Genomic DNA, 113,276 nt, shown 5'->3' with positions numbered 1-113,276 from the left:
ACGTGGGTAAACCCAGAATAAGTCAGCATACTAAAATAAGATGTAATGCTATAGCCCGGCTAGGATCCTGACTGGGTTAACTTTGCTTCACAAGCTTCAAGTCGGTCATAGGTGATTCATTAAAGAAAACATCTCCACTGCCATGCCCTCTGCAATACTAGCTCAAAAACAAGAACAGCAACAGCAGAAGTAGGGAATAGGAGCAGGAGTGAGAAAGAGCACATGCAGGTCCCATGGGCCCCAGCTCCTTTGGAAGCGTAGGCAAGGAGGTGGGAGCAAACTCGTCCCACAGCATTTCTTGGCTGTGCTCAGAGCTCTGTACCTCTAGATAGGTAGGTAAAATGATGATGGGCATCATACCTGCTAAGTGCTTCACCACTACACAACGAGCCTTAAAAAATGAAATCATTTTATCAAGAAACTACTTTTTGCACAGCAAAAACGTGTGCAGTCCTTATCTACAAGGATCTTAGAAACTAGTAATGAGCAGTAAAGGACAGCAGAATGTGATTAAGGAAAATAGACGCTGAGGTCTTGGTTTGCTTTTTTTTTTTTAAGTTGGGAGAGGTAGGAGGGAGAATCCTTGAGCAAGAGGGGAAAGGAAGAATTGTTCTTCAGGTACAATGGCATTCCTATCCTTAACCTTTAGTCTCCCACTTTGTCTATCTCTTCCTTTTACTAGGTGATTAACGGTAGGATGGTATGCAGGAAAAAAGGCAAAAGAAATTTCCTGAGGGAAATTTAATTTTAATTTTTAAATTAAATTTTTCACAGTTTTTTAAAAACATTAAAGGTTTACACCCTCTACATTTCAATGCCCAGAGCAAAGCCTTAGCTAAACTGTCCTATTGTTAACTATAGAATTAATAGAATTACAAAGTGCTGTAGAAACAACTTGCAACATATCTGCTTACCCCAAACTTCTAAGGGCTAAGATGAATAATAGCCATCTACTGAACACTTAGTTTTTAGTGCCAGATTCTTACATCCATTTTCTTTCTTTTTTTCCCCTATCCCTTATTTTGCCGTGAGACATTTTCAGAATTCTCTGGTTTTCATCTTACTCCATTTTACACATCCAACCTCTGCAAGAGAAAGAAACTAACCAGATATATACAGTCTCTTGAACTAAAGTTTGGGGGTGAAGGAAGATCAGTAACAAAACATAGGACAGCTGGATGTTTACACAGATTTCTCTTAGTTCTCCTGAAGCCTCAGAAATGGAAGGAGAAGCCTCATCTAGCCCACCCTTGAATGGCAGTGGCAACAGAGAGAGAAACATACATTTGCATATTAATCCTCACAACAAATCCTGCATTTTACATAAAGGAAAACTGAGGCTCAGAAACAGTAAGTAACTTGCCCAGTGTCACAGCTTTTACTTGGCTGTTGCAGCATGATATTTGAACCCAATTCTGGGTGGCAGGATGAGAATTTGAGATAACAACTGAGATTCAAATCTTCTTCTTTACTCCTTTACCTTTCACGCCATTTAGTTAAAAGTACTCATCACCTAAAGAAAAAAATGATAGTGCAGACCAGCAGAGGACAGGTTTTGAATTGCAAGTTCAAGAGCTTTGAATTGCAAGAGACTGAACTTTAAGTCAACGTCCAGTAGGACTCAAGGAAGGTTTATGCCTCAGAAATAGAATTGGAATTACCTTGCCCCTCGAGACAGTGGGCAGGAGAGTAGAAGGGAAGCAAGACACTCTCTGGTGGTTCCTTGAGGAAGGTCCCCTTGCTGTGTACTTGCCAAAGCCAATGTCTCCAGGACAAAAGGCAATTCCACCCCCAAAGAGATTCAGGAATCTAAAACAAGGAGCACTGGAGGGAGATTCAAAATCCCTTGAGTACAGGGATGGCACAGGGGTGGAAACCTCTGTCAGGCTGGTGCACCCCTGCAGATGGAGCTGAATAATATTCTCAGGATTTGGGAAAATCTACAAGGGCTTTCTGAACCCTTGAGAGTTATGTCGACAAGCATGGAGAGCCAGCAGACCAGAACAAGAAAGGATAGACCTGTAAGGAGAAATGACCCAGAGCATACAAGAAGAGGGTGTATCAATATATGCCAGCTTGGTTAAGTATACGCCAAGGACTAGATGTTCCCTGCTGATCTGTCCTGCATGTATCTCCTGGATCTAAAGAGGAGGGTGAGAGATAGATCCTAATTTAACAAAGGTTAAGTTTCTGGCACTTGATGCAATAACAGTTAATAATAGAATTCAAATTCAAATGTAGAAAAATATACAAATATTTTCATAAATATGAATATATATGAATGAACTTGGAATCACTGCACCGCTGGTTCTCAACCTTGGCTGCCCCTAGCATCACATGGAGAGCTTTTAAAAATACCTTTACTTGGGCCCCACCACCAAAGAGTCTAATTCAGTTGTCCAGGGTGGGGCCTAGAGTGGTATTTTGTAAAAGTTCCCCTAATGTTTCTAATAAGCACCCAAAGATGACAACCACTTCTGTCTTGCTCTTTCTATGATCCTCTCTGTCTCACTGAGGGAAGGGGCTCAGTAAGGGAGGAGGCAGCCACCATGGATGAGCATTGGATTTAAAGTCAATAGACCTGGATTTGAATTCCAGTTCGGCCACCTGCTAGCAGTATGGTCTTAAACAAGTTGTTTACTCTCTCTGAGTTTCAGGTTCTACATTTGTAAACGTGGGTGTATTCATTTCCGATAGCTGCTGTAACAAATTGCCACAAACTTGGTGGCTTTAAAACAACAGAAATTTATCCTCAGTTCTGAAACCAGAAGTCCAAACTCCTTATCATTGGGCCAAATTGAAGGTGTCAGCAGGGACATGCTCCATCTGGAAGATTTAGGGGAAAACCTGTTCCTTGACTTTTCCAGCTTCTGGTGGATACTGGCACTTCTTAGCCTGTAGCCACGTTACTTCAACCTCTGCCTCCTTCTCTTCTATCTGTGTCAGATCTCCTTCTGCTTTTCTCTTATAAGGATACGTGTACATTTAGAGCCAACCATAATCCAGAATGATCTCCTCATCTCAAAATCCTAGTTTAATCACAACTGCAAAGTACTTTTTGCCATATACGTTACAAAGTATGTAAGGTAAATGTAGTTAGGAACAACTAATATAAGTATGTGAAAGCTCTTAAATTTTAGACAAATATAAGCTGTAATCAATATTGCCAGTTTTCATGACTTCGCTTCTAAAACCCCCAATGACGTGTGCTGTGCCCCTGGCAGCCCTGGCAGCTCCCCAGCTGGTCTCCTAGAACATCTCCCTTGAGGAAGAACCAGCACCACCCCAAGTCTATACAGTCCCTTATGAGAATTAGAAAGGGAAGTGACTCTATCCTCAAGACATTTCACTTCTGCCTGTTGGAAAATTAACAAAATATAGTCTACCATCTCTCAAAAACTTGTTGTAAGAGGAAATTGAGCAAATAAGTGACTATATTAAGAATGGTGGGAGGCAGGTTTCTCTCGATCAAAGAAGGAACTGAAAGCATAGCAAGAAAGAATTTCCTCTCAATTGGAATTAAGTATTAGTGTAAACTCATGGTTTTCAATATATAGATATAAATATACATATTGTATTAGGATTCTCCAGAGAAACAGAACCAATAGGATATGAATAGAGAGAGAGAGAGATTGATTTGGGTAGATTAGCTCATTCAATAATGAAAGCTGGCAAATGCAAAATCTACAAGGTGAGTCATCAGGCAGGAAACCCAAGGAAGAGCTGATGTTGTGGTTCAAGTCCAAAGGCCATCAGGCAGGAGACACAGGGAAGAGCTAATGTTTCATTCAAGTCCAAAGTCCATCAGGCTGGAGAATTTGCTCTTTTTTGGGAGAGGTGCGTCTCTTGTTCTAGTCAGGCCTTCGGATGATTGGGTAAGGCCCACCCACACTATGGAGGACAATCTGCTTTACTCAAAGTCCACTGAGTTAAATGTAAATCTCTTACAAAAACACCCTCATAGACACATGTAGAATAATGTTTGACCAAATATCTGGGCACCATGGCCCAGTCAAGTGGAAACATAAAATTAACTGTCACAGATATAAATATATCTGTGTGCTCTGTCCACTGAGAAGGCCTGGGAGCAGCAACCCCCAATAAAAATAAGCACATCTAGTGCCCATATATAACTACCCTCCTCCACTAGAAGGTACTAGAGCTTCTTAGAGAAATGGCTGCTTACAGGATTGGGCAGGGAAAGTACAAGATGAGCCTGGAAAATTTTGTTAGCCCAAAAAGTTAGGATGTGTTCAAAGAATGATGGAAATGCATCAGATATATGCAGAAGCCAATTTGAAGGGTCTCCCAGTGGCTGGTTATGAGAAAGTTTGAATAACAAAATAAGTAATAGTGGGGAACATGGAGCAGATGTACTTTTCCTATTCTTCCCACTTAGTACAACTAAAAACTGTAGACATTATATATAAGACAATCATAACAAGATTCTGATAGGAGGTGAGAAGAAGACAAACCAGCTGGGAACCTCTGGAACCAAGAAACAGCATGGTGGTGAGTTCCCTGGGTTTTCCTTTCTGCCCTATATATCCCAAATTGGTGCTAAAGAAGCTAGCAAGCCAGAGATGCCATTGAGTGCAGACCAGAAAAAAGCACTCCCATCCAAGCCAGCTCGCTGTAGCTAAAAGACTAGGAAATGTACAGCCTAACAAGATAGAAAGTTTTCAGACAACAACATTCTACTCTGGCCAAACACCACAAGTAAAACTGTGGCCCCACTTCCACCAATGTCAACAAAGTCTGAGTGAGGCATCAAGAATTTCATCCTTGCAAGAGTGTAGCTAGTTACTCCAGCACCCCACTAAGGGTGGTGTGTCAGAGAAGGACACTGAGAGCCTTATTTCCACTGACTGACATTGAGCTCCCCCCATCCCTCAGTGTTAGTAGAGACCATACAGGGAACCTGGACTTCAGCCCCAACCCAGAAGTAATGAGATGCTCCTCCCCTTCCCCACTGGGGTGGGGTAAGAAGAAGCCTAATGGAGAGTCAGTATTTTCATCATTGAGGAGTGGTAACAAAACCACCTCCACTGTGGTGTCAGTGGAAACCAGAACTCCCATTCCCACTCAGCAGTAATAAGGATCTCCCCACCTTGGGGGTCCATGAAGGCCAAGAGGAGAACCTTGTCTTCTACCTCTACCTGGCAGTATCTAGGCAGCACTGCCCCTTTTCCCTGACAAAGCAGTGTCAAAAAAAAAAAAAGTTTCAATAAAATGCACAATCTCATAACATAATACAAAATGTCCAGATTTCAATACAAAATCATTCATCATATGAAGAAGCAGAAAATATCAAACTGAATGAAAAAAGACAATCAATACATGCCAACACAGGGATGATACAGATGTTAGATTACCTGACAAAGATTTTAAAGCAACCATGATAAAAATGCTTCATTGAGCAATTATAGACATGCTTGAAACAGATGAAAAAATTAAACACCTCAGCAAACCATCAGAGATATAAGGAATTTCCAAATGGAAATTTTAGGAATGAAAAATACAATAACTGAAATAAACGATGGGCTCAACAGCAGAATGGAACAGAGCAAAAACTGAGTGAACTGGAAGATAGAAGAATAGAAATTATCCGATCTGAACAACAGAAAGGAAACTATAAATAAAATAAACAAACAAATAAATAAATAAAATAAACAGAGCCTCAGGGACTCACAAAACTGTAACAAAAGATTGAATATTTATGACATCAGAATTCAGAAGGAGAGAACAAAGAGGACAGGGCTGAAAAAGTATTCCAAGAAGTAATGGCTGAAAACTTCCCACATTTGGCAAGAAACATAAACCTATAGATTGAAGAAGTTGAGCAGACTCTAAACAGGACAAACCCAAAGAGATCCACACAAGACACATCATAATTAAACTTATGAAAACAAAAATCTTGACAGCAGCTAGAGAAAAATGATTCTTAACTGCGGGGGAAAACAATTCAAATCATAACAGATTTCTCATCAGTGATCTTTGATGCCAGAAGGAAACAGCACAATATTCCTCAAGCGCTGAAAGAAAAGGATTGTCAACCCAGAATCCTATACCTAGTAAAAATATCCTTCAGGAACAAAGAGGAAATCAAGACATTTTTGCTAAGAGAATTTGTCGCCAGAGAACTTAAGACCTAAAAGAAGGTATAAAGGGAGTTCTCTAAACAGAGGGGAAAAGATCAAAGAAGAAACCTTGGAACATCAGTAAGGAAAAAGAACATGGCAAGCAAAAATATGATTAATACAATAGGTGTTCTTTTTCCTCTTGAGTTTTCTAAATTATGTTTGATAGTTGAAGTAAAATGATAACACTGTCAGATATGGTTCAAAATGTATGCAGAGAAAATACTTAAGACAATTATATACTATAAACAAATGACAGTAAAGGGACATAAACGGAGGTAAGTTTTCTATACTTCACACACCTGAAAAAACAACAGTATTCCATAAGTGAAGTATGTATAATGTAATACCTAGAGCAGCCACTAAAAAAGCTATAAAAAGAGACACGAAAACAGTATAAGTAAATAAAAATAGAATTCTAAAAAGGTATTCAAGTAACCTTCAGGAAGACGGGAAAAGGAAAACAGAAAAACAAATAACAGAGAACAAACAGAAAATAAAATGGCAGCCTTAAGCCCTAACATATCAATAATTACATTAAATGTAAATGGTCTAAATGCACCAATTAAAATACAGATATTGACAGGGTTGCTTAAAATACAACTCAACTATATGCTGTCTTTGAGAAACACTTCACATATAACGATGCAGGCGAATTGAAAGTAAAAGGATAAAAAAATATGTCATGCAAATATTAATCAAAGGAAAGCAGGAGTGACTATATTAATATCAGATAAAGTACTTTAGATAAAAGAAAATTACCAGAGAAAAAGAGGGACATTATATATTATAAAAGAATTAATCCACAAAGTCATAGGAATACTAAGTGTATAGGCACCAAACAACAGAGTGCAAAATATGTGAAGCAAAAACACAGAAGTGAAAGGAGAAATAGACAAATCAACAATTATAGTTGGAGACTTCAATGCCCCTCTCTTAATAATTGCTAGAACAACTTATACAGAAGACCAGCAAGGATATGAAAGAACTCAACAACATTCTCAACCAACAGATAATAGACATTTATACAGCACTCCACCCAACAACAACAAAATACGCATTCATTTCAAGTGTGTACCAAGATAGATCATATCCTAGGCCATAAAACAAATCTCAGCAAATTCAAAGGAATTGAAATCATACAGAGTATGTTTTCTGGTCACAGTGGAATCAAACTAGAAATCAATAACAGAAGGATAACAAAAGAATCTCCAAACACTTGGAAACTAAGCAACACACTTTTTTTTTTTTTTTTGGCAGTACATGGGCCTCTCACTGTTGTGGCCTCTCTCGTTGCGGAGCACAGGCTCTGGACACGCAGGCTCAATGGCCATGGCTCACGGGCCCAGCCGCTCTGCAGCATGTGGGATCTTCCCGGACCGGGGCACGAACCCATGTCCCCTGCATTGGCAGGTGGACTCTCAACCACTGCGCCACCAGGGAAGCCCGCAACACACTTTTAAATGATCCACAGATCAGAGAAAGTCCCAAGAGAATTTTTTTTTAAAAATACATTGAGGTAATGACAGTGAAAATACAACATATCAAAATTTGTGGGACACAGTCAAAGCAGAGCTGACGGGGAAATTTATAACACAAATGCTTGCCTTAGAAAAGAATAAAATTCTCAGATGAATAATCTAAGCTCCCACCACAAGATCCTAGAAAAGAAAAGCAAAGTAAACCCAAAGCAAGCAGATGGAAGAAAATAATAAAGATGAGAGCATGAATAAATGAAATCAATAAAAGTAAAGCAGTAGAGAAAATCAGTGAAACAAGGAGCTGATTCTTTGAAAAGATCAATAAAATTAATAAAACTCTAACAAGACTAAGAAAAAACAAGAGAAGACATAAATTACCAGTGTGAGCAATGTAGCAGGAAGTAAAATTTATAGACCCTACAGATGTCAAAAGGATAATAAGGGAGGGCTTCCCTGGTGGCGCAGTGGTTGAGAGTCCGCCTGCCGATGCAGGGGACACATGTTCATGCCCCGGTCCGGGAAGATCCCACATGCCACGGAGCGGCTAGGCCCGTGAGCCATGGCCACTGAGCCTGTGCATCCGGAGCCTGTGCTCCGCAAGGGGAGAGGCCACAACAGTGAGAGGCCCACGTAACAAAAAAAACAAAAAAAAAAGGATAATAAGGGAATATCACAAATAATACCACACACTCATAAATTTGACAACTTTGATGAAATGGACCAATTTCTCAAAAGGCACAAATTATCACAACTCATCCAGTATGAAAAACATAATTTGAATAAATCCTATAACTATAAGGAAAATTGTAATTTTAAAATTCAAAAAAACTCCAAGTGGTTTCACTGAAGAATTCTACCAGATGTTTAAACAAGAATTAACACCAATTCTATACAATCTCTTCCAGAGATTGAAGAGGAGAAAACACTTCTCAATTCATGTTATGAATCTAGTGTTACCCTGATACCAGAACCAGAAAAATACAGAACACACACAAAAAAGAATACAGACCAATATCTTTTATGAATAGATGCAAAAATTCATAACAAAATATTAACAAATACAATTCAGCAACATATAAAAAAACTATACACCATGACCAAGTGGGATTTATTCCAGGGATGCAAGACTGTTTCAATATTTGAAAATATGTAATCCAGCATATTAGTAGAATAAAGAAGAACACTCACTGATCATATCAATCAAAGCAGAAAAAAAAAGCATTTTACAACTTCAAGACCGCTTCATGATAAAAACTCAGATAAACAGAAGTATAGGAAGCTTCCTCAACTCTGATAAAGAGCATCTGCAAAACACCTACAGTTAACATTGTAATTAATGGTGAAAGACTGACTGCTTTCCCCCTAAGATTGGGAATGAGGCAAGGAAGTTCACTCTCACCACTCTTATTCCACATAGTTCACACAAAAGTCTGTACATGAATGTTTATAGCAGCTTTATTTATAATAGCCAAAAACTAGAAACAATCCAGATGTCATTCAATGAATGAATGGCTAAACAAACTGTGTAACATTTATACTATGAAATACAACTCAGCAATAAAAAGGGACTATTGATACACCCAGAATTATGCTAAATTCAAAAAGCCAATCCCAAAAGTTTACATATTGTATCATTCCATTTATATAACATTCTTGCAATGACAAAACTGTACACATGGAGAACAGATTACTGGTTGCCAGGGTGGGGTGGTGGGGTGGGAGAGAAATGGGTGTAGCTATAAAAGGGCAACATGAGGGATTCTGTGGTGATAGAAGTGTTCTATTGATATATCTTGACTGTATCAATATCCTGTTTATGATGTTACAATTGTTGGAAAAGTAATTTTTTAAGATGCAGGGGAGGGGAGGATCTGGCAATGGTAACAGATTTTTCCCATTACCTAGCAATGTAGCCTTGGGGCAGTCAAGTAACCACCTTACGCTTCAGATTCTTATGTGTAACATGAGAGAATGGACTAGGTATCCTCTGGGGTTCCTTCTGGTACTAAAGTGCTCCCATTCTGTAAACCACCATAAATTATCCCTTATTCCCCCAACAACCAACACAGGACAAACTAAAGTTTTTCCTCAAATCCAAGGTTTTCCAAACCCCTGCTAGCTCTCCTTTGTTTCTTTAACAAATTCGGAAAAGCTACACCAAAGTATTACATATTACAAATGATCATTCTTTTTCCTGACCAGCCTGCCCTGTGATCTGGCAGAGAAACAAATGCCCCACTCCTGAGAGACATTGTCCGAGGAGAATGGCACACCTAGGTGGAGATATGTATTGAATATAGAAAATGAGTTCTCTTTCCTGTGCAAACATGACAGTGCCAACTGAAAGTAGAGCATACTGTCCATCCTCTGGCCATGATGCTAGTTGCTACGACAGGCCTGAGGCCCTTATTAGTTGAGGTATGCATTTGCAAGATTGCTGGCCAGGTTTAGGTATGCAATTCTTGGCTATGTACCAGGGCTAAACTAGATACTCATTCATTCATTTATTCATTCATTTAGTGCCCATCCAAGCAGAGCAATGTAGTAGTGAAGAGCATGGACTACAAAGCCAGACAACCTGGGCTACAATTTCAGCTCTACCATTAAAATCCATGTGTTGCCAATTAAGATGTTAAAAAAAAAATCCATGTGATGCTGGACATTAACTTCTCTGTGCCTCAATGTCTTCATTAACAAGCTGAGGATGACTGCTGAGTACCTACTTCAGAGGATTGTCATGAGGGCCAAATAAGTTCATAAATATTTAGCATTTATAACAGTGCTTGGCACATAGCTCTCAAAATATATTACTTATTATTGTTGTCATTATTATTATTTTTGGCCACACCATGCAGTATGTGGGATCTTAATTCCCTGACCAGGGATCGAACCCATGCCTCCTGCAGTGGGAGCTCGAAGTCTTAACCACTGGACCACCAGGGAAATCCCTGTTATCATTACTCTTATTTGTAGGTCCTAAGTTTCCAAATAAATAAACCACTTAGGAAGTACATGATTATGCTTAGAATATAGAACATAAGCATAAGGGTTTTGTCTTTTTCATTACCATAGGACCTTTATGAGTCAATTACACATTTTGGACACTCAATAAATGTTCACTGAATAAGTCAATGACCTAATTAATGAAATTAATCTAAAATTAGACAGCAGGTTAGCCAGGCACATGGATAATTTTCAGATTGTTGATTTGAATGTAAATATCCATTTTGAGTTTAAGAATTTTATCTTGAAATTAACTGGTAAAGGAAACTTATCATTTTAATTTTTTGTCTTTTTATTATCTGAGCAAGAATTTTATAAAGCTTATTCTGATAAATAGTAGAACATTTCATCATGGCATTGCAAGGCCTTGGGTAAGTGCATTATAACCAAAGTGTTTCAAAGTGTGATCCAAGCATTGGGAAAAATTGTTAAGAAATGGTTTGCAGCCATCCTATATATTGGTCAGGAATTGTTCACAGAATTTATGCATCAAATGAAACAGAAGTATCATTTCTATGACAAATCTATAGAAGCTAGTATATACCTGAATTAATTGTTGCATCTTCTGTGTTACCTTTCTGAGGTTGTATCTAACTTGATAAATGAAATAATACTCATCAGTTGATGTGAGCAGGCATTTGAAAATAAATTCATTCAGACCTTAAATCTAATTTTAATTATTGTAGATTGACCTGTAGAACTCTAACACATTTGTATAATTAGTGCACTAAAAGGAAAAAGAAGACAAACAACCCAATTGAAAAACGGACAAAAGAGGCTTACTTAATTCTCACTGGAGTGTGGGATATCAAAATTGTACCTAAATCCTATTCTAAATGAGCCTTTAAATTATTTCTTTGTTTAGGAAAGCTTATCTAAAATTGCTCCATAAGACAGTTCCAGCCGGTTTTAAAATTTGAAATCCATCTCATTAACATGAAGAATGGCTTCCCTTTGGCTACTGGCCATGGTCAAGGGCTGTTGTACTCTTCGGCCCATTGCACCCTAAGTGAAGGATACAGAAGTGAAGGGAAAGCCTCCAATGTCCACTCCATCTTCTATGAATAGTAACAGTGCCAGCTGGTGTGAGTCATAACTCCTTGGCTCCGGTCCTGATAAGGATCAAGAATTCCAAAGGAGGGCTTCCCTGGTGGCGCAGTGGTTGAGAGTCCGCCTGCCGATGCAGGGGACACGGGTTCGTGCCCCCGTCCGGGAAGATCCCACATGCCGCGGAGCGGCTGGGCCCGTGAGCCATGGCCGTTGAGCCTGCACGTCTGGAGCCTGTGTTCCGCAACGGGAGAGGCCACAACAGTGAGAGGCCCACGTACCACCAAAAAAAAAAAAAAAAAAGAATTCCAAAGGAGGTATGTTTACAATTATTATAAGAATCTAGACTAGCTATGCAAAGCAGACTAAACCAGCAATTCTCAAACTTTTTGGTCTCAGAATGCTTTTACACCCTTAAAGTTGTTGAGGATCCCAAAGAGTCTTTGTTGGTGTGGTTATATCTATCAATGTTTACCATCTTAATTTTAATTTAACTGAGAAAATTTAGATTTACTTTAAAAATAACTATAATGACCTATTGCATGTTAACATAAATAGTGTACTTTTTTGTGAAAAATAATTATTTCCAAAACAAAAAACATTAGTGAGAAGAGTGGCATTTACATTTTTTGCAAATCTCTTTAATGGCTGGCTTAATAGAAGTCATGAAACAGCAAGATTCTCATATCTGTTTCTGCATTCAGTCTGCTGCAATATGTGTTTTGGTTGAAGTGTATGAAGAAAATATGTACAGATATGTAGTTGGGTAATTTACTAGCCTTTTCAGATAATTATGGATATTTGTCTTTGACACTGTACTGAAACTCAGCAAGTGGTAGTTTCTTAAAGATGTGCTGCAACGTAGAATCTGAAACTGTATCAACAGACTTTTCAGCCTGTCATTTTGAAATTTACTGATCTATTGTAAATGCTGAATAAATCTTTACCCATGCATGACTTTATACCAGTATGTATTGATCATTTGAAAAAGTATTTGTTCACTGAGCTATGTAGCATTTGCAAATATTGGCATATTCATTATGAAATATTTTTACAATGACATTTGTTAATATCACCACCTATTTCATCAGAAAAGCCTTTAAATATTGGGAAGCTGTCCAGCTCAGGGTGGCAGATAAGAAGTTTTCCAAAATTCTAATTTGAAAGCTTGAATTGTAGAATTTTAGCGACAAACAGTATCTGTTGTTTACCTTGAAGTGACAGCTTCACTTCATTCATTTTTGAGACAATGTGTACTAAATACCCAAATCTGAAAATCGCTGTTTGTCTATCACTCCTTCCTTGAAGTAAAACTGATGAGCCACAGAAAAAGGCTGCTAGTTCAGCTCACAGCCCCATTCCCACAATTGCTTTTCCTCAAGACAACCATCATTCTCCCATTGCAGCAAAAGGCACTTCATGAACACATCCCATTTCATCACACAGAATATTAAAAAGACATGTACTCGTGGGTTGAGTTTTAATGAAATTAATAGTTTTTACTGCTTCATCAAGGATGTTCTCAAGGCTTGTGCTTTCTTTTTTTAATAATAGCATGTGTGTCATGGTGAAGAATTAAATGACTAATGACTATCATTATGGTTTTGTGCCACAACCTTGATTCTTACTAAGTTCTAAAAGTTTTAACCACCATAGCTTTTGATCAACACTGCAGATATCAGCACAGGGTAAAAACAAACCAAACAAATCTTTGTATTATTATGAAAATAGTTTTGGCCTCATGGATCTGCTAGACTTAACAGCTGCAGAAGGAAATAAACTAGTCAAGCCATAAATGATAATGACAAAATAAGAATTTGTGTTTATGTAGGAACTTACAACATAATTTCTCATGCCTTACCTCATTTGACCATCACAAGGCCCTCCTGAGGTGTTAGGTGAAGCTGGTATTGTTTTTCACACACATAGGGAAACATCCTTTGGGTTAACAGAAATGACAACTTGTCATCTTAGCTAGTAAGTGATGGAGTTAGCATTCAGATCTAGACTTTCTGACTCCAAGTGCAGAATTTTTCCCACAATACCACATTTCCTCTCTGCTCTACCCTGGAACAAAGATCTGCTTCTCTTTTTCCTCCTTAATATGTCTGTAGCCTGTCCTCTGTTGATCGACATCCCCAATCCACGCCTCGTGCTAAATTTAACAGGAATCTTCACCTATTAGACAGGATAGGGAACTCCAGAAACTGGCCCATGAGTGGGCTTGAAGTTTGGGAGATTTTCTCCAAAGGGAATAAAATATTGATACATCGCAGAAATTGCCGCCATGAAGATGGTAAATGGTAAACAGAAGACATCTCAGCAGACCACTCAATGCTCTTCTCTTTGACCATGACGATGCTCTAGAACCTGACAGAGTAACTGCTTGTAAGCAACCTGTATCCCTAGATGACCCTGGACATCAGAGGTACCCCACCAGCCTAGATGTTTCGCATCGGGACTATTAAATGAGAAAAAAAAACTTTTTTATTGTTTAAGCCCATTCACCGTTATAATAGCCGTGTTTTACCCTGATTAATGCACTCTTATTTCTTCAAGATTTTAGTTCCTGGTTCACTGTTCCCCTCCCCACTCTCACCCAATGATAATTCTTCATGATTTTAGTACCCACAAAGGTGATCCTCCCCACACCTCTACATTTCATTGAAACTGCGTTTATCACGATCACCTCTGACCTCCACATTGCTAAATCAAAGGGTCACTTCTCAGAACTCTTTGCCAGGTTATCAGCAGTATTCGATCAATCTCTTTGAAACACTCTGTACCCTAGGTCTCTGGAATACTATGTTCCACTGGTTTCCCTCCCATTTCTCTGGCATCTCCTTAGTTTCATTTGTTGGTTTCTCCACATCTCTCCAACCAAAACTCAGGTTTTGTACCATTCCCTTTTTCCAAATGCACTCATGCCCTTGGTGATCTCATTCAGCCTCTTAGTTTTAAATATAATCAATATGATCATGATGCCCACATCTCCCTCTCCAAGCCAGCTCTTTCTTGCCCCAGAATCTAAACTCATATATTCAGCACCTATTCAGCACCCATTCAGCATCTCCACTTCTGGGTACAATAGACATTTCACACCTACCATGTCTAAAACTTAACTCCTGAGTTTCCTTCTCAAGCCTGCTCCTCTTGAAACTTAATATCAAGTATACTTTTCCAGTTGCTCACATCCCACACTTTCTTGCATATCCAAACCATCAGCAAATTCTGTTGACTCCACCTTCGAAAGATATCTAGAATCCAACCACTTCTCAATCCTTCCATTAATACCACTGCTGTCCAAGCCACTATTAACTCTCACTTGCATTATTGCAACAGCTTCCTAACTGGCATCCCAGCTACAGCCTTGCTCCCTGCAGCCAAAATGGTCCTTTAAAACATAAGCTAGGGGGGCTTCCCTAGTGGCGCAGTGGTTGAGAGTCCGCCTGCCGATGCAGGGGACACGGGTTCGTGCTCCAGTCCAGGAAGATCCCACATGCCGCGGAGAGGCTGGGCCCGTGAGCCATGGCCGCTGAGCCTGCGCGTCCGGAGCCTGTGCTCCACAATGGGAGAGGCCACAACAGTGAGGTTTTTGAGGTATGCGGCCCGCATACCGCAAAAAAAAAAAAAAAAAAACCATAAGTTAGATCGTGCCAGTTCTCTGAATCTTAGGGTAAAAGCCAAAGTTCTTCAAAATGTCCTGCAAAGCCATGGGTCTAGACCTGATAACCAATAAGACTGTATCTCCTGTTACTCTCTCTTGTTTTTTCCACCCCAAGCACACTGGCCTCTGTGCTCTTCTTGGAATACATCAGGCATGTTTCTGCCTTGAGCTTTTGACAATTGTCCTTCCTTCTGCCTAGAAGGAACTGTATAAGTTTAAGTGTACAGCATGATGGTTTGATTTATATATATTGTGAAATGATACCACAATAGGTCTAGCTAACATCCATCATCTCATATAGATACAATAAAAAGAAAAAAATTCTCCTTGTGATGAGAACTCTCAAGATCTACTCTCTTAATGTCTTTCCTATACATCATACAGCAGTGTTAACTATAGTCGTCATATTGTATATTACATCCTTAGTATTTATTTATCTTTAACTGGAAGTTTATTCAACTACCTTCCTCCAATTCCCCCTACCCCTATCCCACCCCACTCCTCACCTCTGATAATCACAGATCTGATCTCTTTTTCTATGAATTTGGTGGAGGGTTTTTGGTTATTACTTATTTTTGAAAATCATTTTTGACAATATCCTTAGAGTAAGTATAGCATTAATACTCCCACAGAGCTGTTTCTTATAGTCCTCAATTCAAAGGTCAATTCAACTTAAAAAACAAAAACAAAACAGAACAAAAGTAGGGACTTCCCTGGTGGCACAGCAGATAGGACCCCACACTCCCAGTGCAGGGGGCCCAGGTTCGATCCCTGGTCAGGGAACTAGATCCCACATGCATGCCACAACTAAGGAGTTGGCAAGCCACAACTAAGGAGCCCTCCTGCTGCAACTAAGATCCAGTGCAACCAAATAATAAATAAATATTAAAACAAACAAACAAAAAACAGAACAAAAATAAACAGAGGTTGGGGAGGTGGGGAGAATAATACAACGATAATCCAAATACCCAGTCCAGTGCAGGGATGTATTTTGGAGTCTGGATTAGGAGGTGAACTGAATGTAGGTCTTTTAATCTCTTGACCTAGAACATCATTTATCTCTCATTTGAGGTTTTAATAAATGTTGAAAAATACAAGCTGAAGATTTAACTGTCTGGCCTGGAGAGAAGCTATTCTAATGTTAGCAGTTAAAGATCAACTAGACTTGGGAATTCCCTGGCGGTCCAGTGGTTAGGACTCCACACCACTTTCACTGCCGAAGGTGCGGGTTCAGTCCCTGGTCGGGGAACTAAGATCCCTCAAGCCCAGTGACCAAAAAAGCAAACAAACAAAACAAAAACAACAATAACAACAAAAAACCAAGCCCTTAAAGGGCAAGATCAATTAAAAATAAACCAAAAAAAAGATCAACTAGACTTGTAGACCTTAAGTAGACCCTGTGTCTCAATAGGCCATCTCACTCTGGTTTTGAAGATACCTAGCTTTTCCTTAGAACACTGTTTCAGTCTGCTCTATAGAACAGAGGAACAGGAGCATCATGTCTTAGACAAATTAAGCAGGGACAAAAATTCCACAAAGACTGTTAGTCTTTATAAGAGTGTGCAGGGCAGTAACAGGAAGTACATCATCCTAGATGGGCCCCTGCCCTGACCCCTCCTCCTTCACCTCTTTGGTATTGCCCCAAAGATGCAAAGGAACAAGTGAAACAGGAACCCAAAGGGTGTCCCCAGATTCTCCTAGCCACCCTGCGATCTATCCTCCATAGTGTGACTAGATTTATTAATGCAAATGCAGCATTACAGAAGCTTCAGAGGTGCAGTTGTGTTTGCAAGTATAAAGACCATCAGTGGTTCCTTGGCATTCAAAACCTCTTCGTCTCCCGTCTCCCTCCACATTCTTACATACTCTGAAGACTTGCTGAACTGCTTGCAGTTAAAAGTATATTGCAATTAAAGGTCGTGGCACTGGGCCAGTGTACATGCTGCTCCTTGTCTTACTCATCTCTCACTGGGCAGCTGCCTCCTAGTTGGCTTTTAGGACTTAATACAACGGGCAACTCTTCTTGGAACACTTTCCCAACTGCCTCTACCTGCCCTTTCTCACTCTCCACTCCCACCCAGGCTGAGGCTGAAGCTCCTGTGCTGTGTATGTCTTTTCATAGCACATATAGCATTATATTGAAATCACTGAGGGGTTTGATCTTTTTTTCTCACTGGACTTGAGCTCTCTGAGGCAAGGTCTATACTTTTATCTTTGGTGCTTAATTCAGTGCCTGACAGCTGGTGAAAAATTAAGTGTTGAATGAATGAAGGAGTTCAACGCAAAATATCTGTTGATTGAATGTCTGTTCTAGAAGCTGTGGATCTGGGCACCTGGGGAAACAGTGGCAAGCAAAAAATCAACACAGCGTTACCTCTCATGTGGAGGAGCAGGCATGAGCTAAATACCCATAGTAACGAATAAATAACTGAAACTGAAATGTATGTTTTAGGACTTCCCTGGTGGTCCAATGGTTAAGGCTCCATGCTTCCAATGCAGGGGTCGCGGGTTTGATCCCTGGTCAGGAAAGTAAGATCCCTCATGCTGCACCACACGGCCAAAAAATAAAAAATAAAGAAATTTAAAATGTGTGCTTTGAAATGAGGAGCACTGTTTAATGAGAGCAGTTAAAAAGGACCACGATTGGGACTCCCCTGGTGGCGCAGTGGTTAAGAATCTGCCCGCCAATGCTGGGGACACAGGTTCGAGCCCTGGCCCGGGAAGATCCCACATGATGTGAGCAGCTAAGCCCATGCACCACAACTACTGAAGCCTGTGCGCCTGGAGTCCGTGCTTCACAACAAGAGAAGCCACCGCAATGAGAAGCCCGCGCACTGCAACGAAGAGTAGCCCCCGCTCGCCACAACTAGAGAGAGCCCACACACAGCAACGAAGACCCAACGCAGCCAAAAATAAATTAATTAATTAATTTTTTTTTAAAAAGACCATGATCTAGACTATTTATCTCTTTTATTTTCTGTTCGTATTTGTGTTTGGTTTTAGATGGAATAGATCTGAGTATATTTAGACTGGATGGGAACAATTCAGGTGAGTGAAAGAGGTTAAATAATATACAGGAGAGAAAAGGATTAAATAAGAGATCATGCTTCTGGAGAGGATAAGGAGGATCTTAGACCCCTCGTGGAGGGACTGGCCTCTTCTGAAGCCACAAGAGGGAACATTGAGAGAGTGGATACAGAAGTAGGGGGGTGGCAGGTTTTGTACCAGAAAATTGAATGAGGTCCTGTCCAAAAGCTTGGATTTTCTCTGAGGGAGAGGAGTCAAAGTTGTCTATTGGAAATAAGGCAGAAGGGGAGAAAGTCAGACATCTGAAAGAGTCTGGAGAGGGTCTGAAGCTTTCACCATGGACTGCAGGAAAGCAAGTCAACTGAGAAATGCAGCAGGATGGTTGGGGTGTGTCAAGAAGAACCCATCTGAGGTAGGTGATGGTGACTATATAGTAACAACAGTCTGCCTATAGTGTAATTTTCCCCAGAAACTACAGAGAAAGCATACAGTTGGTTTCATTCAGGGTTTGGGATTTGCCACATTGAGATGAGGAAGTGCCAGTGGGTCAAGGGAGTTTAGGATAATTGGTAAGAATGTGATGGAAATAAAGGACCCCAGAATCCAAGAGGAGAAGCCTGATTAATTGGAAAAAGGGGAGGGGTGTCAGTGGACTGGAATTGCCAAGGAGATGGAAGAACAACTATAGTGAGGGTGGTTGAACAGTAGGCTGGAAGGAAGGACAAGAGCACAGCTGGAAGATGGCAGGATGGTGGGGGGGGGCTATCCCTGAACACATCCTCCAAACAGAGAACCTCTTCAACAATATTAGATATTAAGACATGATGAAAAAATATTAGAGGAAGAAGCATGAAAGCAAGGCAGTGACAGCCAAGACCCATCAATAAAGTGATAAAAGAGTGGTGCTTTTTTAGCATCACTTTTGCTCCACTGTCAACCATTAGCATAAGCCCCAGACCTCAGCCCACACCCTACCCACTCCCAGGTTTCATCTCCCCAGTGTTGGAGCCTGACTAGGCTGGTGAGGAGGGAAGGACACAATTACAGGTCATTACACATTTATCAGTGCTTAAATTCGTTATTCTGGACCGTTTCAAATGGTTACAAAATTCGGGGTATGGCTGTGGGAGTGGGTGGCAGAAGTGGAGAAAGGCCATTGGAAATGAGGAAGTCAGCGTCTTGGAGGGTCATCCATGCAGGGTGATGGTACACTTGGTAGAGAAGGCTGAGTTAAGCATAAAAGTCTTCACTGAATGATAGAGTGTAACTCCAAGGTGGGCATATGACAGGGACCTGGAGACAGATGGGACAACACATGACCCATAGAAAAGGAGATTTTTTTGCAGGAGAGTGAGGGAGTAATGGTCTGGAAGAAGCAGTGGAAAGAAGGCAGACACAAAACCTAATGCTGGTTCCTGAGGACAGTGGGTATAAGGGCATAAACAGTCAACATTTAATCTAGTGAAAGGGACACATTAGAAGAATCATTCCCTAAGCTGTGCCCCAGTGGACTGTATCAGCCCAAAGGCATGTCTTTCAGATTTGCCAAATGCACCCTCCAGACTGGCTGTGACCTTGGCTGAGAAAGTGCTGACCTAAGGAAGAGTCAGATTTCAGTTAAGGCAAGGAGATGGAAGGGATGGCAGAGAAAGGCTGATTATGCATTAGCCAAGGGTGCAGTAGAATAAATAGTCATTCAGCCATTTAAGAGAAAACTCTAAGGTTTTATCTCTAGATTGAAAGCTGGATGGACAAGCTGCAGCTTGTTAACCATTGTTGCCCCAGGGCCCAGCACTACCTCTAGCAGAGAGCAAGTTCCTGAAATACATTAGTTAAAAGTAGGAATGAACTTCCTATTACTAGAGTTGTAGTCTGGAAGGGAAATGGGTGAGCAAAACAGTGATACTTTAAACTCCATAGGTAGAAATAAGGTGTGGATATAGAGCACAAAGGAGATTGAAAGTCAATGCCCTCAAGAGAAGCTTTGCAAAGTGCCTTTGTCCCCTGACTTCTAAAGTCATTGTTCCAGAAATGGACTGTACCCAGGATGCCTCCTCCCAAGATGAGTTCTCAAGGACTACAGTAGAGGCTGAGTAGAGGAGAGAGAGGGAGAGAGAAAAAGAGAGAGAGAGTTGTCTCTATTAGAAGAGGGTGTAACTAGTACTCATCTAAATTCAAAGATGGAAATTCAAGCCCGTATTGATTTTATCCTATGTTTTATATGAAGTTAGAAGGAGCAGTAGATACATAAGATGCTTATTAATTTTCCAGTAGTATCTTAGGAGAGGGACTGGAGAGAGACACAGCATAAATGTTAACAGTAGTTATCTCTGGCTGGTAGACTTGTTTTTCCTCTTTGTACATTTCTTCATGTCTGCGTATTCTATATTGTATATATCTGACTTTGATTTTCTTAGAAAAAACTGTAGAAATATATTATGCCCCTTCTAAATTTCTCACAAGCCCAGAATATCTTTTTTTTAGGGCAAAATTGGTTGCAAACTAAAGGGATTATAAGGCTTCAAAAGAAATTATTTCTAGTAATTTCAGCAGTGGTGCAGTAATTGTGAAGAATCAATACATAGTAAATTTAATAAAATGAAAGTTGTTAGGAAAGCAAACAACATGCAAAACACCAGCTGTGTGACTTAATATTGATATTGATCTGCAGCATACAAGAAGGAAGATTCAAGGCTACAAGAAACCTTGCTACTTTTAATGGGAGAAAGACACACGTTTTAGGAAATCTGCATGACAAGCTACCCAAGGGAAAATAACTAAATAACTATTGCTATAAATAGTCTCAGACTGATACTAGTTTGAAACTAGATGAGAAATTTTTAAATTAAACAGAATTTTTCCTTACTTGAAGTACCTATAAGGATACATCCATCATTCCAACACAACTAAGAACTAGAAATATGTATTTGATTTAGCTAGATCATGCTGCAGTAACGAACAGCCCCCAAAATCTCCATGGCTTCCAACAAGTTTATTTCTCATTCATGTTACATGTGAGGGGCTGCAGGTCAGCTGTGGTTCTGCTCCATTTTTTTTCTCATTTTAAGACCCGGGCTGAAGGAATGGTCTTTATCTGGAGCTGACATTCTCATGGCAGAGGAAAACATTATGTGAGTTAGTGGGAAACAACAATGGCTCTTAACACTTCTGCTAAGAACTGCCATATTGTAATCTCCCTTTTGTTTGTTTTTGGTTTTTGTGGGGTTTTGTTGTTGTTTTGTTGTTGTTGTTGTTTTTGTTAAAGAGACATGGCTAAGCCTAGTGATAAGGCAGTGACTTATACTCCTTCCAAGGGAAGCACTACATGGCAGTAGGCAGAAGTGTACAATCATTTTACAAGGAAGGGATCAGTGGATATTTGGGAATAATAATACAATCTCTCACAAAATGTATTCACTTACTGAGCAATTACTATGATGGTGAGAACTGGAAGAATGCAGAGAAGATGAAAAACATCATTTGTATTCTTAGGAGCTCAGTGCATAGCTACATAGAGTGCCTGCTGTGCGGCATATACTACACTAGATCCTCTACTTACTGTGTCCCGTTTAAGCCTTTCAGTAACACTTTCAGGAATTATAGGTACTCATTTTTCTCATTTTATTTAAGAGAAAACTGGAGTTGGCTAACTCTTCCAAGGTCTCTCTGGTAGATTGTAAAAATGGCCACAATCTTCTCCTTGCATCAACACCTTGCAATGTCACTTGGCAGATCTTCCCATTAAGGAATGGAGACTATTTCTCCACTCTTAAATCAGATTGGCTGGCCATGTGGCTTGCTTTGGCCAATGAGACATTAATACATGTGACAAGCTTGAAAAGTGCTTGCACACTGGGGCTTGTCCTTTTGCTGCTCTTGAATCATGTGCCATGAGAACAAGTCCAGGCTACCTTTCCAGATGAGCAACATGTGGTTCATTGCTCCTCTTGTCCCAACTAACAGCCTGCTAATCTAATGACCAGACAAGTGAGTGAGGCCCTCCTAAATCATCTAGCCACTAGACAAACCACCACCTGACAACAGGTGCACGAGACAGCCCAGTAGAGACCAGCTGAGATGGCCATCCAGTGATCCTAAGAATCATTAGCTAAATAAACAGTTGTTTCAAGTCACCAAGTTTTGGAGTGGTTTGCTATGAAGCAAAAGCTAACTAAAACGCAGAAAGAAAGGACAGGAAAGGAGCTTGGGTACAAGTCTGTCTGTCTCCAAAGCCCCTGTTCTTTCTACTAAGCTATACTTCTTCTCTAGGGTGGAAGAGGAACCTTGAAAAGTCATGCATGCCATTCATTCATGCAACATGCTTGTAACAAATATTGCTGAGTGACCAGCCTAGCTTATGTCAGGCACTTGACTGTTTACCTTCACTGTATTGAACAAGAAGTAAAAAGCCTCTGTCATTAAGAGCTTACAGTATCACAGCTAGAGGGAAAGCAACAACAAATAATACACAAAGAATTTATTATTATTATTATTATTATTATTATTATTATTTATTTATTTATTTTATTTTTTGCGGTACGCGGGCCTCTCACTGTTGTGGCCTCTCCCGTTGCGGAGCACAGGCTCCGGATGCGCAGGCTCAGCAGCCATGGCTCACGGGCCTAGCCGCTCCGTGGCATGTGGGATCTTCCCGGACCGGGGCACGAACCCGCGTCCCCTGCATCGGCAGGCAGACTCTCAACCACTGCGCCACCAGGGAAGCCCCTAGAATTTATTATTTTTAATTGTGATAAGAGATATAAAGAACACCAACATAATTAGGTATCAACAGTAGAAATTTGTAGGATGGGAGAAAAAGACAGGGTTAGGGCAAGGGCTATAGTTTATGTAGAGTTGCCAGCGAGCAGGGAAGGCCCCTCTGAGGAGGTTGTGCTTGTTAGGTTCCCCTGGAAGCAAATATAGAGATTGAGTTAGGAGTGCAGAAGCTTTATTGGAGAGTGACGCTTCTTAAGAAAAAGTGAGGGAGAAATATTGGGCAGGAGGACCATCAAGCAATAACCTGACCACAAGACTGCTAACCCAATAGGGAACTCTGGAGCAAAAATGGCCTGTTAGATAAATTCTACATGAGGTAAAAATGCCTTGTACCTCTGACTCTAACTGTGACCTCAGTCACTGGCTGAGGAACACCATGAGAAGAATGTGACCTCAGCCAAACACTGAAGCGGGGAGATCCTGAAGAAGCTAACGGCTGGACAATGCTGGCTAACCACACAAGGGTTTATTTCTTGGTTCTCTATTCTATTCCATTGGTCTATATGTCTGTCTTTATGCCAGTACAATACTGTTTTGATAACTATAGTTTTATATGTTTTGCAATCAGAAAATGTAATATCTCCAACTTTTGTTCTTCTTTTACAAGTTGTTTTGGCTATTTGTGATCCTTTAAGATTCCTTAAAGGATTTTGCTATTTCTGCAAAAAAACAACATTGGCATTTTGATAAGGATTGTGTTGGATCCATAGATTGCTTTGGATAATATTGACATTTTAACCACATTAAGTCTTCCAACCTATGAACATGGGATTTCTTTCCATTTATTTGTCTTCTTTAATTTCCTTCAACATTTTGTAACTTTTATTGCTAAGTATTTTTGATGCTATTGTAAATGTAATTTTCTTAATTTCCTTTTCAAATTGTTCATTTTTATTGTATTCATATACAAGTGATTTTTGCACGTTGATTTTGTATCCACAACTTTTCTGAATTTATTTATTGGTTCTAATCATTTTTTATAGAATATTTAGGGTTTTCTACATATAAGATCCTGTCATCTGTGAACAGAGATAATTTTAGTTCTTCCTTCTAATTGGAATGCCATGTTTCTTCTTTCTTGCCTAAATGCTCTGGCTAGGTCTTCCAGTACTATGTTGAGTAGAAGTGGCAGAAGCAGGGTATATGCATCAGAGCTGATTCTTGAGTGACACTCAAAGAAGCTGGAAGAGCGTGTGCTCTGAATACAAAGTAGTAGAGGTCTTGGGCAAACATATTAATGTTCATTTCTCATCTATTATCCCAGGCTTCACATATCTCAGCCAAACATTTTTTTTCCTTTTTTTTTTTTTTTTTGGCCATGCCGTGTGGCTTGTGGGATCTTAGTTCCCCAACCAGGGACTGAACCCGGGCCCTCGGCAGTGAAAGCGCAGAGTCCTAACCACTGGACCACCAGGGAATTCCCATCAGCCAAACATTTTTTTTTTTTCTTTTTGCGGTATGTGGGCCTCTCACTGCTGTGGCCTCTCCCGTTGCGGAGCACAGGCTCCGGACGCGCAGGCCCAGCGGCCATGGCTCACGGGCCCAGCCGCTCTGCGGCATATGGGATCCTCCCAGACCGGGGCACGAACCCGTATCCCCTGCATCGGCAGGCGGACTCTTAACCACTGCGCCACCAGGGAGGCCCAGCCAAACATTTTTATAACAGCTTTATTGGTATATAATTCACATATTATACATTTTATCCATTTAAACAGTACAACTCAATAGTTTTTAGTATATTCAGAGTTGTGCTGTGCAACAATCAATTTCAGAACACTTTCATGGCCCACAAAAGCAGTCACTACCCGTTAGCAATCACTACCCATTTCCCTTCAACCTTCCCCAACCCTAGGTAACCAGTAGCCTATCTTCTGTCTCTATGAATCTCTCTTTTATGGATATTCCATATAAATGGGGTCATACAACAAGAGGCTTTTTGTGTCTAGCTTCTTGCACTTAGCATAACGCTTTCAAGGGTCATCCAGTGTTGTAACACAGCCTAACATTTTAATGATTGCTACAAACTGGTTTCATAATATTTTGTATTTTGTTAAAGACACATAAAGGTTAATATTTGGGACAGACAGATATCATTCTGTAATGGAACTGTATCTAATGTAATGCTATGTAAAAAACCACCTTAAATCTTAGTGGCATAAAACCACAGCCATTTTACTATGTACATGGTTTTGTGGGTAAGGAATTTGCACAGGGCACAGCAGGGAATTTTTCTTGATTTATAATAACTAGGATGGCTCAAAAGGCTAGAGATTTGTTAGAATGGCTTCAAACAGAAGAAACCATTATGTGGCTTATATATGTGGAGAAGGTCTGGCTTCACAGGTGTGTGACCTATGCTGACTCAAAAATAAAAGGGTCCCGTACTCATTAAATCATGCCTGGTTTAATTCTTGGGCTGTCACCATCTTGAACTTCAGAACAATTTTTGAAAAAGGGCTCCACAGTTTCATTTAGCACTGGGTCCCTCAAAATATGTAGTCAGTCCCACAGTTCTGGTTGTCAGCTGGGTTCTTCAGTTCTCTATGTCATGTCTGCTTGGGCTAAAATGTCAGAGACGGCTTCTTCACTCACATAGTTGGTTGCCTGTGTTGGGATGACTGGGAAAGTTAGGGATGGCCAAGCATCTCTCTCCCTCTCTCTAAGTGGCCTCTTTTTGTTGCAGGGTAATCAGACTTTTCACATGATGCCCAGCATTCTCTACAGTGAGCAGTCTAAGAGCCTGGGGAAAAAAAATTCAAGGATCCTTACGACCTCACGTGGGAAATCACAGAACATCATTTCTATTACATTCTATTGGTCAAGAAAGTCGCTAAGGCTAGCCCAGCTAAAAAGGAAGGGAAATTAAACTCCACATCCCAATGGAAGGAAGAGCAAAGAATTTAGCTAATACTATCTTTAATCTATCACTGGCTAATATCCACCTGATACATTCATTTTGTGGGGACAAAATTAGTGTGTGTTATAGAAGAAATGCAAAGAGATAGACCAATGGAATATTCAGTTTCTAACATTCAAAACAGAATCATGAAGTATGTCGCTATGCTTTACATCATATTGTAAATCAGACGTTTACCTCTTCCTTAAGAATCTGAAAGACTAGGGCTAGTCCATAAATTGTAAAGAATGGAAGGTAGCAACCTCCTCTTTTTGTGCCTTGAGGATAGTTGTAAATAGAGAGGAAAGAAGTGAGTGAAGGTGGAGGAGGATTCTTTTGTCCTGCCCCAGTCTTGTCACACTTCCCCTTTAAGGCTTTGAGAGAAGATTGCCTTGAAGAGTCCCCTGAACCAAAGCATATTTGGTAATTGTATGGTAGGGAGAAGGGGGCTTAGTCACCCTTGGTTCCTCTGTGTGGACACTTGAGATTTCTTGCCTGCCTGATCCCTGGGCACCATGTTGACTCCACATGGATTCAAGAAAACTGTCTTCCAAAAATGTTACAATATGGCACAAACCACACACATCAACCTCATACATCTGGACATCTTCCATGGTAATAAAGAAGAGAAAGCTGATTGAGAGGTCAGTTGTTTAAGCTAAGACAGCCTGGGGCCTTCCCTGGCAGTCCAGTGGTTAGGGCTCTGTGTTTCCATTTCAGGGGGCCCAGGTTTGATCCCTGGTCAGGGAACTAAGATCCCACACATGCTGTGGGGCACAGCCAAAAAAAAAAAACTAAGACAGCCTGAACATGATTTAAAGAGACTGATTAAATTTATTAGACTAAACTGTTTTGAATTAAATTGAACATTTAATGAACTCTGCACAGACTCATACCCTAACTAGTAGCAAGGTTTGGGAAGAAAAATGGAAGAGAGAGAGGGGGAAAGGGAGGGAGGCAGGGAAGAAGGAAGAAAGAGGGAGGGAGGGAGGGAAAGAAAGTCATTATTTTTGCACATCTGAGTTGCAGTATGAGTTATATTTGTGATTCTTCTGCAATACATACCATACCATACTACATAAGGGTGTGGGATAAGGACTAAGGACATCCAATCAGCACAGGGCTGTCTAAGGCAGAGCAGGGTGAAGGACTTGATCCAGCTACAGTGGGTTCTCTCTTCCAAATCAAGCTCCTGAGTAGGAGTTACGGGTGAAAGAAAGAGGGAAAAGCATTACTTTAATTGTATCATTCCATCTTATGCCCTAACTGTATGTTAGATTTTTTTTTTCAGAAAATAGAGGGTCTACTTCATAATTCATTGCTAGGAATATTCTCAGCCTAAGTACAAATTGTGAAGTAAGATCAAATAACCTTCTGGTAAAAAGCTAATTATAATAAATAAATAGAAGAGGTATGGAAAATAAATTAAACAGGCTTTCATTAAAATAAGGATGTACTGGGACTTCCCTGGCAGTCCAGTGGTTAAGGCTCTGTGCTTCCACTGCAGGGGGCGTGGGTTTGATCCCTCATCAGGGAATTAAGATCCCACATGCCGCACAGTGTGGGGAAAAAAAAAAAAATGATGTACTGAAGCTTGACAAAATAGTCAGTTTGGGAACCCTCCAGGCTGAGTATGCAATATTTCCATATGGATGGGCAGGAGGAGAAGGGTGCTCTCCTGGTAAAGTCCTGGAATTGGGCAGGGGAGGGGCCCCTGGACCTGAGTGCCCTACCCTCCAGCTGGCAATCTGGATAAACTAGGAGGAGATGTGGTGATAAAAAGCTCTGTCAGATTCTAATGTTGCAATAATTACTGGTATACCCTGTTCAACTGGTTGGGGGTCCTGCAGAAAGGAATTTTGGCACGTGGATTCTCTAATTAGAATAAGTAACATCTATGTGGGTTGATTTATGTTTCTCTTGTAGGAGTCCTAAACATCATCAGCTTGGTGCCTTTTTCCTTTCATAACCATTTGTATTTCACATAAATCAGCATAAAGATTTTGACAAAAGTTGTTTTCTAGTTTGTTTAAATGATAATGAGGAGAGAAGCTTTCGTTCAAGTATTCATTTATAGGGCACTCATGTGTTAATCACTGTTCTGAGTACACGGAGGAGTGAGATCAAAGACATTCTCCTTGATCTCAAAGCTCTCTGGCCTTATGCCTTTCTTTTTTCACTCCTTCATGGGAGGGTAAACCCAGGCCCATCCCAACCCTTCAAAGCAAGTTAAGACCAGGCTATAACATATAACTAGACTTTATTGAAGGTTTCAGGATAGCAAAATGGAATTACAATGTAGTAAAGGAAAACTTTAAACTGTCTACTAAATGTGACTTCTGAATGTCAATGTCCTTACCTACTCACTCCTTTTAGCCCCGGACTTCCTACTATGTTTTAGGAGTAGCCTACTCTCCTTAACACAGGAGATGCCTGTGACCGTGAACATCACTCCCCACCTCCCAGAGCTCAGGCTCCTTGAATCCTCTAAGGCCCAGTGAGAGGAGGAACCTGTCTCCCCTCAGCTCCAGCCTAAGGCTAGCTTTCTGGGAGACATCATCATCTACACAACTCCACCCACAAGGATGACAACTTCTGATATTGTTAAAAGAGCAGTTTAGCTCTGCAATGTCTTGAATCTCACCACTGCTGAATGGCATCTTGACTTTTCCTTTCTCAAGTCCACAGTGCATTATTTTTTTTTAACTCAGATTTGTTGAGATTTAATTACATATAGTAAAATTCACCCATTTAACGTACAGTTCTGAGTTTTGACAAACACATAGCCATGTTACCACCACCACAATCGGGACATGGAACAGTTGCTTCACCCAAAAAAATCCCTCGTGTCCTTTTGTGGTCAACCTCCTTATACCCTCAGCCCCAGGCAGATAGTGACCTGTTTTCTGTGTCCATAGTTTTACCTCCTTCAGAATGTCATACAAATGGATCCAAACAACTGGTAGCTTTTTATATCTGATTTCTTTCACTTAGCATAATGCAACTGAGATTCATCCATGTTGTTAAGTGTATCAGAAGTTCACTCCTTGTATTGCTGAGTCATTTTCCATTGTATGCACGTACTATAGTAGATTTATCCATTCACCAGTTGAAGAACATCTGAGTTATTGCCAGTTTTTGATGATTATAAATAAAGCCTCTGTAACATTTGCATACAGGTGTTTGAATGAAGATAAGTTTTCATTTCTCTTGGGTAAATATCTAAGAATGGAACCGCTGAGTTGTGTGATAAGCACATGCTTAACATTATATGAAATAGTAAATTGTTTGCCAAAGTATTTGTACCATTTTGCATTCTTACTGACAATGTATGAGAGTTCTAACTAGTCTGTATACACAGTAGTACTTAGTAATACCAGTTTTTCTGTTTTTTTTAAATCTTATTCATTGTAATGGATGTGTACCAGTACCGCAGTGTACTTTAAGTTTTTAATGACTCGAGTCTTTTCACGTGCTTATTTGCCACCCATATTTCTCTTTGGTGAAATATATTTTCAATTCTTTTCCCTATTTACTTATTAACTTGTTTGCTTTATTGTTGGGTTTTGAGGATTCCTTACATATTCTATATACAAGTCCTTTAGCAGAAATATGCTTTGCAAATATTTTCTCCCATGTCTGTAGTTTGTCTTTTCATTTTCTTAAATATTTTGTCTTAGCAGCTCAGCAGCTATAATAAAATGTTGTAGACTGGGTGGTTTAAACAACAGACAGTTATTTCTCACAGCTCTGGAGGCTGAGATGTCCAAGATCAAGATGCCAGCAGATTCAGTACCTGGTGAGAGCTCTCTTTCTGGCTTGCAGACTGCCACCTTCTGGCTGTTTCCGCACATGGTGGGGAGAGATCAAGCTCTCTGGTCTCTTCTCATAAAGTCACTAATCCCATCATGAGGATCCCACCTTCATGATCTCATCTAAATCTAATTACCTCCTAAAGGCTCCATGAGAAGATATATTGGGGGGTAGGCCTTCAACGTATAAGTCTGTGGGGAGATACAGTTCAGTCCATAGCAGTGTCTCTCAGAGAGAGTAAATTTTAAATTTTGAGTTAGTCCAACTTAACAATTTTTCTTTTATGGATCATGCCTTTGGTGTCATATCTAAGAAGTTTATGCCTAACCCAAAATCACAAAGCTTTTCTCTTATATTTTCTTCTAGAAAACTTATACTTTCAGCTGTTTTTATGTAGGTCTACAATCCATTTTAATTGTTATACATGGTGCCAGGTATAGATCAAGGCTTTTTTTTTTTTTTAACATTCGTATGTCACATTGTTCTAGCGCCATTTGTTTAAAAGACTATCTTTTCTCTTGAATTTCCTTTGAAAATTTTTCAAAAATCAATTACCCAAATCCATAGGTCTATTTCTTGTTTCTCTCTTCTTTTCCATTGACTTATGTGTCTATGCTTTTACCCGTACTATGCTCTCCTGATTAGTGTGGCCTTATCCTAAATCTGAAATCAGGTGGTATGAATCCTCCAAAAATTTTTAATTGTTTTGATTTTTCTAGCCCTTTGTATGTCCATACAAATTTTAGAATCAGCCTGTCAGTTTCTATTGGAAAAAAAAAAGCCTTCTGGCATTATGGTTAGGATTTCATTGAGTTTATGCAAATCAATTTGAAGAAAATTGATAGCTTAACAATATGGAGTCTTCTGATTCATGATCACAGTATTTCTCCCCATTTCTTTAAATCTTCTTTAATTTCCCTCAGTAAGTTTTAATAGTTTTTAGTGTACAGGTCTTGAACCTCTTTTACTAAATTTACCCTTTAGTATTTTACTTAAAAATTTTTTTAAACATTTATTGTTTGTCGTGGTCCGATCACAGGTTGGAAAAGAATTTCCAGACACAGGCAGAATGTAAGGAAGATATAGTTTATTCAAGAGAAGAGTTGCTGCAAGAACAGTGGGCCGACTTCCTGGTAGCCAGGGAAAGTCGACCATGAGCATGGGTTTCTGGTCTGTTTTTATAGCCAGGGAACCTGTAAGTCACCTGCTGACTGGGCAGAGTATATGTACTTTCAGTGTGGGGAGCAGGAGAAGAACGGGGCAAATATTTTTCCTTATATGGGATGGGAAAGGGACAGGGCATGCTGCCTGGGAGGGCTCTGGAACATTGCAATGGTCACATTGACAGTGATAGGAGTCCTGTAACTCTTTGTTCTGGCAATATTGGCCCTTTGAGTTTATCTTGTTCTTTGTCCTTGGAGCACACCACATTGTTGTCTAGTACATGTTGTTTAGTAGCATGTCCATTTATTTTATTTACTTCTTGGCCACACCATACAGCATGTGGGATCTTAGTTCCCTGACCAGGGATCGAACCCGCGCCTCCTGCATTGGAACTGCAGAGTCTTAACCACTGGGCCACCATGAAGCCCCTAGTATATTTTTCCATTTTTCATGGTAATTTTAGAATTTTCTGATTATTCATTGCTAGTGTATAGAAATATAATTGATTTTGTATATTGACCTTGAATCCTATGAACTTGCTAGACTCACTTATTCTGGTAGCTTTTTTTGTGGATTCCTTAGGATTGTCTATGAATAAGGTCAGCTACTTCTTTTCCAGTTTAACTATCCTTTAGTGATTTTTTTTTTTTTTTTTGGTATGCGGGCCTCTCACCACTGTGGCCTCTCCCGTTGCGGAGCACAGGCTCTGGACGCACAGGCTCAGCGGCCATGGCTCACGGGCCCAGACGCTCCGCGGCATGTGGGATCCTCCTGGACCGGGGCACGAACCCGTGTCCCCAGCATCGGCAGGCAGACTCCCAACCACTGCGCCACCAGGGAAGCCCTACTGATTTTTCTTGATTTTCTAGTTTTAACTTGAACCTCCAGCAATATGATGACTAAAAGTGCTGAGAGTGGCTATCCTTGCTTCTCTCAAATCTTATTCATTCACTATTGTATTAGTTTGCTGGGGCTGCCATAACAGAGTACCACAGACTAGGTGGCCTAAACAACAGAAATGTATCTTCTCAAACTCTAGAGTCTAGAATTCTAAGATCGGTGTCAGTGGGGTTGGCTTTTTCTGAGGCCTCACTCATTGTCTTGCAGATGGCTGTCTTCTTCCTGTTTTCACATGGTCTTCTCTCTGTAACTATGTCTGTGTCTTAATCTCCTGTTCTTTAAGGCTACCAGTCATATTGGATTAGGGTTAATCCTAATGACCTCATTTTAACTTAATTACCTCTTTAAAGATCCTGTCTACAAATACAGTTATATTCTGAGGTATCGAGGGTTAGGATTTCAAAATGTGAATTTTGGGGGGACATGATTCAGCCCTAACAATCATTAAATAAGATGTTAACTGTAGGTCTTTGTAGATACCTTACCTAAGGTTGTTAAAATTCCCTTTTATTTCTAGTTTGCTTTTTTAAAAATCTTGAATGAGTACTAAGTTTTATCAAATTATTTTCTACATCTATTAAAATGATAATATGTGTTTCCTTTCTCCCTCTTTTAGTATGATGAATTACATAGACTGAGTTCTCAAATTTCAAGCCAGACTTGTATTTCTGGGAATAACCCATTCAGTTGTGATGTATTATCCTTTTCATATGTTGCCAATTTTTATTTGGGAAAATATCATGGAGTATTTTTGTGGTGCACACCACACTGAAGACTGTTGCGTTTCTGGGTGGAAGGAGAAATGCTATAAAAATCATCAGTCTTCATTTACCGTAACATGCAGAATAAGCATATTACTTAAAAATATATAAGCAAATATCAGAAATAACAGTTCAAAGAGTTAAAAGTAGGGACTTCCCTGGAGGTCCAGTGGTTAAGACTCTGCACCCCCAATGCAGGGGCACAGGTTTGATCCCTGGTCCAGGAACTAAGACCCGGCATGCCGGGACCAAAAACACCCCCAAACAAAAAGTTAGAAGTGAATGGAGAGCTTCCCTGGTGGCGCAGTGGTTGAGAGTCCGCCTGCCAATGCAGGGGACACGGGTTCGTGCCCCGGTCCAGGAAGATCGCACATGCTGCAGAGCGGCTGGGCCCGTGAGCCATAGCCGCTGAGCCTGCGCGTCTGGAGCCTGTGCTCCGCAACGGGAGAGGCCACAACAGTGAGAGGCCCGAGTACCGCAAAAAAAAAAAAAAAAAAAAAGTGAATAGAAACATGACTAGAAAGTAAGGTTGTTCTTCTTACAGTTTTTGTACCATTTGACTTTTAAAAATTATGTGCACATTATTTTAGAAGTAAAACTTAATTTACATTAATTTTTTTAAAAAGTCTCCAACCAGAAACCAGTCATTTGTTTTTAGTTTGTTTTCATTACAACTCTGATTCAGTTGGGATTTTTTTGTTGGTGCATGGCATGCAAACAGCTGGAACAGCGTCTATTTTTCCTCCTAAATAGGTAACTAATTCGTCCCAGCATAACTGATTAGTGCTTTTCTTCCCATGATTTGTTAATACTCAGTTATTCATACCAGGATATTTCTATAGTATTTGTCTTTGCTTCGGTACCACACTGATTTGAGCTATAGTGGAATGAGTTTACTGTGGTGAAGCTTATTTATTAAAAAAAAAAAAAAAAAAAAAAAGATGTGCAAAGACACAGAGGTTTATCAAAGTAGGTGGCTGGTTAAGTGCATGGAGGAATCTGAGAGTAGATAAATAATGAATGTTGAAAGCGCAACAGTAAACAGCATTAGTTAAAGCCAAACTCTGGCCACATAGTCTTTCGGGAGGAAACAACCTTCACAAGTTTGGACCCGTAGATGAGGGAGAGACAGCAAGCACAAAGGAAAAGTGGCGGAAGCCCGGGGGATCCCACAGCGATTTACAGCCCCTCACCTGCTCTGGGAGATTAGCGGCGGCCCCGGGGGCGGGGCAAAGCGAACGTCACTTCCGGCCGCGGCCCGCGAGATCCTCTCGCGCTATGACGGCCAGTGCGGAGGCGCGGGGGCGGCGCCCAGGAGTCGGGGTAGGAGTAGTGGTGACCAGCTGCAGGCATCCTCGCTGCGTCCTCCTGGGGAGGAGGAAAGGGTCATTTGGAGCCGGCAAATTCCAACTTCCCGGGGGCCACTTGGAGTTCGGGTAAGCAGCCGCCTGGCGGACGGGGAAAGCAGGACGTGCACGGGAAGGACGACCTCGCTCTCTGCGTGCGTCCGTGCGTACGCGCCGACGCTGCGTCCTTTCTCGCGCGTTCCTCTTTTCTCCTCTCGGGCCGGGAGGGGGCACTGCTCTGGGTATGGCTGAAGGAGAGAGTTCCTCGTTCCCGTGTGTGCTGCGCCTGCGCCATCAGCTCCTCGCGAGACCTGGCGCGGCTGGGAGTTGGCTGGTGAGTTGTGTTTTTCTTACTGCTCGCACTTGAGAGACCGGAAGTTGGTGTTTATAGGCCGCGGTCAATGTACTTCTGTCAGTTAAGGCTTTTGCACGTTTTGCTGGTGATTTAAACGCACATGGATATATTCCGTGTTTCCTGCTCCAGTAAGTTTAGTTGCGCTCTAACCAAGCGAATGGGCGACTGAAACTCTGGGCCTCAGTTTCTCTCTTTTTAAAATGGGGAAGTTAGATGATGTACTCCTCAAGGTCCCCCCTCTCTGCGTTGGCATATTGTGGTTTGATGATGTGTCAGACCGACAAAGAAAGTTAGTTCTACACAAGGGTGAAAAAAGGCTGAGATTGTGCTAGAAGGTGGATTCACTCAGACTCTTGGCCTCTTTAATCAATAGAAATTGATAAGATGCCAGATGAGGAATTTAGGCGAAGCTTTATTGGGGCTTGTGCTATAGCAAGAGGGAGCGAGAACAAGACACAGATGCCCTTGCTCGGCTCCCCTGGAGGGGACGTGGTGGTGGGCTGGTTCCTTAAATGGGGTGAGAATAGGGATGGATCTGCGGGCTGTGCAGGAGGCGCAGCTTAGGTGGCCCGCCGAACCCCTTGGTGTGTGTGGGAATCACGCGTGGTACCCCGCTTTGCTCTCAGCAGCTCTGAAATGGCAGTTGGTTTGTGGCCTTTTTATAGCTTGTTTATTATTGCCCCAACTGCGCATGCGTGCAGTTATATTTTAGCCTCTACCTTTTGTCCAGGTGCAAGCGCTCTGGTAAATGAACTATCTCAAAGTGAGAATAAAGCGTTCAAGACACAGAGCTTGTTTTTCCTTTTGTATAGAAAGTTTCAAACATACATAAAAATAGAATAGTCAGTGAATCCTCATGTACCCATTACTCAGTTTGTTCTTGTTTCGTCTTTACTGCTCCTCCCTCCCGGCAAACAGACACACACACACCCTTGTTTTCTAAACTATTTTAAAGGAAAGCAGGCATCTTATTACACCACCCCTAAGTAATTCAGTATCTATCTGTAATAGGCTTTTAAAAAGAAGTAACCACCATACCATTTTCAAACCTTAAAATATTTTATAGCATCTGTCACCCAGTCTGTACCATTTTCTGCAGTCGTCTTGAAAATGTCTTTTTACTGTTTTGTACCAATTCAGATTAAAGGAAGGGCACATGTTGCATGTGATTGATACATTTTTTTAAGTCTCTTAATCAAGCAGTACCCGCCCTCCCCTTTTACCTATGCCATGTTGAATATGGGTCATTTGAATTTCTCACATTATGACTATATTCTTCTAATTCACGTATTTCTTATAAAGTGGTTGTTAGAAGTAGAGACTTGATTCTGGTGCCTTTTAATCAGACTTAGATCTTTATAGAATATGAAATTCTTATCTTCTAGCACAGGGAATTGTTTAAATGGTCTTCAGAATTTTTAAAAGCATCAATAAGTTCCTCGTTTTTAGATAAGTAAGATAAGCTATCACTTAATAAATAATAAAATGCCTAGATTAAGAATCAAATTGCCCAGACAAGCACACCATATTGTACTTTGTCAGTTTGGGGGGCGGGGGAGCATTAGCCAAAGTTCGATCACAAATTAAGCACTATTTAGAATGTGTAATTTCTAGAGTAGTGGTTCGAGATAGCTATCCTAACAGTAACACAAGACAGTATTGGAGTCTTGACTCATACTGAATGATAATGGCCAAAATTGAACTTTAATGACCTTTTTACTAAGTGCTAGGTGTTATGCTAAGCTCTTCACAGGTGTGCTTTCACTTATCTTTGTATAACTGGTAAACTGAGTGAGCTAAATCGATGGGAAACCAACAGGAAGGAAGTGGCTTTATTTTCTCTTTTCATTGTCTTCAAATATGATTTGTCTTTCCCTTCTCTGCTTCTCCATGACGTTTTCTGCAAATTCAATTGTTTTGCTCTTGTTACCAACCTGGGTTCTTGAACTCTTTAATCAATAGAAATTGATAAGACGTCAGACAGGAATTCAGGCAAGACTTTATTGGGACTCATGCTACACCATGAGAGGGAACAAGTAACAGGTGCCCTTGCTCACTGTCTGAGGCAGGCGAGCTGGTCCCTTAAACGGGTGAGGGTGGGAGTGGATAGGTGCTTTGGGCTGGAGGGGTGGCTTAGGTGATCTCTCCACCCCCTTGGTGGTGCCGGGTGCCTGTGTCGTGTGTGGTACCCTGGTTTTGCTCCTGGTGCCTCAGAAGTGGCAGTTGGGTTTTGGCCTTTTTGTATCTTTGTTCACAGTTTGCCGCAGCTGTACACGGGTGCAGTTAGTTTTCGTCGTCCCTTAGAGTTTCTTTGTATTCTGTTGTTCAAGGAGAGGAGATGTTAGTCCAGGTGCAAGCACTGCAGTAAAGGGTCCCAGTCCCAGCCTGTCTCACTTTCACTTGATTATAAAAGTAAATCATATTTTGGTTATTATGATCCTCTTCCAGGCATTTAGCTTTCCTTTGTAGTGGGGTAAGGAGGTTTTGTTTTGCTTTCTCTACCTCCTCCTCTTCTCACTGTTTCTGGTTTCTTTTTCTGGTGTGTTGAGGCAGAATGGGAGGGAGCAAAACTTTTACCTGAGTGGTGCTGCTGTGATCTATGTTATGTGCCCTCTGGGTGCAGTATTCACAGGCGTGCTCTCTTTCTTTCTTTCTTTCTTTCTTTTTTTAAATTTATTTATTTTTGGCTGCGTTGGGTCTTTGTTGCTGCATGAGGGTTTTCTCTAGTTGCGGCAAGCGGGGGCTACTCTTCGTTGTGGTGCGCGGGCTTCAGTAGTTGTGGCTCGCGGGCTCTAGAGCACAGGTTCAGTAGTTGTGGCGCACGGGCTTAGTTGCTCTGAGGCATGTGGGATCTTCCCGGACCAGGGATCCAACCCATGTCCCCTGCATTGGCAGGCGGATTCTTAACCACTGCACCACCAGGGAAGTCTGCGTGCTCTCTTTCTTAGGGTGTGTTTATTGGTTGGTTGGAAGTCCTACAAGGATTTCTACACTGCACAGTTCCCTGACATAGGTGACTGACTTTTTGTGACGCTGGCCACCAACTCCTGCTGTTAGCACACCACGCTACATTTTCTTTCTGATGGGGCCCCCAGCAGTCTCTTGTAGCATCTGCTTGGCCCAAAGGAAACACACGTTGGGAAGGATGCTTTCACTGCTGCCCATTTTCTCTGCTCAGCCATTGTGGGCTGTTTTAGCCACTCTCCTGCCTTCCAAATTCCTAAAGTGGGAATGAGCATCACCTTGTGTATTCACGTGCATCCCTAAACACCACGGGATACATTTCAGATTAACCCAAGAGCTCTTTCCTTCCTACACCTCTGCTCTGATGCACTGGGGTAGACCCATGAGGTTCCCCAGCTCAGTCTTTAACTGGGGAGTAACATGCCAGTACCTCCTTCTTGAGAGTCTCACCCAGTCTCTGTGACTAATTCTCTTGGAGGACCTCTCACTTGGTTTCGAGGCAGAGGTGGCCCCTCATCAGGAGGAAGAGGAACGTTCCTGCAGGCTGAAAACGCACAACTCTCCTCCCTCCCAAAGATCTGTCTTCTTATGTAGACTGGGTAGTGACAGTAGTTTAGATAATTAGAGATACAAAAATATTCAAGGTAGAAAAGATAGAGAAACAGTATTCTTTTTTGCTGAATATCACACTAAAGTGCTTCATAAATATTTGGAAGTTTAATCTAAAGTGCATATGAAATGACTTTTAGAAAAACTGAATCACACTAATGATTTCTTTTAATAATATTTGTATTCATTCAATACTCATATTTTATCTGATTGTATAAAATTTCATTTGGAACAATTTCTAAAGGGAGATATTATATATTTTTAATCTTGTCTCATGTATGAAAACTGCAGTGAAATGTTTTAATTTATATACAGGTTTTTGTAACTTTTGGAATATCAGCATTTTTGTCAATATCTAGTTATTATGGATCATACGTTGAAGGTGAACTACTCACATCAGTGTATTTTAATAGTTCATGAATGCCTGTTGCCTATTGCCCTCAATTTTGAGCCTTCTGAGCCTTCAGAAAAGACAGTGTCCACTTCTTGATACACTTAACACAACCCCGTGAGAAAGTAGCATTATCTTCTTACTTGTCTAAGGTGGAAAATAATGGACTTTGAACTCAAACCCAGGTGTAGTTGACTCCAAAGCTGTGCTCTTAACTGATGTATTAAACCACCTCCTGGTTGCATGCTGCTCCCAGGCACATGAACTAGTGTTGAATTGGCTAAATGTTCATTTTTTTGTTCAATATGAAGTCCTTTTGGTCTTCAGATACTTGATATAGGATAAACAGAGTGTCAAAGGAGGGTTGTTGATTTATTGTTGTAAAGCGTGAACCAATTACAGCTCTTTTTACTTTACACTAGGAATTTCTAGCCAGGAATTTCATGGCAAAAAAAAAATGCATAAATAGAATTGAATACGGTGGTGTGTTTCTGTTTTTCAGTGAAAGCTGGGAAGAATGTGCTCAAAGGGAAACCTGGGAAGAAGCAGCTCTTCACCTGAAAAATGTTCGCTTTGCCTCGGTTGTGAATTCTTTCGTTGAGGAAGAGAATTACCATTATGTCACTATTTTAATGAAAGGAGAGGTGGATGTGACTCATGATTCAGAACCAAAGAATGTAGAGCCTGAGAAAAATGAAAGTAAGAGAACTATAAATAATGCATTTTCTATGAGAGTATACGGTCTGAAGGAAGATTACATTATGTTGCCATAGGAAGAGAATTAGATTAGAATATAATTATACTTCAGTTAGAATGTAAATCTACTTAAATCCTGGATACATAAGGACAGGAAAGAGAACTGGGCCTAGAGCCAGACTACTTGGTTCTCATCCTGGTTCTTCTACTTAGAGGTTTGTAACCTTGGACAAGTTATTTAGGTCTCTGGGCGTCTTTTCTCACTTGTGACAATAATACCTACTTCAGATGCTTTGTTATAAGGATAAAATGAGTTAATACATACAACGGGCCTGGCCTAGTGAACACAGTAAGTACTCAGTAAATGTTAGTTTTATTGTTGTGTTTAATTTTGTTTCACACTGTGATTTTTAAGCAAAACATTTAACGTGCCTTCCTCACTTTTCTCACCTGTGCAAGAGAGGTAAAACTTTCTTTTATAGAGAATGCTTAACCTGACAAAACACTTAGCTGTTACCTTCTGTGTTGAATTGAGTGCTCTGAAAGCTTTAATGACAATAACTGATACTCTGTTATTTACTGTGTACTAAGCATTGTTCTTAGGGCTTTGCATGTATCATCTCTCTTCAAGTTTCATAAAACTGCATGTTAGGGGCTCCCTGGTGGCGCAGTGGTTCAGAGTCCACCTGCCGATGCAAGGGACACGGGTTTGTGCCCTGGTCCGGGAAGATCCCACATGCCGCGGAGCGGCTGGGCCTGTGAGCCATGGCCGCTGAGGCTGCGCGTCCGGAGCCTGTGCTCCGCAACGGGAGAGGCCACAGCAGTGAGAGGCCCGCGTACCGCAAAAAAAAAAAAAAAAAACCTGCATGATAAAAGGAACTAAAGAGTAAAATATCAGACTTATTCAATATATTATTTGCCATAAGAAACCTTATCCAAGTGGTCTCATGTAGGATCACTCCTCTAAACGTTTAATTTCTCCTCTAATAGCGAAAATCTTTTCATTCACAAATACTTGCTGAGTACTGTGTGCCAGACATTGTTCTAAGCACTAAAGAAAAAGTGGTGTTTAAAACAAAGTCCCTGCCCTCCTGGACTTCACATTTTATCTGGGGGGAAAGGCAACAAATTAGCAGATATTTTATGAGAGTAATGATAGGAGTAGGAATAAAAATAAAGCTGTGTAAAGACAGTGATGCATGGGTGTTGTGTCAGGTGGGGTGGTCAGGGAGGGCTTCTGTGCAGAGCCTGAAGGAAGTGACATTACTAGAATGAATAAGTCATGTCTGAAGTGTTTTACAGACTGACTTGATTGAATGAACAGAAGGGCATGTTCTACCCGAAGGCCCGTTGAGTCATATAAGATTTTTTATAAAATAGGTAACTACTTGGAATCCTTTAAAATAAGCTAGCAAAGTCTGAACTGTTTTTACTCACAACACTTCTGATACCAAATGTGTGGACTTTTTCTTCACACTAATTCTCCAACTCTCCAGACATCAGTTGAGTGTCTTATAATTCAGTTCAATTCTTACACTGTCTACTTGGATCCGAAAAGTTAAAGAGCTCAGTCCCATGAGATTGCCCCCATTTCCAATGCCAATCTCATGTCCAGGCCTCCTGTACTTTTGACGGCCTGGCTATAAATCGAGGCTCCCACAACCCCCCTCTTCAATAATTTGCTAGAATGTTCCACAGAATGAAGGAAAACACTCTCCTCACATTACCGGTTTGTTTTAAAGGGTACAGCTCAGGAACAGCCAAATGAGAGAGGTAGGGCCAGGTCTGGGGAGGGGGCACGGGACTTTCATGCCCTCTCTGGATGTGCCACCCTCCCAGCTCGGAAGCTCTCTGAACCCAGCTGTGTAGAGTTTTTATGGAGGTTCCTATGTAATGGGATTATTATTACTGTGATTGGTTAAATCAATGTGCATTGGCTGTTAACTCAGTCTCCAGCCCCTCTCTCCACCCCTAAGGTGGAGTGTGGGGTGAGAGGTGGGCTGAAAGTTCCAACCCTGTGATCATGCCTGGGTCTTCTGGTCACCAGCCCCCATCCTGAAACTCCCTAGGGGTCCCCAGCCACCAGCCATCTCATTAGCATAAACTCAGCCTTGGTTGAAAGGAGCTTATTATGGAAACAAAAGATGCTCCTCTGATCCCTATCACTCGGGAAATTACACAGATTTTAGGAACCCTGCCAGGAAACAGGGATAAAGACCAAATACCTATTTCTTATATCACGATGTCACACAAAGAAGCACACAGAAAGTACACAAAGGCCTTCAGCTGGCCTAGAGTACAACAAAAATTATTCATGCCTTAAGAAGTGGGAGGCAGGATTGTACCAGGTTCACTGGGGGAGCTGATAACCTGGCCAAGGTGCAGGCACGCGGGGGTCTTCGTTTTTTATAATATAAGCATGCAGTCTCTGCCCCATGTTCATCAGGTCCTGGATCTGGGTTGCCTGCTTCAGTTTCCTCCAGCCACCTGTTTATACTTAGAAGCATTATCCAGATGCTTCGTTTTCTAGGGGGCCCCTAGGATAAACTTTACTTCAGCTCTCTTGAGATTCAGTTAATTGAGCATCTTGCAACACATTGTGTCTCCCTCCCCCTCCTCCTCTCCCTCTCTCTCTTTCCCCTTCTCTCTCTGTCTCTCTCTGTCTCTCTGTCTCTCTCTCTCTCTCTCTCTCACCACAGGTGCTGATCAGCCCTTCCGCAGCTTATTCCAATTTCATGGATTCTTTGTCCCCTGCCTTGCCGGAGTGAAATTACATACCTGTATTTTATAGGCAGACAAATGCTGAAGGGAATAAACAGTACTTAAACATAGATATATGCATGTAATCATAAACTAATTTAGAACATGGAGTTCTAATAATTATTATATTTCTGTATTATTATCATAATATTTAAACATTCACCTGTCACGGGCATCTGTGCTTTCATGTTATTTACATTTAAATCATCAAAGAAAACACCATCCCCTAGAATATTTTTCTAGGATTTCATGTACTTTACAATTAATAGACACTGTTAAATCTTTCACATTTCAGTGGATTTTTAAGAAGACAGCTCCTTCCATTCTTGTCTTTCTATCTAAAATATACCACAGCACAGAGAATACTTTTTATTCTCTGTACAACTTCCATTACTTTTTTAAGAAATGGAGGATAGCTTAGAAATTTTGTAATCTACCTTATTTTGTAGGTGAGGAAACTGGCTTATTTTAATGTAGTTTAACCTGTAGTATCATTGCAATATATAAAATTCTGTGAGTCTTGTTTAACCAGATATTTAAATGAAAATTGAATGGTATTAAATCTGGGTTTTACCACAATGTGGCCTTTGTAAACTTGGCTTCATATTCAAATAACAGCATGTTTTAAATGATCATCATTCCCTTCTTAAGATCTTCATTCTAAATGCAAATTATGTTTGTATAGCCAAGCTAATGCATAGCATCACTATTGCACTTCATTAGTAGCAAATCATTTTTAAATTTAATTAATTTTTCTTAGTATAGGTTAACTTGCCAAAAATAAATATCCTTTGTTTCCTTTCACCTAAAGAAATTGCTTTGATATCTTTCTTTTCTAGGTTGGGAGTGGGTTCCTTGGGAAGAATTTCCTCCCCTGGATCAGCTTTTCTGGGCACTACGTTGTTTAAAGGAACAAGGCTACGATCCATTTAAAGAAGATTTGGATCATCTGGTAGGATACAAAGGAAATCACCTAGAGGTGAACAAGGAGACTCCCTGATTTTTTTTTTTAATGGGTTAGCCAAAAAAAAAAAAGTTTGTCCGGTTTTCCCGTAAGATGACTCTAGTAGTGCTTAGTTGTGTTTAACTTCATTCGAAACAATTTTGTTGGATTGTATTGTGACAGCTGTCATATCAGCGTGTATTTAAAAAAACACTTATCAAAATTGGTGAACTTTTGTGTAGCCATTTTAGTATAGAAGATGGAAGAAAAAAAGCAACATTTTCGGCATATTATGCTTGATTATTTCAAGAAAGGTAAAAATGCAACTGAAACGCAAAAAAAGATTTGTGCAGTGTATGGAGAAGGTGCTGTGACTGAGCGAACGTGTCAAAAGTGGTTTGCAAAGTTTCGTGCTGGAGATTTCTCGCTGGACGATGCTCCACGGTCAGGTAGACCAGTTGAAGTTGATAGCGATCAAATCGAGACATTAATTGAGAGCAATCGACGTTATACCACTCGGGAGATAGCGGACATACTCAAAATATCCAAATCAAGCGTTGAAAATCATTTGCACCAGCTTGGTTACATGAATCGCTTTGACGTTTGGGTTCCACATAAGTTAAGCGAAAAAAACCTTCTTGACCGTATTTCCGCATGCGATTCTCTACTGAAACGTAATGAAAACGTTCCATTTTTAAAACAAATTGTGATGGGCAATGAAAAATGGATACTGTACAATAACGTGGAACGGAAGAGATCCTGGGGGAAGCGAAATGAACCACCACCAAGCACACCAAAGGCCAGTCTTCATCCAAAGAAAGTGATGTTGTGTATATGGTGGGATTGGAAGGGAGTCCTCTATTATGAGCTCCTTCCGGAAAACCAAACGATTAATTCCAATAAGTACTGCTCCCAGTTAGATCAACTGAAAGCAGCACTCGACGAAAAGCGTCCAGAATTAGTCAACAGAAAACATATAATCTTCCATCAGGATACCACAAGACCACATGTTTCTTTGATGACCAGGCAGAAACTGTCACAGCTTGGCTGGGAAGTTCTGATTCCTCCACCGTATTCACCAGACATTGCACCTTCGGATTTCCATTTATTTCGGTCTTTACAAAATTCTCTTAATGGAAGAAATTTCAATTCCCTGGAAGAATGTAAAAGGCACCTGGAACAGTTCTTTGCTCAAAAAGATAAAAAGTTTTGGGAAGATGGAATTATGAAGTTGCCTGAAAAATGGCAGAAGGTAGTGGAACAAAAGGGTGAATACGTTGCTCAATGAAGTTCTTGGTGAAAATGAAAAATGTGTCTTTTATTTTTACCCAAAAAACCAAAGGAACTTTTTGGCCAACCCATACATAAAAGGCAAAATAAGTCCTGTAAAAGAATGAAAAATATCTACATTTCAGAACAACTCCATTTTAGCTGAAAAGTCCCACATGATTGCCAGTAATTTATTTGTAGTCTCTTAATATACCCAATACCCTTTCAGCCTGTACTCGTGAAAAATTTTCAGGGATTGTGTCATGAATTGTATTTCAGACTCAGAAAGTGTGATAAATGGTGATGTTGTGGTAATTCTGCTCTCCGTATTACTCTGTGGTTTGACTGTGCTGTTTGTCATTACCAGTGTGTGTGGAGGAGAGTGCAGAATTTGTCTTAGTGTTTCAGTTCTAATAGAGAACCTAATTCAGGTGCTAACACACTATGCCTGTTGCAGAATTTATCACATTTGTTGATTTTCCTCTTTTGTTTTATTTAAATCAAAAAAAATTTTGGTAATATATTGTGACAGTCCCTGCAACTAGAGCAAACATGACAGGTCTTTAGGGTGTATTTCCCAGGTTTCCGATTGAGAACCTAAAGCAAGAGACAAACCATCCAGCATCTGTATCCCATCATTAACAGGCCCTGTCATCTGGGATCTCAGTTGATCTCTCTGAGATTCAGCTTCCTTATGTGTAAAATGTGATTAGACTAGGGCAGTGGATCTCAAAGTGTGGCCCGGGGAAGTCCTCAAGACCCTTTCAAGGGTCCTCAGGGTTAAAGCTGTTTTTGTTATACGAAGACTTCATTTGCTTTTTTCATTCTCATTCTTTCCTGAGTGTACGGAGGAGTTTGCATGTTGTGTGATACTGTAGCAGACTGAATGCAAAGCAGATACGAGAGTCTAGCTCTCTTCTATTAAGCTAGATGTGAAAGAAATCGACAAAAATGTAAAACAGTGCCACTCTTCTCACTGGTTCTTTTGCTTTTTTTTTTAAGAAAAATAGCTATATTTTTTATAAAAATTATGTTAACATATAACTGTTTTGAGTTATGGGTTTTTGTTATTTGTAAATAAATTAATAAAAGAATTCTTAAAATTTCTTGGTTTTAATTCCTAATATGGTCCTATCACTAGGTAAAATCCTACAAAAACAAGAACTCTTTGGGGTCCTTAGTAATTTTTTTTTAAATGAAGTATAGTTGTTTACAATGTTGTGTTTCAGGTATACAGCAAAGCGATTCAGATATATATTAATACACACACACACACACGCACACACATTCCTTTTCAGATCCTTTTCTGTTATAGGTTATTACAAGATACTGAATATAGTTCCCTGTGCTATACAGTAGGTCCTTGTTGTTTATTTTATATCTAATAGTGTGTATTTGTTAATCCCAAACTCCTAATTTATCCCTCCCCTCCCTCTCCCCCTCGGTAATCGTATGTTTTTTTTCTATGTTTGTGAGTCTCTGTTTCTGTTTTGTAAATAAGTTCATTTGTATCATTTTTTTAGATTCTACATATTAGTGATATCATATGACTTACTTCACTTGGTATGATAATCTTTAGGTCCGTCCGTGTTGCTGCAAATGGCATTATTTCATTCCTTTTTATGGTTGAGTAATGTTCCATTGTACATGTGCCACATCTTCTTTATCCATTCATCTGTTGATGGACACTTAGGTTGCTTTCATGTCTTGGCTATTGTAAATAGTGCTGCTATGAACATTGGGGTGTGTGTATCTTTTTAAATTCATTTTCATCTTTTCTGGATATCTGCCCAGAAGTGGGATTGGTGGGTCATATGGTAGTTCTATTTTCAGTTGTTTAAGGAACCTCCATATTGTTCTCCATAGTTTCTGCACCAATGTACATTCCCACCGACAGTGTAGGAGGGTTCCCTTTTCTCCACACCCTCCTCAGCATTTATTATTTGTAGACTTTTTGATGATGGCCATTCTAACTGGTGTGAGGTGATACCTCATTGTAGTTTTGATTTGCATTTCTCTAATAATTAGTGATTTTGAACATCTTTTCATATGCCTCTTGGCCATCTGTATGTTTTCTTTGGAGAAATGTGTGTTTAGGTCTTCTGCCCATTTTTTGATTGGGTTGTTTTTTTGATATTGAGCTATATGAGCTGTTTGTATATTTTGGAAATCAAGCCCTTGTTGGTCACATCATTTGCAAATATTTTCTCCCATTCTGTAGGTTGTCCTTTTGTTTATGGTTTCCTTTGCTGTGCAAAAGCTTATAAGTTTGATTAGGTCCCATTTGCTTATTTTTGCTTTTATTTCTTTTGCCTTGGGAAGCCAATCTAAGAAAACATTGGTACAGTTTATGTCAGAGAGTTTTGCCTATGTCCTCTTCAAGGAGTTTTATGGTGTCGTGTCTTATTTAAGTCTTTAAGCCATTTTGAGTTTATTTTTGTGTATGGTGAGAGGGAGTGTTCTAACTTCATTGATTTACATGCTGCTTTCCAACTTTTCCAACACCACTTGCTGAAGGGAGACTCTTTTCTCCGTTGTATATTCTTGCCTCCTTTGTGGAAGATTAACTGACCATAGGTGTGCGGGTTCATTTCTGCACTCTCTGTTCTGCTCCATTGATCCATATGTCTGTTTCTGTGCCAGTACCACGCTGTTTTGATACTCTAGTATTGTCTGAAGTCTGGGAAGGTTATGCGTCCAGCTTGTTCTTTTTCCTCAGGATTGCTTTGGCAATTCTGGGTCTTTTGTGGTTCCATATAAATTTTAGGATTATTTGTTCAGGTTCTGTGAAAAATGCTTGAGTTATTTGATACAGATTGCATTAAATCTGTAGATTTCTTTGGGTAGTATGGCCACTTTAATATTCTTCCAATCCAAGAGCATGGGGTATCTTTCCATTTTTTTTGGAATCGTCTTCAGTTTCATTTATCAATGTTTTATAGTTCTTAGCATATAAGTCTCTCACCTCCTTAGTCAGGGTTATTCCTAGGTGGGGTTTTTTGCACAATTTTAAAAGGGATTGTTTTTTCACTTTCTGATATTTCATTGTTAGTGTAAAGAAATGCAACAGATTTATGTATATTAATCTTGTATCCTGCTACCTTGCTGAATTCATTTATCTGTTCTAATAGTTTTTGTGTTGAGTCTTTAGGTCCTTAGTAATTTCTAAGAGTGTAACAGGATCCAAAACCCAAAAGTTTGAGAACTGCTGGATTAGACCATGAACTCACATCCTTTTCTTTATGAGCCCGTTTCTGTAAAATCCCTTGCTTCTCCTAAAGCTGGTTACATTTGAATTTTGCCCTTTCAACAGACTCAAATACTGTTGTAATACGTGTTACAAAAGAATCTTTCTTCAGTGAATGAAGATCATTTTTAAAGTTGTTTTTTTTTTAATATTTATTTATTTGGCTGTGTCAGGTCTTAGTAGCGGCACACAGGATCTTCATTGTGGCATGCGGGATCTTTTGCTGCGGTGCGCGGGCTTAGTTGCCCTGCGGCATGTGGGATATTAGTTCCCCAACCAGGGATTGAACCCGCGTCTCCTGCATTGGAAGGCAGATTCTTAACCACTGGACCACCAGGCAAGTCCCTAAAGTTGTTTTCTTAATTGCTTACTTTTTCAAAGTTATATGTGCACGTTGTATAGTTTACCATTTACAAATCTCATTTTCTATTTTATTTTAACAGACTTTTTTTTAAGAGTATGAGAGGAGCTCAAGTGAAATTAGTGTATATTCCTTGAACTAATGAATTTCACAGTTTTTCTTACTCCTGTTTGATTACTCCATATCCTTCTGTTGCTTGCTCATTAGTTTTACTCCCTTCCTCAACTGACTTAATCCCTGTTTGTCCCTGGCTTCTCCCTAAATGATAGACATGGGAGGCTTGATAAGAAGAACCCAGGCAGCCTTGTAGATGAAACTCCTCCATGGCTTTATCCCAAGTATAGTTGATTGGGAATTCATTGAGGTATGTCTTTATGCCAGTACTTATCCAAGCAGGTGTTTTATAGTTTCAGAAACTTATCACAAACCTGAGGAGTTTTTTCTGTATCTGCTACTTTTCAATTTTTAGTAGACAAACACATTAGGAGCTTGTGAGGTTTTCCATTTGTTTGTTTTAAATTCACCAAATTAGACATGAAGGTCTATTTCAATGAAAAGAAAAAAACCAACCTGGGCCCTTATTTATAGTAAAAAGTAAAACGCTAAGTTTCATGTTAGAGCGGGATTGCACTTACTCGGCACCCAGCATGCTCAGTGGCATCCAATAATCACTCTGTAAATATTTCTCTATAAGAGTGAATGACCAGAGCAGGATTTAGAGCTCTTTAAGTAAGCAGTTAATTCTTAAGTGTTTTGAGAATTGCCTTTAATTGAAAAAACTAACACTGACTCCTAGCAGTATTCTCATGAAATGTCTATACCTCACTCTGCCAGGATACTGGCAAGTCTGAAGCAGCTCTTCATGTATTTGCTAAATCAAGCCCCAACGTGTCCTCTATCCCAAGATAGGCAAGGGCTCCTACACCGACCCTCACAACATCCGAGCAGAGGTCTGCCCAGCGGAGCATGGTGTGAATTCAGCCTCCCTGAGATCCACTTGGAAGGGGCAGTTCTTCGTTATCTGGACTGCCAGCTTTCCAAATAAGGCAAATATTCCTTCAGATGAAATACTCTCTTCTTGGGGGCATCAGGGATCATTTAGGGACCGTGGAGAAGGAGAGCTCAGGGAGTCATCTGTGAGGGAGGAAACAAAGTCTTCCAACAGAAACTCAATCATATATCGATGCTGCTTCTCTGTTATTTTTAAATTATTTATGTTGTACTTAGAAATCAGTGTTGCACTTGAGTAGTGCTTGTGAAAAATGCAAATTAAAAATAACAGGAGGCATTGACTGAGAGGTGTGTACCAAGCTTTCCATTTTATGTACCTCAAGAAATTGAACACATAAGTTAGGCCCTCCATAAACATTTAATTTGCATCTACTATGTGCCAAATACTGTGGTAGATGCTTCATATTTACACTGTAAATTGAATCTATCACACTTCCTTAATGCCAAATTCCCATTCTAGATTTCCCCCCATTTTTATGTTTAAAATGTTTAAGTATTTGGCTTTCTGCATAGTGTCGCTTAATAGCTTTGTATGCACTAAGTTATATCACTCCTCATTTTATTTACCAGAACAGTTTATGGGCAAACAGAACAAAGTAGCCAGCAAGCCAAGGTTATCACCAGGTTCAGTCTGACTTGGTATTCTGTCCTCTATTCTTCTGTTTTTCTTTACAGATTCACTTTCCACCTATCGTCTGATGGCTCCCCAAACAACATTATCTTTAGCTCAAACCTTTTTCCTAAACTCCAGATCACACACCAGTCATCTCTAGGTGAGATTTTCTCTGTCCTTCTCACCTGATACATTACAAACTGAATTTCCTCTTGTAGTCCTCGAAGGGAGTGCCTTTACCATCTGCTTACTTGCTCAGATTAGTTTCCTTTTCCCCACATAAAGCAGTCTCTGTCTTGTCCATCCTGTTTCTTTCACGTCTCTTGGATCCATCCTCATCACATTGTCCTGGTTGCCTCTCCCCTCGTCCAGGTCCTTCATCATCATCTCTCCTGTTCCTGCAGCTGTACCCTCAGACTGATTGATTGATTGAGGTAAAATACACAACATAAAATTTACCATCTTAACCCTCTGACTTAGCTTTGACAGTACTCCTAGAATGACTTCTCAGAATCGTAAATTTGGTCATGTCTCTTGTCTTCCCAAACTTCTTGAGAAGTTCCCCATTGCTTGTATGAAAAATCCTTAACTTGACATGCAAGGTCTTTCCTAATTTCTCTGTAGTAACTTTCCCACCATATCCACATCACTTTTTCACTCTACTACATTCCAGGTGTATTTCTTTGTGCTTCCTCAAGGGTACTTCGCCAGTGTGTCTGCAGCTCCTGTGAACTGAATGTCACTCCCACCCTCAGTCTGCCTCAACAAAACCTTACCAATTTTTCATACTGCACTTCAAGGGTCCCTTCCTCTGTGAAGCTTTCTAGACTCAACCAGGCTGACTTTCACATACCACGCCTTACACTATTTCTACTGCAGTTTTTCAGTGGTGGCTTTTGAATTAGTGAGGCTGTAGGCTTAAGTGATATGTGACACTTGTGTTCTTCTAAAGTCATCTACTTTTGCCTTCTTGTATAACTTGGTTTAATTTCTAATGGGTTGAATTCACTCCCAAAGCATTTGTGAATAGATTCTGAAGATAAAATGCTCCCAAATCAGCCTTCTCCTTAAAAATGGCTGAAAATAGGTGCTCCTTTATAGTGCATAGTTTGCATAAGCACTGTTTGTATGAATGAAGAGGAAACATGTCCACATTTCAGGGATCAGGTGTGACTCTCGGGGTATTTACTGTGGCTGAACACCACCGTTGATTATTTGCAGTCTTGGGCTAGGTTCAGTGCCTGTGAACTGCAGCACATGCCATGCTGTGTTCTGTTGATTGCTTGCCTCCCCAGGGAAAGTAAACTTCAGGCTGGAGACTGTATTATACACACAGCAGCCAGTGGTGACTGGGAGTACTAAATGCCCAGTGTGTGCTGGTTGAGTGAAAATTTGACCTTCTAGTAGTTCTTACTAGTCCTTGTCCTGGGCTGGAACAAGACAAGTAGTGCTGAGCATACTCAGAGAAGGGAATGCAAATTGTGTTCCAGGCATTTGGAGGGACATAAAGGAGAGCTGTTTCTATAGGTGTAGGGAGAGAGGAGCTAGAGTCTGAAATAGAAACAGAGTAGCCTTGGAGGATAGACCTAGAGTCTGTCACACAGAGCGAAGTCAGTCAGAAAGAGAAAGACAAATACCATATGCTAACACATATATATGGAATTTAAGAAAAAAAAAAGTCATGAAGAACCTAGGGGTAAAACAGGAATAAAGACACAGACCTACTTGAGAATGGACTTGAGGATATGGGGAGGGGGAAGGGTAAGCTGTGACAAAGCGAAAGAGCGGCATGGACATATATACACTACCAAACGTAAAATAGATAGCTAGTGGGAAGCAGCCGCATAGCACAGGGAGATCAGCTTGGTGCTTTGTGACCGCCTGGAGGGGTGGGATGGGGAGGGTGGGAGGGAGGGAGATGCATGAGGGAAGGGATGTGGGAACAGATGTATATGTATAACTGATTCACTTTGTTATAAAGCAGAAGCCAAAAAAAAAAAGACCTACACAAAGTCCAAAACCAGGTGGGGGAAGCTGAAATCCAAATGTCCGTTTACCAACAGTGAGGAATAATGAGGACAAGTTCCTGTGTTTTGGGGGAAATCGATAAATAACGTGTATGTGAAATGTGCCTTAAAATGAAAGTTTAATGTGCTTAATTTATAAGATGCCTCTTCAGATCTTGCTGGAGGTATTATATAACATATGATATATAAGTCCTATTAACTTTCTAGAATATTTTTTAAAATCCAAGTTCTGAGATACATTTAGACCCGAGGGTTTTGGATGAGGGATTGTAGAGCTGTACAGATAAATACCAGGTGAGCATGTATACAGCAGCTTGATTTCTTTGAGGTACATGTGAAATTTCCACTTGTTTTCTAATCCACTGATCCATCAACACTCATAAGGAATCTATATATTCCTTAGTCCTATTTTTCCGCTTGGGTTTATTTTTTTTTAATGTTCTTAGTCTGTGTTGGTTTATAAGTAAAAACCCCTGGAGGGAAGAGGTACTAAGATTCTTGAATTGTGAATGGCAGTGACTGACAAGGATCTTAAAGGCTTTAGGGTCCCAGTACTTAGATTTGGATGTGAAGGCCTCACACAGATTCCCATTCAGCAGGTAAGAAGGAGGTTCTTGAATCTGCCTTCTACCGGCCACCACAGTAATTTGGTTACGCTTGGTTTGTGGCCAGACTTTGAGAAATACCACTTTCAAGACAGTTAAAATGTAACCAGCATGGCCATTGTGCTTTGCACAAGTCTGACATCCTTCATATGGGGTATGCTTTTTCTTTTTTCAATATTCTCTTTTCAAACAAAATGTATATAATGTGTTTTTTTTTAAGATAAAAGTCTACACCAAAATGTTAATTGATATGATCTCTGGGTAGAATGCTAATTTCATTGTCTCCTTTATGCTGAACCATATTTGCTAAATTTTCCACAAAAGATCAGGAAAAAGAGTAAAGGGTGCAATACTGTCTAAAACTGGTAAGTCAAAATATAGCTGTATAAGCATATTATTTAAACATGGATGTTAACCACCAGAAGTTAAAAGTGATTCCTTCTGGGAACTGCCATAAGAGGGAAGGTGAAGGCCAGAGTGTTTTCCATTCTAAAACTTTTCATAGAATTTGTTATGCTTGTTATATTATGATTTAAACTAATTGAATTAATTCATTCAATTAGTTTTAAAAACTACTTCATTTTATTTCTTCTAAGAATGGCAGTGTGTGCCTTTAAGAAACCTACCAAAGTTGGTATTACTAGTTCAGATGTATGCATTACCTCATGTTCATTCATCCTCCAAATTCTAAAGTATGTACAAAATGCAACTGGATTTACAGGAATATCCTACCTACGCTGAAATTTAAAAAAAAAAAAAAACATAGAAAGTACAAACAAAAGGGAGTTTATTTACAAAATATACAATAATTACAAATAGTACAAATTGAGACGATTTCTCCTGTTCCTGTGACAGAAGCTAACGGCCTTTACTTTCAAATGAGGGTTTCTGTTATTCTGAGTTATGATGCATTCAGTGATCCGCTGCCTTTGTTTATGCTTTTCTAAATAATTCCAGGAGGCCTATTAGTGACACGTACATGGGTCACACAACTGGAATAGAACAAGACAGCACTGAACTGAATAATCTTTTTTTCCAACAGTAAATTTTGATTTTCTCTAAGTATTCACCTAGTGGTTTAGAACTGAAACCATGACTTTTGGCTTTAAAAAGAAAGTCCACTGTGATTTTTAATAGGCAGCACAATTCTACTATAGCCAATTATCACCTGGCTATTTTTACAGGTTTGCAATTATTTAAGAAACAGAATTCTATAGTATTCAATTCTGTATGTTTTTGTCTTATGCTTTTTTAATCAGAGTCACTACTACTGCTTGAAGAGTCTGTTGACATAACCTCTACATCATCTTCATTTTCTTTGTTATGTCCTGGAGGTTCCAGCAAAAAGTCATTACTGTGATTTGGTGGTAACATATTCATTGCTATATCATTTGACTGCCATGGATACTGTGGAGCAAGGACATCTGGAGAAAAGAAAGAAGCACACATGAGAATGTTTCTACTAAAAATTAATTTACTTAGTTATACTTTCCTTCATGCAAATAATCTGAAGTAAAATTTCTTAAAGGCTAGAAATCAAAATATACATTTGGCCAAATTGATAATCAAATTTATCATGGAGAAGTGTGATGTTCTAGTAACATGTGATGTTTAGACTCTATGGTTTATTTTTTTTAAATCATACTTTCCTGTAGTCACTATTCAAGATGTTCACAATTTCAAATCGAATGTCTCATATCTATACATATTTTACGCACATATATAATAGGCCATATATAGTACTTTCTATATATTCTCTCTCTATATATTATAAATAGCGAATGTAAACTATACTGTGTATTCCAGTTTAAACTGCCTCTTAAGCTTCAATTCCACTCTTCTCCCTGGACCCTGAAAACACTTCTCCTTTGCCAGCAGCCACAATGTTAAGCTCTGTCAGTAGAGGGCACTGCAAGGACTCTCCAGGAGGAACAGGCTTCCCTTCCGGGATCCTGCGTTTCCCTCCTGTGGTGCCTGGTGGGTGTGTAGGGCATCAGTGGCATACCAGTTGGATGACTTCCCAGCAAGTCTCCCAGGGACCCTAGTGGATAATTTCCTACTTGCTAGCTCTGGCCTGTGACACCTCATCTAACTTCTCTGCCATCCAACAGGCCAGAGCTACACCTTTTCCACTCCGGGCTGAATATCAGCCTTGGGATTGGGGGTGTGGGGGGGAGGAGCCTCTTCTCAGTCGGTCCCTTCCTTGGGTATCTGCCTCATCCTACACGCAGTAGCTGCTCCCTGCATCTGTTATTACTGAATTTAAAAAATATAGTTCTCTTTACTGTCTAGTAGTTAGTATCTGGTTACTACTCAGTAGTTCTTTAAATTTTCCTTCATATTGCTGGTGTGGTTTCTGCCTCCTGCCTGGACCTGACTGGCATATTATGATACAGTACAATCAAAATGAGAAAAATGAGGAGATACCAAGGGAAATTAATGCACAGTGACTTCCCCGTTTGTACTTTAGTTAACAACAGTGATGTTTCTAAAAAGCATTTTTAATAACACAGGGACAGCCTTACAATGAAATGTTAAGCATAAAAAAACATGATCTACAGTATGTTTTTAGCGATGTAAAAAATACATGAAAAAACATGAAATATGTAAAATATTAAAACTGCTCAAAAAAGACTAATTTTTCCCTTTTTTATGCCTTTTAAAAAACTTTTAAAATGTTCTACCAGATCAAAACAAAACAAGTCACCTACAAAAGGTAAAAGGGGAACATAAAATAAATATAAGAACAGTACAAACCTATATGCAAAACCTGAGGAAGGCTGAAGTTCAGAATGAGCTGAGTCTCACAAAAAATGATATTCTATTTAGGTATTAGAACGCCCATAAAAAGCTTTGTTAGTCACTTTGTTAATTTGGGTTTTTTTCACAAGTGTGCTCACTTGGTATTCTTTAAACTGAACATACATACATCTTATTCTGTTTATAAAATATATTTCATTTAAAAAAGCTATGTTTGGAGCTTAGTTAATGAGGCCTAATTCCTGAGGAAAATGGCACATCAAATCAGTTTATTCTAATTTCGTAGCCTCCATCTATAACAGTCTTTAAACTAGAGGAAGCAGAGAGGAGGATAAACTGGTAGAGAACCTAGCAACTAAAAGGAGTTGGGTCCAGACCCTCAAACTTGTTCAGATCTCTGTCTTCCTCATCATTTCTGAAAAAAACCTTTGTTTGAAAGCATTATTCTGATTAACGTTACCTGGCAATCTTCCTGCTGCAAGTGCGTCCCCTGGTAGATGACCGTTCACTCCATTAGTAGAAGGGTTGTTCATCTGGCCCAATAATCCACTTCTCATCTCCAAATCAGTTGGGTATGGTCTCCGTGGGTCCCCTAAAAAATAAGACTGCTTTTAATTCAGTCACATATGAAAATAAGCTCATACCTTCTCTGAAATATTGATTTTCCTTGGTTGACTTTGAAAAACTCAAGCCACATTTTCAATTTTGGAATATGAAGGTCATCTTATCAATTGTTATTAAGACATAATATATTAAAATTTTAAATACATGTATTCTCATTTCTCTCTAGATCTTCACAATAATACATTATTCTCTATATGAAAAGAAGACAAGTCTCTCATTTAAGCAAACATTCCAAATGACAAAGGAAGAAAAGTATAATCTTGAGTCTTCTAAATTAAAACCTTTTCCTAAACAACCCTCTTTGATCACGTAATTTAAAGACTAATTCCTGGGGACTTCCCTGGTGGTCCAGTGGTTAAGACTCCACGCTTCCACTGCAGGGGGCGCGGGTTCCATCCCTGGTCCAGGAACTAAGGTCCCACATGCCGCATGCTTCGGGAAGGGAGGGAGGAAGGAATGCTAATTCCTGTAACATTCCAGTGGAGTATCAGGAGCCAATAACATTCATTTCCAATCATGAAAGCACACTTTTTAGTTCTGCGTTGATGAAAACTTGGCCAGATTTGGACCAATTTTTTGGTAATATTTTCTCACCAACTCCAGATTATTTATCCTCCAAAACCGCAGCTACCCTTAGTGTTTCAGGTATGGCAAAATACCACCGTCAGGAGTGACTAGAGCTGAGATAACTACCTCCCATTCCTCCCAAAAGGCTGCTGCTCTACCTGAGGTCTCTGCTGTCAGTGTATGTAACAAGGGACTTCCCTGGTGGCGCAGTGGATAAGACTGCGCTCCCAGTGCAGGGGGCTGGGGTTCGATCCCTGGTCAGGGAACTAGATCCCACATGCCACAGGGCAACTAAGAGTTGGCATGCCACAGCTAAGGAGCCCACATGCCACAACTAAGGAGACCGCCTGCAGTCACTAGGGAGCCCACGTGCCACAACTAAGACCTGATGCAACCAAATAAATAAATATTTAAATACATATATATATATATGTATATATATATATGGCAGTTTGTTTCTCTGCTATTTCTAATTACTCCAGCTCTCTGCAGTCCTGTGTGTCTGCTGCTGGGTGTCCAGTGCTTCATCTTTATCCCCTAAGAGCTGGGACGTCTCTTTCTCAGGCTGGAACCCTTGTGGAAATCCTAATGGCTCAAAAAAGTTAGCTTCTGGCCAGCCTGGGTTTTACAGGTATATAAATCTATAGCTTTAGAATCATCACATATTATACTTCTAAAATTTATTAATTTATTACTGATTTTTTTTAAAAAAAGGAAAGAAACACAGTTTCCAGTGGCAACAGCTTTGTAGAAAACCAAACTGATAAAACCCACGGCCTATATTATCACTTATAAGACACTAAAGATGTGAAAATATGAAACATGTTTCTAAGGATAAATACATTCCATATTTAAATCTTTTCTTCCTATTTTTGTGTACAGTCACCTAAGAATTTTCAAAACCACATATATCTCGTACAAAGAGAATTACTTTTACCTGGGACCCAGGTCAGTGGGGCGCACACAGCATTACTTGCACTAATCCTATGTGCATACTTAATTATTTCTTCAGAGGAGATAGCACCTGAGAGAGTCAAGAGGAGAGTGTTAACATTTCAGTCTCGTAAACATACAAGTCTGTCAGTGCCTACATCACACACACACTTCATACTTAAAATATATTCATTAGGTTAGAAAAGTACACTAGTAAATAATATGTATAGCACAACCTGGTTTTTATTTTAGAATATATGTCATATATGTATTTGTATTGTTCTTGTTACGTATGTATTACAGATCTAAGAAAAATCTGGAAGAACACACACCAAACGTTAACAGTAGTTAATCTAAAATAGGACAAGAGGCAAGTTAGATGTAAATCATACCTACAAATCATTAAAAGTAACCAAAGGCTTCATTATAATTCTGACTTTTAGTATGCAATCTGAAAGATCCAAAATGGAAGCCTTTTAAAGAGAGAAGCAGGACAGGACAAGAAGTCATGCTGAGCCTCTAGAAGCACCACTACATGTGCACACATCCCAAAGCCTTATCTAGTTCTGACTTCACGGTGTCTTTCAAGATCCACCTCAAATCCCATTTGCTTCCAGCCCATATTCTACTCTCCCAACAATTTAAAAAACCCACTGTCTTTATTGCACATTTGGGTAATAGCCGTAACTTCTATTATTGCTTCTTATAACCTGAAAAAGGATGTGACACCTCCCTAGCAATGCCTAGCATCGTGCTATAACATAGCAGACACTTTACAATGAATATTTATTGGAAACTTTTCAACAGCAGCAAATGATTACCAATAATCCTCTCTCATCAGTTTCTTGAAACCAAAATTTGGATTTTTCAGAAAGTCATTCAGTGTTCCCACAGTACTAACCTTTTCTTGCTTTCTCTATTGACTTGAGTTTTTCTTTCGCTTGGTAAACAGCTGTTGCCTAATTTAAACAACATTAAAAAAAGAAATATGGATTATTCAAAACTATACCAAGCCCAGTTTTTGGCTAAATTCACAAAATCATTTATCCCATAGAAACAATATGTAAAATTTGGAAATCCCCACAATTTATTTGTAATATTCTGAACCACCACTTGGGTATCATTTGTGTAAGTTACAGTCAATGAAAAAAGAAACATTTATGAGTCAGTCTCCATACACGTTAGTTGTTAGAAACAAAATGTAAATTGGATTGTTCACTACCATTTTTTCTTTATGTCATCTATCATAAACATGCAGCAAACAGACCACGTACTACTCCCAAAGCATCCTATTCTTACATCTAGTTCAAGGATAAAATACCAAAAAAAATTTTTTTCTAGTTTACAAGATAAATTCTTGGATTGATAGTCTCATTCATTTATACATTACCGTACCTCCATGATTAATGACTATTATAATGAACTCTTCCACCCACCCTCCCCTGGGCAAAGGCAAACTAAAGGGTAAAATGAAGCTAACCTAGTATATGCATCCTCCACCGTAACACAGCGTTTAAGAGTAAGGAGTCAGAGAGATCTAGGTTTATGTTCCATCTCTCAACTTTTACCTCTTGGGCAAGGTAGGTATTCATTTAAAATCATGGTTTTGTCTGTAAAAATAGAATAACGGTACTGACCTCATATAATTGTTATGAAGATTGAGATAATACACATAAAGTGCAAAGTACAGGGCCTGGTGCACTAGGACTTAACTGTTAGTTGCCACTATCTAAATCATAAAATTTAGTCTTTTTATAGTCCTTGTGTTCACTGTCTTTTGGAAATCTAATCTAGAGAAGAGCCAGCAATGTCTGGTCCATATGAGAATCAAACTCAGGTCTTCCTGCAATACCACCACGTAACAATTACATTAGTTAGTATTTAGTGAAATAACTAAGCAAATAATAACAAATAAATTGTCTCTCTGAAATAGTAGCCAGGAACAAGAAAGGAAAAACTAGAGTCCTTAACATATATCCAAATCCCATCTAGTTTAGGATGGAAGACTAAATAAATGTAAATTTTAATCAATATATAAAATTGGTATATACTTTTACTGATTTCAAAAATTATTTCTAATACTGAAGTAGAGATTTAGACTATTAACAAATGAAAACTTAGGACAGGATAAAAATAAAACTTCCCATTTCCATTAATTCAAACTTGTGAAATCTTCAAATAATGAAAATATGGTTCAAAAGTAATGCAGACTATTGGAAAACAATAATTAAAAAGGGAAGGACTTCCCCAGTGGTCCAGTGGTAAAGAATCCGCTTCCTTCTTGGTCAGGGAACTGAGATCCCACATGCCGTGGGGCAACTAAGCCCATGTGCCGCAACTACTGAGCTCGCGCACCTCAACGAGAGAGCCCTCGTGCTGCAACTACAGAGCCCATTCACTCTCGAGCCCACACGCCACAACTAGAGAGAAGCCCGCGCGCCGCAACGAAAAGATCCTGCATGCTGCAACTAAGACCAGACGCAGCCAAATAAATAAATAAAATAAAATAAACGAATAAAATAAATAAATATTAAAAAAACGGGGGGAATGACATGGTCTTTCATCTATCCAAAGTGACAAAGGGTCACTTTTAGACTTGGAAATTCAAGTTTTCTACCACTTCAAAATTATAATACATTTATTTTTCAGAAACAGAGTAAATAATATACTTTTTTACATTAAGAAACAGCCTCTATCAACTTACCAGTATCTGTTCCGCTTCCTTTAGCTGTTTTTGTAGTTGCTGAATATCACTGTCTCTTTTTTCTACTTCTTTTTCTAAAACTTGCATTTCATGATGGATTTTTCCCTGATTAAGTGCCAATTTCATTAGTTCTTGAAATTCCCCATCTCTATGAATTAACAACTCCAGGACCTGTCAGATAATAGGTGATTAAAGCAGACAACAGAATACTGAAGAACTACATTCCAATGAAACAAAGAATCCACACGTGAATTGGCTAGTCCATAAAGTTTTAACACCTTCAAAGTACTGTTTACTAATCGTTGTTAAAAATAGCCTACCTATGATTATTTTAGAAGAGATTAATATCAAGGTTTTCTGCTTTTTCTAATTATATGCTATTCTTTCACACAAAATAAAACAAACCTTTCAGAACTAGCAATATGCCAAAATGAGCGGGTTTATTCATTTCTCAGGGAAGGTAAAATTTGAGATGATTTTATTAGCTGACACCAGGAACTGAACAGACATTCCTCTGAACATATACAAACGGCCAAAAATACATGAGAAGGTATTCAACATCACTAACCATCAGGGAAGTGCAAATCAACACCACAACTGGATATGACCCTGCACCAGCTAGAATGGCTATAATCAGAAAGACAGAAGATAACAAATGTTGGCGAGAATGTGGAGACAAAGGGAACCCTTAGAATCTGAATTGGTGCAACTACTGCGGAAAACATTCCATTAAGTGTGGAGGTTACTTAAAAAATTAAAATTAGGGGCCTCCCTGGTGGCGCAGTGGTTAAGAGTCCGCCTGCCGATGCAGGGGATACGGGTTCGTGCCCCGGTCTGGGAGGATCCCATATGCCGCGGAGCGGCTGGGCCCGTGAGCCATGGCCGCTGGGCCTGCGCATCCGGAGCCTGTGCTCCGCAACGGGAGAGGCCACAACAGTGAGAGGCCCACATACCGCAAAAAGAAAAAAAAAAAAAAAAATTAAAATTAGAACTACCACATGATCCAGCAATTATACTTCTGAGTATTTATCCAAAGGAAATGAAATCACTATTTTCGAAAAGATATCTGCACTCATGTTCACTGTAGGATTATTCACAATAGCCAAGACAAGGAAGTAATCTAAGTGTCCATCAATGGATGAATGGATAAAGAAAACGTGATGTAAATCTATACACACGCACACACACACAAAGGAATATCATTCAGCCACAAAAAAGAAGGAAATCTTGGCATTTGGGATAACATGGACGGACCTTAAGAACACTGCATTAAAGGAAATAAGTCAGACAGAGAAAGACAACCACCGTATGATCTCAGTTATATGTGGAATGTAAAAAGAGCCAAACACATAGAAAAAGAGCTCAGATTGGTGGTTGCCAGGGGGAAAGCGGCAAAATGGGTAAAGGTGGTCAAAAGGTACAAACTCCAGGCTATAAGATAAATAAGTTCTGGAAATATAACGTACACCATGATGACTATAATTAAGAATACAGTACTGTAAATTTGAAAACAGCAAGAGAATAAATCTCAGCAACTTAAAGAAGTTCTTTAAAAATGTGCAGGGGATTCCCTGGTGGCACAGTGGTTGGGAGTCCGCCTGCCGATGCAGGGGACACAGGTTCGTGCCCTGGTCCAGGAAGATCTCACATGCCGTGGAGTGGCTGGGCCTGTGAGCCGTGGCCACTGAGCCTGCATGTCCGGAGCCTGTGCTCCGCATAGGGAGAGGCCACAACAGTGAGAGGCCCGTGTACCGCAAAAAAAAAAAAAAAAAAAAAAATGTGCAGAGGAACTGAATAGACATTTTTCCACAGACATACAAATGGTCAACAGGTACTTGAAAAGGTGCCACTTTCCCTGCAATTTTCTTAGAAGTTTTTATCATAGAAGAGAAAGGACTTCCCTGGTGGTACAGTGGTTAAGAATCCACCTGCCAATGCAGGGGACACAGGTTCGAGCCCTGCTCCAGGAAGATCCCATATGCTGCAGAACAACTAAGCCCATGCACCACAACTACTGAGCCCGCGTGCCACAACTACTGAAGCCCTTGTGCCCTAGAGCCTGTGCTCCACAACAAGAGAGGCCACCTCAATGAAAAAGCTGCGCACCGCAACGAAGAGTAACCCCTGCTTGCTACAACTAGTGAAAGACCGTGTGCAGCAATAAAAACCCAACACAGCCCAAAATAAATAAATAAATAGATAGATAGATAAATAAATAAATAAAATTTGTTTAAGGAAAAAAAAAAAGAAAAAACTGGGGACTTCCCTGGTGGTCCAGTGGTTAAAACCCCACGCTTCCACTGCAAGGGGCGTGGGTTCCATCCCTGCTTGGGGAACTAATCCCACATGCCGCGTGGTGTGGCCAAAAAAAAAAAAAAAAGAAAAAAAAACTTAACCATGTGAGGTGATGGATGTTAACTAAACTTACTGTGGTAATCATTTTGCATTATGTACCTATATCAAATTGTTATGATATACATCTTAAATTAATACAATATTACATGTCAATTATATTTCAATTATATCTTACCTAAATGATGCAAAAAAATCAATTTAAAAACTGCAATTAATAATTTAATAGAATCTGATCTTCCTGTTCTCACACAAAGTAAATATAAATAGGAAATTGTAGAAATGATGGAGGTTTTTTGTGTTTAATTCAAAAAGAAACCACTTACCTGGTTTTCCTCTCCAGACTGTAACAACTTTTGGTTCCTTGAAATTGCCAGCATTTCTATAAGTTCTCTATAAAACAAAAACAAAGTCTGCAAAGTAAATACAAGAGAGGCTCTACCTGATCTCCACCTGACTGACTTGCTCGATTCACGGTACCCACAGCAAGCTGAGTACTCAGAGCTATTGCCCCACAGGCCGCTTTGACTGTGGACTTCAGCTCTCACTGGCACAGTGCATTCTCACCAAGACTCAGCTGTGTTCATTACCAGACCCATTTATTCAAACTTTACTATTACTGTAATTGTATAAATTGAGTATATAAATACAAATGAAGTATGACTGTGAATAGGAAAAACTGTTTCTATAAAAACCTAAGCTTGGAAACACTTAACAGAGGTTTGCAAAGAATAACTATGGAACCAGGAGAAGTAAAGTCATAAAAACTCAGCAAGAACCTGCCCTAAGACTGCTTGATGAGTGTCCAAGTGCTCATTTCACTTTAAAAGAAACCGAAGTAGAAAATGCAGACAATGCATTATGCGTGGTTTAGGCAAGAAAAACTCCTACATAAGGGGTCTACAGGCCAAATGCAGTCCATCTGTGGTTTTTGTAAATAACTTTTCTTGGATGATGGCCACGCCCCTTCATTTACATATCACCCGAGGCTGCTTTCCCACTACAATGGCAGAACTGAGTAGTTGTGACACAGAACTCACCTGCAAATTTTTAAATTAACCAAACAGGTATCAGCTAAGGGGGATACTTACACATAATAAATCATATATTTCTAGAATGCTCATTTGTTAAATATGCTAATTTTCTACATGAAAAACAGTAGAATGATTGGGAAAAAATGTGTAGCAGGTAATATTCTACATATTAGTTTCAAAACTGTTGATAGATGGGACTTAATTCAGAAATTATCCAGGAGAGGACAGCTTCACAATTAACCACCTGACACTACTAGTCAGCCCCGGGTTTGTATCTTCTCACTGGCCGCCATGCTATTTTTACCTTCCTAGTTCCACATTCCACTCACTAGCCTCAGGCTGTTTTAGTGGATGGTGCCAGTTGGACTCAACCTCCCTCCCATACACCAATATGTATGCATTAATTACCTAATTAATGAAAAATGTAGATAAGGAAATAAAAAGTCTTCATTCACTCATTCAAATATTTCTTGAGTGCCTATTATGTGCCAGGCATTTTCTAGATGCTTGGGTTAGTAAAGTGAACAATGGCAATTAAATTCTAATAGAGAAGACAAAAAATATATAAGTAAAACCAGAGTGACAGGGGTTAGGAAGAAAATAAAGCAGAGTGTTAAACCAGAGAGTGTCGGTGAGGTAGTCTGGCTACTTACACTGGGTGGTCAGGGAAGGTTTCTCTATGGGAATATCTTTGAAGTAAAACATGAATTAAACAAGGGAAGCCAGCCAAGAGATGTGGGAGGAAAGAATGCTTGGTAAAAGACCCAGCTAGCTCACTGGGTCAAAGATGGGTTTGAGGAAATGTGGCCAGAGCACAGCAGGCACCAGGGAGCAGGATACAAAATAAGGACAATGGAGGGAGGGAGGGAGGGAGTGAAACAGAGAGGGAGGGGGAGGGCTGGATTGTGTAGGGCCTTGTAGGCCAGGGTACAGGATTAGTATGTCACTCTTAAGTGCAAAGAGAAGCTACTGGATTATTTTAAACAGGCAAAGGACATGACCTGATTTACGTTTTTAAACAACTGCTGACTATCTGGAGAACAGACTGTAAGAGAGCTAGAAAGGGAAGCAAGTTAGGTGGTTTTTGTAGTGTCCCAGACAAAAGATGACACTGGCTTTGACTAGGTCCTAGCCACTAGGATTTAGTAATGGAAATGGGGAAACATGGACAGATTTACATTTACATTTTGGAAGCAGAGCTGACAAGACTTGCTAATGGATTAAACAGACATTTTATGAAAACATGTTATATTAGCCCTTTTCTGCACCCCATTAATGAGATGGAGAGAGTTGAGAACCCCTGGCCTAAATAAAAGCTGGTTTCTGTGGGGGAAGGGATGGTGGTAAGGGGTTGGGGGTATGGTGGGAGACGCAGAATGACCCTTTCTTGCCAATCTGGGAGTATAAATCAACAGAAAACCTTACAAGGGCTCACTTTAGGCAGAGGCGTACAGGGAGGGAGAGGTCTGTAAGATTCAGTACTCTTCACTAACTGTCTAGGACAAAGTGGAAACCTCTGTCCACTCCAAGGGTGAAGAGAGGCTGAAGGACCCCCTGTTCTCTCTCTCATTATGGGAGTGGGAAGCCCGTGGCGCTACAAAGGAAGCAGCTGTACTCCTGGCATGCCAAATTAGAATCCTCCCACATTTCCACACAAATATAACTTATACAGGGTTAGGTCCTATATTATTTGTGATACTACACTTCAGGTAAACAATTTTCTTTTAAATTAATTTATTTTTTAAATTTATTTTTGGCTGCACTGGGTCTTCGTTGCTGCACGCGGGCTTTCTCTAGTTGCAGCGAGTGGGGGCTACTCTTCATTGCAGTGCGCGGGCTTCTCATTGCGGTGGCTTCTCTTGTTGTGGAGCTCGGACTCTAGGCACGCGGGCTTCAGTAGTTGTGGCGCACGGGCTTAGTTGCTCCGTGGCATGCGGGATCTTCCCAGACCAGGGCTTGAACCCATGCCCTGCACTGGCAGGCAGATTCTTAACCACTGCGCCACCAGGGAAGCCCCAGGTAAACAATTAATAGGCTGGTGGGGAAACCTCAAGACTGCTATCAATGTGGTTTCTGTTCCATAATAAGTTCTGAGTTACAAACAGGTTAAGAAAAACTTTTTAGACTACGATCTACCTATAGGTTTCTATTTTTTAAATTCCTCCAAAGACTAACTGATTCTATCACATCTTACAAAGTACTGGATTGGCCAAAAGGTTCGTTCGGCTTTTTCCGTAGATGGCTCTAGCAGCGCTTAGTGGTCTTTAACTTCATTCGAAACAACTTTGTTAGACTGTACTGTGACAGCTGTCACGTCGGCATGCATTTAAAAAAGCACTTATCAAAACTGGTGAATTTTTGTGTAGCCGTTTTAATACTGAAAATGGAAGAAAAAAAGCAACATTTTCAGCACATTATGCTTGATTATTTCAAGAAAGGTAAAAACACAACTGAAATGCAAAAAAAGATTTGTGCAGTGTACAGAGAAGGCGCTGTGACTGATCGAACATGTCAAAGTGGTTTGCGAAGTTTTGTGCTGGAGATTTCTTGCTGGATGATGCTCCACAGTCAGGCAGACCAGTTGAAGTTGATAGCAATCAAATCGAGACATTAATTGAGAACGATCAACGTTAGACCAGGTGGGAGACAGGAGACACATAATATCGAAACCTAGCGCTGAAAATCATTTGCACCAGCTTGGTTACGTGAATTGCTTTGATGTTCCGGTTCCACATAAGTTAAGCAATAAAAACCTTCTTGACCGTATTTCCGCGTGTGACTCTCTAATGAAACGTCACGAATATGTTCCGTTTTTAAAACAAATTGTGACGGGTGATGAAAAGTGGATACTGTACAATAATGTGGAATGAGAGATCGTGGGGCAAGTGAAATGAACCACCACCAAGCACACCAAAGGCCGGTCTTCATCCAGAGAAGGTGATATTGTGCATGTGGTGGGATTGGAAGGGAGTCCTCTATTATGAGCTCCTTCCAGAAAAACCAAACGATTAGTTCCAACAAGTACTGCTCCCAGTTAGATCAACTGAAAGCACGAAAAGCATCCAGAATTAGTCAACAGAAAACGCATAATCTTCCATCAGGATACCACAAGACCGCATGTTTCTTTGATGACCAGGCAGAAACTGTTACAGCTTGGCTGGGAAGTTTTGATTCCTCTGCGGTATTCACCAGGCATTGCACCTTCAGATTTCCATTTATTTCGATCTTTACAAAATTCTCTTAATGAAAAAAATTTCAATTCCCTGGAAGACTGTAAAAGGCACCTGGAACAGTTCTTCGCTTAAAAAGATAAAAAGTTTTGGGAAGATGGAATTATGAAGTTGCCTGAAAAATGGCAGAAGGTAGTGGAACAAAAGGGTAAAAACGTTGTTCAATGAAGTTCTTGGTGAAAATGAAAAATGTGTCTTTCATTTTTACTTAAAAACCTAAGGAACTTTTTGGCCACCCCAATAATATACTAAAAGGCTATATAATCAGGTAAGAGTAAAAAAAATATGCCAAATTTCACAACCACTACTTTCTAAAGTCAAGAGCTTACAATAATGAGGGGTTTTTTTCATTAAAAAAATGCAAAGAGAAGAAGTTCATTCATAGGATAATGACAAACTTCACGTATCACAGAATCAGTATAAGTATCTATGTGTGACTGGCCACATAATGGGACTTTTTGGAAAGCCAATCACATTGGAGCAGCCTCATTCTGTGGAGGGGTTCCAATGAGTCTTAGGTGGCAAACCAAAGTGACATCTCTTCCATCACCACCAACAACCATTTCCAGGATTATAAAAGAGAGAAATTCTCACTTGCCTACTGTCACCCAGTCTTTCTTTAGAGATGAACAAATAAAACAATGTGGCAGATACGGCATGAGAAAATCAGAGAAAAAGAAAAACGAACTTCTAAGACAATGGCTATTACCACAGGCAGCAGAGCGCCTCAAGAAAGAAGAAGGCTTCAACCAATCTGTCAACAGATTCAGTGAGGAGGACTACAAATTAACAAGAAATCCAAGTCTTTTTGGCATTCCTGGAGAATGGGAAGCAAAAGAACTACAGCTTCTTTTAGAGGAAGCAAAAGAGAACTCAGCACTTCAGGTGATCATGTACAACGGGAAAGCTGAAGGAGAAAGTTTCAGAAACACCGAGGTTCCTGAGGAAAATTTAAATGATTCAAAATTTCAGTGAATAAATACACTTCATCAAATGGAAAATGCTATACTTGACAATCAAGAATCAAATATAGAGTGATAAATTGGTCAAATCTAGATACAAGAGAATTTCAATTTAGTCTCAAATTTAACATAGCTGATAAATTACTTAGCTATGCTATCTCAAGCAAAGAGTACATGAATACCAAGTATATACACTCCTATAGGTACCAACAGCATCAGGTAAACACACCACAGATAGACAGCCCAGGAGCCAATCAATCTAGAGGCAAGATCTCAAGATTGACTACTGGGCTGTCCAATGTCAGGAGATGTTCTCAAAGACCATTATACTGAATGGGTAGGCTCAGAAACACAGTTCCTGAACTTGGTGGACATGAAATATATACTAGGGTTACTCAGCAAAACAGACAAATTATGTTACAGCAAGTAAAGCTGAGAAAAGAAACGAATTTACTGGGCTCCAGAGTAGAAGGGTGAGATATAATAGTTCTTTGGTTATACTAAGGCAAAGGTTTGAAATTCTCAGACTAAGACCTACTCAGAACAAAAGGCAGCATCCATTGCTTCCCAAAGGGGGTGTCACTTCTTCACAAAGTCAACATATTTACAGAAAAATTAATTACCATGGCATCCATACCATGTGGTTGGTGAAAATGAACAAATAATAAGGATCATTTTAACTCGACTAATTTCACACTCATCAGTGTCATCAAGATTCCTTAGCAAAAATGCTAGAAGTCAATCAAGTATTAGACTTGGGCTTCTGGTGAGAATTCTCCCAAAAGAAGAAAGAGCTCAAGGGAATATTTCAAACAGAACAAGACCCAGAATTCAAGCAAGTGGAAAAAATTGGCTCAAAAAGTAGCAAGGGAGGTATTTTCCAATTAACCATTAGTTGTTCTTAAACTATATGCCAATAAAATGAACAACCTACAAGAAATAGACAAATTCTTAGAAGGGTACAATCTCCCAAGACTGAACCAGGAAGAAGTAGAAAATATGAACAGACCAATCACAAGTACTGAAATTGAAACTGTGATTTAAAAACTCCCAACAAACAGAAGTCCAGGACCAGACGGCTACACAGGCGAATTCTATCAAACATTTAGAGAAGAGTTAACACCTATCCTTCTAAAACTATTTCAAAAAAATTGCAGAGGAAGTAAAACTCCCAAACTCATTTAATGAAGCCACCGTCACCCTGATACCAAAACCAGACAAAAATACCACAAAAAAAGAAAATTATAGGCCAGTATCACTAATGAACATAGATGCAAAAATCCTCAACAAAATACTAGCAAACCAAATCCAGCAATACATTAAAAGGATCATACACCATGATCAAGTGGGATTTATCCCAGGGATGCAAGGATTTTTCAATATCCACAAATCAATCAGTGTGATACACATTAACTCAAGAATTAAAACCATATGATCATCTCAATAGATGCAGAAAAAGCCTTTGACAAAATTCAACACCAATTTATGATAAAAACTCTCCAGGTAGTGGGCACAGAGGGAACCTACCTCAACATAATAAAGACATATGACAAACCCACAGCTAACATCATACTCAACGGTGAAAAGCTGAAAGCATTTCCTCTAAGATACGGAACAAGACAAGTATGTCCACTCTCACCACTTTAATTCAACATAGTTTTGGAGGACCTAACCATGACAATCAGAGAAGAAAAAGAAATAAAATAAGTAAAACTGTCACTGCAGATGACATACTATTCAAAGAAAATCCTAAAGACACTACCAGAAAACTATTAAGAGCTCATCAATGAATTCGATAAAGCTGCAGAGTACAAAAATTAATACACAGAAATCTCTTGCATTTCTATACACTAACAACAAAAGATCAGAAAGAGAAATTAAGGAAACAATCTCATTTAGCATTGCATCAAAAAAAAATACCTAGGAATAAACCTACCTAAGGGGACAAAAAGACCTGTACTCTGAAAACTATAAGACGCTGATGAAAGAAATGGGAAGATGACACAGGTGGAAAGATACACCATGTTCTTAGACTGGAAGAATCAATACTGTCAAAATGACTCTACGACTCAAAGCAATCTACAGATTCAGTGCAATCCCTATCAAATTGCCAGTGGCATTTTTTGCAGATCTTTAGAAGAAAGAATCTTAAAATTTGTATGGAAACACAAAAGACCCCAAATAGCCAAAGCAATGTTGTGAAAGAAAAACAAAGCCAAAAGAATCAGACTCCCTGACTTCAGACTATACTATAAAGCTACAGTAATCAAAACATTATGGTACTGGCGCAAAGACACATTTACAGATCAATGGAACAGGACAGAAAGCCCAGAAATAACCCCATGCACCTATGGTCAGTTAATTACAACAAAGGAGGCAAGAATATACAATGGAGAAAAGACAGCCTCTTCAATAAGTGGTGCTGGAAAAACTGGACAGCCACATGTAAATGAATGAAATTGGAACACTCTCTAACACCACACACAAAAATAACTTCAAAATGGATTAAAGACCTAAATTTAAGACCAGATACTATAAAACTCTTAGAGGAAAACAAAGGCAGAAGACTCTCTAACATAAATAGCAGCAAGATCTTTTTTGATCCACCTCCTAGGATAATGAAAATAAAAACAAAAATAAACAAATGGGACCTAATCAAACTTAAAAGCTTTTGCACAGCAAGGGAAGCCATAAACAAAACGAAAAGAACCCACAGAATGGGAGAAAATATTTGCAAATAATGCGACCAACAAGGGATTAATCTCCAAAATATACAAACAGCTCATGCAGCTCAATATCAAAAAAACAAACAACCCAATCCAAAAATGGGCAGAAAATCTAAATAGACATTTCTGCAAAGAACATATACAGATGGCCAACAGTCATATGAAAAAATGCTCAACATCACTGATTATTAGAGAAATGCAAATCAAAACTACAATGAGGTATCACCTCACACCAGTTAGAATGGCCATCATCAAAAAGTCTACAAACAGGGCTTCCCTGGTGGCGCAGTGGTTGAGGGTCCGCCTGGACACAGGTTCATGCCCCGGTCCGGGGGGATCCCACATGCCGCGGAGCGGCTGGGCCCGTGGGCCATGGCCGCAGAGCTTGTGCGTCCGGAGCCTGTGCTCCACATCGGGAGAGGCCACAACAGTGAGAAGCCCGCGTACCGCCAAAAAAAAAAAAAAAAAAGTCTACAAACAATAAATGCTGGAGAGGGTGTGGAGAAAAGGGAACCCTCCTACACTGTTGGTGGGAATGTAAATTGGTACAGCCACTATGGAGAACAGTATGGAGGTTTCTTAAAAAACTAAAAATAGACCTATCATATGATCCAGCAATCCCACTCCTGGGCACATATCCAGAGGAAACCATAATTCAAAAAGATACATGCACCCCAATGTTCATCGCAGCACTATTTACAATAGCCAAGACATGGAAGCAACCTAAATGTCCATTAAAAGACGAACGGATAAAGAACATGTGGTATATATATACAACAGAATATTACTCAGCCATAAAAAAGAATGAAATAATGCCATCTGCGGCAACATGGATGGACCTAGAGATTATCATACTAAGTGAAGTCAGTCAGACAGAGAAAGACAAATATCATATGGTATCACTTATACGTGGAATCTAAAAGAATGATATAAATGAACTTATTTACAAAACAGAAACAGACTCACAGACTTAGAAAACAAACTTAGGGTTACCAAAGGGGACAGGTGGGGGGAGGGATAAATTAGGATGTTGGGATCAACATATACACACCACTATATATAAAATAGATCATCAACAAAGACCTACTGTATAGCACAGGGAACTCTGTATGTAATAACCTATATGGGAAAAGAATCTGAAAAAGAAAACTATGTAATAGGGAAGAACCTTTGTATTCTATTACAAGTTAATTACTAAAGAGACGTTGCCTATAAGCTTAAATTATACGTAATGGCCCATCTCTGGGAGCCCTGCCTCCCGGGTAATGAGCGTTAAGCTAAAACACCTTTGTTGAGCTCCCGGGAAACATCTTGACCAGGCCCACCTGTGAAAGACTGCAGGGAGGAAGAAATGAACACATCCCCTCTGGAGGCTGACCTAAATTTCTGACTTTAGCCCCTCTCCTTATAGAAGCCTGAATTCTAACTCAGGTAAGGTGGTTCTTTGGGTCCAGCACCCTCCCGGTTTGCTGGCTTTCTGAATAAAGTCTCTACTCCCTGCCCCAACACCTCATCTCTTGATTTATTAGCCTGTCATGTGGCGAGCAGTAGGAGCCTGGGCTTGGTTACAGATGTACATGTATAACTGCATCACTTTGCTGTATACCTGAAAATAACACAACATTGTAAACCAACTTTACTCCAATATAAAATAAAAAATTTTTAAATAATGATAATAAAATTTAAAAAAGAAAGTTTAAAAAATAAATTAAATAAAAACAGTATTCATTTAAAAATAATGCTGTTGGAAAAATGGCACCAACAGACTTGCTTGACACAGGGTTGCCACAAAGCTTCAATCTATAAAAAATGCAGTATCTGCAAAGTGCAATAAAGTGGAATAAAGCAAGGTATGCCTATATATAAGACTTATTCTAAAACGTCAAAGAATGTTGACTACAGAAAAGGTGACATTTGAACCGGATTCTGGAGGATAAACGAATGATTCATCAAGTTGGAGGTGGAGTAAAAACGGTACTGAAGATGAGGAAGCTAGCTAGCTTGAGAATGGGGAGCATTCACCGAGGCTGGAATAAAGGGTATGGGAGGGCAGAGGGGATGCGGCAGTAAATAAGGACAAGATGGATTAACAGGGGTGGAGAATGGCTTTACTGCACGCTAAGCTAAAGAGTTTGAACTTTACTTCACTGGGCAATGGGAAGCTACCAAATATTCTACAGCAGAAAAGTAATACCAGAGGCTTTTTTAAAAAGAGAGCTCTGCTCTCGGGTAATATAGAAAGATAAAATGCAGAAGCATTAAGGCAAGTGAAACTTTGGGAAGCTGCATTAAGAATTAATTATAACAGTGGGGATAGAAACATTTTAGGAGGAAGAACCAGAACAATTTTAACATCCAAGTGAATGCATTGGAGCTAAGGAACGCTTCAGTCTGACAGATTACCATGAAAGATGGGAGAATAAGGAGGAGGACATCCAATTTCATCTCCTACCTCTCCACACACGCTGCACTCCAGCCACCCCAAACTGGTAATTCCAGCACCAAGTCGTGCGTGCTCCTGTTCCAGGCCTTCGCACATACTGTTCCAGCCACATGCCGCCTAGTGGGTCTGTGGGACTCATTCGTCCCATGCAGTCCCTTCTCCAGGAAGCCTGCCCTAACTACCTATCAAAACAAGCTCCGCGCCACAGTCACTGTTGACACGTTAAGTCTCTCCCCCTTGACACTTGGGCTCCTTCTCGTCGACATCTAGCTTCCCCCGCAGGACCGTCTCCCAGCGCGCGGCACACAGGGGAGTTCCTGACATGTCTGTCGAGTGTCGGTGGACGAAGGGACTCACACCCGGCGACCTCGAAGGTTCGCTACGATTCTGACAGTCTGGGGTTCCAGAGTCACTGTCAGTATTAAAGTGTCCTCTAAGGGGGGAATATGCCTTCCGAGCCCCCGAGGGTTGCGGGCCCACGTCCCGACCCTCGTGCACTGTCCTTGGGAGCGTGCGCCGCAGCCCCGAGCGCGGCCCTCCCCACCAAGCCCCGGGAACCAGCCCAAGACAGGCCGGTGGTCCCGAGTCAGTCCTCCCTGCCCAGCCCCAGCCAGGCCCTCAGGCCGACGGCCCCACCTCGACAAGACCTCCAGATCTTCCAGCGCAGACAGCAGCCTCTCACGCGTGCTGTTACCGCCTGCAGCTCCCGAGCCGCCGCCCGGCCGCTCCTTCTCCTTCTCGCCACTGGAAGACGCCGCCATTCCCCGCCACGGGCCAGCGTCCGCACAGCTACGCGCAGGCGTGGAGGGGCGGGCTCGGCAAGCGGAAGGAAGGGTCACCGAGGCGGGGGACGAGAGGCGGGCGGGAGCGCCCCCTGCGCGCCTGGAGGTGCCCTGCGGGCCCCAGCGCCATCTGCTGGGCAGCGAGGGCTTCTCGGGTCTAACCCTTGGAGCGAGAGCCAAACCGGGAACAGGGGTCCATCGCGGTCAGGGTCTCCTATGCCTTAGGTTATTCAAGCTGGAATGGGAAGCTTCTGCTCAACGGATTTTAAGCATTTGAGGGAATTACATAATGGCCTGCCTCTTGTGTCGTTTCTTCGTAAAATGGGCCGGGGTCTCCTCATATTAACCTCTCTTTAGTCCGCATTCCCATAACACTGCTCCTACCCTCCTGCTTGGGCTCTCAGGGAGGCAGTAAGCACTCTGGGACAGGAACCGAAATCCAACTTATTTTCTTTAATTTTTTCTTATTGTGGTAAAATACACTCAGCAGAAAATGTACCGTGTTAACCGTGTACAGTTCAGAGGCATGAAGTACCTTCAGCCTGTGTGCTACCATCACCACCTCCTTTCCCCATAGCTCTTCTCATCTTGCAAAACTGAAACTCTGTATCCGTTCATCAACCATTTCCCATTCTTCCCTCCCTCCGTGCTTAGCCATTCGTCTGTCAGGGACACTTGGCTTGCTTCCACAATCTCGTACTCCATCTTTATAATCATACATCTCCCAACAAACTGTTCTGTTCATTGCTCAAGATGACTAGCGAACTGAATCCATCAATATAGTATGGAAATGGTTGTTGAAAATAGTTTAAATAATTGATGTAGCATACATTCCAAATCAACCAAAAATGTACCTTAGCCCACTTTTCTGGGGGAGAACAATGTGGTAGGAGACCTTCCTTACTAGGAAAACCCGAAGTTAAACAGCACTGGCAGTGGGAGCTCTGTATCTGGCCCAAGCTGCCGTCACAGAAGGTGAGCTGGAAAGTTGTCACCTACAGACAACAGCTGGGTGCGAGGCAGGAGTACCTGTGGTCCCCTCGTTCCACAGTCCTGTCCTCTGCTCTGTCCTTCTGGAGGTGCCAAACCTGATTCCTGCTGGACACCCAGAGCTGAGGATTTCCTTGGGACTCATGCTAAATAAATTATTCATGGTAACTGCTGAATAATAATAATAATCCAGAATGCCACTTTATTCTCTTACGATGAGCACAATTATACTTATAGACAAACCCACACAGGAAGCCATAAATTATCACCAGAATGTCGCTTGATAAACTTGGATCAGAACAAATGAACATAAACAAAAACTTAATTGATGCAATCATATGGATTTGCACCTCCATAGTGTAGGGATATGTGCGTTAAAGAGACTGGCATATCTGTGTTCATAGGTCAGCATGCCTCCTTCCCTAGACAGTGCAAGAGACTCATGGACACCTTTTATTTTCCAACCACCCTCCACTTCTGCTCTGGGCTAACCCCTTCTTTTAATACTGTCAATTCTCAGGCAATGGACTAAATTAGATTTAAGCTTTCTTAATTACAATTGCATTCTAAGCATGCCTCCCAGTAGCTCTAGTCAATAATTTCTTATGTTAAGTTTCCAATGGGCTAAAATCCTGCAGCCTGTGTGGGTTTTGTTTACTGAACTCTTACAGGTTTGCCTTGGGTCACGATTCCGGTGGGGGGAGGGAGGTCATATTAGTGTAGCTTCCACATAAAAGTTCTGGGAGGGTTCTAATTAGTTAAAAATGACCAATTATAAGTCCTACTTTACAGATAATGAGGGTCAATATGTGGACAGTATATGTGTGTTGTGAACTCCATACCTCCTCAGATTTGTGCAAATTCACACGCACACTGAACGGTCTCTATAGACTGATAAGTAATGGCACTTCCTACTGATATCGTCTTTTGCAAACTGTGCAGACCTAAGCGTGATAAACAAAATATGAGTTATTTTATAATATATTATACAGCTGAGCCTTGAGAACGTGAGAGTTAAGGGTGCCGATCGGAGTACTGCTGCCTTTTCCTCAAAAACAAAGAAATTGTTAAATGACTCACCCAAGGCAGAGAGCTGAAACAGGATTGGACAGAATCAGGACTCAAACCCTAACCCTAGTTCTTTGATTCTATATATTGTGATCTGTAATCAAACACAAGCTTTTCCCCACACTTAGTTAACTTAAAGATCTGTAAAATGAATATGCAGTTTCTATATTTGTTGAAAAAATTCCACGTATAAGTGGGCCCCCGCAGTTCAAATCTGTGTTGTTCAAGGGTCAACTGTAATTAAATATGAATACTTTATATATTTGTATTGTTATGATAACTGAATTCATGGTAACATTGAGTGCAAAAGATTTTCTCAATCTATAGAATCAAAAAGGGTAAGTACCACCTTCTTATGAATATTTATGTATGCAACCTGCAAGGTGCTGTTCTAAGTATGTTTAAAAAAGGAACTCCTTTAATTTTCATAAAACTCCCAGAGATGGGGCTTCCCTGGTGGTGCAGTGGTTAAGAATCGGCCTGCCAATGCAGGGGACACATGTTCAAGCCCTGGTCTGGGAAGATCCCACATGCTGCAGAACAACTAAACCCCTGCGCCACAGCTTCAGAGCCTGCGCCCTAGAGCCCGTGAGCCACAACTGCTGAGCCTGTGTGCCACAACTACTGAAGCCCCCGCGCCTAGAGCCCGTGCTCCGCAACAAGAAAAGCCACCGCAATGAGAAGCCGTGCACCACAACGAAGAGTAGCCCCCACTCGCCACAGTCAGAGAAAGCCCGCGCACAGCAACAAAGACCCAACGCCGACAAAAATAAAATAAAATAAAAAATAAATTAAAAAAACAAAGCAACCTCCCAGAGGTGAGTACTGTAATTATCTCCATGCTACAGATAATGAAGCTGGAGGCGGAGAAGTGGAGAGGCTCGCCCCAGGCCACAGAGCTAGTCAGTGGCACAGCTGGGATCTGAACCCAGGGTCTGGCTCCAACATCTGTGCTCTTAGCCTCTGGTTGTCCTGCCTCTCTTTTTACAGAAAGAGTTGCTTCATGTACAGAAAATGGGTTGGGCACCTCTTGTCTAAAACACAAGCACCGTCAAACACACAGTTCAGAGATTTGAGCAAAAAGCAGCTACAACCTTTGGTGGATGTTTGAGTGAGAACAAGAAACTAATCAGGCTGCTCCTGAGTCAACAGAGGTGGCTGCATACACTACATGTCTTTATTTAAATTATTTTTTATTTTTATCAATGTATATACTTTTTTATATAATGCATGATTAAAAAGTCAAAGAGCCCTGAAAAGCTCACAAAAACTAAGTTTTCAGTCACCACCTCCCCGACTCCCACATCCTGTCACATCCCTCACCCTAGTGGCAACCACTCTCAACGTTTCTAATTGGTCCTTCTACGTTTTGCTTGCATATTTTAAAATAACATGCCTACTTTCTATATCTCTATTCAACTCTTTCGGAAATTCATTGCTTTCCAATTATGATGAATGAGGATTTATTTTATCTCTACATGCCCTGTTCCCCTTCCTCTACCCTCTCAATAGATAAAATCCAAGTTTTTGTTAAATGATAGTCAGTGCTTACATTACTACACTATTATTTACATGTAACTAGGAATTATCATTTGTTTGAGATACCTAACAGATATCTCTGTAGAGGTTTTTAAAAAAACAGAATAGAACAGAACATTTCATCAAAGTGCGTATCACTACTTTGTGGACACTTTTTTCAGTTGTATATTTACGTGTGTGGGTACTAGGTCAAACATAGAATATATTTTTTACTGTGGATTGAAAAAGTTTGCAAGCATTGGAGAGTAAGGATGATACCAACCCTAGGTCTTAGAAAAACAACACCTTCTACCTGAAGGTCCCCAAAGGGAAAGTTTGTATAACTTTTGTGTTCCAGGGGCAGAAAGTCAAAGCACATGTACAAATAAAGTGGTGTGTTGAGATGATCATCTATGATGCATTGCATAGATGGAGGGTGTCGTTATGGGCTCCAAGTTATTTGCTCTCAAGATTCATATGTCAAAGCCTTATCCCCCGGTACCTCAGAATGCCACTGTACTTGAAGGTAGGGCCTTTAAAGAGGTAATTGAGTTAAAATGAAGCTGTTAGGGTGAGTTTTAATCCAATCTGACTGGTGTCCTTATAGGAAGAGGAAATTTGGACATACTGAGAGACCAGGGATGTGCAGGCACAGAGGAAAGATGGTGTGAGGACCCAGCGGGAAGGCGGCCGTCTGCAAGCCAAGGAAAGGCTGCAGGAGAAACCAACCTTGCTGACACCTTAATCTTGGACTTCCAGCTTCCATAACTGTGAGAAAATATTTAAGCAAAACCCAGTTTGTGGTATTTTCCATCCCCTACTCATCCTTCTTATCATACCTGCTGCTATTTTTCCTATTTAAAAAATCTTCTCTTGGGCTTCCCTGGTGGCGCAGTGGTTGGGAGTCCGCCTGCCGATGCAGGGGACACGGGTTCGGGACACGAGTTCGTGCCCCGGTCTGGGAAGATCCCACATGCCGCGGAGCGGCTGGGCCCGTGAGCCATGGCCGCTGAGCCTGCGCGTCCGGAGCCTGTGCTCCGCAACGGGAGAGGCCACAACAGTGAGAGGCCCACGTACCGCAAAGAAAAAAAAAAAATCTTCTCTTGACCCCGCTTCCCTCACCAGCAACTGCTTTCCTTCTTTGCTCCCCTGTGCAGCAAAGAGTTCGGACTATTTTGTTACCAAGTCCATTCCTTCCTTGTGTCAATTTCAGTTAGTTTTTCACCCTTACTTCCCCACCGAAACTTAGCTTGTAAAGGTCACCGGAGACCTCCGTGCTGCCTAATGCAATGGTCAGTGCTCACTGTGTTTGATCTCTCAGCAGCCCTGGACACAGTCCATCACCCCTTCTCCTCGATCACGCTTTCTTCCCTTGATTTCTAAGATGCCAGACTCTCTTCATTCTTCTGCTTCCTCACTGGTCTCTCTTCTCCATCACTCCGGCTGCTTCCTCCTGCCCTCTACACACAAGAGTGTTTTCGGGCCACTGCTAGGCCCTCATCTCTACCGGCGCTCACTTCTGATCACCTCATGCAGTCCAGTGGCTTTAAATGCTACCTGTAAACCGACTCCCAGATTTTTATTTCCTGCCCAGACCTGTCCTCTGAACTCAGACTTGTATTGCAGCTCCCCCTAGATACCTCTACCTGGGTGTCTAAAAGACATAGGCAAAGCAGAGCTCCTGTTCTACACCCCTCACCATCCCACCCAATCCACCTGCAGCCTCCCTCGACTCAGTTGATGGCAAGTTCTTCATTTCTGTTGTTCAGGCAAAAAACTTGGGGTCATCCTCAACTCTGTTCCTTGTCTCTCATACGCCACAGCCAATCCATCAGGAAATCAAGGTGGTTCTGCCTCCAGAACGTGCCCAGAACTTGTCCACTCCTCACCTTTCCACTTCTAATTGCAGGTCCACATCTCCATCATCTCTCACCTGTTTTCTGAAATTGCCTTGTCACCGTTCTCCCGGCTTCTCCCCCGATGTCTGCAGACCATTCTCAGCATGGCGGTCAGAGTGATCCTCTTTAAAACTCGTTAGGTCATGTTTTTCCTCTGCTCAAAGCTCTGCAGCTGGGACTTCCCTGGCGGTCCAGTGGTTAAGACTCCATGCTTCCACTGCAGGGGGCGCGGGTTTGATCCCTGGTCCGGGAACTAAGATCCCACGTGCCGCGCCAAAAAAAAAAAAAAACAACTCTGCAGCAGCTCGCCATCCCACTCAGAGTGAAAACCAAACACTGTTAGCTCTGAGGCCCAACGTCATCTGACTTGGCCTTACACCTCTGGCTTTTCTGTCTTCACTTCCCTTTGTTCATTCTGCTCTAGCCATTGTGGTCCACAAGCACACCAGGACACTCCTGTCTTAGGGCTCTCACACTGGCCATTCTCCCTGCCTTCATCCGTCGTCCGCCAGCTAGTCACATGGCTCACCTCTCACTTCCCGCACCAACGTCACTTTCTCCAGGACCCCCAGCCTGGCCACCCTGTTTACTATTGCAATCTCACGCCACCTTCCATCGCCTTTACCCTGCTCTACTTTGTTCCCACAGCACTTGTCATCTTCTAACACTCTATATAATGCACTTGATGTGTGTTTTGCCAGTTTTCTCTTCCACGAGAATGTAAGCTCCATGAAGACAGGGTCTCTTGGCCCTCTTGCTCACAGACATAGCCCCAGTGTTAGAATACTGTCTGAAATGGAGTGGGCACCAAAAACAATTATTGGATTTGTTGTTGTTGACAGAGATGGTGAAATCATCAGACACTGAAAACAAACTGCAGTTGTCTACAATTTTGCTTCTAACTGGTAAAGCCTGTCAATGATTTCTGTCCATATTCTCCTTGAAGAGTCTCAAAAGCAACTCCAAATATTTATAACATCCTCAACCAAAAATGGAATATTCAGCAGCGCAGTGGTGGGTACCCTGGTACCTTGTAACTCGAGAAATAATGGTTCATTCCAGCTTCCTCTGTTCTGAAGCTCCTTCCCCCAGCCAGTCCCCAAAGTAAGCTTGAAGACTCACATTCCAGGTCAAACCCACAGGGCTGGAGGTGGAGAGTCAGGCTCAGGCATTTCTCTCCCAGTGGTCAGGCAGTGAGATAAGGAAAACAGGCCCACGGCATTAACTCCTTCTTCAAAAAGCAGAAAGCCTTGAGACTGTATCTCAAAGCACAGGCCTTAGAGTCCCTAATCCCAGGTAAAAATAACACAATTCAGGAGCAAGCTCTGATGTCAAGGATCACATTTATGGTTTCTGTAGCGTAAATCACCTCTCAAAAAGCTACTGAGGGGAAGGGGTGGGTTCCCATTAAGTTGCTGGGTTTTAGGGCAGCAACTTCAATTTATATATATATATGTTTCTTTTAAAATTTTTTTATTTAATTTTTATTTTATATCAGACTATAGTTGATTTACAATGTTGTGTTAGCAACTTCAAATTTTAAATCAATTACAAAGCCTCAAAATGTGCCATTTTAACTACTTTTAATAAGCCGAGTTCTCTCTGGTCAATCCAGCTGGGGCTGTTCTACATCAAGAGAAGTTTTACAAGCTGAACAAAGCCCCTTATCTTCTTCATCCTCCTGTCCTAGTTACACTGGGAAGCTTTCATCAGAAGAACCTTATCCTCCTCATTCCAAAACACAACACAACAAAAGACTCCCACTGTCCAAAATCGTTCAACGTTAATTAAAGTCATTAGCCCTGTGGAAAGTGTGGCAATTTGTCTTTAACTCCCTACATTCTTGTGCCTTGAGAATAAAAAACAGTTTAGGTTAAACATCTCATTCTTTTAAAATATTCATGGTGCGGTTTCAATGCAAAGGTTTTCTGGAATTAACAAACCTTCTAAAAATAAAGTCTCCGGACTTCCCTGGTGGTTCAGTGGTTAAGAATCTGCCTGCCAATGCAGGGGACACGGGGTCGATCCCTGGTCCGGGAAGATCCTACATGCTGCGGAGCAACTAAGCCCATGCACTACAACTACTGAACCTGCGCTCTAGAGCCCGTGCACCACAACTACTGAGCCCGCGTGCTGCAACTACTGAAGCCCCTGCACCTAGAGCCCATGCTCCGCAACAAGAGAAGCCACCGCAATGAGAAGCCCGCACACAGCAACGAAGAGTAAGCCTCACTCACCGCAACTAGAGGAAGCCCATGCGCAACAATGAAGACCCAACGTAGTCAAAAATAATAAATCAATAAATCTATAAAAAAATTTTAAAAAATTAAGTCTTATCTCCTGCCTGAAATTCTCCAAGCATCATTGAAAACTTACCACTTCTCAGTAATGCCAAAGAAAGGTAGGAATCATCATTGGCCTCCTTTGATAGATTCATTTATTCTTTTAACAGATATTTATTAAGCTCTGCTTATGTGCCAGGGATCCCACTAAATGCTGGGCCTGTAGAAGGCAAACAAAACAACACTGGTCGGGGCTTCCCTGGTGGCACAGTGGTTGACAGTCCGCCTGCCGATGCAGGGGACGCGGGTTCGTGCCCCGGTCTGGGAAGATCCCACATGCCGCGGAGCGGCTGGGCCCGTGAGCCATGGCCGCTGAGCCTGCGCGTCCGGAGCCTGTGCTCTACAACGGGAGAGGCCACAACAGTGAGAGGCCCGCGTACCGCAAAAAAAAAAAAAAAAAACAAAAAAACAAAAAACAACACTGGTCAGGGAAGGCTTCCTGGAAGAGGTGAAATCAGAAACTCCTAAGAAGGTAAAAGTTGGCTGGGCTAAGTGTTGGAGATGGGCAGGAAGATAGGCAGGAATGGAGAAAAGAAGAACTAGAGTAAGGAATCAATGTCAGAAAGAGAATGGTTAAAATATCGCATCAACTTCTTGATTCAAATGCATAGTGAATTAAATGGTGGACCTCCATAAAGATATGTCCACAACCCAATGAAGTGAGAGAGTGGCATGGACATGTATACTCTACCAAATGTAAAATAGATAGCTAGTAGGAAACAGCCGCATAGCATAGGGAGATCAGCTCGGTGCTTTGTGACCACCTAGAGGGGTGGGATAGGGAGGGTGGGAGGGAGACGCAAGAGGGAGGGGATATGGGGATATATGTATATGTATAGCTGATTCACTTTGGTATAAAGCAGAAACTAACACTCCATTGTAAAGCAATTATACTCCAATAAAGATGTTAAAAATAAATAAATAAATAAATATGTCCACATCCCAGAACCTGTGAATGTGACCTTATTTGGAGAAAGGGTACCTGGAAAATTAAGTAAGTTAAGGATCTCAAGATAAGATGACCCTGGCTGGGACTTCCCTGGGGGTCCAGTGGTGAAGAATCTGCCTTCCAACGCAGGGGATGCGGGTGTGATCCCTGGTCAGGGAACTAAGATCCCACATGCCACGGGGCAACTAAGCCCACCTGCCACAACTATGGAGCCTACGTGCCTCAACTAGAGAGCCCACATGCCACAAACTACAGAGCCCATGCGCTCTGGAACCTGCACACCACAACTACAGAGCCTGCGCACTCTGGAGCCAGCACGCCACACTAGAGAGAAAACCCATACGCCACAACTAGAGAGAAGCCAGTGTGCCACAGCAAAGAGCCCGCCCACCCGCCGCAGCGAAGGATCCCGCATGCCACAACAAAGATCACACATGCCTGCAACTAAGACCCAACATAGCCAAAAATAAAATTAATTAATTAATTTTAAAAAAAGATGACCCTGGCTTATCCAAGTGGGCCCTAAACCCAATGATAACAGTCTTTATATGAGACACACAGAGGAGAGACACAGGGAAGAGAAGAAGGCCATGTGAGGACAGAGGCAGAGATGAAAGTTATGCAGCCACAAGCCAAGGAATGCCTGTGGTCAAGGAAAGATACTTCCCTAGGGCCTTCAAAGGGGCACAGCTCTGCTTATGATTTTGGACTTCTGGCCTCCAAAACTGTGAGAGAATACATTTCTGTTGTTTTTAGCTTAATGGTTTGTGTCAATTTATTACAGCAGCCCTAGGAAACTAATACAAGAAGGAAGAAGTCTAGTTTGAATGAATAGACATTCTAAATTAGATTCTAAGGAAATACAAGCACATTTCTTCTTATATGTAAAACAAATTGCTAAGTGTTTCTTGGGTGCCTGAATATTAATAAACTAAATGCATTTCTATTAACAGCATCAGTTTGTACATCATGAGCTAAAACCATTAGAAACATGTTGTGGTCATAAGTAGTAGTCCAAGTTATAGAGTAAGAGTCAAAAGAGATCTCAGAGGTCATCTAGTCTAGCCCAGCCCCAGCCTGTGATTAATCCCTTTCTGGTAAAGGGAAGCTGGCCACCTCACATGTCAACCAATTCCATTCATATTGAGCCCAAATGTGCTTCAAGATAATTGTCACACATTGGTACCAAACTCTGTCTTCTGAGGTCATAAGCAAAACATTTAACCTGTCTTTTACAAAAAAAACTATCAAGTTTTTCTTTCTTTCTTTCTGCTCAATGTAACCTATATTCATAGAATCCACAAGGGAAAAAAAGGTCATATTTTCAAATACACATTTCAAAATCTGTCTTAGATTTCAAAATAAAATGTGAATAATTCCCTTTTCAAAAAGGGGTTAAATATTGTGCTGGATGTGTATATATAGGTATTATTTTTTCCAGCTTTGTTGAAATATAATTGACATGTTATTGTATAAGTTTAAAGTGTAGAACATAGTGATTTGGTATATGTATAAATTACAAAATGATTACCATAAGGTTTCATTAACATCTATCACTCAATTTTTTCTTTTAACTGTGATTTGTTAAAGTGTTTTTTCTTATTATAAGAGTAATTATAAAAAATAAATTAAAAAAACAAAATAAACATTCCATCTTTAAAAATTTAGAAAATATGAAGAAAATAAAATCATCTGTTATCCTACCATTAAGAGACACACATTGTTAACATTTTGCTGTATTTCCTTCCCAACTTTTCATTTTCCACACCAACCATCTCTAGTTCCTTCAGCTGTGCCTCATTTGAAAGGATTTCCAGGTCTTTCATCACCCTGATCATCATCTCTTTCTCACATTCTAGTTGGTCCTTCCTAATGTGTGGCAACTCATAGTGAAGACGGTATGTCCAGAGCTGAGTAAAAGGAGACATTCCTTATTCTCTTGAGAATCACTGCAGTAAAGCTAGAAGATTAGAGCCTTTGTAATATGATAGATTTCAGTTCAAGTTGAGGTACAGTCTCTGTATTTCAGGTTCTCCATCTATAAAATGGGGATAATTATGCTCTTTTGAAATTCTGTTGGAAGGCATAAAAGAATGTATATAAAGTGCTTTCTACATGATACGTGAAAATATTATTATAAGTTATAACAATAACTAACATCTATTGAACCACTGTTTAAGCCACTGTGGGTACAGTTACTATTCCTGTTCACAAACAAGGACATGAGGCCCAGGAATGGCAGGTAATCTAGCTCAGCTCACGTATCTTGGGAGGTGGCAGTCTGGATGCAGAGGCTGTGTCCTTCACCACTACACTGTGTTTTACAGCAACTAACACTGTAGCCACTCTACCTCTCCCAATGCACCATAGTGGTAGAGTAACTTTTTTGGAAGTCATGTAGTTTTGCTGATTCATTTTAAGTTTGCAATTTATTTTTTAAAATTCTTAATGGAAAGCAACCAATCCGTGCTTCAATAGGTTGGATAAGCCATAGAATAGATAAACATTAGTATATCCATATAATGGAATACTATTCATCAATAAAAAGGAATGAGCTGTCAAACCTTGCAATGACAAGGAGGAGTCTTAAATGCATTTTGCTAAGTGAAGGAAGCCAGTCTGAGGAGGCTACATATGATTCCATTTATATTACATTCTGAAAAAGGCGAAACTATATAGATGGTAAACAGATCAGTGGTTGCCAGGGGCTCAGGAGGTGGGAGGGTTGAAAAAGTGAAGCACAGAGTATTTTTTAGGATGGTTAAACTATTCTGTATGATACTGCAATGATGGATACACGACACTATGCATTTGTAAAAACTCATAGAACTGTGCAGCGCAAAGAGTGAACCTCAACATGTGCAAATTAAAAAAAAATCATTTGGGAGGTTGGGAGATCCCAGGATGGGATGAAGAATGTGACAAAATGTTCTGACTATATTATATATGCATGGAACAACCTCACTGAAGGCAGTGAGTGTAAAAGGTGCTGACCTAAGTAACTTTCATCTTTAAGACTAAAGGCAAAATAAATGGCATATAAACCATATATAAACCATAGTCTAGTTGATAAAGTTGTTTCTCAAGGTTATACAGGTTAACAATTCTGAAGTCACTATACATGTATATTGGGATTGAACAATTCAGTAAACAGATGGCAAGTGTGGGAACCAGGTTTCTCACTGTTGGAGAAGGTTACAGACAAGCAAGGCTAGAAGGCTAGAATGACCCATGTGGTAATAGATTAGAGTTGGGCACATCAGTATGAACTCATGTTTACTAAATAGAGATACAGATGGCTACAAATAGAAATACTTATATGTGTGTGTGTATACACTGATTAGTAGACACATATATATTTCCTTGATCTGTCAGCTGAGAGGGCCTAGAAGCAGTGACCCCTGCTGCCTGGTAGCAACAAGCCCACCTAGGGTCTAGCTCTTGGCTCTGGATTTCTAATAACCATTCTTTGTTAAAAGGAACCAGGGGGCTTCCCTGGTGGCTCAGTGGTTAAGAATCCGCCTGCCAATGCAGGGGACACGGGTTCGAGCCCTGGTCCAGGAAGATCCCACATACCACGGAGCAGTTAAGCCTGTGCGCCACAACTACTGAGCCTGCGTGCCTAGAGTCCATGCTCTGCAACAAGAGAAGCCACCACAATGAGAAGCCCGTGCACCGCAGTGAAGAGTAGGCCCCGCTCGCCACAACTAGATAAAGCCCGTGTGCAGCAAGGAAGACGCAACGCAGCCAAAAATAAATAAATAAAATAAATTAATTAAAAAAAAAAAAGGAACTAGGGCTCCTTGGAGAAGTGGCTGATTCTAGCACTGGGACAGGAAATATACAAGATGAACCTGGAGCATCTTGCAGTGCCAGGAAGTAAGGAGATGCTAAAAAGAAAAGAAAAGAAAAAAACCTACAATGATGGGAGTATGTCGAAGTGTCATAGGAACCAACTGAAAGAGTTCCCCCTGGTGAAAGCTGGAACAATCTGAGTAACAAAATAAGTAACATAGTATTGGATTAGAACCTAAAATATAAAATGAATATCCATGAGTCTACACTGATGTAAATAAATGATTGGATAAATAAATAAATCGGGGAGAATAGACAAATCCCTTGTGCAGAATTCCAAGTTATTTGTGTAGGTCCTGCACCCTCAAGGAGACGGTGTGTGACTCCCCGCTCCTTAGGTGTATACTGCTAGCTATAACTTGCTTCCAGAGAGTACAGTATGGAAAGGGGGTAGGAGTAAACTCACAGTGGAGAAGCCTGACAAACACTGCTTCAGCAGGTGGTCAAGGTCAACATCAACAGTCATAAGTCAAGTTGATAGCAAGTACCCTTGATATAATGTGATAAAAATGGCTTTTACCTCTGATCTTCCTCCAAACCCACAACCTCATGAGACAAATCCCAATTGAAGGACAGTCTACAAAACAACTGACGCCTCAAAAATATCAAGATCATCAAAACCAAGGGAAGTCTGAGAAATAATCACAATCAAGAGGAGCCTAAGGAGACAGGACAACTAGATGTAAGGTGGTATCCTGGACGGATCCTGGAACAGAAAGAGAACATTAGGCAAAAAACTAAGGAAATCTGAAAAAAGTATGGACTTTAGTCAATAATGATGTATCAAAATTGGTTCATTAATCGTGACAAATGTACTATACTAATAGAAGATAGTAATAACAGAGGAAACTAATGTGGAACATATGGGAATTCTCTCTACTACACAATATTTTTTTATAAATCTAAAACTATTCTGAATAAAAGTTTATTTTAAAAATTCTTGATGTTTTTCAGATGAACTCCCCTTAAACCATGCATAAGTGTTCACCAGTGTTTACAATATTGTAACCTAGGTAATTGCTGCTCAAGGCAGAACCAAGTAGGATATTATTATTTTAATTCTCTTCCTATACAGTGTTTAGTGTTTCTGGTGTTTCTATTTCTTTTTCTTCTGGTAACCTTTTGCAATAATTCTCCATTTATTTTTCAAAAGCTCCATCATATCCAGTAGTTTTTCAAACCCCCTTTTTCTGGAAGCCTTGCCTCCCAGAGTCCTCTGGGGCCAGTGAAGGCTACCTTGTGAGAGGTTAATTTAATGTGGCCCTGGAGCCATCAGAAGACCATATGTCTGAACTGCTGGTGGTCTAACCTGATTTAAGGATAGAATTTAATGAAGCTGAAGGAGTGAGTGAATTACACACACTCTAAATGTCCTTTCCTGCATTTCTTAGCTAGTATTTGCTGGGTAAAGTTGATATAATTCCAATCCAAAGCAAACATGTATGATATTTCAGTTAGCCCAATAGCCTGATGCCTTCAAGAACCTTCTGGGATGCAGCAGCCATCAATTAATAAATCAATGCTCCTGGGCTATAAACAATTAACCATACAAATCCACCTACTATACCATCATCCTGTCCACATTTCTTTGTCTGATGCACGAGGAATTTGTGATAGACTCTACCAAATTCATGAACTTCAGTTACAATAATTTTTAATTTTTCTCCATCTAACATCCCTAAACAACAATAACAGCAACAAAAAAGAGGTTTGAGAAAAAGGAACATATTTTCATATAATACCCATTTTCACACAATAATATGTGTTTAAATTTGTCCTCATAAATGCCAGCCACGTTTTTTTAATTTCATAAAACGAGTACCTACCACATAGCAAATGTTCAGTATTTTTATTGAAGTTAGTTGACTTATCTAGCATCTTAATGTGAAGGTCAGTTTTACATTCATTTTAACTTTTGTTTTCCCCTAGATCAAAATATTTGTTTTGGCTATACTGAGGGAGATTTCCCAGAAAAACTCTCCTTTTTGGCTGTTAGTAAGTTAGTTCACTTCCTGTCTCTAACTCTGTGGGGACAATTCAGAAAAGATTAACTATAATCTCCAGGCTGCTGGTTTGTTTTTCACTTCCTTGCATTTCAAATCCTGTTCATTTTTGTGTACCAGCCTCTCACAGGATAGGCAGATGCTTGATAAATGTTTACTGATTTAATTTAGAAAAACACCTCATGAGCTAAACACTATAGTTCAATTGGCAAAATTGGCTTCAGGTTGCCTTCACTGTCTCTCTGAATGTTTATCACAATCCAGAACGTACTGCATGACCCTGTGTGCAAATGAGTCACTGTAACACCTCTCCCCAAAGGCAAAGAGATAAACATTGAAGTGTCAGGAAACGAGGAATTGAACCCCCCTCAAAACCACCAAATTCCCAGACATTTAGCTTTCTGGATATAATGACATCATCATCATTTCCCATTTTTCTACTGACTTTCAAATACTTCTGAACTCAAGTTATCTGATTCTGATGCTGGCCAGATTTTTATCATTAAAGACAGATGGAAGAGTTTACTGCTAAAAGCATGAGGTTGAAGGAGGTTTCTTGGCTCTCATCAGGGAGAACAGTGGCCCCTTTGTGTTTCCAGACTCTCTGGGGCTTGGCCCTTACCTTTTCTTGGATAACTCGTTGCTCTTGGACATGCTGGGCTTTGCCAGGTCTGGTCCTCAAACCTACCCATAAGTCATTCCCCTGGGACAGCCCCGCTGGTGGTGAACACACTGACTCCCTGTCCTCCAAGACTGGGCTTCCAGCAAGTCGCCTGCCCATTTTGTGAACCTAACACCTGAGATAAAATTTCTAATTACAGACACCAAATTCTCTCTCCTAGGAGATCTGAAACTGCAAGCCACTCTTTGTTAAGACTTTTTATTTTCACTGGCAAGGCCTGGCCAAACGTTGGCCACATTTTACTCAGTCTGATTCATGCTTTTTTTTTAATTTTTTGCTTTATAACAAATTTAATCAGTTATACATATACATATGTTTCCATATCCCCTCCCTTTTGCGTCTCCCTCCCACCCTCCCTATCCCACCCCTCCAGGCGGTCACAAAGCACCAAGTTGATCTCCCTGTGCTATGCAGCTGCTTCCCACTAGCTATCTACCTTACGTTTGGTAGTGTATATATGTCCATGCCGCTCTTTCACTTTGTCACAGCTTACCCTTCCCCCTCCCCATATCCTCAAGTCCATTCTCTAGTAGGTCTGTGTCTTTATTCCTGTCTTACCCCTATGTTCTTCATGACATTTTTTTTTCTTAAATTCCATATATATGTGTTAGCATACAGTATTTGTCTTTCTCTTTCTGACTTACTTCACTCTGTATGACAGACTCTAGGTCCATCCACCTCATTACAAATAGCTCAATTTCATTTCTTTTTATGGCTGAGTAATATTCCATTGTATATATGTGCCACATCTTCTTTATCCATTCATCCGATGATGGACACTTAGGTTGTTTCCATCTCTGGGCTATTGTAAATAGGGCTGCTATGAACATTTTGGTACATGTCTCTTTTTGAATTATGGTTTTCTCAGGGTATATGCCTAGTAGTGGGATTGCTGGGTCATATGGTAGTTCTATTTGTAGTTTTTTAAGGAACCTCCATACTGTTCTCCATAGCGGCTGTACCAATTCACATTCCCACCAGCAGTGCAAGAGTGTTCCCTTTTTTCCACACCCTCTCCAGCATTTATTGTTTCTAGATTTTTTGATGATGGCCATTCTGACTGGTGTGAGATGATATCTCATTGTAGTTTTGATTTGCATTTCTCTAATGAGTAAAGATATTGAGCATCCTTTCATGTGTTTGTTGGCAGTCTGTATATCTTCTGTGGAGAAATGTCTATTTAGGTCTTCTGCCCATTTTTGGATTGGGTTGTTTGTTTTTTTGTTATTGAGCTGCATGAGCTGCTTATAAATTTTGGAGATTAATCCTTTGTCAGTTGCTTCATTTGCAAATATTTTCTCCCATTCTGAGGGTTGTCTTTTGGTCTTGTTTATGGTTTCCTTTGCTGTGCAAAAGATTTTAAGTTTCATTAGGTCCCATGTGTTTATTTTTGTCTTTATTTCCATTTCTCTAGGAGGTGGGTCAAAAAGGATCTTGCTGTGATTTATGTCATAGAGTGTTCTGCCTATGTTTTCCTCTAAGAGTTTGATAGTGTCTGGCCTTACATTTAGGTCTTTAATCCATTTTGAGCTTATTTTTGTGTATGGTGTTAGGGAGTGATCTAATCTCATACTTTTACATGTCCCTATCCAGTTTTCCCAGCACCACTTATTGAAGAGACTGTCCTTTCTCCACTGTACATTCCTGCCTCCTTTATCAAAGATAAGGTGACCATATGTCCGTGGGTTTAACTCTGGGCTTTCTATCCTGTTCCATTGATCTATCTTTCTGTTTTTGTGCCAGTACCATACTGTCTTGATTACTGTAGCTTTGTAGTATAGTCTGAAGTCAGGGAGCCTGATTCCTCCAGCTCCATTTTTCTTTCTCAAGATTGCTTTGGCTATTCGGGGTCTTTTGTGTTTCCATACAAATTGTGAAATTTTTTGTTCTAGTTCTGTGAAAAATGCCAGTGGTAGTTTGATAGGGATTGCATTGAATCTATAGATTCCTTTGGGTAGTAGAGTCATTTTCACAATGTTGATTCTTCCAATCCAAGAACATGGTACATCTCTCCATCTATTTGTATCATCTTTAATTTCTTTCATCAGTGTCTTATAATTTTCTGCATACAGGTCTTTTCTCTCCTTAGGTAGGTTTATTCCTAGATATTTTATTCTTTTTGTTGCAATGGTAAATGGGAGTGTTTCCTTGATTTCACTTTCAGATTTTTCATCATTAGTATATAGGAATGCCAGAGATTGCTGTGCATTAATTTTGTATCCTGCAACTTTACCAAATTCATTGATTAACTCTAGTAGTTTTCTGGTAGCATCTTTAGGATTCTCTATGTATAGTATCATGTCATCTGCAAACAGTGACAGCTTTACTTCTTCTTTTCCAATTTGGATTCCTTTTATTTCCTTTTCTTCTCTGATTGCTGTGGCTAAAACTTCCAAAACTATGTTGAATAAGAGTGGTGAGAGTGGGCAACCTTGTCTTGTTCCTGATCTTAGTGGAAATGGTTTCAGTTTTTCACCATTGAGGACGATGCTGGCTGTGGGTTTGTCATATATGGCCTTTATTATGTTGAGGAAAGTTCCCTCTATGCCTACTTTCTGCAGGGTTTTTATCATAAATGGGTGTTGAATTTTGTCGAAAACTTTCTCTGCATCTGTTGAGATGATCATATGGTTTTTCTCCTTCAATTTGTTAATATGCTGTATCACGTTGATTGATTTGCGTATATTGAAGAATCCTTGCATTCCTGGAATAAACCCCACTTGATCATGGTGTATGATCCTTTTAATGTGCTGTTGGATTCTGTTTGCTAGTATTTTGTTGAGGATTTTTGCATCTATGTTCATCAGTGATATTGGCCTGTAGTTTTCTTTCTTTGTGACATCCTTGTCTGGTTTTGGTATCAAGGTGATGGTAGCCTCGTAGAATGAGTTTGGGAGTGTTCCTCCCTCTGCTATATTTTGGAAGAGTTTGAGAAGGATAGGTGTTAGCTCTTCTCTAAATGCTTGATAGAATTCGCCTGTGAAGCCATCTGGTCCTGGGCTTTTGTTTGTTGGAAGATTTTTTATCACAGTTTCAATTTCAGTGCTTGTGATTGGTCTGTTCATATTTTCTATTTCTTCCTGATTCAGTCTTGGCAGGTTGTGCATTTCTAAGAATTTGTCCATTTCTTCCAGGTTGTCCATTTTATTGGCATAGAGTTGCTTATAGTAATCTCTCATGATCTTTTGTATTTCTGCAGTGTCAGTTGTTACTTCTCCTTTTTCATTTCTAATTCTATTGATTTGAGTCTTCTCCCTTTTTTTCTTGATGAGTCTGGCTAATGGTTTATCAATTTTGTTTACCTTCTCAAAGAACCAGCTTTTAGTTTTATTGATCTTTGCTATCGTTTCCTTCATTTCTTTTTCATTTATTTCTGATCTGATTTTTATGATTTCTTTCCTTCTGCTAACTTTGGGATGTTTTTGTTCTTCTTTCTCTAATTGCTTTAGGTGCAAGGTTAGGTTGTTTATTCGAGATGTTTCCTGTTTTTTAAGGTGGGATTGTATTGCTATAAACTTCCCTCTTAGAACTGCTTTTGCTGCATCCCATAGGTTTTGGGTCGTCGTGTCTCCATTGTCATTTGTTTCTAGGTATTTTTTAATTTCCTCTTTGATTTCTTCAGTGATCACTTCGTTATTAAGTAGTGTATTGTTTAGCCTCCATGTGTTTGTATGTTTTACAGCTCTTTTCCTGTAATTGATATCTAGTCTCATAGCATTGTGGTCGGAAAAGATACTTGATACAATTTCAATTTTCTTAAATTTACCAAGGCTTGATTTGTGACCCAAGATATGATCTATCCTGGAGAATGTTCCATGAGCACTTGAGAAAAATGTGTATTCTGTTGTTTTTGGATGGAATGTCCTATAAATATCAATTAAGTCCATCTTGTTTAATGTATCATTTAAAGCTTGTGTTTCCTTATTTATTTTCATTTTGGATGATCTGTCCATTGGTGAAAGTGGGGTGTTAAAGTCCCCTACTATGAGTGTGTTACTGTCGATTTCTCCTTTTATGGCTGTTAGTATTTGCCTTATGTATTGAGGTGCTCCTATGTTGGGGGCATAAATATTTACAATTGTTATATCTTCTTCTTGGATCGATCCCTTGATCATTATGTAGTGTCCTTCTTTGTCTCTTCTAGTAGTCTTTATTTTAAAGTCTATTTTGTCTGATATGAGAATTGCTACTCCAGCTTTCTTTTGGTTTCCATTTGCATGGAATATCTTTTTCCATCCCCTTACTTTCAGTCTGTATGTGTCTCTAGGTCTGAAGTGGGTCTCTTGTAGACAGCATATATATGGGTCTTGTTTTTGTATCCATTCAGCCAATCTGTATCTTTTGGTGGGAGCATTTAGTCCATTTACATTTAAGGTAATTATCGATATGTATGTTCCTGTTCCCATTTTCTTAATTGTTTTGGGTTCGTTATTGTAGGTCTTTTCCTTCTGTTGTGTTTCTTGCCTAGAGAAGTTCCTTTAGCATTTGTTGTAAAGCTGGTTTGGTGGTGCTGAACTCTCTCAGCTTTTGCTTGTCTGTAAACGTTTTAATTTCTCCATCAAATCTGAATGAGATCCTTGCTGGGTAATCTTGGTTGCAGGTTTTTCTCCTTCATCACTTTAATTATGTCCTGCCACTCCCTTCTGGCTTGTAGAGTTTCTGCTGAGAGAGCAGCTGTTATCCTGATGGGGATTCCCTTGTGTGTTATTTGTTGTTTTTGCCTTGCTGCTTTTAATATGATTTCTTTGTGTTTAATTTTTGACAGTTTGATTAATATGTGTTTTGGTGTATTTCTCCTTGGATTTATTCTGTATGGCACTCTCTGTGCCTCCTGGACTTGATTAACTATTTCCTTTCCCATATTAGGGAAGTTTTCAACTATAATCTCTTCAAATATTTTCTCAGTCCCTTTCTTTTTCTCTTCTTCTTCTGGAACCCCTATAATTCGAATGTTGGTGCGTTTAATGTTGCCCCAGAGGTCTCTGAGACTGTCCTCTGTTCTTTTCATTCTTTTTTCTTTATTTTGCTCTGCAGCAGTTATTTCCACTATTTTATCTTCCACCTCACTTATCCGTTCTTCTGCCTCAGTTATTCTGCTATTGATCCCATCTAGAGTATTTTTTATTTCATGTATTGTGTTTTTAATCGATGCTTGATTCATCTTTAGTTCTTCTAGGTCCTTGTTAACTGTTTCTTGCATTTTGTCTATTCTATTTCCAAGATTTTGGATCTGGGAAATAGAATCTTGGATCATCTTTACCATCATTATTCTGAATTCTTTTTCAGGTAGACTGCCTATTACCTCTTCATTTGTTAGATCTGGTGGGTTTTTATCTTGCTCCTTCTCCTGCTGTGTGTTTTTCTGTCTTCTCATTTTGCTTATGTTACTGTGTTTGGGGTCTCCTTTTTGCAGGCTGCAGGTTCGTAGTTCCTGTTGTTTTTGGTGTCTGTCCCCAGTGGCTAAGGTTGGTTTAGTGGGTTGTGTAGGCTTCCTGGTGGAGGGGACTAGTGCCTGTGTTCTGGTGGATGAGGCTGGATCTTGTCTTTCTGGTGGGCAGGTCCATGTCTGGTGGTGTGTTTTGGGGTGTCTGCGGACTTTTTTTTTTTTTTTTTTTTTTTTTTTTTTTTGCGGTATGCGGGCCTCTCACTGCCGTGGCCTCCCCCGTTGCGGAGCACAGGCTCCGGACGCGCAGGCTCCGGACGCGCAGGCTCAGCGGCCATGGCTCACGGGCCCAGCCGCTCCGCGGCATATGGGATCCTCCCAGACCGGGGCACGAACCCGTATCCCCTGCATCGGCAGGCGGACTCTCAACCACTTGCGCCACCAGGGAGGCCCCTCTGCGGACTTTTTATGATTTTAGGCCACCTCTCTGCTAATGGGTGGCGTTGTGTTCCTGTCTTGCTAGTTGTTTGGCTTAGGGTGTCCAGCACTGTAGCTTGCTGGTCGTTGAGTGAAGCTGGGTGCTGGTGTTGAGATGGAGATCTCTGGAAGATTTTTGCCGTTTGATATTATGTGGAGCTGGGAGGTCTCTTGTGGACCAGTGTCCTGAAGTTGGCTCTCCCACCTCAGAGGCACAGCACTGACTCCGGGCTCCTCAATTTGGGGTGATGTGTTGTCTATTCATGTATTCCACAGATGCAGGGTACATCAAGTTGATTGTGGAGCTTTAATCCGCTGCTTCTGAGGCTGCTGGGAGAGGTTTCCCTTTCTCTTCTTTGTTCTCACAGCTCCTGGGTCTCAGCTTTGGATTTGGCCCCGCCTCTGCGCGTAGGTCGCCGGAGGGCGTCTGTTCTTCGCTCAGACAGGACAGGGTTAAAGGAGCAGCCTCTTCGGGGACTCTGGCTCACTCAGGCTGGGTGGGAGGGAGGGGCACGGAGTGCGGGGCGAGCCTGCAGCGGCAGAGGTCGGCGTGACGTTGCACCAGCCCGAGGCGCGCCGTGCGTTCTCCCAGGGAAGCCGCCCCTGGATCCCGGGACCCCGGCAGTGGTGGGCTGCACAGGCTCCCGGAAGGGCGGTGTGGGCAGTGACCTGCGCTCGCACACAGGCTTCTTGGCGGCGGCAGCAGCAGCCCCAGCGTCCCACGCCCGTCACTGGGCTCCGCGCTTTAAGTCGCGACTCGCGCCCGTCTGTGGAGCCACTTTAAGCAGCACTCTTAATCCCCTCTCCTCGCGCACCAGGAAACCAAGAGGGAAGAAAAAGTCTCTTGCCTCTTCGGCAGCTCCAGAGTTTTCCCGGACTCCCTCCCGGCTAGCTGTGGCACATTAGCCCCCTTCAGGCTGAGTTCTCGCCGCCAGCCCCAGTCCTCTCCCTGCGCTCTGACCGAAGCCCGAGCCTCAGCTTCCAGCGCTGCGCGCCCCGGCGGGCGAGCAGACAAGCCTCTCGGGCTGGTGAGTGCCGCTCGGCACCGATCCTCTGTGCGGGAATCTCTCCGCTTTTCCCTACCCAGGTATGTGGGGAGTTTCTTGCCTTTTGGGAGGTCTGGGGTCTTCTGCCAGCGTTCAGTAGGTGTTCTGTAGGAGTTGTTCCACGTGTAGCTGTATTTCTGGTGTATCCGTGGGGAGGAAGGTGATCTCCGCGTCTTACTCTTCCGCCATCTTACCCGGAAGTCCCTGATTCATGCTTTTTAATCTCTTCTCAACCAGACAGGCAATCCATTTTCAACCCTGTATGTACACAGTGCTCCTGCCGGGCCAATGGGCTGTACAAAGTGCCCCAAAGGTATTTCTCAGGTTCTGGCAGTACAACTGCAACGTTCCTCAACAAAGCCTTTACAATTTCAAAGGGAGTTTAGATCCCTTGATTTTAGCAGTGTCAGTGGTTCTTCTCTGAGTCTTCAGACACCCAGCCCACAGTGTGTTTATGGAGGATTTAGATGTGAAATGGTGGAATTATGGATCACAGACATCACTTGGCAAGTGACCTTTTTTTTTTTTTTTTTTTTTTTTTGCGGTATGCGGGCCTCTCACTGTTGTGGCCTCCCCCGTTGCGGAGCACAGGCTCCGGACATGCAGGCTCCGGACGCGCAGGCTCAGCGGCCATGGCTCACGGGCCCAGCCGCTCCGTGGCATATGGGATCCTCCCAGACCGGGGCACGAACCCGTATCCCCTGCATCGGCAGGCGGACTCTCAACCACTTGCGCCACCAGGGAGGCCCGGCAAGTGACCATTTTGACAGATGCATATTAAATCTCTGCAAACCATGCCTTTTGGGTTTGTTTACATCCTAGTGTATTGGTCAATAAACTTTACATCCCCAGCATGAGTGAAGGGCCTGGCCCACATCTATGCACCAAGGACAGTGAAGTGGGAGAAGTCCAGGGATATAAAGCTCTGATTAGTCCCCTTTCTTATTCCAAGTCACACTTGATATACATGCAGTTTCTGTCTGGCATGCACCCCAGGGGCCCGGGTAGGCTCAGGGTGGCCCCAGACAATAGGGAAAAAGGAAGTGTGCTGAGGTCTGATACTTCCCCGGGCTACCAGGAGAAAGGGTCAAGTTGGAAAGTGCAGTGCTAGGGGAGCATACAGCAGTGTAGTCAAGTAACCTGGTCAAGGAAGACTTCCTGGAGGAAGTGATGATTAAGCTGAGAGCTGAAGATTAAGTAGAAGAAGGCCAGTTGCAGAGGAAAAGTTTTCCAGTTGGGAGGAACAGCATATAACCAGAGGTAAGAGAGAACATGGTATACTTTAAGAAACTAAAATATATTCAGTAAGATGGGAAGCAGAGTACAAGCTTGAGAAGTGGGAAGAATTGAGGCTGGAAATGTATTTAAGGACCAGGCCATGAGGCTAAATCATGAAGGGTCATGTCAGGGTGTTAAAGTATCTGTACTTTATCATGAAGGCAATGGGAATTCTCTGAAGGGTATGGAAAATGGATTGGGAATGGGGGAAGATGGTGGTAGGAAAAGTCATTGTACTAATTCAGAGGGGAGATGATAGTGATTTGACCAAAATAGTAGCCACGGAGATGGAACAAAGTTGACTAATTACAGATACATCCATCTATAGCTTAAAGAGATGACTTGGAGCCAACTCTCTCTACAGAAATGAAGCCAAAAGAAATATGGAGAGAATGAAATTGATGCAGAGAGAAGCTGAAGAGACCGTGGTGGGTTGTGTACGCCAAATTTATAAAGGAGCAAAACCCAAGAATATGTAGATGCTATGAGGAAGTTGAAAGATATGCAGAGTATAGGGAAAGAAAAGGGTAATGGGGAGAAAGAGCTGATATGGCCCATGAGAGATGGAGTGGGGCGAGTGGTAGTCCCTGGGGACGGCCCACTTCCTGGCAACTTTCTAAGTTCAGTTCCCATAAGCTTCAGCTTTATCATGTGTCCTATTCATGAATTCTCATGACCCCTGTCTCTCTTATTGCTCCACATAAGGGAGCTTCTCCCCCTCCACACACAGACTAGCTTGACTGAGTTTTGTTTCTTGCAACTTAAAGAATCTGAATCAGTAATTATGTTATACAGACTAATTCTTCAAGAAGCAAATTAATTAAAACAAGGCAAATTGATGCAGTTATAATGAGAACTATAACTTGAGTGTTCACAGATGTCCCTGTCCATGGATCCACTATTTTTCAATTTGGTAAGCCCAATGGCCATCAAAAAAGTGGCTTGGGGGATTCCCCGGTGGCGCAGTGGTTGAGAGTCCGCCTGCCGATGCAGGGGACACGGGTTTGTGCCCCAGTCTGGGAAGATCCCACATGCCACAGGGCCCGTGAGCCATGGCCGCTGAGCCTGTGCGTCCAGAGCCTGTGCTCCGCAACGGGAGAGGCCACAACAGTGAGAGGCCCGTGTACTGGGGAAAAAAAAAAAAAAAGTGGCTTGGAGAGCATAGTTTCAGAACAAAAAGTACCAAATGGTCATAATGTCTGATCTCTCTCCAACTCCTTCTCCAGGGGATGGGGCTGAATCACAAGCAACCACTTCTGAGGCAAGAGAACACAAACCCGGAGGCAGTTACCCAAGGAAGCATGAGGAAAAAGAACAGGGAGAGAAGCCAACTCTTGCTAAGAAGCACTCCAAAATATTTTGGAGAAGTCAGATCAAATAGCAAGGGGTTTATGGAAACCCAAGATGATCGATCGTATTGGACACGGGGAGGATGGGTAAGATGAGACAAGGCTCAGACTGGGGTGTTGGCTGGAAGTTGTTTGGTCAGGTACAGTGCAAGAGAACTGAGCAGCCTACCTGGTTTCAGGCCTTGGGAGGGTCAAAAAGAGATGAAAGTCTGGTCCACATTCTTAAGGACTTACAGTCTGGTGAGAAACCCAGACATATACACAGATTACAAAATGTGGTGAGAAGTAGGTTAACACAGGTGCTATGAGTTTACAAAGTGTATTTAGATTAATCTGGGGGGTTCAAGACACCACAGCTGAGCTCTGATATAAAGCTGAGTCATAGTTATGCACGGAACTTTAGGAAGAGCAAAATTTCAGGTGTATCTGGAAGGATCTGAAGCACCCAAAGCAGGCTGTATTATTAAAATGAAAGTGAGAGAGAGCAATAGCAGAAGAGAAGGCTGGAGAGTGTAAAGAGAAGCCGCTCCATGCAAGGCATTTTTATTTCTGAGAAAAAATCTTAGACTTGTTCTTTTTTAATAAGTAAATATTGGTAAAAGTTGTATTCACAGAGGATGCAAAAATTATGCAACAAACACCGTATCTTCCAACTTAAAAAAAAAACTAGAAATATAAGGAAATTTTGACAAAACACCATTAGACTATAGCTGTCAATATGTAGCTTTTTAAATTCCAAATATGAAATAAACAAAAAATGACAAACTAGATATTGCAGAATATAATCATTGAAATCAATTTAGTAGAAACAGGATATGGATACTGTAAATAGTGAATATAGACCTTTCTTTTGGTAAATCAGAAACAGAAAATATACATCCTTTCCTATTTTGTTGGAGCATCTTCTAATATTGATCGTGCATTTAGGTACAAAGAAAATATTAATAGAATATCCTAAATAGAGATGTTATAGACCATATTCTCTGATTAGCCTCTAAGCTAGAAATCAGCAATAAGGGGAATTCCCTGGCGGTCCAGTGGTTAGGACTGGACTGTGCTCTCACTGCCATGGGCCTGGGTTCCACCCCTGGTCGGGGAACTAAGATCCCACAAGCTGTGCAGCATGGCTCAAAAAAAAAAAAAGAGAGAAATCAGCAATAAAATTGGATATGGTTTTATAAGAAGTCACTGAAAGATTTTTAGTAAGACAGTGACACAACCACGTGAGGAATGGGTTGGAGCAGGAGTTGGGAGACATGGGAGGAGGGAAACCAGCTAAAGAAACACTGCAACAGCCTACAAAAGCAGTAATGTGAGTCTGAACCAAGACAGGAGTTGTGGGGAATGAAAAGGAGTAGACAACTGCAGAAATATTTAGTAGATAAAATAAGGACTGCCTGACTGACTGAATTTAGGGGGGAGACAGAGAGAGAGAGAGAGAGAGACGTGCAGGGGGATGGAAAAAAGTTAAATGATGAGGTTGGGTGATGACCTGGTAGAGGCAGTGTCATTAACTCAGGTGAGGAATATACAGGAGAAGGGAGAGGTCTTGGGGAAACAGGGAGTTCTCTTTGGGCTGGTTGGGTTTGAGGAACACGGCCTGTACTGCAGTTTATGAAGAGGAAGAAAACTGTGTACATCGCCATTACCAGCAATATTCTCCTTTTTTGTAGAGGAAATTCAGAACTCAGGTCATGAAACGGGAGAGTGTCAGCATTCCTCTTTTATTTGGTGCCTGGTAGGGGATGGACTGCTTATCAGAAGTACTTAATAGGACTTCACACCACCTGCCTCTTACGCCCAGAGTTTGCCTGACATGTTTAGGAGAATGCTTAAGATGATGGGGTGATAGGGCTTCCCTGGTGGCACAGTGGTTGAGAGTCCGCCGGCCAATGCAGGGGACATGGGTTCGTGCCCCGGTCCAGGAGGATCCCACATGCCGTGGAGCGGCTGGGCCCGTGAGCCATGGCCGCTGAGCCTGCGCGTCCGGAGCCTGTGCTCTGCAACGGGAGAGGCCACAGCAGTGAGAGGCCCGCGTACCTCAAAAAAAAAAAAAAAAAAAGATGGGGTGATGAATGTCCACACCAGTTGGAAGACAAGACTAAGGACTATACAACAAGTGCCACAAATGTCCACTAATGCAATAGTAAATCTAGAAAAGGAGGCAGGACTCTGGGTGAAACCAAGAGAGAGGCCTTGCTTTTCATATGTCATGGGGAGACACAGAAGTCTTTTAGGTGCTGGGACAGATCACAGACAGTGGCCCACAGATGGAAAAAGCTTTGGGTGGAAGGATCAGGACCCTGAGAGGGTCACTGGGGAGGAGGGGGGAGGGACCTGCAGCCTGGACAGGGGTCAGGACTCAGCAGGGCAGACAAAGGGTGATGTGGCAGATGGAGTCAGTAAGCTACAGTTACTTCACGGGCTCTTACGTAAATTAAAGTCATTAAAATTAATTTTGCCCTGTGAATTTTCCTGAGAGTTTCTCTACACTTGTTTGGATAATTGATATCCAAGACAGAGGAGATTCAGCAGAGACCTTTATCCAACACAGACACAAAGATAAAGCCTTGCTTTATGTGTTCACAGTTGAGGATTAAAGCACTTTTGATTACTTGAGGGGGCTTAGTAAGTGTTGATTACAATGACTTAGAAAATCCTTAGGGCATCAAGTGGTGATGCAGCATAAGACTTCTAGAACACATTCGGCTCTGAAGCACGTGGTACAGAGGGCCTGGAGAACAAAGACACAGGCCTGCTTTGGCCACTGAGTGATCTCAAGCAAAGGGCGTCACCTTTTTTATCTTCAGTTTTCTAGTCTGTAAAATGGGAATTGATTGTAATTTCTTCATTCATTCAACAAATATTTTATGAGCATCTACTGTATGCCAAGCATGATTCTACCCACCTTATAGAGTTACCTTGAGAATTAAATGAAAGAGCGTAAGTGAAAGTGCATAGCATCGTGTCCAGAATCTATCAGGTGCCAATTGTATTTTTTTTTTTTTATCCAAGAGAAGTTTTTTACTAGAACAAGAGTGGGCATTTGAGCCAATATTGGGTCAGGCCAACAATGGGCCAAGACACTCAGAGTGCTTGCTATTAATATCAGGGTATCTTGCAGAGAGAAAGGATTGACTGCATCAGGGTTCCAAGAATGAAAAGACTTTTAATTCAATGATACATTTTTGAAGCAGTAGGATGAAGGGGAAAATGTTGTCCTTGGGAAAGTGAACCCTATGTCAAAGTTATTCTGGGAAGTCTTCAGAGGGTGCAATGAAGCAGCACAGATGTTCCAAGTTAAGACCCATTGGAAATATGAATGTCCTAGTAGGTCTAGAACATTAAGAAAGAACTACAAAGTAGTTTGCTTCATCAACATGTTCAGAGATAAGGTGCATGACAAAATATTTATTCTTCTGAGACATCTTTAACTGTAAACACTGCAATGCACGCACTGAAGCCTGGGAAGTGAATTTGCAATTCAGAATACGTATTTCAAATTAACTGGTAAGGGCCCTGATAACTCATATATTATTAGCATTTTCCAGTGCTCCAAGTAATCCATTTTAAAAAGTAAAGGAAGAAAATCTGACTCAAGCTGGAAAACATGTTTTCTCTCAGTGTTACTTTCACTTCAGAAGTGAGCGGATTCATTATCAAAGGGTGAGGCGTTTTCCACTTTCCTTTTATAAACTGAACTTTAGCCCAGACCCTGAAGAGCTTAATGAGGTTGGTCAGAAGTCAGAATCAAATGGGATACACCTGATGCCCAAAGAGAGAATGGAGGAAGATCAAGGCCGCTTGCATGTGACCCTTTATTGCTCTGAAAGACAATACCATTACTTATTACACTGGGTGATAGCTGTAACTGCCTATTTATTTTTCAATCTTTCAATCTTTTTTTTGCAATCTAATAGCCAATAGACTATTAGCTCCTCAAGGACAAGGACTGTGTATTATTAATCATTGTAATCCCAACTGCTTGAAAAGCCCCTTATAAGAGAGGCTCAGTAAATGCTTTATGGTGAGCAAGGGGATCAATGAATAGAGGGATGGACGGATGGATAGAGGAATGGATGGATAGGTGGACAGGTGAATCTTGGGTTCCTGACCTTAAAGAAAAATTGCCATAACAATACAGGAAGTGGTACTCAAGTGAAGGGAAGACAAGATAGACCAATTGATTTGGGCCCAAGAGTCACTGAGGAGGGATCCAATTTTAGAGTCATTAAGGAGAAGACAACTTGGATCAGTTTTGCCACAGTTTCTCCTAATGCGTCCTGCTGGGACTCTGGTCTGCGCTTCAGTAGGGAAAGCTGCTATGGGATAAACAAGGCTATCTTGTGGGGACCAAGAACTAGTAAGAGCTCCAGGTCTTTCTGAGAAGGACAGAGGCCTGTCTATCTCATCCCTGTCCATGGAGCTGTAATCCTGAGAGGCAAGGGCTCCATCTGCCTGAGGTAGAAAGGTTACAGGTTTCTTGGGCCACTGAACAGTCATCATGATGACAGCCTCAAAATTGTCGCTTCTCATAATGGATGGCCTGTGGGGAGGTGAGGGGTGGAGGAGCTTTGGGAGTGGAGTCCGTGAGGACTTGCTTGCAGACTTCAGAGTGACCATGTGAGTGCCAGGAGACCATATTTCATATGATGGGATTTGGTCAGGTCAGCAGCCGCGGGGCACCCAAAGCATAAACCTTTCACCTCCAGGGCATCTCAGACTGGGACTGACTGACATGGAGTAATAAGAGAACTGTAATCCATCAAACCTCAAGGAAAGGAGAAATGGCCCCCTAGTGAAAACCCTTGCAGACCCGTAAACAGCCAGGAGAGGGCAGCCTACTGGGACAACTCACTGGTCTGCAGTGCAGCCAGGAACTTAAAAGAGCTGCAGGGAGGGAGGGGCGGCAGGTCCCCTGCAGGATGTTGTGACACGAGAATGGTCATTAGAGAAGGTAGTCTTTGCCTTTTATTGGCCAGTGGAACTTGAAAAAATAGAGTGGCTCTCAACTAACTGCATGGAAAGCAGCCCTTACAAATACACTAGTAAAAGGGTACCCCTTCCACTCCCCCGTCCCTTACGTGATTCACATGAATGTCTGAAATTCCAAGTTTATAATCTATTCATTCAACAGGGTGCACGATATTGGAGGGCGGGGTCAAAGCTACTGTACAGAAGGAAAGCTTGATTTTACAGATTATTCTCCTTCTAACCATTGAGGAGGTAGCAGATCATCATTTTTAAGAGCATGTGAGCCAAATGCTAAGGTTTCAGCCCTGGCTTAGTTGCTTTTTACTCTGAGACCTTGAGCAAGCTTCCTCACCTCCTAAGGCTCTGCTTTTCTGTGGAAGGGGATAATAAGAGCACCTATGTCAGAGTTGTTAAGAAGACTAATGTAAATAATCCAAGTAAATGCAGGCACATAATAAGTACTCAGTAAATTAACATTCATGTAACATATGACTCAAACGATAAAATTAGAATCATGTCTCATTTGGCCAGACATACCCGTGATTCCTACATAATTACCCATAGAGTATACATTTGTTACAGGGTGGTGACTGAAGAGGGTGAACTGGGGACACAAATAAAAAATATATATTACGATACACTCTTTTTTTTTTCTAAGATATTCACAAATCCCTTGTTGAACCTCTGAAGTTTTTACAGAACATAGTTTGGAAACAATTGCTTTATTGGACCAAAAATAAAAGCAATATGTCCTAAACTAATTATAATGAGTTCAAGTACTTTACATCTGGCCCACTCATGCTAGGATAACCATAGACAACTTCTAAAGTTGGCACCATTGAGGACATTCCTTCTAACATTCCTTCTAACATATGCAAGCAGGTATGATCGCGATCCTATTTGAAGTGTATGATTGACACTGCCAGGAAAACAGTTAGCAGGAGACATTAGGTTAGTGGAAATAAAAATCTGTTATTTGGGGTTAATATGAATAGATGCAGAAACCTTTAAAACATATATAATGGAATGTTGGTGAGCTACTGAGTAAAAAATGTAGGTGCCTGTGAACTTCATATAAAAATACAAATAATGGGGTTTTAACAAAGGGCATATTTGTTATAAAGCAAAAAATAAAAAATAAATAAAAAATAAATAAATAAAAATAAAAAAAACAAAAACAAAGGGCATAAAAAGAGTGATGAGCAGGTACGAAAACAGACTAAGAGATAAACAACTACCTCCAATTTGCCCAGAGCTCTAAGAAAAACTGGCCACTGTTTCTGTTGAGTCAAGTTATTTATGTCATTTAAAACTGTGACATGAACTGTAATCGCTATTTCTTTAAAAAAAAAAAGGGTTGAAAATAGATTGTCACTTAAAGATGACTGGAGCGTTAAGTCTGAGACTCACTGACTTTTAAGCCTTGTGTTTTATAAATATTACCTCTAGGTGGTGAAGTTAAGGGAAAGGACTGGGGAAAAAGTAATCTCAGGCCTTGGAGATTCTTTGTCTCATATCTACCCTCCCCTCTACCCTCCCCTCTGGTCCCTTCTCCTCTCCATTCCTTACCCTGTGTCTCTTCCATGTAGCAAAGGGTTGGAAGTTGAGTTTCACGTGTTTAATTACATGAAATAATTGCATGAATTTTGTGTTTTGCCTGGAAGCAAAACCACAATGGACAAGGTTATGATCAAATGATAATGCTATGACAGCAACTAATTAGGAAAGCCCAGTATACGTGAACAGAGTTTTGCTATTTCCAAATAAAGGCTAATAAAGTTAATATTATTAATACTTAATACTATAGAGCTATATTATTATGCTGGTAGACAATTAGGCATAATTGGTAAGTAATCATATAGGTAGCCTGTGTTACTTTTTTTTTTTTTTTTTTTTTCGGTACACGGGCCTCTCACTGTTGTGGCCTCTCCCGTTGCGGAGCACAGGCTCCGGATGCGCAGGCTCAGCGGCCATGGCTCACGGGCCCAGCCGCTCCGCGGCATGTGGGATCTTCCCGGACCGGGGCACGAACCCGTGTCCCCTGCATCGGCAGGCGGACTCTCAACCACTGCGCCACCAGGGAAGCCCGCCTGTGTTACTTTGATATACGCAAATTGTACTTTTACAGCTTAGATCTTCTCACTTTAGGTCCACACAACAGTATCATCACAGCAAAGCAGTGTTGGGGTGAAGAGAACTAGGCCAGAAGTAGCTGACAAAGCAGAGGACCCATGAAAAGAGACCCTGCATTCCTGGCAATTGGAGGAATTGGATAAAATACTAGGGTGAGTGAAGGGAAAGTTGTTCAGGATAAGGCAGGAAGGAACAAGATAGAGGTGGAGAAGGGATTTTTTTTAAAAGGAGAGGGTTTTGGTCAAGGGTAATTGAGATTTTTCCTGTTCTCATCACCCACCTTTCACCACTCCCTCAAAACATTTATGGTATCCAAAATTCCATAAACAGTAATTGTCTCCACAATTAGAGACAAAGCTTGATAAGCAAACCAGCTGGCAGAAGTAAGATGAAACTCTTTCTCACTAAAATGTTAATGGCTGTTACTGGATCCTTTGCTATTTTGATAGGAAGAGGAAGTAAGAGAATGAAAGGAAGAAAAGCATATTAAATGGTAACAAGAGAAATAACTAACATTTATTGAGTACTTATGTGCCAGGTTCTGTTCTAAGTGCTTTCATGGATTAACTCATTCCCTCCCCACAGCACTTTGTCTTAGGAAGGTGTTATTACTAATCCGTATTTTACAGATGAGGAAACTGAGTCACAAAGAGATTAGGTGACTTGTGCAGGGTCATAGTGGTGGGACCAAGGTTTGAATTCCGGCATTTCTAGCCCTAGAGCCCATACTCTTGGCCATAGCTGAAAGGAAATTGGCTCAGAGAGAAGATGGTACAGGAGACAAAACTCCCCTACGTGGATGACGTTGCCTGAAGTCAGCCTGTCTACTTCTGAGTGTTGGAATGAGAAGGAGTCCCAAGCAGAGGTGTTTTATCTTGCCACAGAGTTGTGTATCTGCTACTTAAAGGAACACCAGTGCTAGGGAGGTTATTATATTCGATCCTATGGAACATTTTGATAGCTCCTTGGTTCCCATGTGTGTACTGCTTTGCCGCCTGAATTAGTGATCCTGTTGCAGTTATTTAAGCTTTCTGTGCCTCTGAGTGCACATTTGGAAACTGGCTTTTTTCCACTTGTCAGCTTCCTGACTCAGCGGAATGCAGAGGGCTAATGGGCTGATACATGCGAAGTGCTTTGAGCCATAAACCAGGACTAACTGAATTTTTAGAAAACTTGGCAGTGGTATTTAGACTGACAGAAGTGGTAGAATCTTCTCCTAGTAGCTTCTTTAGATGTTCTTGGTTCAACTGCCTGGTCCACTATGGCCGCCTGAATTCTCCTCTAGACTTTTAAATGGCACCGCTGTAATGAAGGACGACTGTCTGGAAGACTTGGGAGATGTCCATATAGTCTGGGATTGTGCAAATTATGTAGAGATAAGAATTCCTAATTCAAAATAACAATCTTCAAGCCAGGACTTTGAAAGCCATTACTTATCAAAAAAGGTTCAAAAGAACTGGATCTACTCCAAGGAAACCTTTAACCTAATAGCAAACACCATACCTTAGCATTCAATTCAAATGATAGTGATCTAATTGACACCACCAAGGGCAGAACCACTGCAAAGTTGTTTTTTTTTTAAAAATGATGTTTTACACAGAGATGTGGGTAAGAATTTGCCCAAGACAAACAGAATGGGGAGAGAAGAAGTCTCACTTGTAGCTACGATTAAGAAATAGCGAACACAAAAGAAGTATAAAGCCATGGTTTTTTAAAGAAAAACATGTCTGATTAATCCACACTATCTAGTGGAATTTCCCTTCCATTTTTTAAAGCATAGAAATATTAGTTACCAACCTATGTCTGCAAATAAAACAAATGAAAGCAGGAGGGTGATCATAATATTTTTAACAGATGCAGTTATCAACTCAATGATTTAACCTTGAATTCATGTCTTCTAAGGATAGAGTCATATCTTGGGGCGGTCATGCCTCTCCTGACCTGAGAAAGGAAGTAAGCATTGTGAGCTAATAAATAAACATGACCAGTGGGAACCAAGGTGGAAATTCAGGAGGAGAAATAGGGCAGATTAAAATAGTTTACAGAAAGAGTTTGAGAGCAAGGAAAGGAAATCGAATGACAGAAGGAAAGCAAAGATGGTCGAGACCAGACAGTCTTAAGGAGCAACAAATCCAAAACAAGAAAAATAATAGACAGTTTTTCAGAGTGCTGTTGTAATTCAAACCATTTCAAATAAAAGCTATGACAAATTTCAGAAAAATTTAGACACAGATTTGATTTTAAGATGCTAAGACTTCCTTTTTGGCAGTATTTTCTCTTCCTTTTTGGCAGTGTATCTGTAGATTCTTCTCTTTAAACATTCAAGGCCCTATCTGTTCCTCGCCAAAGCAAAACAGGGATGTAGACTTTTTGGTGTGAAAGTAAGGCAAGGTATAACCTTCCCAGGAGTATCTGCAGACTAAAGCATCATCTTTACATGAGAAGGAATTTTCAGGTCAAAAACTGGTGGAAGAGGTACAAGAACCCTCCTGGTGTCCCTTCTCCCAAATCTCACTGAAGGCAGTTTCTGCTTTGGCCTCTGTCCCCCTTGATCCCATTTATCTGGTTTACAAACACACCTTCACATTGTCTTTGTTGGACTGAAAGAGGTTCCTTTCACTAAACAACGGGATGGGAACAATGGGATTTGTGTAAGGAAGAGGCCCTTTAGGTAAACTCCAGCTATTGAGACAGGAGGGAAGGGAGCAGGGCACAACCTTAAAAGAATGACGTAGCCATTGAGGAGACCACAAAAACTGGTCAGAAACTAACAGGCCCGAGATGGTGCAAGAGTCAACTTCCAGTAGAACCTGAGCCTCATTTTACGCTCCTTGTAACACATTAGTGTCTAAATGACACAACCACAGGCTCCATGGCCGGTCTGAGGCTGACCATAAAAGGCCAGAAAATAAGCAGTGGCCCAATTCCTGGAAATCTCCATCCCTTCCCTAAAATAGCTGGAATAAATCTCCCACTTATTAGCCTATGACATTACCTAGCCCATAAAAACTAACCATCCCATATTCAGGGTCCTCTCACCGTCTGAGACGGCCCACACTCTGTCTATGGAGCGTGTATCTCCCTGAATAAATCTGCTTTTACTCACTTCTTCTCGCTCTTGAATCCCTTCCTGCGCAAAGCCAAGGACCCTCCCTTGGTGGTCTGTCCCAGGGACTCGCCCGAGACCTGGGACGTAAGCATCCTCTCATGCCCCCATTTTCCTGCAACTCTATGATACTTTGTTATGTTCAATCAATGATAAGGTCATTGAAGGCCCATTATTGAGCATTTACCGCTTTACGTGGAAAGGAGACCAGTAGTCGTTAACAGTCCCATTCCACGTAGAAACGTTCATCGCATTTACTGAGAACGCGCTCGCGGGGGCTGATGCTCTGAGTCTCCGTGTCAAAGCTTGTTTAAAGGGAGGTGAAGGATAGCTTCCTTGCCCACACTCTGTGAGCTGCTCCACCCTGCACTGGACTCAATAGGAGGAAGGGTGGAACAGGCACACAGAGTTTTGACAATGCTCCAGTTCTTTGCACCCCAAACATTTACCGAGATAGTCAAGTAATTCCTTAGAGAGGATGGGCCTAACCTGCAAAAGCTGGCAGAGGGACAGGAGAAGAAAGAAGTGCTCCCTCTGTTTGGAGAAGGCGTGTTCCTTGTGCCTATAATAATTGCAAAAGCAGCGATACAGAAACACAGGAATGGTCCTACACACCCTCTTCAAACTGGTCACCCAGTTGACAACTCAGCTTCAGGGCAACTAGCGGATGCAGCTCTCACGCAGGCACTCCTGCCTCTAGGGACAGCTGTTTCCTCTGCTTGGAAGAGGCTCTTCTCACTTAAAGCTACCTTTTCTTGCTAGATTCCTCTCCAGCCCTCTCCACATCCCACTTCCTGTATTAAGCCTCTCCCAGCTGTCTCAGCGCACAGTCATCACTTTGTTCTTTGGCCTCCTACACCACTCGCCGAGCACTTGGTCATTTCTGTGGTTTATCTGTTTATCCATTCAGCTCCCCATCCCCATCGCTGGACTTTGTCCAAAACAGTCAGCCTTCACAACGTGCTTATAAACGATGATAAATCATTACAGTAGAGTGGTTTAGGCATGCCTGACACGAGTTCATGTTTGTGTAATTGTTTTCAAACGTTATGGATTTATTTATTAAGGAGGTATAAGGAACAGCACTCATCAATTCTGGGGTAAGAGGAAGGACACTTACTAGGGAGAGAGAGGGGAGCAAAGAGCTGATTCACATGGCCCTCAACTCACACTGGTGTGACCGACTCATCCCGTTTCCCTGGGACTTTGCCAGTTTTAACACTGAAAGTCCTGTGTCCTGGGCAACCCCTCAATCCCAGGCAGACCTGGACAGTTGGTCACTTACCAGGTGGCCAATGCACATTTTGACAAGAAGCAAATGCAAGTTTTAAATAATGGACGGAGCCCTCCTTCTCTTCTCTCATCACAAATCCTGGTGCCACAGCCTCTCCAAGGGCACTCCACTCTCGGTGACAAGTGGAGGAGCAGGTAATAATGCCCAGTTCCCAAAACGGAACCTTGGGTTTATTCAACTCTCTTCACTTCAGAAGCAATCTCAGGCCTGGGAGGACAAATGGTCAAGGGAAAAAGCTCTGTACGGAGTTCTCACAAAACAGAAACTAAAAGGAATATTTGGAACAGGAAACAGTGACCTTTATGGCATGATTCCCAGAGGGAAAGTCAAAGGCAGAGACTCAGGAAGGCAAAAGTCCAGGGTCCACGGGAACTCCAGCTTACACTGAACATTCCATACCAGGCCCGCTCACTGCATCTCCAGAGCATCTGTTTTGATGATGTTGCCGGGTAAGCAAGCCAACTGTGACAATTCGAGTGGCTAGATGAACAAGACTGGAATCTATGACTACCAATACGTCCGAATGTTGCAACAATCAGCAGTACGTATTGATACATTCTGAGCAACCAAAATCTCCCATACTACAGAACAGACACATTTTCGAAAACCCAAAGGAGCCTGAAATAAGTGTCACAATATAGACATCATTAATAATGGTACACACAAAAATCAATTCAAGCTCTATAGTTTGTATAATGATAAGGATATTTTTCCATAATAAAATAACAAAATTAAACTTTTTAATCTGCATGAAATGTATAACCCAGTAACTCAGAATCAAAAAAAAGCATCATTGGGAAATGGAAATTTTACTGCCTGTATCTCTGTGTATCACTCAAGATTAAGGTGGAGCTGATTTCTTTAAGTGTAGATTCCTTTGACTGAAAATGCTCACATGTGTCCCAGTACCAGCGCAGGTTAGGCAACTTGGCCAGGAGCTGAAATTTAGGGCATACAGTGCAGGGATGGAATCTTACCACCAGAGGGTATTCTTTCCTCCTCAGGATTGTGGGCAAGTTTATGTAACCACAAACTAACCTTAAACCAGCCCCGTAAAAATGGGCCAGGCCAGATCCCAGGAAAGTGCATTAATTTATAATATTCATGCAAAATTCCCTCCTGCCCTCCTGTTTTAGAGAGTGTTTACTTTCTTCAGCTGAGAGAATCATGATGGCAGCAAGCCAACCTACACAAACTGTAGAAGACAGATTACACCCCTCCTGCTGGTCAAAACAAGAGAATAGTCATCTAGGAAATTAGCCCAGGTGGCTATTTCTGATCATCCCCCTTGGGTGGAGCAGGACTTTCAAGAAAGGGAGAATGCACTGGCTAGAAAGAAAGAGCAGAGGGATTTCAGGGGCCGTGGTGCCTCCTGCTTGAATTTTGACCTAGACTAATTTGCAATTGAAAAAGTCGATGTCTCTTTGGCGACCAGAAAGCCTAGGAAAGTTACCAGGGAGATCTGACAAGGCCCAAAGTCAGCCAGGGAATCTGTCCCAGCGCATTAGTACACCAAGTTTAGAAAGCAAGGCCCTGGAAAGATGCCCCAGGGAGATGCCCAAGGGAGTCAGTTTGAATCCGGCCAAATGCTCACTCTGGAAAAAGGAAGACTGTCCCTTCTGGCTTGTTCACTGCCAGAAGTTCCTCAGGGAAAAAGGCTGTGAAATTGAGAAATATGGGATATTAGGTCATCTGCCCAACTGAAGGGAGGTTCAACAAACCCAAACTTCAAGTCAATAAATAGTTTCCTTTTTAAAAAATGATCTTAAATAACACTTGCTCATTGCTAAAAATTCAAACAACACAGAGGAAAAAGTAAAAAGTGAAGCACTTTTCTCTCACAGTCGGCCTACTCCCTTCAGCCCCACTCACCAGAAATGCTCACTGTGAATAACTGGCTCATATTTTTCAGGGCTTCCTATTTCTAAGAATTACAAAAAATTGATCTGTCTACGCTAGCTTTCCATCTATTCATCCCTTGCGCTCTCAATCATCCATTTGGGTTTTTTTTTTTTATTGTTACTGTTTTGTGTTTTGTAAAAAACAGAGATCCTAAAATAGATATTATTCTACTTGAGATGTTCATTCCATAAATCACTGCATTTTTCCAGGTCTACCCCAGTCTATTTAGCAGTGACACTGGGTTGTCCCATTGTGCAGATGTGCCATAGTGTTATTTAGCCAGTACCTTGTTGATGGACATTTATGTTGCTTCCAATTTCTTTTCCTATTACAAAAATGCTATAATACAATTCTTAATTAAAAGAAATAATTATTTATTTATTTTTGGCTGCCTTGGGTCTTCGTTGCTGCATGCAGGCTTTCTCTAGTTGTGGCGAGAGGGGGCTACTCTTTGTTGTGATGCGTGGGCTTCTCATTGCAGTGGCTTCTCTTGTTGTGGAGCACAGGCTCTTGGTGCACAGGCTCAGTAGTTGTGGCTCGTGGGCTCTAGAGCGCAGGCTCAGTAGTTGTGGCACACAGGCTTAGTTGCTCTGCGGCATGTGGGATCTTCCCGGACCAGGGCTCAAGCCCATGTCCCCTGAATTGGCAGGCCGATTCTTAACCACTGCACCACCAGGGAAGCCCAGAAAATAATTATTAATGGGTATGTTGTGTTAAGGCTCAGATCTTGCCTGTGCTAAGCCCTCTACAGGATGGTAAGGTGAATAAAAACAATTTTTTTTTTTTTTTTGCCTTCTTGGAGTTTGCTCTCTAGTGGGGAAGAACTATAAACATCTAACTGACATAAGGAAAAAAATGACTTAAATACTAAGAAGTTGAACAAGTAAGATATTCAAACATATAACATATTCCCTGCCTAGGGAGCAGAGAGAAAGGAACTATCCAGTTCTGACAACTGGGATTACAGAAGGTTTCATGAGTCGACTTCATCTATGTAGGGATTTGCTTTAGGGTGTTTGATGTAGGCAAGTTGAGTTGGAAGCTTGTAGAACTCTTAAAATCATGCTGTTGACTGGGACAAAGGACTCCATGATTTTTGCTTTTGAATTTCCTTTAACAAATATAATCTCAGATAGGACTGGGAACACTCTGTCCTTCTTCTAAGTTCGTTTTGCTGGGTTTAGTCTACAAATTTGTCCGATAACCTGAAAATTCATTACAAATATTCAACTTGGTACTGCTTTTTGCTCTACCCTCAAATTTTCTGGGCAAATGTGTGATCTCCAAATCAAGCACATCACAGTTGAATTATCTGTTACATCTGGTGTGACTGTCCAGAGAAAGACATTTTATCAGTACACTAAATCCAACAGTATGTTATAAAAAGGAGACATGAAATAACTCACCTGTGATAACAAATCTCTTTAAGTCAGAACCTTCCCAGCAATCATGTAAACATGCTGAAAGGAGAGGTTTTCTTTTTAAGCAATCTTAATTAGCAGGTCTTTTTCTTATTAACATCTTCAAAGTGCTTTGAGCTCCTCCCCAGATGAAAGGTCCCGTGTGAGTACAAATTATCATTATGCTCACAAAATGCATACACTAAATGCAGGAAAAGTGCAAATGATTTACCTCCATAGCCTGCAATGCCCTTGAGACACTTTGATCTGCCAATATAGCCATCAATTATTCTATATCCTTTTCTCTCTAAATGCATGCATCAAAGCATTCTCATGCACACCCTTGTAAATCCAGCTGTTTATTCCAAAATAGTTCCTCTTAATTAACCCTGTTTCCTTTCTCTTTTGTTGGCAACTGCTGATTCAGCTTTTCTTCTGTTGGGGAGAAGGTATATGCAACCCTGGCTTTGGAGTGGAAAATAACTCCATTTTTTTTTTCTCTACAAACAGGGCCACGACATCAAAGATGTATATTAATAAAGATTCTTTGATGACCTGGAAAAATGCATATGATACAGGAAGTGAAAGAAGCATGATACAAAAACGTAGAGAGTGAATGACATGTACACACTGCTATATT

The 113,276-nt window shown here is 41.0% G+C and overlaps 2 protein-coding genes across 3 annotated transcripts; one reads left to right on the top strand and one right to left on the bottom strand.

Annotated features, from left to right (window-relative positions):
- Positions 1 to 33,953: 33,953 nt before the first annotated feature.
- NUDT15 (nudix hydrolase 15) lies at positions 33,954 to 47,555 on the top strand. 2 transcript variants are annotated; one of them, XM_060079924.1, is made up of 3 exons: positions 33,954 to 34,111; positions 38,843 to 39,039; positions 47,429 to 47,555. In XM_060079924.1, the coding sequence occupies exons 1-3, from the start codon at positions 33,954 to 33,956 to the stop codon at positions 47,521 to 47,523; spliced, it is 450 nt and encodes a 149-aa protein (XP_059935907.1). In that variant the 3' UTR covers positions 47,524 to 47,555. The 2 variants fall into 2 exon arrangements, with proteins under 2 accessions (XP_059935907.1, XP_059935906.1); XM_060079923.1 differs by lacking the exon at positions 47,429 to 47,555 and adding an exon at positions 42,636 to 42,803.
- Positions 47,556 to 52,642: 5,087 nt separating this feature from the next.
- Positions 52,643 to 72,987, bottom strand: MED4 (mediator complex subunit 4). Its single transcript, XM_060079873.1, has 7 exons — positions 72,844 to 72,987; positions 62,139 to 62,205; positions 59,461 to 59,631; positions 57,658 to 57,715; positions 56,761 to 56,847; positions 55,093 to 55,224; positions 52,643 to 53,296 (listed from the first exon to the last, which is right to left on the bottom strand). Exons 1-7 carry the CDS (start codon positions 72,966 to 72,968, stop codon positions 53,124 to 53,126), a joined length of 813 nt encoding a protein of 270 aa, XP_059935856.1. The 5' UTR covers positions 72,969 to 72,987; the 3' UTR covers positions 52,643 to 53,123.
- Between the last annotated feature and the right edge of the window lie 40,289 nt (positions 72,988 to 113,276).

This window comes from Mesoplodon densirostris, chromosome 17, assembly GCF_025265405.1.
Source record: "Mesoplodon densirostris isolate mMesDen1 chromosome 17, mMesDen1 primary haplotype, whole genome shotgun sequence".
NCBI classification, from domain to species: domain Eukaryota; kingdom Metazoa; phylum Chordata; class Mammalia; order Artiodactyla; family Ziphiidae; genus Mesoplodon; species Mesoplodon densirostris.
Note: the sequence above shows the minus strand (reverse complement) of the source record. Positions and strands in the feature narration are given on the sequence as shown.

What these genes read in the sequence shown, in the direction of transcription:
- MED4 (XM_060079873.1), bottom strand. Translation starts at nt 72,968, where the DNA reads ATGGCGGCGTCTTCCAGTGGCGAGAAGGAGAAGGAGCGGCCGGGCGGC. An exon ending in GATCTGGAGGTCTTGTCGAG is followed by an intron (nt 62,206 to 72,843) that starts GTGGGGCCGTCG and finishes TTTGTTTTATAG; the next exon opens with AGAACTTATAGAAATGCTGG. An exon ending in AGTCTGGAGAGGAAAACCAG is followed by an intron (nt 59,632 to 62,138) that starts GTAAGTGGTTTC and finishes ATTATCTGACAG; the next exon opens with GTCCTGGAGTTGTTAATTCA.
- NUDT15 (XM_060079923.1), top strand. Translation starts at nt 33,954, where the DNA reads ATGACGGCCAGTGCGGAGGCGCGGGGGCGGCGCCCAGGAGTCGGGGTA. An exon ending in GGGGGCCACTTGGAGTTCGG is followed by an intron (nt 34,112 to 38,842) that starts GTAAGCAGCCGC and finishes TCTGTTTTTCAG; the next exon opens with TGAAAGCTGGGAAGAATGTG. An exon ending in AGAGCCTGAGAAAAATGAAA is followed by an intron (nt 39,040 to 42,635) that starts GTAAGAGAACTA and finishes TTTCTTTTCTAG; the next exon opens with GTTGGGAGTGGGTTCCTTGG.